At 44.3% G+C, this 144,179-nt stretch overlaps 2 protein-coding genes across 2 annotated transcripts; both read left to right on the top strand.

Annotated features, from left to right (window-relative positions):
• The first annotated feature begins 24,287 nt into the window (after nucleotides 1-24,287).
• On the top strand, nucleotides 24,288-68,674 carry LOC147894994 (Amino acid dehydrogenase family protein). Its single transcript, XM_087383515.1, has 5 exons — nucleotides 24,288-24,604; nucleotides 24,764-24,947; nucleotides 67,528-67,685; nucleotides 67,947-68,159; nucleotides 68,249-68,674. The coding sequence occupies exons 1-5, from the start codon at nucleotides 24,488-24,490 to the stop codon at nucleotides 68,489-68,491; spliced, it is 915 nt and encodes a 304-aa protein (XP_087239641.1). The 5' UTR covers nucleotides 24,288-24,487; the 3' UTR covers nucleotides 68,492-68,674.
• A 16,507-nt stretch (nucleotides 68,675-85,181) lies between these two features.
• On the top strand, nucleotides 85,182-116,819 carry LOC147894993 (uncharacterized). The gene is made up of 8 exons (XM_087384173.1): nucleotides 85,182-85,698; nucleotides 90,595-90,651; nucleotides 93,522-93,589; nucleotides 94,530-95,319; nucleotides 115,389-115,523; nucleotides 115,634-115,773; nucleotides 116,058-116,235; nucleotides 116,329-116,819. The coding sequence occupies exons 1-8, from the start codon at nucleotides 85,462-85,464 to the stop codon at nucleotides 116,509-116,511; spliced, it is 1,788 nt and encodes a 595-aa protein (XP_087240299.1). The 5' UTR covers nucleotides 85,182-85,461; the 3' UTR covers nucleotides 116,512-116,819.
• The last annotated feature ends 27,360 nt before the right edge of the window (nucleotides 116,820-144,179 follow it).

Genomic DNA, 144,179 nt, shown 5'->3' with positions numbered 1-144,179 from the left:
TACGTGTAGCTTAGGACCTCGAGTCGTGTTTCGTAGGGGTGGCGCTGGGCAGGTGCACTGCCTTGGGGTTGGCACTGCGCGTGGGCACCGCCTGGGCGGCGAGCCTCACTGCAGGCGCTGGCCCTTGGCAGCAAGGGCCTTAAGCCCCTTACTTAGTAGGTAGGTTAGTTAGGTTAGTTTTGTGTAGGGAGCGGTCAACGAAGGGGGGATAGAGAGAGAGAGAGAGAGCGGGGGGGAGGGAAAGAGAGAGAGAGAGAGAGAGAGAGAGAACAGAGAGGGGGTAGAGAGAGAGATATAGAGATAGAGAGAGAGATAGAAAGAAAGAGAGTGGGGGAGGGAAAGAGAGAGAGGGAGAGAGAACGGGGCGAAGAGAGAGAGAGAGGGGAGAAAAAAGAGAGAGAGAGAGAGAGAGAGAGAGAGAGAGAGAGAGAGAGAGAGAGAGAGAGAGAGAGAGAGAGGGGGGGGGAAAGAGAGAGAGAGAGAGGGGGAAGAGAGAGAGAGAGAGAGAGAGAGAGAGAGAGAGAGAGAGAGAGAGGGGGGGGGGAAGAGAGAGAGAGGGAGAGAGAGAGAGAGGGGGAAGAGGGAGAGAGAGGGGGGGGTGGGAGGGGGGGGAAGGGGGTGGTGAAGGGGGTGAGGGAGTAGTGGAGGGGAAAGGGGGGGAAAGGGGGAGGGGGTCATCTTTAAGGGGGGGGGTGGGTGGAGATGGAGGGGGGGAAGGGGGAGGGGGTGGCAGGGCAGAGGCGGGCACTGCAGAGGGGTGGAGGGGTGGCGCTAGGTGGGCGGGCTTCGCTAGTGCGCCACCTTGGGGCTTAAGTGTGGTCTTGTGCATGTATAAAAATCAGATGGAGGAGATGGAGGAGGGGGAGGGGTATTTATACAAGTTGGAGAGCTTCTCTCTCTACATGTAGGAATTGTAAGACATTCTCTCTCTACATGTAGAACTTGCATATAGAAGTTGCATGTAGGAGTTGCATGTAGAACTCGCATGTAGGAGTTGCATGTAGGAATCGTATGTAGAACTTGCATGTAGGAGTTACATGTAGGAGTTGCATGTAGAACTCTCATGTAGAACTCGCATGTAGGAGTTGCATGTAGGAGTTGCATGTAGAACTCGCATGTAGGAGTTGCATGTAGAAATGCAAGTTGGATTTCTAAGAGGGATTATTCTTAGCCTTATGCAAGTAGAAGCGAAGCTTTGCCACTACTCTACACACACATTCTGTTCTACCTAAGTCCATGTTGGCACAGAGACAACATACTCCCGGATCCATTTTATGACCCATTCTCGGGTTATGGCTTATGGTGACCACGTACTTGGATTGCAATTCCTTTAGTCTAGTGGCTGTGGAACTTGTGTCGTGCCAATCGATCTTGCTATAAAGCCTTGGCACCATACAATTTTTGCTAAGTTTCCAAGTAGCCTGTATCCACCATTTGCTCGAACAGAGATATGTGGGGTGCTTCTAAGAAGATCACTCTTTGATAGAGTCGGCTTGTAATTTGAGCATTGACCCGTTCATTGGGATTGAAACCTCCAGAATGAATTCCAATGTTTTACAGAATATAGCACTTAGGCAAAGGAAGCGATCAATGTTGCTGTGCATTATTTGCTCATGCTACTGAAGTGCTCATACCATTGTGCCTTGGATATTCCATTCTACACTAGAGTATGGTTCAATCATTGGCCAATTAATGGTTCGATCTTCATCCAAAGTGTGTATGTTGGCTTCCCATTTTTTACACCGTGGAACTGCATAGAACTTGGGATGGGTTCTAAGACATGGAGGTGCACATAGGTACTCCTTCAAGAAGATTACATCAAAGAGCTTGGGGCGGCGCCAATCAGATTGTGGATCTAACTTGCTAATCCAACCTTCACTAATTTGATGCTGACAAAGGTTGTTAGGAAAGTTGTCCAAGGTCCATCCACCTTGAGTTTTCATATCAGGATATTTGCTCCAAAATTCCTTGATGGGGTTACTGGGAAGTGGGATCTCATCAAAATCATGCCCATCATTGGAACTTGGCATGGGAGTACGAATTGGATTATCCAGATCCTGATATTCAAAATCAAATACTGTGTCATTTTCTACTGATGGAAGCACAAGTAGTGTCGGAGGTGATGACGAGGCAGGGAGAGAATCTGGGGACATGGGGGAGAAATATGGCAGAGTGTTAGTTGCAGAAGGGGGAACAGGGGAGGGGGGGAAGAACTGGGCAAATCGTTTGAGCAACTTGGTAATCCTCAAGGGTAGTATTAGCAAGGGAGGGGAAGAAACTAGGTGTGAAGGGCTCGTAAGTTTGTGACTATTGGGTTAGTTGAAAATGGTGAGAGGCATGAGCAAAGAGACGATGGAGGGAATAGATGTTAGGATGGAGCTCACGAAAGGTTAAGAGGGTGGTAGCAGCAAGGGTAAGTGAGGTTATGAGGTTGGCAGAAAGAGTGGTTAGATATGGGAAGCTGGATGTGAGATAGGCCCTGTCATCTTCCGACACTTCTTTTTGTTGGTGTGATGGGATCATCAACTGCATGGGTGGGATGTCGATTATGTCGTGCCTTGCAAATAGTAGTGATGGCCTTTGTAGCAATGGCAACAAACCTATAACAACCTTGAGGGGAGCACTGCCCATGAGGCATACATATGCAATGAAAGCATCTGTCCTGAGTGCTATATAAACCCGGCATGTGTAGACAGGCAGAATATATTTTTCTCATCTTCAGACAAGTCTTGGCAAATTATGCACAGGGTTTTGGTCCCGATGGAGTGTTCGCATTTGATTGTTGGATGAGCAGATATGATCTTGATTTTTGAGTTGCTTCCATTGGATAAGCACGCGTGCACTGAGGTGATCTTCCACTTGTAGAGCAGCCACAAGCTCTTGGTACACCACCGTTGTGCATTGTAGTGGGGCTTCATTGTTGTTGTCTTCCAATGCCTCATTGTTGTGCACTAGCAATTGGAGTTCACGCTTGGAGATGATTATCTTTTGGGAGTGCAGCTCATTCATTTTTTCCTTGTATTGATGGTAGATGGTTGTATATGCCTCCTTAAGCTTTCTCATTTGCAAGGTGACCTTTGCCTGTTGAGGAATGTCTTCAGTGGTATTGGACCATTGGTCCAAGACTTGTGGCCTTGTGAACTGCTGGCCTCTTGAGCAGTAGCAAGTTGGTCCTTTAAGATTCTGCATTCTTTTGTAAGCTCGTCAATGCTGAAGGCATGCACTGCCAAAGATTGTTTCATTTCTTTAAGCTTGTCTTTGCAATCATGGAGCTCTTCTTCTTTGTGAATTAGAGTGAGTCGAGCTTGTGCCACTACCTTCGTCTGTTGAGCATGTGCAGATGGCAATGAGTTATAGTAGGTTTGTAGGATTGCTATTGCTTGTACTGCTGCTGTCAGCTGTGTTTGATTTTGGTGGAGGTTGTAGGTCACATCCCTTACTACCTTCTCTTGAGCTTGGAGAGCTTGGTTCATGCGCACTTCTTCTACCTCCTTCTCATCTATTTGTGCCCGAAGTGCCTTGACCTCTATGGCGATTGCCTGAAATTGGTCTTCGATTTCTGTTGCTGTTTGTCTGTCCAATTCTCTTGCATATTCTTCCTTGGCCAAGCTAGTGAATAGTTCTGACATTTGGATCATTTGGCTAGCTTGACATTGGAGAATGATAGCCAGTGATGGTCTGGCGATACTGCTGATACAAGTGCTGCCCATGTAGCCATCCCAATGATTCTGTAGTACTTGGGGGAGGTTGTTCCAATGGTATTTCAGTCCCTTGTGTACAATAGTCATACTGTTGATCTGGCACTAGCTCCCCTTGTGGCTCATCGACTGGCATGGCATCGATGGCGGTTCTAGTGATGATGTAGCCTCAGGCTCTGGTGCCAATCTTTCCTCAGATTCTGGTGCTGATCTTGCCTCGGGCTTTGGTTGCTACTATTGTTGGAGATATATTGGTTGCAATTGTGCATCGAGCTGTAGCATCTCGTGGCACAATTCCTCAATCCCGACCTCCAGAATAGGTATTTCTTCTAAGGCATCTGCACTTATCAATGTGATAGTAGGAGAAGTTGGTGATGGCTCTCATACTGGTGAGAAGGGTATGTCCAACTTCTCAATTGGTTTTGGTGACTGGGGCAGAGTCATTTCTCTTGTAGTTCTTTTTTGATGATTATAGCCAATAAGTGTGGAATGTTACATTTTTGGCCTGAAGAACCATCTAGTTTCTTTGTAAAGAAGACTAAGTGCTAGACCCAGTCTTGTTTAGCTTCCTACTCAACAAAACAAATGTGTGGAGTGGAAAGGATCGATTCTTGCTGCACTTAACCCCCAGGATTGTGGATAGGAATTGTACTGCTTCCTTGAGGTGATGGTTAAGGATTGTGCGAAGCAATATGTCGTCCCTATGGAACAGTGTGCCCTTGGTGAGGAGAGACTGTACTTCAAGAAACTTTGCATCGGCAAGCCGTGTAGGGTATTTGGCACCATGTGTTGGTAGTGAGAAAGCCCTTTGAATGACTGTACTATCGAAGATAATGTTTAGTGGGCTCTGATGTACAGTGATTGTCCCGTACTTGCCAATCTTTGCATTGCTAGAGTGGTAAGAATGGGAAACTCCCTGATGTATGTGTTCATTGTAGGACTGTCCTCCAAGGCTTTTAGGCTCTCATGCAAACTGCCTAGACCCCTTTGCTCTAAGTAAGATGTTCCTTCCTAGAAAAGAGCATAAGTTGATGTGGGTGGCCAAACAATTTCCAGTGACTGGGCCCCATCAATGGTTGTGTAGGCCGGTGGTGACTGGGGCCGCATTTGTTCTTCTTGGTCATGCAATGAATCCTCTTCTGATCTATCACTCTGGACCACGAAGGCCTGTGGTTGTCGTGGTTGAGAGGATGTAGATCACTGCGAACTCTAGAGGGGGTCTCGTGGTTGAGCCGGTGGGCTCTTTCTGGCCATTCTCTTTAGTGGTGGCAGCTTTTCTGAACCTGCATCCATGTGCATGTGGTGTACCATTGATCATTAGATTGGTTGGCATGCCAGTATGACCTTTTTGTGTGTGTGTGTGTGTGTGTGAGATCTTATTTTTATACATGCTTTGAGAGTATGGAATGAAAGTGTGTGGTACAATTATTCATGCAATCATCTATGTGTCTAAGCGAAAGCATGTGAGTGCACGTGACCTAGTACTAGGTAGGGACTAACTAACTATATGCTTTTTTTTGTTGCTGGGATTTTCATAGGGCAGCTAGAACTCAGGTATCACTTCTGAGCCCTAGGTTAAAATCGATTGATGCTACCTATATGTGCGAAGACGTACATATGCAAGTGAGTGCTCGTGATACAATCTAATCCTAACTAAGGAAGACTTGGTTTCCCAAATTTTCATTTTTGTTGGGGATGGCTTGCGTGTTGGTGTAGTAGCACTGCAGTCGGCTCCTGTTTATTGTTGTGTTCAATTGGACTCCATCCCATGTTTCTAGCAGCACAACTTCGATGGGATTCATCTTTCATACTCGGTACGGTCCTTGACCTAGATACTTCAGTTTCCCCTTGTGTACTTTGGCATTGTATAACAAGACTAAGTCGCCTTCCTTGATGTCTTTAGCTTTAAGATTTCTGTCATAAACCATGCCTTTCTTCTGTGTTTTTTTGTTGTCATGGCATGGTAGGCAACTACTCTTGTCTCTGTATGCTTCTCCAACTGATAGAGCCTTTCTTTGAAGGATTCATGGTCTCCCATGCATTCCTATACTGCTATGCATAGGCTTGGTATTACAAATTCTAGTGGGACCACAACTTCAAGGCCATACACCAATTGAAAAGGTTTGTTCCTTGTATTGACCTTGAGTGTGATTCTGTATGCCCATAAGGCTACATTCAGTTTCTCTGCCCAAGCAGAATGTTATGGTTCTACTACCTTGGTGAGGATAATGCATATTATTTTGTTGGTGAATTCGGCCTGTCCATTCCCTTGGGGGTAATAGGGTGTGCTTTTTCTATGGATTACCATGAAGCCATACAAGAGTTCTTGGATTACCTCATTGACAAAATGTGTGCCTCTATTCAATGGGGCATCCAAGTTAGATGATCACATTTTCGTATAAGAATCTTGCTGTGCTTCTGGCATCTACCTTTCTGACTGCTTTAGCTTCAGCCCATTTTGTAAAGTAATCAGTGGCCACAATGATGTAGCATGCCTATGTTCCTTTTGCTACTGGATGTATGGGACCCACATAGTCAATCCCCCATTTTTCAAATGGTTTTTGTGCAACAATTGTTGTTAGGGGATTGAAGTCTTTATGTTGTGGTTTAGTAGTCCATTGGCATACATCACAACCTTTTACATATTCATATGCATCTGCCCAAAGTGTTGACCACCAGTAGCCTATGAGGAGAACTTTTCTTGCTGTGGCTTCCCCTTGGAAGTGTCCTCCTGCAATGCCTTCATGGACTTCACTCAGCATTGGCATGATCTCATGAAGCATCACACATCTTCTTAATATCTGATCCTTGCCCATCTTGTACAATTGTCCTGCAATGAGTGGATAGGGTGCAGCCTTTAGAATTAGTTTTCTGGCATTTACTACTTTCATTTCAGGGGGTGGTCTTTCTGCCATCAAGTACCCAATGATATCTCCACACCACTCTGGAACAACATCTATTTGAAATAGTGTGGCATCTGGTAAGTCATCTTTCACCCTAGTGTCTTCTTCTATGGACTTGACAGGAGACATGTGATCAACAATGTAGTATTGGGCACCTTTGCAGACCACTATTCTGAAGTTGAATTTCTTGAAGCAAGAGGAGCTATCTGGTTATTCTTCTTGTTGTACACGGATGGTTCATAAGATAAAGCAATGCTTGATGGTCGGTGTAGAAGAAAAAATCATTTGCAAGTAGATAGTGCCAAAATTTCTTTACACTATACACCATTTCCAGGGCTTCTCATTCTGTGGTGGTATAGTAGATCTCTACATCATTGAGTTGTCGACTGGCGAAGTAGAATGGGTAGTCTATCTTATGTTCACCAGGTTGACAAAGCCCACTCCCAATTGCATATTTGGATCCATCAGTGTGAACATGAAAATCAATATCCCAATTGGGAGATATAAGTGAGAGTGCTCTCAACGGAAGCAAGAACGGAAGAAGGAGAGAGAGAGACAGAGAGCCACACAAGTTTTGGTGGGTGCAGAACCACCCTAATCTTCTTTTTCATTCATTTATATATGTGTTTGAGTATTGTACATAACCGGGGTTAAGGCACAGTGACCTTTAACCCCCACAACCTCCCACTTAAAGGACAATGTGCCTTTAAGGGAGAACAACCAGTGAGCATACTATCCAATGCCCATCAATACACGACAATACTCAAACCGTTGACTAGGTAGACTCTTCGTCAGCATATCTGCAGGGTTATCATCTGTATGAACCTTGACAAGCTCTATGCGCTTGTCCTCAAGTACCTCCTTGATGAAATGGTACCTGACCTCAATGTGTTTGGTCTTTGCATGAAAGACCGGATTCCGTGCTAGCTGAATAGCACTCATGGAATCACTATGCAATGTCGGTACACCTGTATGAATCCCCAAATCTCCCACTAGCCGATCAAGCCATATAGCCTCCTTGCAACCCTCTGTGGCTGCAACATACTCAGCCTCTGTGGTAGACAAAGCAATGCACTTCTGTGCACGAGACATCCACGACACTGCACCACCTGCAAAGGTGAACACATAACCGGAAGTGGATCTCCTACTATCCACATGCCCTGCATAGTCTGAATCTGTGTACCCAAGTACACGCATGTCTCCTTTACCAAAGCAAATGCACATCTCCTTGGTACCCTTCATGTACCCCATGATGCACTTAACTGCCTCCCAATGCCTCTTTCCTGGATTAGCCATATACCGGCTAACAACTCCCACTGCAAATGCAATGTTTGGTCTAGTAGCTATCATAGCATACATAAGACTCCCAACTGCTGATGCATAAGGAACCTTGGCCATCATGGCCCTCTCCTCATCTGATTTGGGACTATCTGTATGACTCAGTTTCACATATGGAGGCAATGGAGTACTCACTGCCTTCCCCCCCTCCATATTGAAACGCTGTAATACTTTTGTAACATACTCTTTTTGTGAAAGCCAAAGGAGTTTCCTACTCCGATCACGCGTGATGCGCATACCAAGAATATGACCTGCAAATCCCAAATCCTTCATATCAAAGGCCTCATGCAACTTGGCCTTTAATGCATCTAGCTCATAAGTATTCCTGCTAGCCAATAGCATATCATCCACATATAGTGCCAGGATTATCAGGCTACTATCCTTAGCCCTTTTAGTGTAGAGGCAGTGATCAATTTCACTCCTTCTAAAACCCTGGGACCGAATGAAAGCATCAAACTTCTGATACCATTCTCTAGGTGCTTGCTTAAGACCATAGAGACTCTTTTTCAGCTTGCAAACTAAATGCTCTTTGCCCTTTTCTTCAAAGCCTTCCGGCTGCACCATGTAAATTTCCTCATGCAAATCCCCATGCAAGAAAGCTGTCTTGACATCCATTTGCATAAGCTCCATATCCTCTACTGCCACTAGTCCAAGCATGCATCTAAGTGTGGTCATCTTCACAACCGGAGAGAATATCTCATCAAAGTCCACACCCTTCTCTTGCTTGAACCCTTTAGCAACCAAACGGGCCTTGTACCTAGGCACATCATCACCTGTGACCTTCATTTTGTAGACCCATTTACATGGCAATGCTTTCTTTCCATGTGGCAAAGAAACCAGGTCCCAAGTCTTATTCTTCATAAGTGAACTCATCTCTGATTGCATAGCATACTCCCACTTGCGTTGATCCTCACGCATCATAGCCTCTTTGTAGCAAGAAGGCTCCCCGCAATCAGTAAGCATCACATAGTCTACCCCTGGAACAAACCTATCAGGCGGTCTAGACACTCTAGATGATCTTCTCAAGGGCATTTCAGCTTGCTGTCCCACTTGCATATCAGCCACATTTGGCTCATCATTTCCACCAATAGATGATCCATCATCTACCCTTGATTGTATACCTGTGGGAGTACTTGGTTGTACCATTTCTTGCACATTTGGTGCATGGACAGCTTGCTGTCTATCAACATATGCAGGTGGATTCACATCCTGGAAAGTGATTCTCCTCATTTCCACATCCCTCATGGGTGCCTTATGCATCTTCTTCTCATTGAAGACCATATCATGGCTGCGTATGATCTTCTTTGCTTCTGGATCCCAGAGACGATAGCCCATCTCTCCACTTTCACCATAACCTAGAAAGATGCATTTCCTAGACTTAGGATCTAGCTTCTTTCGAAGCTCTTTTGGCACATGTGCATATGCCTCACACCCAAATATACGTAAATGAGAGTAAGAGGGCTTCTTTCCACTCCATGCCTCTTCAGGAATACCACCATCCAAACTCTTGCTAGGTGATCTATTGATCACATGCACTGCAGTCTTCATTGCCTCAGCCCAAAAACCACCAGAAAGACTTGCATTGGAAAGCATGCATTGCAACCTTTCTTGAATGGTACGGTTCATCTTTTCTGCAATTGGATTTTGCTCCGGAGTACGAGGGGATGTGAGCTCCCTCTTAATCCCACGTGTATCACAGAAATGCTGAAAGTCATGAGAGAGATACTCTCCACCATTGTCAGTCCGTAGGCATTTAAGCATTCTACCTGACTGATTCTCAACCAAGGCCAGCCATTTCTGAAATACCTGGAACACATCACTCTTCCGAGCTATAGCATAAGCCCACACTTTCCTAGTTGCATCATCAATGAATGTCACATAGTATTCAGCCCCGTCTAATGACCGTGTAGGCATGGGACCACATACGTCTGAATGCACCAAATCAAGCATTTCAAACTCTTTCTTTCCCCTTCTTTTATGGGCTGATTTAGTCTGCTTCCCATAGAGACAATGCTCACAAAATTCAAAATCAGAGAAACTCAAATGCGGTACATAACCCAAACGGCATAAGAGTTTCATTCCATTCTGGCTCATGTGCCCCAACCTGCAATGCCACAAAGAAGTGCTTGGCTGCTCGGTTATTGCAACAACATGATCAAATACCCCTGATACATGTAAGGGATACAAAGTCCCACACTTGGCACCCCTGGCCAAAAGCATAGAGCCCTTCTGAATTTTCCAACTCTGAAAGCCAAAAGTGGTGTGAAAACCAGCATCATCTAGCTGACCCACTGAAATAAGACTCTTGGTCAGCTTAGGCACATGTCTCACATGTTTCAAAACAAATGCAGACCCATTTGCAAAAGAAAACTTTATGTCACCTGCTCCCACTATGTCACATGCATAGTCATTTCCAAGATGCACACAACCTGTCTTTCCACTATCATAAGTGGAGAACCATTCTCTATGGGGAGTAACATGGAATGAAGCACCAGAATCCAAAATCCAATCCTGGGAATATGCATCATCTGAAGTGGTAAGCAACTCTGTAGATAAACTAGACATGAAGAGAACATCATTGTCACTATCATGTGTGACTGCATTGATCTCCTCGATCTTCACTTTTCCTTTGTCCTCCCTTGGACTCTCTTCCTTTTGATTTGTACCCTAATTTGCATTCTTTTTCTTATCCTTTTGCTCTCTTTTCAGCTTGTAGCAATCCTTTTTCATATGGCCCTTCTTGCCACAATGGTAACACTCAATGTTCCGTGCCCTGGATTTGCTACGAGACTTCCCTCTTTCTTGGGACTTCCCCCTGAACTGTGGTCTGCCCCTTTGCACATTTAAGGCTGCATCCTGCTTGTTGCCATCCATAGACTTCCATCTAATCTCCTCGGCCAACAAGCTACCCACAACATCATCAAATTTCAGTACTCCACCAGGTGCAGAGTTACTGACAGCTGTACGAAAGGTATCCCATGAGGATGGCAATGAACATAAGAGAAATATTGCCTTAGTCTCCGCATCAAAATTCATTTTCTGAGCCTGAAGCTAGCTGAAAATAATATTGAATTCATTCAAATGAGAAGCAATGGAGACCCCTTCCTTCATTTGCAGCTCAAACAACCTCTTCATGAGGTAAACTTTATTAGAGGCAGTTTCCTTCTCATAAGTGGCACACAATTTCTTCCACAAATCTTCCGTAGTCTGCTCATTTACTACTGTGAAATAAACTGACTCTGCAAGATGAAGTCTAATAGTAGACTTTGCTAATGCATCCAACTCATTCCAATCATCCTCAGACATATTTGCAGGCTTAGCTTCAATCCCTGCCAAGGGTTTAATCTGCTTCTTTTGAATAAGCACATCCCTTATTTGTTCTTTCCACAAAGAAAAGTTTGTCCCATCAAACTTTTTAATGCTGAAAAACTCCTTTTCAGGCATGGAAGAGGATGCCATGATGCAAATAAAGCAAAATCCCAAATACTAGTGCCTGCAAGAGAGAATCACACCAAATACCAAGTGCACCCAAATGTGTATGCCACAATAGAGTGAAATATCACCAAAACTCAAAACTCAAAGCATCTGACTCATGTGCATATACTATGCATCCATATGAGCAAATCTGGCCCAAAAGAAAATGCCAATAAGTGCCAAATGACTCAAGCATAAACACTGTCCACTGGCATATGCATCAATAATGTCTCATCCAAGAGAGCATAACACTATCAGTGCATCACCTGCAATGTTTCAAAGCTATCCCTCAGCATAAAATAGCATCCATGTGCAAAGCGTCCATAAAAAAATAGCATCCCACAAGGCAATTTGGGCCTATCAGCGCATCCAACAAGAACCGCAATGCATCCAAATGGCCTATAAATCATCCACTGCAACCCAATGCATACCACGAATGAGCGCACACTGCTCAAACTGCAACTAGAGTGATCTGCATAAGGTATGCTCAAGAAATCATAGTCCCACGATAATGAGCGCTACTGAAAATAGAACCTGAGATGCCTCAAAACATGGGCGCCATTGCATAATCGGACTCAGCAGGAAAATCTGCAAATATCTCTCTTCTGCCAGAACTCCAAAATCCCAACCGATGAGTGAGAAATGGGAGTCAACACTTATCCACTGCCATGTGGCATAAATCTAAGGTTTCAAAACCTTAGTATGAAAAATGCATAACAGAGAGACGAAATCGAATACACAGAGATTAATAACTCTGAAAATCCTCCACCGAATCACGCAAGAACTGATAGGTAGGGGTTTTTGGGCGTCCGGAACGCAATGGGACAGACGGTTTTGGAAACCGTGGTCTCAATCACTGGGTCCAACACACGGACTGAAAAACGTTTTTTGAAACAGAGCTATTTGTAAACTCTACCGGAGTGCGAATGATGAGCAACATAGAAGTTTTAGGACCTCCTGAGTCCACCGGAACTGACAGATCTGCAAATGGTTGCTCCAAACTTGAGTTCCAACACCCGGGCAAAAAACGCAGGAATTGACACAGTGAGTCAGAAATCCACTGAAATGATCTCAGATTCAAGAATGAAGGTGTTTCCAAGCTCCTGAAGTAATGTGGACACCAAAAGCAAGCAATAATTGCCTCCACAAGTCAATACGGAGTCTCTGTCATCGAACGGAACAGGGAAAAGCTCAAAAAACGACTTTTTCTTTGAAAGCTCTTAACAGGCTCTCAAAACCACTTCGTAAAGCCAAAGTGACTTTTCCAAAGGTTCCTCCAAGGTCTCTGCACACTCGGATGCAAGTAAAGTCAACCACAAAGCTTCCCACAAAGCTTCTCCTTCCTCCCACAGAGCTGCTGAGCTTCCAAGCATTCACGCACGCTCAGCTAGATCACCCGGGCTCTGATACCAGTTGAGAGTGCTCTCAACGGAAGCAAGAACGGAAGAAGGAGAGAGAGAGACAGAGAGCCACACAAGATTTGGTGGGTGCAGAACCACCCTAATCTTCTTTTTCATTCATTTATATATGTGTTTGAGTATTGTACATAACCGGGGTTAAGGCACAGTGACCTTTAACCCCCACAATAAGGATGGGTGCTGTGATTAGGCGCCACTTTAAAAGCTCAAAGGCTTGGTCGCACTCTTCGCTCCATAAGAATTCCACTAATAATTTGTAAATTGGTCTAGCTATCATGGCATATGGCAATATAAATCTTCTATAATAGCCGGCATGTCCCATAAAGACCTGTACATCTTTGGAATTTGTAGGAGGAGGCAATTCCATGATGATTTTGATTTTGTCCATGTCAGATGCAATCCCATGTTGAGAGACGATGTGTCCCAAAACAACTCCGTGGGTGACCATGAACTGGCATTTTGTTGGATTTAGGGAGATGCCATATTCCCTTCATTTCATTACTATTGCTTCAAGATATTTGAAGTGGTCGTTTTTGTTTGAATGGATGCACAAATCATCCAAGAACATCTGTAAAAATGTATTCATAAATGACTTGAAAGCTGTGAACATGACTCACTGGAATGTGGTAGGGGCATTACAAAGGCCAAATGGCATGACCCTATATGCAAAAATACCACATTCTATAGCAAATGCCGTTTTTGATTGGTCTTTAGGAGCAATTTGCACTTGGTTATAGCCACTGAAGCCATCCAAGAAGCTATATATTTCTGAACCTACCACCTTTTCCGACACTGTTTCTATTAAGGGTAGGGGATAGTGATCCTAATTATGGTGACATTCACATTTTTTAAGTTTACGCATATTCAGAGCTTCTTATTCCGTTTAGGCACAATGACGATGGGTGAAACCCAATCAGTGTGCTCTATCTCGTAGATGAATCCAGCATCTAGGAGTTTTTCCAGCTCGTCATAAACCATGGTGCCATATTTGGGATTTGTGCGATAAGGTCCACATACCTTAGGGTGAGCACCTTCCCTTATAGGTATTGTGTGTACTGCCACATCTGGTGAAATTCCTTTCATCTCTTTATATGACCATGCTAGGCAATCATGGTATTTTATTAGGAGTGCTTTGAGTTTGGTTTCATCTTCTTGTCGAAGTTGTTTCCCAATGAAAACCAGTTTTTCTTCCTCCCCTTCAAGGGCGAGGTTTATTGTGCATGTTTTTGCCGGTCCCTCATAGATTAAAGTTTGTCCAATGCTATCGGTTTCCTGAACTTCAGATTCCCTTAGTGGTCTTGGCATCGCTATTGGCACACTGCCACTTGTGTAATTTTTGAAGTATTCCGGCACTTCTCGAAGATCGGCCTCTGATGGTGTTGAACTAGCCTGATATGTGCCATGTGTATCGGGTGGCATAGTTGCATTTACCAATTTGTTAGGCTCTTTTTGACTTTCTTTTTCTGAAGTCTCTTGATTGAGCTTCATCCGCACATGTGGCTTATATTTCCAAAACTTCTTACGTTGGGAACTGTGGGGTAACTTTTCCACTAGTAAGTTATTTCCAAGTAAGGGTTCATTTGCTACGCATACTCCTTCAAGTCCCTCAAAGGACCATTCAAGAGTCGGTGGTTCTGATTTTGAGGGAGCTGGCTTTGCAATGTATAATTCGATGATCCTTGTTTGGACTCGTTCTAATTCATTGAAGTGCTCGGCCTTAGCTTTTCTGTGATTTCCTCCTTTAGCTTTCTTGCGGGATCTTCTGCTGTTATTCAACTTTGGAGGTTCAACTTTTGGGAGTTCAACTGCCATTAGGGCATGCACAATCGCTAAGTTATTATCAAAGATTTGATCTTCAATTTCAGCATTTTCAGCCTCAATTTTAAGGTCCCAAGGAAAATTTGAGTTATGATTAGTATGGGTACCTTCTTCAGATTCTTTATCCCACTCGAGGTCAGCCATAAAGAATGGCATCTCTAGATCGATTGGTTCTTCATGTGTGAGTGGAGGATCTACCTGTAGCGCCTTAGCATCAATCTGCACAAACATGGGGTCTAATGAATGGCAGTTGTCGATGGTTGCCAATGTTTGTATCCAGTTATTGACATTGCTTTGTGAGTCACGCGCTACTAAGCATGCTATTGCAAGGGAGCTGATTTGCTTGAGATGGTCGTGGAAGATGTGTCATGCAATGCTCTAGGCACAATTGGTTTTATAGCTCCTATTCCCACATTCACCCTGACTGCGATGTCGCGATTCTGGATTGTTAGTCTATCAATTCCCCAGTCATGGAGGATTGATGCTTCCCATTATGAAGGACCTCGCAGTAGGATTTGATAGGATTTTTTGGGGAGATCCAAGATTGTGAATTGAAGGGAAAAGTGGACTCCTGCAATCTTTGTGGACTCACCATTTACTATTCCCAAGGGTTTAGCCCGTGAATCATCGGCAAGGCATATGTTGAAATTAGCCTTTTGCATTGGCGGGAGACCCCATTCTTTGTACAACTCCTTTGATAGGACATTTACACCTGCTCCACCATCCACTATGGCTTGGACTTCATTATATGCCTTGTGGATCAAAGGCACAGTAATGTTGCATATGTCATCTCTCTCACCCATCTGCATAGGGATATCTTCAATGTCATTCATAGGTGGAGGGGGATTTGCGAGTTCAATCCATCCTTTGAAACTCTTTCAGAGATTGGGACAATTTCGTATGAGGATTCCGATGAGAATTGACACAGGGCAACTCAGGATGCTAGAGAGTGCGGCTCCTTCAAGTTGATGTGGCGGTACATTATCAATCCCTGCCGAGTGGTTGGAAAATAGCTGGGCTACGACAATGAGGGCACTCTGTAATTCGGTAATTTTCACCACAACTGTAGCACTTGATTGGTGCTCGATATGTGTTGGGACGTACTTGATTTGCATAAACTAGTATTAGACCCTCTAAACCTTCTACATAGTACATTGGGTACTCTGTTTCATACTCAAATGATGAGTCTACTTCCTCAGCTTGTAATTGATGTATTGGAACTGCCTACGGAGCTGGATTTGCTGCTCTTGGATATGGTCGTGGATTCGGATTCTTGAGTAGTTGTGGGACTTGGGTCCGAACAAGAACATGATTTAGCCTCGGAGCTGGGGGCACTTGTGCCAGTGCTGATTCCTTGTACAATGGCATGGGTGCCACTTGGTATTGTTGAGGTCAAGGCGGGTTGTTTCGCATGTTGAAGATGCAACTGTTTTCATCATGGCCGTCAACGACGTAGATATGGCACCACAACCTTGGCGGGTGGATTTGCTTGTGCAACGCTCTTAGGACTGGGCACTCATTTGCTGCATGATTGGCCATGCAATGTGGACACCAGACATTTTCTCACCATGGATATGTTTGAGTTGGCGGCTGAGACAAGTGAAGTTTTTGTTCCATGGCTTGCATCATGTCTTCTTTCAGCTGCATAGTCATGGCCTCTAGGCGATCTGTGGACTTTGATTTGCCCTTTTTTGCGTGCTTATCTCGCACGCTAGATCTGCCGTCATCACTGCTAGTGTCTGAGTTGGTCATGCCATCCTCGATGTCAATGGCTACCGCATGAGCAACACTAAACGTTTCATAGCTCCTTATCTTTTTCATATCCTTTTGGATTTTCTTTCTTAGTCCTACAATGAACCATGCCGTGAGGTACTTTGCATCGGGGCGTGGGTCACATTTGACGATTAATCTTTTCATCTTACCCAGGTACGTGCGTACATCTTCTCGATGGCCTTGTTCGATCTTGCTTAGTTGGAGAGCGGGATCATCTCTCTCCGTTTGAAAGCGTCATTTAAATTCTGTTTAAAGTAGGTCCCATGTGGCGCGCTCTTCCACTAGAGGGTCTAGGTACCATTCAGAGGCTTCATCAGTTGAGACCATGGGAAACCAAGCCACCTTGCTTTCATGGGATTGATCTCCACCTGTGCGGCATGCGGCATGAAAATGCTGCAGGAATCGGGTTGGATCTCCCCTACCATTATATTTGGGAAGTTCTAGTTTTTCCAAGGGGCGCCTGCCTTGAGTTTTATTATTTCTTCGATTAAAGAAATTGGCAGCCTCTGCATCGAGGTCGATATCCCCATCATTGTCGCGACGTCGTCCAGCCATGTTGTGGCGTGGAGGAGTCAAAGGGAGTGATTGAATTTCAAGGGGGGATTTGGGATAGAGGATTGTTGGAGGCGGTGGTTGTAGTGGAGTTGTATGCGGATTTGGCAAGCGTTGGAGTTGGAGGCATTAGCCGGAACGTAGCTGCATGTGGATTTGGCGAGATTTGCAAAGGGTGTCTCTGCCGCAAGTGCGGGTGTGGATGTAGTTTTGTTGGAAGGTTAGAGTGGTGTTAGTTTGTGTAGGGACCGTTGTGTTATCAATGTGCCTAAGATTGTCCTACATGTGTATGGAACTGTGCTGGTGTAGGCGGATCGTTAATCGGAGTTCACGGCGTGAAGATACGAGTGAATTTGTGCGAAACAAGGCCCACACGGGGGTGTGAATGAGCGAGTTCTAGGGATGCCAAAATGGTGTGAAATGGGCTGGAAAAATACCCCATAGCATGGTGTTTTCATGTGTGAAATCTGGTTTCAAACGGGGTCCAGTTTTGGTCCCAAAGGGATGAGTTACGAGGGGTTAAAGTAGGGGGAAATTTGGCTTTTTGGGGGGGGGGTTTGTCTTAAGGATGGTGTGAATGGACTTTCAGTCCAACTGAGGGGTTTGAACCAATATAAAAATAGTTAGATAAACTAGCCCATATCCTCCCAGTTACTATAACTGGGAGGTTAATCTAACTACTCTTACCTACTACAGTTAGTTACTAACTAAAGGTTAGTTGGACTAACCTAGCTATTAGTAAACTAACCGAGGTTAAACTAACCTAACTAAGTTAGACTAACCTAACCTAGGTTAAACTAACCTAACCTAACCTAACAGATGTTAAACTAACCTAGGGTTAGATTAGTGGTTAGGTTAGTTTATCTACCCAGGTACGTGCATACATCTTCTCGACGGCCTTGTTCAATCTTGCTTAGTTAGAGAGCGGGATCATCTTGTAGCCTCTCCGTTTGAAAGCGTCCTTTAAATTCTATTTGAAGTAGGTCCCATGTGGCACGCTCTTCCACTAGAAGGTCTAGGTACCATTCATACGCTTCATCAGTTAAGGCCATGGGAAACCAAGCCACCTTGGTTTCATGGGATTGATCTCCACCTGCTCGGCATGTGGCATCAAAATGCTGGAGGAATCGGGCTCGATCTCCCCTACCATTATATATGGGAAGTTCCAATTTTCCCAAGGGGCGCCTGTCTTGAGTGTTATTATTTCTTCGATTAAAGAAAGTGTCAGCCTCTACATCGAGGTCGATATCCCCATCATTGTCGCGACGGCGTCCAGCCATGTTGTGGCGTGGAGGAGTCAAAGGGAGTGATTGAATTTCAGGGAGGGATTCGGGGTAGAGGATTGTGAGAGGCGATGGTTGCAGTAGAGTTGTATGTGGATTTGGTGAGCGTTGGAGTCGGAGGCATTGGCCGGAACGTAGTTGCATGCAGATTGGGCGAGATTTGCAAAGGGTGTCTCCGCCGCAAGTGTGGGTGTTGATGTAGTTTTGTTTGGAGGGTTACAGTCGTGTTAGTTTGTGTAGGGACCGTCATGTTAATAACGTGCCTAAGATTATCCTGCGTGTGTAGGGAACTGTGCCGATGCAGACAGATCGTTAATCGGGGGTCACGGCGTGAAGATATGAGTGAATTTGTGCGAAACGAGGCCCACATGGGGGCACAAATGAGCAAGTGCTAGGATGCCGAAATGGTGTGCAATGGGTTGGAAAAATACCCCGTAACGTGGTGTCTTTGTGTGTGAAATCTTGATTCAAATGGTGTCAAGTTTGGGTTCCAAACGGATGAGTTACGAGGGGTTAAAGTAGGGGTAAAATTGGCTTTTTTTTGGGGGGGGGGGGCTTTGTTCTTAAGGTTTGGTGTGAATGGGCTTTAAATCTAATTGAGGGGTAGTAACTGACCCAGTTTAGTTGGCCTAACTGGCCCAATTAGTCTAACTAACCTGACTATCTAGTTGGATACCTAACAGTTAGTCTAACCTAACCTAGTTATGGTTAGACTGACTACAGATAACTAACCATAGTTAGTTGAGCTAACCTAGTACAATCAGTTAACCTAATGGTCCAATTAGTGTAACTAACTAACAGTTAAACTAACCTAGCTAAAGTTAAAGCTAACCTAGGTTAATACTAACCTATTTTGTAGCTAACCTAACCTAAGTTAATACTAACCTAACTATAGTTAGTGCGAGGGTTAGGTTAGGTTAGGTTAGGTTAGTTTATTTTTTTTAAAGGTTACAATTTTTTTTTGGGGGGGGGGGGTTTGCGCGGCGGCAAGGGGTGAGTTTCGCGCGGCGGCTGCGGAGTGTGGGGGGGTGGTTTCGCGCGGCAGCAAGGGGTGGTAGGGAGTGAGGGTAGAGGGGAGGGGAGGGGAGGGGAGGGTGGAGGGTAGGAGGGGGGGAGAAGGTGGAGGAGGGCGTTGGCGGAGGGGCGCAGTAGGGCGCTGGCGGAGGGACGCAGGCGGGGGCACTACCAGAGGTGCACGAGCAGGGGCTTGGGAAGGCGTTGGCGAAGGGACATGGGCGGAGGTGCCTCGACATGGGTCGGGCGGGCGCGGCTGGCGCGTCTGCACATGCTGCTACGCGGCCGCCGTGCTATCAGGACAAGGGCTTTACAAGCCCTTGTGCTTTAGGTGAGGGCTTTAGGCCCGTGAGGGGGTAGAGAGAGAGAGGAAGGGAAGAGAGAGAGAGAGAGAGAGAGAGAGAGAGAGAGAGAGAGAGAGAGAGAGAGAGAGAGAGAGGGAAAAAGAGAGAGAGAGAGAGAGAGAGAGAGAGAGAGAGAGAGAGAGAGAGAGAGAGAGAGAGAGAAGAGGGAGGGGGAGGGAAGAGAGAGAGAGAGAGAGAGAGAGAGAGAGAGAGAGAGAGAGAGAGAGAGAGAGAGAGTGGGGGGGGTGGAGATGGGAGGGGGGGAGGGAAGGGGGGGGAAGAATGGAGGGAGGGGGGGGAGGGAAGGGGTGGTGGAGATGGAAGGGGGTGGAGAGTGGTAGATAGGGGTGGTGGAGAGGGAGGGGGGGGAAAGGGTGGGGGTGGAGGTGGAGGAAGGGGGGTGGTGGAGATGGAGGGGGGTGGAGGTGAAGATGGAGGAGGGGGGTGGACAGTGGAGTGGGGGTGGAGGAGATGGAAGGGGGGGGGGAGGGTGGAGTGGGGGTGGAGGAGATGGAAGGGGGTGGAGGGGAAGATGGAGGAGGGGGGTGGAGGGTGGAGTGGGGGTGGAGGAGATGGAAGGGGGGGTGGAGGGTGGAGTGGGGGTGGAGGAGATGGAAGGGGGGGAGAAGGGGTGGTGGAGATGGAGGGGGGGGAGAGATGGAGGGGGGGTGGGGGGGAAATGGAGGGAGGGAGGGGGGAAAAGGGGTGGTGGAGATGGAAGGGGTGGAGGGTGGAGGGGAAGATGGAGGAGGGGGAGGGGGAAAAAAGGAAAAACTTGACGGACGAAAAACTTTGACGAAGAACAGAAAACTTTGACAGAAATCCAAAGGGAGAAAGAGATGGTCACCTGAACACTCTCCAAGTCTTTCTCAATGTGACGGGATTGTTGAGAACCAATGGATGGTGGGTGGATGGCTAGGTTATCACTGCGAGATGGGCTCGAAGTAGCTTACCATGTGAGGATGGGAGTAGGGTGGTGGTCGATGGAGAGGGAGGAGTGTCTTGCGTAGGGCTCGGAATGGGGAAGAGGATGGAGGCAAGTTGTGAAAGAAAAAGTATGAGAGGGATGGGTGCTCTTTTATAGGGAAGGAGAGGGAGCTATGGATTTAGTCAAACACATGTGCACCTTTGAATTTGTCCAAGTTTGACTAGGGAGGTGGTTTTCATTTTTTTCTTTTGGGTTATGGCATTTAAAACTTTAATCATTGATTGCCCATAACTTTTCGTGGTTGTGTCGGAATGTGCTTCCGTAAAAAGGAGAAATGTTCAGAATTTCAAGCTCTACACTCTGACAACCATCACATGGTCTGATTTTTTCCTTAAAATGCTGTTTTTCCAAAAAACATGCATTTTCCTAAACCGATAACAATGAGTTTCAGCTAAGAAATTATTTTTTTTAAAAACTTGAGTTGGAAAAATTTTAGCTCTCCTAGCTCTTGGGTGATATGTTCATGAAAGTTCAAAGTAGTTTGTTTTTTACACATACTTGCGTATGTTTACTCGTTACTTGAGATGCTAGTCTCCTCGACAATGGCGCCAAATGTTGGCTCTTTCCCATGACTTCCGCAGGAAGAGCAGGGTATTCTCAGTATGCAGGGTTCCGAGGCTTTTTGTCACCTACCTTTATACGTGGAGCTTAGGATCTCGAGTCGTGTTCCGTTGAGAGACGTAGGCTTAAGTGTGGTAAGCAGACATAGTGCATGCATGTGTAAAAAGAACGTGTATCATCGTGGTTGAGGTAATGAAGATTTTCGTCTTCATTGGGGGTCGCTGGGTTTAGGAGGAGTTTAAGGGTTAGAAGGAGGTTCTAGAGTTTAGAAGGAGGTTCCAGGGTTAGAAGGAGATTCCAAGGTTTAGAAGGAGGTTCCAAGGTTTAGAGAAAGGTTCCAGAGTTTAGAAGAGGTTCCAAGATTCATGGTAGAGTACATGGTGGAGAACTCGTCTCCCTTGTAGATCATGGAGGACATAATTCATTTTTGGGCCCTAAGATGGCTATGTAAAGCAAATTCCTCATTTTGGAAGAGAGGGATGATTTTGGCTCCTTGGTGCTTTTATGAAATATCATAAATACTCTAGATGAGGAAGTGTGAGCCACTCATCTAAAGGGGGGAGATTGTACCCAGTTTGTTGTCGTTTTCGTGGTGTGATGGTGTTCTTCTTCTCCAATTGATTAAGTGGTGAATTTGTGTTGAAGATAATTACCTTTAAGGTTTCACCATGTCTGATAATAGTTTGCAAAGTGTTTTGAGCTCTTGTAGAGGTATCTATGAAGAAGGTGCAATGTTTCCCTGGAACCTACCCATCCGACCCAATCAGCCCTTTCAAACCCCTCGATAGATTTCAGCTCATGTCGTATTGAGCCGCAAGATATTGTTTCAACAACATATTGCTCTTCTCTTTAGCGCAAACCGGCTTGGTGAGATTATGGCTTTCGCTGCCTTCTCCCTATGCTAGAGTATAACATCACTTGGGATGTTACCATCTTCACTCTCGTCTAAGGGAAGAAAGGGAAGAATGTGTGGTGTGGTCTCTTGGCATGAAATTTTCTATTTTATTTTCCCTTTCACAGTGATAAAGATCTCTGTCAGTCAGTTTCGAAGCAGTAGGAAGCTAAGAGGTGCGTGAAGTTTAGCAAAAGATGTGACAGGAAGTTAGGGATAACCTCTTAGAGGTGCGTGAAGTTTTGTTATCCCTAACTTCCTGTCACATCTTTTGCTAAACTTCACGCACCTCTTAGCTTCCTACTGCTTCGAAACTGACTGACAGAGATCTTTATCACTGTGAAAGGGAAAATAAAATAGAAAATTTCATGCCAAGAGACCACACCACACATTCTTCCCTTTCTTCCCTTAGACGAGAATGAAGATGGTAACATCCTTAGTGATGTTGCACTCTAGCATAGGGAGAAGGAAAGGATCAATGGAGGCCATAATCTCACCAAGCCGGTCTACGCCAAAGAGAAGGAGATATGTTATTGAAAGCATATCTTGCAGCTCAATATGACATGAGCTGAAATATATCAAGGGGTTTGAAAGGGCTGATTGGGTCATATGGGTAGGTTCTGGGGAAACATTGCACCTCCTTCATAGATACCTCTACCAGGACTTTTACAAGAGGGAGAGACAGGGCTCATGGAAGAGGCTTGAGGAGACTACAACTACAACACCATGAGGCTTAATGGTGGAAGAGATGTTGAACAAGGGAGAGGAGGGCTCCTTTTATAGAGATTTTGTCACCCTCCTTCACCCATTTACATTTGCTGCTTGTAGATTTCTTTCCCCATCAATCACATACGCCCTTATGTCACCATCCATGTCCTTTTTGGCTACTCTTGACATGTGTCCCATCAAAAGATGCTCATGAGCCTTAAAATATTGAGAGATTCCCACATGGAGCCCATAGGGATCCTCTCTTTTCCATATGTCCACATCCTCGTTATTCCACATAGGAATTCTAGAAGGATTTCTCTTGACTCCACAGTCTTCCACACTCCTCCACATGCCTTCCACATGCTTGGCATGTGATCTCTCTTACATTATTGGAACACACTCTTCCTACTTTCTGAAAACTACATAATATCCCATACGCAAATAACTCTCACCCCATACCAAGGTATCGATACATCATTCATACACATGGTATTTACAATTATCCATTCCACTCATCCTCTCAATCCCATACAATATCTTAGATCCCATACGTCACCTCAATTATTGCAAGATGTTCGTCGAGGGAAAACTCGTCCAACGTGGTAAGAGGCACCTTGTTGTGCGGACAGACTTGCATATCTTGAAGGCTAGGACTTTGTTGATCTTCACAGAAATATTCAATCTTGTCTGGACAAGGTCTATAAAGCATAAGATACTATTTATCTTTGTCGCAAGGTTGTGAAACTGGCCTTAGGAGTGCAATATGGGATACACATAGGGCAACTTAAAGTCCTCAAGACTTGTTTGACTTTGGAGCTCTACAATTACACGTGGGACAACGCGAAGACCAAAACACTAGTGGCATCAATGAAATATGACTACAGTTTGTTAGTGTTCCTAAAGAGGCGAGTTTCACACTCATTTGGATGAGAGGGCGTCTTATTGTTGTGGTGGGATCCCTCGCTTGTTTGCTGAGCAAAATCTCGTGCGACATCAATGGCTACATAGACCAAGGAAGAAAATTGTGGATTTAGCTCTACATTCGTCTGCCTTCATCCACCTATGTGTGAATGGAATACCGGTCACGCATTAGATAGGTCAAGCATATGTCGGCTTTGGATAGCAGTCCGAAAAGAGGGCTTGCAATTGGAATCAGGGGCACATGCCAGCCTGAAGTTCGTCAGACTTTATCGAAGTTACAAGTACATTGAAATCCAACGGGCAAGAAAAGCAGGGTGAGTCAAAGGCGCAGGTCGGTGGAGATCTAATCTCCATCGTCCGGTCGATTCCGTCTAAAACCCAAAAAATGCCCCCCAAAATCCGATGACACAAAATCTAAGATCCGACGGTGGGAATCCATGTGGCGTGACGTGACACCTCCCCGCGAACCGGGAATGGCCATGTGTCAGCCACCGAGGTTGAAAGCCGCCAGATTTCACCGGAATCCGACGAGCTTCCTCCATGGAATGGCCTCCTATCCCATTGGATGCAAAGGGATACACATCGGACAACTCATGACCAAAACTAAACGTGAAGTGCTTCCAGCTTGCAGCTTCATACGCAGCTCGCCAACCGGACCGCACAAATCGAGCACATTTCCTGGTGAAATGTATTGCTTTGTTGAGATTGACTTCATTGTCGGAGTTGATCGCTACCACCAGCTACCCATCTCAGATCCGTCTTTGTAACAGCTTTTTAAGGACGAGTTCCTCACTCAGACGTGATGGATTCTAGTGATGCGCGCACCGGAGCCACAATTATTGATGGCAAGGCCATAGCTAACGCCATCCAGCAGGAAATAGCCCAGGAGATCACCTATCTTTGGAACAACTATGGCAGAGTAAGGGCCCCGAGGAGTACATTGTTTGTCAATTCCCTTGTGTTCAGCTGAGGAATCGTCTTTTCTGTGCTATAATCCTGTTTTCGCGATAGAGATACGGCAAACACTGCACCACATTAACGATTTGGGCGGGTATTTACGAAATGTGAATTGGGCTAGGTGCCTGGACTCGCCGTGTTGATCGTAGGGGACAGGAAAGACTCGCAAACTTACGTGCGTATGAAGAGAAAAGCTTGCACTGAGGTGGGCATGAAATCCATTTCGGTGGATTTGCCATCTGATGCATCCGAAGATATGATTTTGGATCACGTTCTCGAGCTGAATGCGGATCCTGAAGTGCATGGTAGTTTCTTAACTCACTCTCGTGATAACAGCTTTTCTTGTGTAACTTTTCCTGACCCCTCAGAGTTGTGGGAAAAGGGTTGTGTATTAATCTTCCCGCATAGAGGTACAGTTCTGGCCACAACGATTAAAGCGGAAGCTTTGACTTTTACCCAGGCGGGTTCGCTCCATAACTGTGCACAGCAAAGTCATCCAATTTAAGCATGAAAGATAACACATCCCTGTTCGAAAATACCTTGCCAGTACGTACGGATGAGGAAGAACATGTATATTAAGCACAATATATCTGAAATTTTCTTTGAGATACAGTTACCTCGTGAAGCTTTCCAATGGTGAGCTGAACTAGACGTGATGTCAAGCAAGTATTTATTTGTTTGCATTAAATGGAGTGTTTTTCGTTAAGAAAGCTTCAATTGATACCTTGAAGAAGGAGGATCATAGTATGAGGTTTAGCATGCATTGCATGAAACTTTAACCTGGTGCTTTTCCATGGTCAGAGATTGGCATATAAAGGACATTCTGGGGTGGATCATCTCTTGGGTAGGCTTGGGTACACACTAAGATACTTTGAGATGTATCTATTTCTGAAATTCATAGTGCGGCTGGAGGTCCTTCTGATCAGAATTATTGAGCATAAGTTGCAAAGGGCTTCTTTTTGCCATTGACAATTGACAGAACTTTCTGGTGGATTTAGATCTATATAAAGGCCCCTATGTGGGCACTCCAAGCAGTCATTTCTGCAGGAGTTTTACACTATCCAGGAGCAGACGAAGAGGCATAGCTGGACTGTGGTGCACAGGAGGATCAGCCTAGAGCAGCCACTAAAGTCTGTTGGAAACACGCAGTGATCTAGGAGAGATTTATAGCAGGAGGAGGAGCAAACAGCGTCTGAGTTTGGTGTCCTTTCTCAGCGGATGTTTGCTGAAGGTGATGGTATAGATTTGAACAAGATTTTGTACTTGGATCTAATATCTATATATGAGATTGTTTGGCTGTACATTTGTGTGTGCTCTCTTTTTATATGAGGCCTTCTCTCTCTATACATACATGCACAAGGGGTGAGTTGGCATTTGGAGTTTTTGTTGTGAGATCTCGAGATGTTTATTCCACTGCATAGAAGTTGGCTTTGGCAAGCGACTGCCTTTCTCTAGCAGGAACAGTAGAGGATTTCGAGTCAGTCTCATTTGGCCTACTGGTTCCCACTTCTGCTCTCCAACTATCTTATTCTTGCATGGAACCTTTCGGATGTGTCTTGATTATTGGCCCTTGAGCAAGATGACAGTCAAAAACCGATCTCACATACCTCGGATTGATGAGATTTAGATAGACTCCGTGGATCAACTGCATTTAGTCAAATACACTTAAAAAGCGGGTACCACCAAGTCCGGATAGTACCTAAAGATGTGCAGAAGAATACTTTTTGCACTAATTTTGGTGTGCTTGAGTATTTAGTGGTACCATTTGGCCTTACCAATGCCCCAACCACCTTCAACCACATGAAGGAAAGATTTTCATTTACAAAGACAGTACATGGATACTTTCTTCGACAACGTCCTCATCTTCAGTAAAAATGATGAAGATAAATAAAGACATCTGAAAGCAGTACCACAAACTTTTCGGGAGCACAAGTTATATATCGATGCCAAGAAAAATTAATTCTTTCTGACAAATCCGGTACTTAGGGCACAGTCACTAAGGACTATATCCTCATGGATCGTGCTAAAATTAAAAAAATTCAAGATCGACCTAATCTCAAAGAGCAAGCTTTCCTTGGTGTTCACTCATACTATTGACGTTCCTTTAAGCATTTTGCCAGAATCACAACTCCTCTTGATAATTTGATGAAAAAGAATATCCTGGACAAGCAAAGAAAAGGAAGCTTTTCCAGAATTCAAAACAGCCATGACTAGTGATCTCGTTCTGAAGATGCTTGATCTTCAACAGCCTTTATTGTCAAAACTGTGGGCAGCATCAATCCCCACTTCCTCTATTGTGGCACAGCCTTTCTCGCTACAGTTTACCCAGCATCTTATTTGCTATTCTATCTTCTGCAAATCATTGTTATGTGTTGGTTCATATTCAGGGTATTGTCGAGTGTTGGAGGAGAGACGGTCTTGTTATCCGCTGCATACAGGTGCAAGCTTCAGCAATTGAAATTCTGACATGGTCTGGGTTCCTCATGAGCACGAACACAAAGATCGGTTCCCCTTAGTCAACATCATAACCTTTGAGGAAACTTTGCTACCAACGTCTTCAACTAATGAGCAGAAGGCTTCGAATGCCTCGGCCACAACAACGGAAGAGTTGAACAAACATTGTGAACAAAGCATGCAACTGAAGCCAATGTTAATGTATAGAGAGAGACCATACCATGGTGCTTTATTTTTTGGTTGCCTGCTGTTGTACCAAGCCAAGTACCCCCACTAGATCAGCATCTTGATGAATCTCTGAGCTTATGCACCAGTCAGTGTTGTTAATTGCCACACATTCTAGCTCAGAGTGGGCTTTCACATTCTTTTTCTCCTTGGTGTAGACAGCTTGTTCTCAGTGCAAACTGTATATATATATATATATACCTTTGTAAGACTAGAAAATTTCCAATCGTACAAATTTAGATTTTTTGTTGTTAAAGTCCAAAACTGAAGAACTTTCACTATCCTTCACCTTCACAAAGGAATTTAGAGCTTCTGACGACTCCTCAATATCCGACATTGCATCGTCAAACATTAATCCGTAAATTTGATCTTGGGGCTACCGCATGGAACCACCAAGACTAATTCTTCTTTCATTAGGTTGGCTGTGTTTGGTTTTGTCTCTTTCTTCTTGGATAGCTCCTCCTTTTTCTGATTTGCTTTCAAAGTTGTTCTTCTTGCAATCATGCACTATATGTCAAGGCTAATTCTGTGCAGTATGGCGTTAAAATCTCTAATAGTGGAATGTCGAATGTGCACCTGGCAACAGCCATAAAACCCCCATGCCTTCAGGGCCTCAAGCTGTCCTATTGATAGTGACATGCCATCATCATGCTTATAATATTCAACATTGCTCACATGATCTTGAAATTGAAACGTATGGGCTGCTTGTCCTTATCTTAAGGGCTATGCTAGCTGCCTAGCCAATCTGACCGACCTGCTGGCCAATCTGTTGGTTGATTAACTGGCTAAATTTGCTGAAGTGCTCTCCTTGAGCCTAAACCATGTATGAAATATAGTAGATGGTGCTCCATAAACTAAGCCCGCATTTCTACAAGAATGGGTGAGGTAGGACATGCATGCTAACTCATGCCTCTTGCAATGGTAAGCAATAGCTCAGACTAAGGCGCCTCCATTTGCTCCTCATTGACAGGTATTAGGTCATACTTCCATCTCTGCCCCAGCTTGGGTAGCACAGTGCCTCACTGAAGGAGAACAAATCAAGATGCAAAGAAATTAATAAAATTCAGGGCAAGTGATAAATGAAGTACAAAATCTGCTCTCCAGCATCTAGTGCTGAAACATGACCTTAACTCACCAAGTCATGGCGAGGTTACAAAACAGAGGAATGAGCCGTCCCTCGAAATCAAGACATCAATCGCAGGATGGGAAGCTCAAGGGCTGTCATACAACTATGCAATTGGCTCTAGCTGATCTAATGTATAGTGGCACTCGCTGGAGTAGAAGGGTTGATAACACTGATGGCTGAATTGATGCGTCCAGTTACATCTGAGGCCGGCTGCTGCAAGGCTGCCCACCCATGGGTGTTTTGCAAGGGTGACTCAAGGCTCTCTTTCAGCAAAGGACAACTTTGCTGGAGCTGGGCCAAGGCCTTGGCGGAGCAGAATGGAAATTGACTTGAGTTTTGGCATATTGGCAGAGGCTGGTAAAGGCAGAAGCCCCAGCAGCTAAAAGTCTCAGAATTTTGGACTTTAGAACAACAAAAATCTAATTAGGAAGATTGGATATATTATAGTCTTACAAAGGTATATTTCTCTATCACCTTACCGGACATGCAAATTCTTTGAATTTTCGTCGAAGTGGTGATCAGCTATTCAACTATATCGAAAGATCTTACGTAAGCGCAAAAGGTCCAACAGCTAAAATTTTCAGAAATTTGGACTTCAGAACAACAAAAATCTGTAATTGTGCGATTGGATATATTCTAGTCTTACAAATGTATATTTTTCTATCACCTTAGCAGACATGCAAATTCTTTGAATTTTCATCCAAGTGGTGATCAGTTATTCAACTATATCGAAATATCTTAAACGGGTGCAGAAGCCCCAATAGCTAAAATTCTCAGAATTTTGGACTTTAGAACCACAAAATCTGAATTTGTACGATTGGATCTTACAAAGGTATATATCTTGGAATGGAGTCACCTAGAGTGAGTAGCTTGGTGTGGAGTGGCTTGCAGGCTGGTTCTCCATGCTGCTTATTCCCCTGTTGTCGATAGTAGCAGAGGCGTATTGCTTGCCTACAAAACTATAAATTGGCAATGTCCATATGGAAGAAATGAACTAGGTTGAAAGTGTATGGTGGAGAGAAGCAGTGTGAAGAAGGGTTACAGTCCAAGAACACGTTCTGATACCAATGTAAGAAAGAGGCTATGCTAGAAGCAGGGAAGAAGAAGATAAGAGTTGTGAAAGAAGAGGGAGGGGCAGGAAGAAAGAGGGGGGGGGTTAGAAATTGTAGGAAGTTGGAATAGATTAGGAGGATAAGATGGCAAATCCAAGGATAGCTACAAATGACTGCTGTACCCAAAGTAATGGTGAAGAACTGGAGGCTTGAGTCTGCATAAAAGTGTCTATTCTGACTAAAGTTCTTTTGCTTGGTCCTTATAGTTGGTTTCTGTGAAGAAGGTCCTTTGGATGTGGCGTCATCATAAATCTTTGCATATCTAATTGCATCCTCGAGGTTCTTACTATGATTATTCTTCACTTGAAGTTTATGTTCGTCCAACAAGTCTAGGTAAGCATTAAATGACAAGTTGCCATACTTGATGTAGTGAACTTAGACATGAGGTCAAACTCATCTTCAGGCGGAAGGAATTCTTATTTAGAAACTCTCAACCATGCATGTGATCCCTTCAGCCATCGAGTAAGAGAACATGAAGAGGACTGTTGAGGTAGGAAGAGAGGAAAGAACAAGAGCTACGAGCAGATGAGTGGATAGCGACAAATGACTGCTGTACCCAAAGTAATGTAAAGAACTCGAGGCTTGAGTTTGCGTAGTCCTATTAGCATGAAAGTGTCTATTCCAACTAAAGTTCTTTTGCTTGGTCCTTATAGCTGGTTTCTGTGAAGAAGGTCCTTTGGTTGACCTCCTTTGGATGTGGTGTCATCATAGATCTTTGCATATCTAGTTGCGTCCTCGAGGTTCTTACTATGATTATTCTTCACTTGAAGTTTATGTTTGTCAAACAAGTCAAGGTAAGCATTAAATGACAAGTTGCCATACTTGATGTAGTGAACTTGGACATGAGGTCAAACTCATCTTTAGGCGGAAGGAATTCTTATTTAGAAACTTTCAACCATGCATGTGATCCCTTCAGCCATCGAGTAAGAGAACATGAAGAGGACTGTTGAGGTAGGAAGAGAGAAAAGAAGTAGAGAGTGGACAGGATATTTTTATTATATGCATCTTTGCCAAACATCGTTGCTCAAAAGGGGCTCTCCCCGCTCGCCGCCTACTAGGTGCGCCCCCCCCTTTTCCCCCATCCAGCCCTCTCCCTTCCATCCCCACCTCCTCTGCTCCTCAGCCCACCTTTGCCTTTTCTTGGTTCCCCCCCGGCTTTTTCTGCTGTGTCAAGGGGAGGCTTGTTGTGTTATGCTCTAGCCGAGATAGCATGACCTCGGAAAGATGGGTGGGCATTTTCTCTTAGATGACCGACTTCTGTAATATTTTATGTGCGTAAATTAAATGGTCAAGGGAAGTAACTGCCAAGGTCCTAGGTGAGGGTGTATTGGCATCGACTAGGTGGTTCTGAGTGCTCAGGCCTAGGTGCACCTAAATGTGTAAAAATGCCAAGGGGCAAATGTTTTAATTGTGTCCCAAGAGAGGGGTAAATGGTGTACCAAGCTAAAGGTCTAGAATGATGACATGTGGCAGAGGGAACCATCTAGGGAACTGAGGGCTTGATGCCATCGCCTGTGATTTGCCTTGCCTGTGATTGACGAAAAGCAAGAGAGAGAATTAGAAAATGATCGTTTCATTTGGTATCAGAGCGTGCAGGCTGAACGAGGGGATTGCGACAAGAGAAGCAAGGTTTGTCGTATAGAAGCCACAAATCTCAGTTTGACAGACCGTGGGCGCGAACGCGAACCACACCAGACAGTTCCGGAGAGGACTCAGAATGGGAATGGACTCACAGAAAGAATTGAAATCCTGATAATATTGCGCCCGGAAAGGACCTTGCAACGAGAGACAACAAGGGATGGATATTTTGTTATCGACGCCTCTTCTTCCATCTTGCCATGGATGGGCCACGCATCTACAGCTACACCAACTGCCGTTGTCCTGTGGCCAGTCATGACGATGTGATCTCCAAATCTTTTTAGAGCGCAGACGCGGGACTTCTTGACGTGAGGACCTGGCTTCTCGCGTCAGGGCTACTTGAAGAGGGAAGCAGGTCGAGATTTATTACATGCCTTTCAATTACGTGGGCTACAGCGACGTCATAGTTACCAGACGCGCAAGCTTCGACGCTCTCAGTCTGGTTATGAGAATTTGGTGAAGGGGAGGAAGACTCGCTCACAAACATATTGATTATGTCATTGGAAATGGCAGTTACACTTGAGACCGCTGCAATTTCAATTCCAAAGCTAGGCATACGACTGGCGCTGATGTAATATACTTTACTAGCTTGGGGGAAAAAGCTTTAGAGCTCAGGTCTTTATGCCTTAGTCGTGAATGTGGGCGAGCTAGATTCAACACTAATGGTCACGTAACTAGCCCGTGGGCTGAGACTAATTTCGAAATAGAGACCAGGCTGGTACGATTACCTGCAGAACAGTAGCTTGTTGGTAAACTGAAAGGAAAGAGTAGAGTGGACACATTCAGAATACTTGCATTATGGAATGAAGAAGAGTGAGGTCCTTATGTAGGCACCTCTTACATGCTTACTGACATCACTGATGACTTCAGAGCTCCACAATCATCTCCTCAATCTACTCCTAGATTCTCTCAATCATCCTATGTGGCTTTCCACCACCTAACTGTGCCTCTAGCACTCACACATAGAAACCAAGGTGTGCCTGAGGCATACACCTTGAGATATCCCAACAAACCCCCCCTCAAGGGAATCATTGCCATCGCCTGTGATTTGCCTTGCCCGTGATTGACGAAAAGTAAGAGAGAATTAGAAAATGATCGTTTCATGTTGCTGTTCGAGCAGCCTCTTCGGGCCAATCGTGCTTGGGCTTTGGAAGCTTTTTGGGGAACTTTTTCCCCATCTTTACTAGCTGTGGCTGGCCAACAAGTGTTGGGTTCTGAACTAGGGATCCGACTTGCTGCTGCAGCCCTTTGTTTGGCGTTTTTTGGGGCTGTTGCTCTTCCATCCCCCCCCCCCCCCCCCGCCCCCCTTTTTCCAATCCTTTCTATCCCTCCTTCCTTTGTTACCAGGGAATGCAACCTTGGTGATGACTGTCCTTTGGTCTGGACCTTGACTCTTCTACCCATTTAGATTGCACTTTTCCCAGAGGATAAACAATAGGTGAAGATTGTTGTTGCATTGGTGGATTGCATTGCTGGCTTCACACCCAATGAGAGCCAGGTGTGTGATTGGATATAGGCGAGCTTGCGTTAGAGAGTCACAACATTTAGGAGGTCACCATCTACAAGAAGGGAATGTTTCTTCTTCAGCTGAGTTCCCCTGTCATCACTCAGGTCCTCGTGGAGCAGAGCCCGGTTTTCCTTGGCCTGCATTGGTATTCTTCATTCCATCGTACCATGGATTCACAATGCATGACATGGATTCGACGCACTATGTGTAACGTTTTCCGGTGACACTCCATTTGCCTGACCTCCCGAAGGAGTATCGTTCCATCCTATCTTCTATTGGGGGTGCTTTGGTACAGTGTTGGAGTCCTTGGCTATGGCAGCTTCCATTTTGGAAGATGATAGGGTTCCTTGGTGATCGTAGGCTACCCAAAGTCGTTGCCAAATGAGACTCTCCTTGAGACCTTGAAGGAGAGTGATTTCTGTTAGAGGGTTGATATTGCAAGGTTACCAAGGCATTGTCTTGGACGTAGACAAATGGGATACCTAGTTAGAGCCTTCCCTCGCAGTATTCCTTGACACACCACTTCGCAGCAGCCTCGCTCAAGCCCCCCCTCCCAAACTCCAGACCCTCTCTCCTACCCTCCCGAACCTTCTCTCTCCCCTCAGCTTGGGGCTCTTCAACCCCGCATCTAGACCTTCTCCTCTCCTCCCGCCTCCCTCCATTGCCACTGTAGCGAAGTGGAGGATCATCCTCACAACTCATTTGCAATCCTTCCTTCTCCACTCCCGCTTCCCTCGCCTGCGGCAGCCTCTGCTTCCCCCCACCCCCTACAGTCTCCTTTGCATCCTCTCCCTCTCTTCCCCTCCTCCTTGCCAATCCTTGAGCGCTCGCCTCTGCCCAAGCCCTCTGGCTAGAGTGCGACTTCAGTTGGCTATTTTGCTTTCTCCCAAGACACATGTGGTCTAGGTCTTTTAGTGGCAATGATTCGCTGAAGATCAGAGGAGCAACTTAAATAGGTCACACAGTGGCTGTTTTGAACCAATGCACCAGTTGGCTAGGTGTGGGGATCTCTTTTCTGATGCAGTGGGCAATAAAAGTGGACATCGAGTCAATCATACCTTTGGTGCGTTGCCGCACAAGCACAGATTATTCCCTACCCAAGCCTCCACTGAAATCTTGAGAGTCCACGGTTGTTTTATATGCTTCCACACAGAGGACGGCCTTGTTTGTCACCACCTCCCCCCATCCCACAAGTTGGACCGTGGTGGGTTGGAAGTTTAAACATGCATGGTCTTCATGATGGAGCACATTAGCAATCGCACAGTAGTTGATTCTTTGCCCTAGGATGGTTGAGCTGTTTGGGTTGCAGATGCGGTTCAGAGGCACAGTGAGGAGCTTTAGGCACATGCACTGCAGCGATGACACCCTCGCTTTAGGAGTGGGGGATAAGAATTGACACAAGACTTGGCTTAGAGCGTATCGGGGAGCAGGACCCGGTCTCTTAGTGGCTTGTAGACCAGTCTGAGGATGCATGGCTTGACTTCCCGGCAATTGAGATTTGTAGGGTTGAGTTCTCCTTCCACTTCTTTGGGGCCCATTGGATCCGGCAAGGGGATAGAAGGAGGCAATTACAATGCTTACGTGATGGGAGAGGCCAAATGCACTTGAAGCGTTAGGAGATTCTAGAGATGACCACCACTTCCTACCAATAATTGTTTCAGTTTGAGGAGTTGTCCCTCGAGATTCTTGTAGCACGGGAGGCAGTCTAGATAAACACTTTAGCAGTAGAGTCTCTTTGAGCAGGTGGAGGTAGTTGGAGGCCCCGTTCACAAATGAGGAGTTCTTGAAGGCCCTTAAGGCCTTCCTTTTGCAGAAGTGCTCTGGCGAGGATGGTTGCAAAGGCTTTCTTTATGTGCTTTTGGCAGTGCATACATACACCCCTTCGTTTTGCATTCTAGGAGACCTTTTGACTCAGGCCGATTCCCACAGTCCGTGAGTCTGGGTTTGTCTGATCTTGAAAAGGGGGGGGATCGATCGGATATTCGATAGTGGTGTGCCTGATCACTTTACTGGATACGGTATACAAGATCATAGCCAAGATCGTGAGTCTCTAGCTGTGGCCCCATCGCACTAACACCATTCATGAAACTCAGACAGGTTTTGTTTAAAAACGTAGTATCCTAGACGAAATAGAGGGGTCCTCGAGACTTACTAGAAAGATATAATCAGTCCATGTGAAGTCCAAGACTTATGAGTCATTTGTATGTCCGAGCATACCAACACTTTGATCACCCTCAACTGCCACTTTCATGGATGCGGATAAGGGCAGCCATTAATCTGTGTCGGCCTGAGGTCATGGAACCAAAATCCATGACTCGACAAAAGGTATGCAATCACTTGGAATGCTATGTCAAGCTGAAGTGGGGTGACCCCGAACTCAACCAAGGTGATCTGATGTGGGGCTGGCAGCTCATTGCAGGCCATCCATGCTAGTAATAGAACTGGAAGCCTCTCCACCCGATCCCAATCCACCTCCACTAGGTCGATGTCCCAGCATGGGCTGCCATACATACTGGCTGGGTGGACCAGTGAGTCAAGGAGAAGAGACTTGGTTCGAGGATCTTGGAAATGATGGGGAAAACACTAGTGGTCAAGTCTGGCAAGTGTGGTATACCCCTTTCTTAGTTGGGCCTGCAGTGCTGGTTTCATTGTTAGGATTGGGCCAAAGAAAAGCACTTCCAGGTATATGTAAGATGCAACGATTTCTACAACCCGTCGAACGTGAATTGTTCTCAAGATTGACCTTCAAATTGTGTAGCAGAAAATAGACTATCCTCACTCTTTCTCTTGCTCAATACTTACTGCAACTGCAAGATGATGCATTCAATACACAAAGTGATGTTGTGGATGTGAGTGAGAGAATCAGAGGGAGAAAGAAAGAAAGAAAGAAATTTTATTAGAGTCTTTGGAAGACCGATGGGTCTATGAGACTGAAAGAAAACCTGATACAAATCACAGTAAGGGTGGAGCTACTGAAACGAGCATCATCACCCATGCTGAATCCTAAGTCTGATCATACATAATCAAATCAAATACATCTGGATGTAACAATGAAAAGAAAAGGATTGGAGCGGAGCGGAATCCTCCATATGTCATGTCGCCCTAGTTGGTGCATAGCCGATGATGGGACGTTGGTGCCCGTCAAGGGGTGCTGTACGTCTCGGTCTCCTGGACAAGGCTTGATGCAAGACCAGAGCCACCGTGACTCCCGTGGGACGTATCCCGGGTCTAAACAATGACGGGAGGTCCCCCAGAGTGATCTGTGTGTCCCCTCGATGTCTCGTGTGTCGTGCTGCGGTCGTCGGGTCGGGGTCTCTATCACGTCTGCGGCTAGAGACTGGAGGATCAATGTCACTCGATGAGAAGAACTCTGTGATCCTGCTCTGAGAGGTGTCTAATGATGTGGCCAAGCCCCGTCGCCTGAGTAAGTACTCTCTGTGTCGGACCTCCTCGTGAATGAAGGCTGCGAGGCATCTCTGATCTGGGTAGGCGAGGAATCTGGAAAGGAGCTCGGCGCTGTCTCTGAAGAGGCATTGGTAATGACCTCGGATCTCGTAGTACACTGGGCACCTGAAAATAAAATGCTCCTCGACTCGACCTCCTGACAGTCGCACAATATGCATAAGCGATGCTCCCTAGGAATCCCTTCTGCTCTACTGCTCTCTATGCGGAGGCGGTGTGATGATACTTGAAACTGTCCGATGGAGATCCGTAGTGAGTGAGGCATATGAAGCTCAGTGTACCCCGGTGGTGTGATGAATCCCTCCTCCGAAATACGAAGACAGTAATCTCTGTAGAAACTCAGCTTCACTGGAAGCTCCCTCGGCTCCAACCAGGTCCTAAAGGTGTGTAGCTGCAGGAGATCCTCACGAATGACTTGGTTGGTGTGTGGCCCGATCGGCATGGTGCGTGGGAGTACCGAAGGGGCATCTAAACTGTACTGAAAAGGAGGTATCCTATCGATGTGGAACCCTAGTCTCACAAACCATCTGTGAGTCCGTGCATACCAGCATTGCTCGTCTCTCTCTCCTGCCAACCTCATGGAGGAATCGAGAGCCAACCATGGCAACCTCTGTCTCCCTGATGTGCAATCCCCATATGATCTAACCCGGTGTAGATATATAATGGTCTGAAAGGTTGCATCTAGTTGGAGTCGAGAAGCACCAACGGCCTGAATGATGTGATGTGGTACAGACGGTTTCCCTCGGATCATCCGTGAGAGCATGAGGATCTGCAGGCGCTCCACCCGTGTCCACTCTATCTCTGATATGTCAGGCCCCCAACAAGGGCTGCCATACATACCGGCTGGTCGGACCAAGGAGTCGAAGAGAAGAGCCTTGGTCCGAGGGTCCTGGAAGTGGGAGTGGAAGCATTGTCTCTCTAGCCGAGCGAGTGAGGTGTATCTCCTGCTCAGTTTGACCTGCATTGCTAGTCTCATCGTGAAGATAGGACTGGAGTAAGTGTATGAGGATACGATCTCAACTGGTGACCCACCGAAAGTAAAAGTAAACTGCTTCCGTTGCATGTTTGCTTGAGAGGTGTTAAAGATCATGACCTTGGTCTTGCCAAGGTTGACCTCCAAATCATGGGATAAACAAAAAGCTTGCAGTGCATGCAGGTGTCGCTGGAGCCCCTCGGGTGTGGACGACAAGAGTGCCACGTCATCCGCATAAAGAAGAATCCTGATGATGATCCCGGCAAGTGAGCAACCGGTCCCTCCGAACGCCCCCATGAAAGTCTCAAGCTCATCGATGTAGAGGCCAAACAGGGTCGGTGATAAGGGACAACCTTGTTTGACTCCTATGGTACTCAAGATCTCATCTGTCCAACCTGCGCTTGTTCGAACTTGGTCTGAGACTCTCTCATACAGTGCCATGATTGCCCAGATGATCTCTTGATCAAATCCCAGTGTCTGAAGGCGTGTGATGAGACGAGCTCGAGGTACTGTGTCAAAGGCTTTGCGGAAATCCACAAAGCAGCAATATACCCTCTCCTTCCATGATCTGGCCTCCTCAATGACACTCCTGAGTGTGAGTATGTGATCCATAGTCCCATGGTCTCGCCTGAGACCGGCCTGACCCTATGCTCTGAGCCCTCTCATCTCTGCGAACAGGCTGACTGACGCATCCAATACAGCTGCATAGATCTTGGACATCACATGTCCAATCATGATAGTCTTGTAGTTACTCGGGTCCATGGGATCCCCTGCCTTGTGGATGGGGGTGATGGTGTTGAGTGTCCAGGTGCGGGGGAAGCCAAGGCAAACATCGTCATTGATTAGCTTTGCTAGGATCGGGGCTAACGTGTCGATCCCATATGTGATAAACTCAGTGCATAGCCCCTCGTGATCCTTAGCTCGGCCATTGTGCAGTTTCAATGTCGCGTCCTTGACTGCCCCTCTGGTGAACAACGTGCAAGTGGTGGGGCGACGTGTGTGTATGAGATCCGGAGTGGGCTGGTGTGGGACATCATAAAGATGGTGTTCATACGTGTGCCAGACTCTCGTGTCAGTGAGGGGTGATGGAGACCTACGCTCAAGGAATCTCCGCCAAAAATCCTTAGAGTTGTTGCTGTACAAGATGTGCAGCAGCTCCTCCTCATTTCAACGAAGAAATGCCTGTTTCTTCCGACGTACGAGACGTCGGTACTTGCGTACCGTGTCTGGTGTGTTCGGGAGGTGACATTTGGTTTCAAGTCGGAGCTGTCGGCGATAAGCCTTGCACTCCGCATCGTACCAATTGTTGCAGGGTACAGAACCAAGAGGTGGTGGTCTAGTGGACCATGTGGTGTGGGGAAAGATTTGGAGGGCAGCCTCGTGGAGTGTGCGACTAATCAGGGCAGCACGGTCCTCTATGAGTGGTATGTGATGGATGTAGGTTAGGAGTTTGTTTAGGCGTCCAGAGTAGGCCGGTGAGAGGCTGTGATCAAAGTGTATGTCGTGGTAGGTGTCGTGCTTCCTATGTGGTGTGTGTGGTGTGGCTAAGCGTGGGGTGGTGATAGTGAAGAATAGGTATGTGTGATCAGCTCTTGGAGGGAGTGGTGCTACGGTGAAGTTGGTGACCCTCGAAGAGGATGTAGTGGACCTCCGAAGAGGAAATAGATACAACTGAGTAATGAATGCCCAAAGGGCTGAATACAACTTATGAGGGGGCTGAAACCCTCACTGCAAAACTGGAAAGACTAGACTACCTAGATGAGGCTAGATCGCTGAAGAGGATAAGGCTACCCTGCTGGTCTGCTGTAGGGAGGCCTGGCTCTGTTGCTTTGAAGGCTTGAAGGCTTGAGGAGTGGATGGCTGCTTTTATAGGCCCCCTTGGGCTCCAAAAATACCGCCCAGTAGGCTGACTCTGCTGCTGCACTGCTGACTGGAGCTGACGGGCTGATTGGCTGTTGGCGTGGCACCAGCCAAGCCACACGCAGTCTGCCAACAGGGACAGGGTGCAGGAGCAGTTGCAGCAAAGGCACCACCTCAGCGATGCCACATCGGGAGCCAGTTGGCTGCCATGTCTACACAAATGATGTGGCTTTACTCTTTTCTTCAACTAAGGGTCTCCAGTGGCATATGGATGCACTTCATATGTTCTATGAGACACATGATTTGTCACAGGCATCCACAGCCCGTGGCCATGCTGGACAGCCATGCAGGCAGCCAGCTCAGCAGCTGCCCCATGGCCTGCCATCAGCAGCTGCCACGTGGGACCTCTAACTGTTTCGCTCACCCTTCACCTCTGATCAGCTGAAACCTATCTGTGTTCTCTTAACAGGAAAGGGGAAAGATTGCTTTGCATAAGATTGCAGAATATTGCTTTATTGCAGGACAGAAACTGAAATATACAATATTGCTTGTGAAAAGATGAAACATGATTAAGGGGCCAAGACGGGCGCCCCCCTTATCCAGGCTATTTATTACAATGAGATACAAGACCAAGGTGTTGAATTAAATTGTATCAACACCTGCCAAACAGACCAAACAGAAAGGATTCAGACAATAGCATGAGCTATGTACAACATATGAAATGAAGCTCAAGGCTCAGCAGTAAGTCTATATACATACAAAAAGATACGCCCAGCCAGGATGTTCAAGGCTCCATGAGCTCTCCAATCCTAAGGGAAGATGCCTGCACAATTACCACAGCTTCTACACGTCAGTAACACTTCACCAATGGTTCGAAAAGTACATTCAGATTTAACATAACTTTGTGCTTCTGGTAGTTACAACTTCAAAAGCTATCAAGAAACACTGTAAGTCTTCTACAGATTTTCTTCGAATTTTGAGCATAGCTGTTGGGAGAATAGGGGTGCATAGTGACTCTGCTGCTGTACACTGTGTGGGAAACAGCTTGTAGGAGGGCTGGTGCTGCTGCAGATGAACAGAAAGAGCTGCTGTAGAGGCTGCTTAGGAGGTGTTGCACGGCTGCTGCAAAATGAGCAGAAGATGCTGTTGCAGGAGGATCAGAAGGCATTGTTGCAGAGGCTGCTGCAGGATTGTGTGGGGAAAGGGCTGCTCCAAAGAGTGACTGCTGCAGAGCTACGTGGAGAAAGGGCTGCACAGAAGGGCTGTTGCAGAGCTGCGTGCAGAATGATTTTTGCAAGAGGCGCAGCAAGGGGGTGTGAAAAGTGTGCAAATGAAGGGGGAGAATGTTTCTCTTATAGATGTAGGGAGGGCCAGCTTCCAACGTTGGAAATTGTGCCCATTTTGGCATGGCCCCTTGGAATTTAGTTGGCTGCATGAGGGCTGGAGTTCCTGCAACGACAAGTCGTGCCATGGTTCATGCATGGCCCTCCACATGTCGCCACAGGCTGGTGCCCTGTGCCATCTCATGGACTGGCAGCCATGTGTCCCATTGCCACATGTCATGGCTGCCAACTCAGCATATCGCATCAGCCTTCCATGTCAGCATGCTGAAAATTTGGACTACTACAATTATACTTCTGTTTTCACCCTTAGGTTTCTAGCAATTAGCTTAGTCCAGGGTTGGTTTGAGTTGGTTGGCCTTCTCACATAACCTATTAGGCCTATTAGTTTGTCTTCTTGTATCTCTTTGACTCTTTCATGCTCACAGGCCAAGGCTACTTTCAACATTCTCTTTGATAGTTCATTTGCATGGTCCCATGTCTGGGTACTCAGGTGGGATGTGGTCTCTACCTTTCCCGTCTCAACTTGTAGGACACTAATGGCTGTAACCCCTTCAATGGAGGTCGAATGTCCACCCTCGAATGCTAGAACCTAGCCAACTAGTACCTAACTTGATAGTAGGAAAACGTATGCTTTCTTTTGGCAAATGTCCTAATTTAAAGAGCTTGAAATTTCAAAAAGTAACGATATGCAATTGTCAAGCAATTGTCAAGAGATGCTTTCTTCTCCTATGGCAAACTTATGGGTGTTACAAAGACCTGTGATTGAGCTAAGTAGAGTTTTTATCGGGAAGACCTTGGGAAAGAAAGATTTGACTAAGTATATCTCATAATACTTGCCATGCCAACAAAATAAAGTGGACAGCAAGCTCTCTGGCTGGCTTGTTGCAGCCATTATCTGTTGGGTTATCTCCTTACATGTGAGCCCCGCATGAAGGGTGGGGCCTCACACACATGTTGAAGCCATTATCTGTCAGCATCTACTGAGTCCCCACATGTGAGCCCAGAAATGAGGGGAGAGAGAGCTGCAGTAGGCTAGGGTTTCAAGGGACTCATGCCATGTGGACAATTCCATGAGTGTTATGGATGCCATGTGGACAGCATAACTGGCTGCCACATGGGCAGCAACAGGTACATTATTTTGGGGTTGATTGGAGACCATGGATAGGGCTGAACAGTCCTCATGAGACGTGCTATCCATGGGCCCTAACATGGGTGGTGGACTGGCTGGAGAAGCCCAGCAATGGATGGACAGAAGGATGACTTATAGGTCTTTTACTAGCAGTGCCAGCTGGCTGGCACAGGTCGAACATTATGGCAGGTCGGCCAAGGCTGGCGTTGTCAGCCAACTGCCCCAAATCTGCCAGTCTGTCCCTTAGGTCGGTTGGATCCGAGGGGGAGACTATACCATCCCTCTTTTATACATAGGAGCCCTTGCGGCATTGTAAAGAATCAATTTGAATTATCTCTCTGCAGCAACTGGAGAGCCTTAGAGCAAGCCACATGGCAGGCATGTGCATACCCTTCTTAGAGTAAGCCACTTTGCTCAGAACCAGAGATGGCAGGAAGTCCACCCTTAGGGCTGGCTGTGGGGCTGAAGACGCCCAGCCATAGGCCCATGTAGTGGGCAGAAAGGCTGCGAAATGCTCAGCAAAGAGGTGTCTGGAACTACGTACAAGCAAGATTACTGAACGCAATGCAGATACAGTGTCAAACATTCTTTCCTATTCTATACTTCGTATCACGGGAGTAGCACCATGTATCACCTCCCAGCCATATCTCGCTGAGGCTAACAAGCAGACAGAGATCTTCGTTCCCAACTCTACGTGAATAATTTCCTTCTCTTCTCTCTCTAGCCTCAGCAAGCCCCAATTCCCTAGATAGATCTAGATGCCACATGTCATCCATATAGGGCCTTCCTAATGCTATATTTCACCCCTCTCTTGGGATGCATTAAATTCATTGCCCCTAGGCACAACCTTTGCATTAGGCCCTTGGCCTTAGATCTACCTAGTCTGGTGCTATCAGCCCTCACCTAGGACCTTGACATTAAATCCCTCCCGATCATTTATATGAAGCGCAAACACATATATTACAGAGATAGATCCTTTAAGGGAAATGTCGACTGATTCTTCCGAGGTCATGCTACATCGGCTAGAGCATAATATTCCTTCCCTCTTCAGACATCAGCGTCCTCGATGATAAAATCTGGGAACACTCTCCGCAACTGATATACAGATTCCCAGGTAGCTTCGAATAGAGGCTGACCATGCCATGCAACCAACACCGTGGGTATCTTCCGATTTCGTATTTGCATTGTTCCTCGGTCCAGGATTCTCGTTGGTTTGCGCCTTGCAATATCCTCTATCTCCTGAAACAAAACCACACCTTCGATTAGTGAGTCACATGTATGTAAAAATTTCTTTAAGCGCGAAACATGAAAAACCGGGTGCACCTTACACCCCTGTGGCAATTCTAATTTATAGGCTACACTGCCTATTCTCTTTAGAATTAACCACAGCCCACAGTATCGAGGTGATAACTTAGCACACTCTCCTGAAGTCAATGACTTCAAGTGCGAAGGAACTCTGAGAAAAACTTTTTCTCCTTCCTTAAATACTCTTATAGACCGATTTTCATCCGCATACACCTTGGCTCTATCCATAGCCTGGCAGATATTAGCTCTCGCAAGTGCTAGCATCTCCCTCATCTGAACTACAAAGTTCGCGGCACTAGGCACTTTCTGAGGTATTCCAACTATAGTTGGATTAGCCGGTCTATAACCATAGTTCAGCTCAAACGGACTAAACCCTGTAGATGAATGTTTTCTATCATTGTAGGCAAACTCCAACAATGGCAACCACTTGTCCCACGTATGTTGCCTCAATGACACATATGCCCTCAGCATATCCTCTAAAGTCTGGTTGACTCTCTCCGTCTGACCATCCGTCTCAGGATGATTCCCACTACTCATTCCCAACTCAGTCCTTAGTGTCTCAAATACCGCTGTCCAAAAATGACCGGTAAATCTGACATCTCTGTTTGACACTATGGATCTAGGCAATCCATGCAGACGAAATATATGTCTAATGAACAAATCCGCCACTTGCGGGGCACTAACAGACTCTCTAGTTGGAATGAAGTGAGCCATCTTGGTTAGACGATCAATCACCACAAGGATAGAATCATATCCTCCTTGTGTCGTAGGCAGCCCTACAATAAAGTCCATGGAAATGCTCTCCCACTTAGTGGTATTTCCAAGGGCTGTAAAAGTCCGGGTGGCTTCACCCGCTCGGCCTTACTTACCTGACACGAGAAACACCGTGTCACATATTCATGAATATGCTTTTTCATCTTTGGCTAAAAGAAATCTCGCTTCACGAGATCATATGTCTTCTCGACTCCTGGATGTCCCGCACACGGGCTATCATGGCATTGTCGAATGACTCTCTGCCTGAGATCATTCTGACTAGGTACTACAACCTTGCCATTTCTAACTAGCATACCATCCCTTATGGTATATCTTGCATAAGTTTGGCCTTTTTTGGATGCTAGGTCATCCTTTTCATTTTCCCCGGGTTTTAAGACATGAGCTTTAGGCCATAAGCTCTGGACAAACTCGTCCACTTTTTGAGTTTCTCTTATCTCGGTCATTAGAGCATTCTCTAATACCGTGAAACTCAGGTTGTGCATAATGCGAGACAACGCATCAGTAGCCTTGTTATCTTTTTCTCTTCGGTACCGAATCGTTAAATTAAACTCCTGCATGAGCTCTGCCCACCTAGCTTGGCGGCCCCTCAAGTCAGGCTGTTTACAAAAATGTTTCAGAGTATCATGATCCACATCCACATAAAACTTTGAACCATACAAGTAATGCCTCCATGTTTTCAAAGCATGGATAACAGCATACAACTCCAATTCATGAGTTGGCCAATTTCTTTGAGAGGGAGAAAGCTTCTTGCTTTCAAAGGCTACTGGCCTTCCCTCTTGAAGGAGAACCGCTCCTACCGCAATGCCACTTGCATCGGTTTCTAGGAACAACGGTTTCTGGGGATCAACTATTTTTAACACCGGTCCTGTGACCACAGCTTGTTTTATGGTGTTAAAACTTTCTTGTTGATTCTGTCCCCAAATAAAAGGTACTTTATCTGAGGTCAGGTCAGTCAATGGCGATACTATTCCGGAATATCCTTTGATATGCCTTCTATAAAACTGGACAAATCCCAAGAATGATCGCAACGCGGTCAGACTCTGAGGGATTGGCCAAGTTAGTATCGCAGCCACTTTCTTCGGATCCATTTCTACCCCCTGTGGAGTAATTATGAATCCTAAATATTCAAGCCTAACCATACACAGTATAGTTTTCTTTTTATTTACATAAAGACTGGCTTTCCTCAAAGTACTGAACACTACTCTTAAGTGTTCACGATGCTCAGTAATACTCTTACTGAATATCAGGATATCGTCAATAAAATGTACTACGAACTTTCCGATATACGGACGTAGTAAATCGTTCATAAGCATGACGAAGGTCGCTGGAGCATTGGTAAGTCCGAAGGGCATTACCAAAAACTCATAATGACCAAACCTGCTTCTGAAAGCAGTTTTATGCACATCCTCGGCTCTAATCCGGATCTGATGGTAGCCACACTTAAGATCAATCTTACTGAAAATCACGGCTCCATGTAATGCATCTAGCAAATCATCAATCCGAGCCATCGGATACCTGTGCTTAACAGTGATATTATTCAATGCTCTGTAATCTATACAGAGGCGAAACGTATCATCCTTTTTCTTCTTTAATATCACTGGCGAAGCAAAAGGTGAGAAACTTGGTTGAATCTGCCCCAACTTGAGGTATTCTTCCAGTTGTCTACGCACCTCCGCCTCTTCGGTAAAACTCATTCTATAGGGCGGCCTATTTACAAGTTCTGCCCCCGGGATCAATTCAATCTTATGTTGAACTTTCCGCTCTGGAGGTAACCCATAAGGTAGTTCATCCCTAAAACATTCAGAGAACTCCTCTGTTATAAGATTAGCCAGCTTGGCCATCTCACCACTTTGCGTAACATCAGTACTAGCCGAAGAATCATCGACCGGTTCTACTGATGCTGTGCAAAGGAATTAAAACTCTACTTGAGCTTTTCGGATTTCCATCACAGAAACCAACGGTCCCTGAGGTATATCTTTCTCACCTCGCAAGACATAAAGCACATCATTCATCTTGAATTGATATACGTGCTTTTTTCAATCAATGGCTGGATTCTTCTTAGAATGCCACGCCATCCCCAGGGCTATATCTGCATGAGCAAGCTTGGTCATTTCAAAATCAAGCTTCTCAGCATAGTCCTGAATCCGAAGCTCCAACTGGGTAACCCTTTGGTCCCATGAGAGGGGAAGGTGAGTGGGAGAAGTACAAGAGGGAGAGAGTGAGAGAGAGAAGACTCCAAAATGTGCGGGTGTGAAGTGATGAGCCACACCACAAACTCTTAAGTTAGGTTTTTCCCCCTATGACTGTCTTAAGTCAGTCATAGGTGTCATAACTTTAATAAAAGGGGTGGCAATGTGCCTTTACCCCAACAACCTCCCACCTAAAGGCCAATATGCCTAAAGGGGAGAAAAGAATAAAAATTACAGCAATATACAGTTACTGTATACAAGACCATAAAATAAGAGTGGTCTCATCCTAATCCCATGATGTGGCGGCAATGTGCAAACCGCTCTGTAGGCAAGCTCTTAGTGAGTAAATCTGCAAGATTATCATCAGTATGCACCTTCACAAGCTCAAGTCGCTTGTCTTCCAGTACCTCCCTGATGAAATGATATTTCACATCTATGTGCTTGGTCTTCTGATGAAAGACCGGATTCTTTGCTAACATGATAGCACTCTGACTATCACAATGCAAAACTGGCATATCTCCTGTAATGCCCAAGTCTCCCACCAGCCGAGTAAGCCATATTGCTTCCTTGCAAGCCTCAGTGGCTGCAACATATTCAGCTTCAGTGGTTGACAGTGCAACGCATTTCTGCAACCGAGATACCCATGATATAGCACCTCCTGTAAATGTGAAAATATAACCGGTCGTAGACTTTTGGTTATCTGCATTCCCTGCATAGTCTGAATCTGTAAAACCATGCACCAATGCATCCTGCCTACCATAGCATATGCACAAGTCTTTGGTACCCTTGAGATACCTCAAGACACCTTTCACTGCTTCCCAGTGCCGCTTGCCTGGATTTGCCATATACCTGCTGATGACTCCCACCGCAAAAGCAATATCCGGACGAGTGGCAACCATGGCATACATCAAAGAACCAACTACAGATGCATACGGAACCTTGGCCATCTCAGCCTTATCATCATCTGATCTGGGGCTGTCCTTACTGCTGAGTTTTAAATGTGGAGGCAATGGGGTACTAATAGACTTCCCCCCCTCCATTTTAAACCTCTGCAGTACTTTGTCAATGTACTCCTTCTGTGACAGAAACAAAAGTCCCTTGGACCTGTCACGAGTAATCCGCATGCCAAGAATATGGTTTGCATCACCCAAGTCTTTCATGTTAAAAGACTTATGCAGTTGTTTCTTCAAAGCACTAATCTCAAGCTGAGATTTACTGGCAATCAGCATGTCATCCACATATAGAATGAGTAGCATCAAACTGCCATCCTTTGCCCGTTTAGTGTACAAGCAATGATCGGTCTCACACCTATGATACCCTTGGGACTGCATAAAGGCATCAAACTTCTTGTACCATTCTCTTGGTGCCTGCTTGAGTCCATACAAGCTCCTCTTGAGCTTACACACAAGCTGCTCTTTCCCTTTAACAGCATATCCCTCTGGCTGACTCATATAGATCTCATCATGTAGATCTCCGTGAAGAAAAGCAGTCTTCACATCCATCTGACATAAATCCATGTCCTCATTAGCAACAAGAGCTAACACTGCTCTCAAAGTAGTCATCTTGACTACAGGGGAAAAGATCTCATCAAAGTCAATACCTTTCTCCTGCTTAAATCCCTTGGCAACCAATCTGGCTTTATACCTCGGTAAAGCATTTGAATCCACTTTGACTTTGTAAACCCACTTGCATGGCAAAACCTTTCTGCCTGTAGGTAGCTGCACCAAGTCCCATGTATCATTTTAAAGTAGAGAGTCCATTTCAGACTGCATGGCTTTCTCCCACTTCCTTTTCTCTGTTCTTCCCATAGCTTCCTTGAAGCTGGAAGGCTCACCACAATCTGTCAGCATAATAAAATCAGCCACATTATTGGCTCCTGGAACAAACCTGGCAGGAGGCCGTTGTACACGGGTGCTCCTCCTAACAAAATGTTCCGGATTAGGCTGCTGTCCAGCCTGTTCGTCATGCATGACGGGTGGCTGTACCACCATATCTGGCTGTTCTACAGCCCCATTTGCTGGCATATTCAGTGGTGCATCATTGGCAAGATTATCTGGCTGATTTTCAGCCTGTATACCCTCTTGAACAGGGTTATCTGCAGCAGCCTGCTGCTGCATATAAATGGGCATTCTATGCTGTCCAACATCATCATAAATAACCCTCCTGTATTCCACAGGTTGCACGGGTTCCTTGTGTACACTATCCTCTTTAAAGATGACATCATTGCTGCGTATAATCTTCCGTTTAACGGGATCCCATAACCTGTACCCCATTTCACCTTCGTCACCATAACCCATAAAGATGCATCTGATAGACTTTGGCTCCAGTTTGGTGCGCAGTTCTTTGCGTATATGAGCAAAGCACTCGCAGCCAAATACACGTAAGTGCTTATATGAGGGTGGCTTGCCAGACCACACTTCCTCTGGCACTTTCAACTCCAAAGCCTTGTTTGGCGACCTGTTAATAATGTGAATTGCTGTTTGCACGGCTTCTGCCCAAAAGCCATGGGGCAATGCAGCATAAGACAACATACATCGAACCTTCTCCTGAATAGTTCGATTCATTCGCTCACTTACACCATTTTGAGATGCATTATGAGGGGCTGTGAGTTCTTGTTTGATGCCCTTAGCTTCGCAAAACTGCACAAAAGCATGTGACACATACTCACCCCCATTATCGGATCTGAGGCATTTCAGCCTGCGACCTGTCCGATTCTCAACCTGAGCGACAAACTTCTTGAAAGCATCTAAGGCATCGCTTTTATGCTTCAAGAAATAGACCCACACTCTGCGTGTGGCATCATCAATAAAAGTAATGAAATACTTTGCACCCCCTAGTGATAACTGTGGCATCTCACACAAATCAGTGTGCACTAGATCAAGCGGTGCTCTATTCTGGGGAGTTCTCCTCTTATGAGGAGTCACAGAATGCTTGCCAAATATGCAATGATCACAAGTAGGCAAATCTGAAAAAGAAAGAGACGGCAGATAACCCAAACGTGACAGTTCTTGCATTCCTTTAACAGACATGTGTCCCAACCGGCTATGCCACAATGAAACCTTTGGCAGCTCGGTTATGGCAACAACATGATTACCCACACTGGAAACATAAAGAGGGTACAAGGTATCACTCTTAAAACCCTCAGCCACTACAACCTGGCCATCAGTAGTCACCCATTTGGAATCCCCAAATGTGGTGTGGTAACCACTGTCATCCAATAAGCCAGTGCTAATCAGATTTTTCTTGATTTGCGGCACATGGCGAACACCATCAAGCATAAATGTGCGTCCATCAGGGAACACTATCTGTATACTGCCAATCCCTGCAATCTGACATGCATAGTTGTTCCCAAGGTGAACAACTCCATGAGTACCTGTGTAGGAAGTAAACCACTCCCTATGAGGAGTAACATGAAAAGAAGCACCTGAATCCAAGAGCCAGGTGTGCATGTCATGGCCATCAATAACCAAGGTATGTGCAATTACAGCAGAAGAACATAATACCTCATGTCTGTCACTGTCACTGTCCTCTGCTGCAACATTCACTGCATCCAAGTCATCTACCTTGGCCTTGCCTTTGCCTTTGCTTCCACTGCCTGCATCCTTTGTTTCAGCCTTTTTGGCTTTCTGATCCCGTATGAACTTGAAGCACTTAGACTTCACATGTCCCTTCTTGCCACAATAAAAGCATTCAATATCCTTTTTACCACGGGACTGACTGCGGGATTTGGACTTACTAGCAGATCTGCCCTTCTGCTGAGTCCTGCCTCTATCCTGTACCTGCAAGGCATTTGAAGACTTGCTGCTCGCATTATTCTTCCTGCTTATCTCCTCCATAAGGAGAGAGCTCTCTACATCAGCATACATAAGAGTGACATTCGAATTTGACAGGGTGGTCTTGAAAGTGTCCCAACTCTCAGGGAGGGTACACAACAAGAAAGTAGCCTTGAACTCCTCATCAAGGTTCAATCCCTGTGCAATAAGCTGTGTAAAGATGGCATTGAACTCACTCAAGTGTGAGGTCATAGCTGTACCTTCCTTCATGCGAAGATCAACCAGCTTCTTCAACCAATAAACCTTACTGGCTGAACTCTTTTGGGCATATAACTCTGCTAGCCTCTGCCATAGGCCATAAGAGGTCTTTTCAGCCTGAACATTGAACACAAGAGTATCAGAAATAGTAAGCATGATAGCTGCCCTTGCGGACAAATCAAGCTCTTCCCAGTCATCATTTGTCATGTCAGATGGCTTGACACCCTTCACCCTTATGGGCTTAGAAATCTTCTTTAACAGAAGTACATTCAAACATTGTTCTGCCCATAATGCATAATTGTGTGCCCCTTCCAACTTCTTTATGTTCAGAATTGATGATTCACTTCCCCCTGATGCCATATCAGATAAGGAAAGTACCTGACTTACTGTAAGTCAAAAAAAGACTGAATAAAATTCTGATTTCTCAGAAAAAAACCTGCTCTATCAAGAGCCAGGAGCACTCACAATAGTGCTGTTTTTACTGTCAGAAAATCTGCAGCAAAACAGAAAATTTCTCTCCAATTACTGTACCTTCTGACACACTGTACTGTGCTCAAATAGGCATAAAAACAGTAATTTCAGAATGCTGCATAAAAACAGTAATTGCAGAATGCTGCAGCTGCTCCACAAGTGCTTTAACAGTGCATCATCAGCTGACAAGGCACAAAACACTGCTGCATTGCTGTCCTGATCACTTCTCCCACCTCAGACGAGGTATTGCACTGATTTAATATGCATAAACCACTTGGCATAAACTGTTTTGTTCACTGAAAAAAAAAAAAGGCTCCAGACACTTCAGCCTGTCACAAAACCTGCAACAGAAAATGGGATAAATCCCAAGCAATCACCCTTCTGCCAAGGGGATAAAAGGCATCTGAAGGTCTCAAACAGTAACTCAAGTGCTCTCAAGCAAAATCTGGGCAAAAGCCCCTTGATTTGACACCTGTACCAAGTGAAAACAACCTCAACAATGAGGGATAAGGCATACAATGTGCAAATCTCTCTGACAAAATCAACTAACAGTGTAATGCAAATACTGCCCTATGTAGAAATGACATACACAGATCCCAACGTACAAACACTCAATGAGGAACGTTTTGAGCACTGTCAACGATGGACAGTTAGGGCCCGAGTAAACTCGATGAGCCCTGGCCAAGCGTGGCTCAACTGAGGTTCTCTGAGTGTTGCACAAGAAATGTGACCTGCAAGAAAATGTCACCTCCACACTGCGGAAATCGAGACAAATGTGTGCACTCTGGCACCACACTACCTCAAGGCATACAAAGCATCAACTGCTGGGCAAAAGCCCTATGATCTGCTCACCCGTAAACTGAGATTCAAACCCAGTAAAAGCATATATCCTCTGTCAGATGCATAAATCCCGATATCTGTGCACAAGTCCTCCACGCAGAAAGAAAATAACTGAGAAAGTACTTGCTGTACTTCATGCAATGCAATGCACCTCGGGTAAAACCCAAATCTCCTCGCTGTACCTGAGCAGGGTACAGATCCAAGGAGAGAGTTCGAAATGTACTCCTCTGACGCAGATCCAAACCAGAAAATGCACCTCCCTGTCGGGAAAAAAAAAATCCGGAAGCAACTCCCTGTCACAGTCCGTACGGCGATCCGTACTGTACGGTAGAAGGCTGTCCGTACGGCTGTACGGCCGACATCTGTTCGTACGGATGTACGGACGACGTACGTCCGTACTGTTGTACGGCGCGCGAAATGGCGCCTGCGCGATGTGCTGCCCGCTGCAGCCCGCGCTGCCTCGCTGCGCTGCCCTGCGCGATGCGCTGCCGCCCTGCTGTCCCGCTGGCCCGCGATGCACGCTGGCTGCTGCCCTGCTGTCCCGCTGACCCGCGCTGCCTGCTGCGCTGCCCTGCGCTGCTGTTGCGCTGCCTCGCTGCAGCCCTGCTGGCCACTAGGGCAAAGAGGTAGGGGGAGTGGGTAGACAGGGGTAGAGAGGGAGGGGTAGGCTCTGATACCAGTTGAGAGGGGAAGGTGAGTGGGAGAAGTACAAGAGGGAGAGAGTGAGAGAGAGAAGACTCCAAAATGTGCGGGTGTGAAGTGATGAGCCACACCACAAACTCTTAAGTTTTATTAGGATTAGGTTTTTCCCCCTATGACTGTCTTAAGACAGTCATAGGTGTCATAACTTTAATAAAAGGGGTGGCAATGTGCCTTTACCCCAACATCCCATACTTCAGTTGAACTTCCATCTGCCATCCTGACTGTATACGCATAGTCAGATGGACTTGTCTTTATTTTCAGCCTCTTCACGAGCTTGGAGTTAATCACATTGTGAGTTGACACCGAGTCAAATAACACAATGACCTCATGATTGGCCACTTGCCCTTTCATTCTAATTAACTCCGTATCATTAAAGGGTGTATACCCCGTTGCTGCGGGCTTAGATAGGATGTTATCAGGTGCACTTGTCACTAGCTTAGCAACAGATACACATAACAAACAGGTACTAACCTCTAAGAAGATCCCGCTAGCTGAATCTGCATCTCTTCTGCTCTGGGACTTCCCTGTATCTCCACGTCGCACTCTGAGATCACCATCTCAGCCATCCGACGATCTTTGTTACGTGGACAATCCTTCCACTGATGAGGCTGAAGGCAACCAAAACATAGGCCTTCTCTCCTCGCTTTTTCCCTTTGTTCTGGGTTCAAGGGAGACTTAGACCAAGCCCGGGCTGCCATTGGGGTTACTTTCCTTTTCACTCCAATGGTGGTACTTGGTTTAGGAGTTTCAGCCGGTCTCGCCTGCTTGGCTTGACCACTCGGCTGCGAACCACTCCCTCTACTAGCCCACTTCTTCTTAAACCCAGATTTCATACCCATACTGGGTTCCAACCTGTGCAAACCCACTTGGCTTGCTGCCCTTGGCATCCTCATAGTTCAGGGCTATAGCTATTGCATCATCTAACGTGTTCGCGTACTTAGCCCGAACTTTCATTTTTATTCGATCATTCAATCCAAATATGAAATCTTTCACTTAGATTGATTGAGGCAGGGGTTTTCGTCAACCTTCATTACACTCTCTCGAAACTTATCAGTGTATTCTGCCACTAATAAATTTCTCTGACGAAGGTTCCTATATTGATCCCAAACTCGGGATGCTTCGTCAGGAGGTAAGAAGTGTTTCCTGAACTCTCTTTTAAACCCCTCCCAGGTAGTGGATGCTATACCATCTTTTTGTTGTTTAATCCACCACCGGTCCACTGCCTCACTAAACATGTGGGTGGCCTCGCGGATCTTTTTGATGTCATTTCCGATTTCACAAATGGCGAACGCCTCGTCCCATTTGTGTAACCAGGTCTCAATGACATCGGAGCTACGGTCGTTCATCCGACCAGAATACTTTTCCGGTCTGTAATTGGCAATATTTGGCACTTTAGCCTTCCTAGGCTCGACCGTATGGACACTAGACTCCAGTTCCATTGGAGCCTTTCCCTTCTCTTCTCGAGAAGGTCTGGCAGACATACTGTATCGCTCTCCTAAGTTCGGACTACCCTGCATTGGCCTGTAATTGCTGCGCTAACAACTGTTGCAAGGCATCCTCCAGCAATGCAATCCTGCCAGATAAAGTGTGAGCTACTGGGCGCGATCCCTGCTGGGTCGGCCGGACTCCTGATTCACCAGGGTCCCTCCTGGAAGCTCCTTCTTCTGCTTCCATTCTGTTCAATGGGTGTTTTGGTTTTATTTAGGGTTTTTCTTTATTAAAAAAAAAAAAAAAGGAAACACCACTAGCAAGCTGTATTTACCAGCTGACACAATCCAGTGCACTAACAGTCTGACACAATTCCCTATACTAGGGAATTCCTGCAATCCCACATTCACACTGATCCGGCATTTAATACATGCATATATCTCAGATGGCGCTTTTCCCTATACTAGGGAAGTTTGTGCAAACTGACTCTGACCGAAACATACATGCATACACAGGCATAGTAACTGTAGACTCTGCTGTACAGAATAATAGACTGCACAACAAAACTGAAATCTTATAAGGAAAGGAAATTTGATGCTTTCTGGAAGCTCCACGCAATTCGAGTCCCCGAAGCCTGCAGCCTTCACGTAGTGTTCTGCTTGCAGCTGATACGACCTCTGTTTTCTTTTACTTCTGGTTGGAATGTGTCACAGCCTAAGAGAGGTCTGCGTGGCCTTGGACGAAACCGATAGGTTGTTCGTCAACCTATCGTCTACCTTCACCAGCCCTGCGCTCCTGCGCCCAATCTGCGTCCCCAAGGTTCGCTGGGTCGTTGCTCCAGTCACTGCTTACGAGTAGGTTGCCCAGCGCTGGAAAACTCAGAGCACACGTGTGCCAAATCAGCAAATCACGGGCTAGCCAGCCTGAGCTGCGCCACCTCAGCGTTCCAAGTGGTGATAAGACGAGACGGATGACGTTCGTCCACCTTTTTCGTTCGACCCGCGCCCTGCGATGATCATGCACCGCTCTTATTTCTTTATAGTTGCGGGATCACCAACAGCCCCCTTTCCTAGTTCGTGGACGTCGCAAATTACCAGCCGCTCCACCAAGGCTCCAGGTCTGCTGTCCGTCAGTGCCTTACGGGATCTCCACGCTCCAACAACGACTCAGAAGCCTCAACTTTCGTCCAATTGGTCTCCCTGCTCCCGAATTCCTGGCGTCAACGATTTTTTTCCACACCTGCGCTTCACGTCTCCTGTATCTGCCTGGGCTTTCCGTTGATCTGCGATCAATCACGGACTGTCAACATCGAAGGGCCTTACAGGAGCCCTCCGCTCCAACGCTCTACGACAAACTTGCGTATGCCAGCGCCAATCGATGCATAGCCCAGTCGTTCGTCGTCAGCACGTAGCACCAACAGTCAGTCCGTCAATTTGGCGCTCAGATCGTTCGACGATCCAGCTCTCTCCTCTCCACTTCGTAGCCTCGGCTCTGATACCAATTGTCAAACATTCTTTCCTATTCTCTACTTCGTATCACGGGAGTAGCACCATGTATCACCTCCCAGCCATATCTCGCTGAGGCTAACAAGCAGACAGAGATCTTCGTTCCCAACTCTACGTGAATAATTTCCTTCTCTTCTCTCTCTAGCCTCAGCAAGCCCCAATTCCCTAGATAGATCTAGATGCCACATGTCATCCATATAGGGCCTTCCTAATGCTATATTTCACCCCTCTCTTGGGATGCATTAAATTCATTGCCCCTAGGCACAACCTTTGCATTAGGCCCTTGGCCTTAGATCTACCTAGTCTGGTGCTATCAGCCCTCACCTAGGACCTTGACATTAAATCCCTCCCGATCATTTATATGAAGCGCAAACACATATATTACAGAGATAGATCCTTTAAGGGAAATGTCGACTGATTCTTCCGAGGTCATGCTACCTTGGCTAGAGCGTAACATACAGCAAGGAGTCTCCCATCTCACGGTCGAGAGAGGGAAACATCATTGAACCATGAGCTGGGGAGCATCATCGTCCTCTTCTACAATGGTTGGTCATCTCTTTTAATAATGTATGATGATCTCTAAGATTCATGGCTGCACCTATGACTGGCATACTATGTGTTAGAAATCACCCAATAGAGGGTACGCACAGTGGAAGACTGATAGAATTGCCCAGGAGCTCACACAGTGTGGTGTGGACACAGTGTGGTGTGGGGTGTGGAATCACAAACTTCTTAAACTTATGCATAGAATAGATGTGCAGACTCATGAATAGACAATGAACCAGCCAGATAGAGAAACCACCAAAATAATATATTTGCATCCAAAGCTATGGACACAATACAAAAGAGATAGATCCAGAGTCCCACCAATGGTTTGGCCGTCTGACCTTACCACAAGGTACTCCTCCTATCTACTGGCTATCTCTAGACTCGAGCCCGCGTGCTCCACCTCGAGCATCTGTAGACTTTCCGTCCAGAATAATCTTCTCAACCTTGCTGCCATGTGTGTCAGCCTAGGTAGGCAGCCCTGTCAAGCTTTGTCTGCAGCACACAGGTCCTCTTGGTCTTCCTGAATGTAGGCCCCAAGACAGCTGCTCCACTGCTCCAAACTGCTTGTGAAAGGCTGCTCTAGAAGATGAGTTATGGAGCCCCAAAGGGCCCCTTTATATAGGGCACAAGGCCCCCTTGAACCAACCTACCAGCCAGCCCTAAATGGGCCGACTGGCTGGTCTGCTAGGTTGGCTCAGCCCAACCAGCCCTACAAGGGCTCTCCTTGCTGGCCCATCTGTACCACCTGGCCACATGGCACTGTGCCACTGGCCTAGGCCATATGTGCCCTATTGCGGGCCTTCCTGCAGGCTCCATCCTGCTCTGTTTGCAGCGCCATGGTTGCGCCTTTGTACGGCCTGACCCTGCCCATAGCCCTTGCCTTGCTGCCGTACCGCAGATGTACCTGCTCGCTTCTGTCTGTCTCTGTCTGGAATTCCAAACAGCCGCGAACCAGCCCAGAACTGATGCGACCTGTCTTCTCCAGCCATGTGTCCACTTCGTACAGGATTACTCCACCAGAGGCTCCACTCTTGGCCAAGTAAGTCCATGAATATGCTGCCCACATGGCAGCCTGTTTGCTGCCCATGTGGCATCCCCTCTATCTCTGTTTTCCTTGCTGTGAGGTGTTGCCCATGTGGCAACCCACTCTCCAGGCTTTTCCCTCTGGGCAAATGCCCTAGGCCTCCCTCCCCCATGCTCTCCTGATGGGGAGGTGAGCTTTCCAACACCCTCTCTCACCGACACATCTCGGCCCAATGCCAACACGTCGATGACGATGCTCCAGTGACTCCCGGGTCGTAGTCCTCTGGAACACTTTGATATCGAAATCTTTTCCTGGCTTTTCATCCAGTGGCTCCTGCTCTACCAAGTCTGGTTCCGCTTCTGCACACCATCCTGGTACACAGGTCCATCTCTGGTAGCGCCTCCTAGCACCACCGCGTTCAGTCACTTTCCCGCCTTCGAACTCGAGCAATCAAGCCGTCACGATCTTCCAGTTGTCCCCCTCATAATGAGTGAGTAACCTGGAGTCTTCCAAGCACCATGCTCTGAGGTCTGTTTCAACCCGTCCTTCCTTTGGCAAGGTCTGCAATGCATATCTCTAGATAACGTGGACCATAGTTACCAAAAACAGCCGTTTTTGGCCTGGAAACGGAAACGGCGTTTCTTCTAGAAACGTAGTTTTGTAATCTTTGTGTTTTTTTTGGGGGGTTGGTTTGTGGCCCTCTTTTGATTAAACTGTTTTCGCCTTCTTTTGATTAAAAGGTTTTTCGCCCATTCGTCAGCTCCTGTCGTCGTTTCTGCCGCCTCCCGTGTTGCTGCTCTCCATCCTGTTGCTTTCCAGCCTCTCCATCTTTGTCATTTGATTCCTGGGCCCTGGCACCCGCAGCATGCTCTCCTCTCCATCCCTCCATCCTGCAGGTTGGTAGCTGCTCTCCATCTTGAACCTGCTTTCAGCTCTCCATCCCTCCACTACTTCTCCTCTCTTACCTCTCCATCCTCCTCCTACCTCTCATCCTCCTCCGACTCCTACCTCTCCATCCTCTTTCACCTCCCCGTCCTCCTTCTACCTCTCATCCTCCTCCGACTCCTACCTGTCCATTCTCTTTCACCTCCCCGTCCTCCTTCTATCTCTCCATCCTTTCTCACCTCTCCATTCTCCCTCTCAAACTTCAGATTGTTGTAACTTCAAAGTTAGAAGTTAGAAGTTAGAACTTAGTTCATGACACATGTTGATTGTTGAAGCATTATTCATGGATGATAGATGATACTAGATAGATCAATCATCATAGGAATTTAGAATCATAGAAGAATGCATGATGCTTCAAGTATAGATAATTGTATTATGTATAATTTGCACTCTATTGATAATTGTATTATGTATAAAAAATATTTTTTAATACATAAATTGTATTATATTGCCGTTTCTTCCGATTTCGTTTCAGCGGGGGCCGGAAACTCCGTTTCCCCGGTTTCTCCCATTTTTGTTTCCTTTGTTTTCGCTTTGGCTGGCAACTATGACGTGAACTATGAACTCTCGCTGAGCTCTCAAGTAGGTACTCTTCTGGCTTCAGTACACCTTGTCCATCACCTTCCAGCAATTTGTGTCCGAGATTTGAAGAAGCACCCACACTTCCCCTTCTGCCTTCGAAGAAGGTCAATTCCTTCCAATCTTGATCACCTGAGACAAATGAAGAGCAACGTCTCTCCACAGCATGCTATAAAGGCTCAAATGAAGAACATCAAGTACATATGAGATTGTCGTACTTCCTGTGTGCTTGATCTGAAAGCAAACCATGCACCTCATCGAGGCACATACCAATAGACTGTGTAATCTTGTACTGTCTTCTTTTGAAGTACAGCATCCATCCGAACATGAGACCCCAAGGCACTCCATGGAATCCACCCTCGTGTCAGTGTCAACAACACGCACTTGGAAGATACCAACCACTCCATGCTGTCCTTCACATTCACAAAGGCATCTGACTCCTCGTCGACCCACATCTCAATGTCAGACATCACCACTGTGGTTTCTAGGTCGGCATATCTGACCTCAGTAACACACGGAGATGTCACCAGGAACAACTCTCCGATTACCACGTTTGCTTTGGCCGTTGTATCGCCCTATGAATCTGAGTTAGACTCCTTCCTTTTGTTTTCCTGATTCGCCTTCTTCTTTCTGCAGTCCTTCGCAAAATGACCAGGCGTGTCACAGTAGAAGCACTTCTTCTGCTTCCTCCTGGAAGTATCCTCGTCATTAGAGTTGTCTTTCTTGGACTTGCCACCGTTAGGCTTGTCCTTTCCTTTGCCAGCGTAATCCTTCGCAAGCAATGCCTTGTTGTCTTTGTCGTTGTTGTAGAGCTTCTCCCTAGCTTCTTCTTATAGCAATAATAGACCCAACTCCTCAAAAGTTAGAGGTTTGGTCGTCTGTCCTGTTGTCACAGTCGTAACAAATCTTTTGAAACTCCGAGGTAGCCTCCTCAGTACCATCAAGGCCAAATGGCACGAGTCCACCTTCTGACCAATTGGTGCTTGTTGATCCCTCACCACCTTGACCTGCGTCAAGTGGTTATGTACCGACTCTCCCTCATCCATATCTAGGTTGTAGAGCTAATGCTGAAGAAGCAAGATCCGGGATGTATTGTCTGTCTCGTACAAATCCTTCAGAGTGACCCATGCCTCTACTGACGTCTCGGCCATCTGGATGTGAAGAAGCACGAAGTCGACCGTAGTCCCTATGATCAATGCCAGGGCATGGGCATCTCTGTCTTCCCAAGCTTCGAGCTCCTCTTTGTCTACTGCCCATGAGTATATTTCCCTGTCTGTCCACCATGTCCTCCGGCTTCGCCTCCACTCCCGTTGTCAATTTCCACTGCTTCCGAGCCACTAAATGACTTTGGATCTTCACCTTCCAGATCAGGTAGTTTGTCCCGTCTAGTTTCTCAGACTCTCCAAAGTTAGGGATTGTGAAAGAAAGAAATCTGGGGGAGGAGGAAGGGAGAACAGGGGCTGAAGAGGCTGAAGAGGTCGACATTTTTGTTGCTAAACCACACAGCAAAGTTGATCAAACTCAGTCTTCAGTAGACCAGAACTCTAAACGCACAGGTGACTGGACCTGAGTCACCCTTCTTCTCGTAAGGGCACAGTCCTCCAGTCGTGGAAGTCGATTCCCAAGAGCTTTTGAATCAGGGTCGTCCTTCACCAAGGTCCTTGCCTTCAGGCTCCCACACGTGTGAGCCTCCTACTTGGGCTCTGATACCATGTTAGAAATCACCCAACAGAGGGTACGCACAGCAGAAGACTGATAGAATTGCCCAGGAGCTCGGGTAGTGTGGTGTGGGGTGTGGAATCACAAACTTCTTAAACTTATGTGCATAGAATAGATGTGCAGACTCATCAATAGACAATGGACCAGCCAGATAGGAAAACCACCAAAATAATATATTTCCGTCCAAAGCTATGGACACAATACAAAAGAGATAGATCCAGAGTCCCACCAATAGTGTGGTCGTCTGACCTTACCACAAGGTACTCCTCCTCTCTGCTGGCTATCTCTAGACTCGATCCCCCGCGTGCTCCACCTCGAGCATCTGTAGACTTTCCGTCCAGAATGATCGTTTTGCTGCCCTGTGTGTCAGCCTTGGTAGGCAGCCCTATCAAGCTTTCTCTGCAGCACACAGGTCCCCTTGGTCCTCCTGGATGTAGGCCGCAAGACAGTTGCTCCACTGCTCCACACTGCTTGTGAAAGGCTGCTCCAGAAGATGAGTTGTGGAGCCCCAAAGGGCCCCTTTATATAGGGCACAAGGCCCCCTTGAACCAACTGACCAGCCAGCCCTAAATGGGCCGACTGGCTGGTCTGCTAGGTTGGCTGGCCAACTGACCTGGTTGGCTCAGCCCAACCAGCCCTAAAAGGGCTCTCCTTGCTGGCCCATCTGTACTCGGCTGGCCACGTGGCACTTGTAGATACGAAACAAAGAGAGAGAGAGAGTGCAGGTACAAGATGAGTCGATAGAGAAGTCATGTCAATCTTAGATAAAAAATGAAGAAACACAAGTACAAAGTACTTGTACCTAGACCTAGGACTAAGTGTCCTAGGTGTCACATAGGACTAAGTGTCCTATGTGGTCTAGAAGGCACTAACACATGGGCTGAAGTACTCTGGAAACGTCTCAGAATACCTGGTAGTTTCTGGTCATGGTGGCACATGTTCATCCAAAAGGATATAGCCACCTATGAATGTACAAGGAATGTCAGATCATGTAACAAAGGGAACCAAGTGTAAAGCCTGTCGGAGGACTTCGAACTTGGGACGAGGAAGTGCCTTTGTAAACATATCTGCGATGTTGTCCTCTGTGGGAAGATAGGACAACTCTATGTCTCCTGCTGACAACCGCTCCTGAACATAATGATAGTGAACTTCAATATGCTTGGTACGCGCATGAAACACTGGGTTACGCGCAATGGCCAAAGCACTCTGGCTATCAGTGTAGACAATAGTGGATGATGTCTGGCAAATACCAAGATCTGTAAGTAATTGTCGAAGCCAAACACACTCTACTGTAGCGGTGAAAGCTGCCCTGTACTCAGCCTCACAGCTAGACGTGGCAACTGTCGGTTGCTTCTTACTGAGCCAAGAAATACATGAATTGCCAAGCAAAAAACAATTGCCAGTATGTGACACTCTGGTGTCGGAACATCCTGCCCAGTCACTATCCGTGTAAGCATGCATGGTAAGTAAACCCTGATCACCGTAGAAGAGGGCTAAATCCTGAGTGCCTCTGAGATATCTGAAGACTCTCTTCACTGCCTGCCAATGCTGTGAACTGGGCATGTGCATGAATCTGCTGAGCTGAGATATTGCATACTGCAAGTCAGGTCTGGTATGACATAAATAAATAAGGCATCCAACAGTCTGCTGATAAAGAGTGATATCACATGGTCGGCTCCCATCATGAGCTGAGAATTTGAAGCCAGGGTCCACTGGAGTAGAGATTGGCTTGCAATCCTCAAACTGAAAATGATCAAGGAGCTGTCCAATATACTTGGACTGAGACATCATGATACCCCCCTCAACATGAGCAAACTGAATGCCCAAATAATAATGGAGCTGTCCCATGTCTGACATGTCAAAAATCTGCTGCAAATCAGCCTTGAAAGCTGCAATTTGCTGAGTATCTGGGCCCGTGATAAGCATATCATCCACATATAAAATCGGCACTAAAAAATCAGATCCACTCCCACGGAAATAAAGAGTGGGTTCTGTGGGACTATTCTGAAAACCAAGGGATAGTAAGTATGCATGAATTTTGGCATACCATGCCGTGGGTGCCTGCTTCAAACCATAAAGGGCTTTTCTAAGCCGGCATATCTTATTTTCAGAATTAACAACCTCAAAGCCAGGAGGTTGTGTGACATATACTTCTTCCTGCAGATCCCCATGAAGAAAAGCGGTCTTGATGTCAAGTTGGTGCACTTGCCAATGATGATGGGCTGAAATGGCAATGACACATCGAATGGTAGTAATCCTGGATGTGGGAGCAAATGTCTCCTCAAAGTCAATGCCTTGTTGTTGGGCATACCCTTTTGCAACAAGACGGGCTTTGTATCGATCTATGCTGCCATCAGATTTCCTTTTTAATTTGTAGACCCACCGCGTTCCAATGGCATGCTTGCCAAGTGGGAGATCTACTAATTCCCATGTGTCATTTTTGGCAATAGATTGTAGCTTTCATTGCATCCATCCACTCTTTGCTATCAAAAGCATCTTTATGGCACAAAGGCTCTTCATTGCAAGCTGTATCAAGGAGTGCAAACTCAAGAAAGTGACCATGCTGTCTATTCCCTGATCTTGTCCGGGCAGCAAAAGGCTGATCTTGTTTGCTGTCCCTCAATGTATCAAGAAGCCATCTGGGAACTTGCCTTTGCTGTCTATTGACAGCTCTTTCTTCAATGACTGCATCATGAGTAATGGGATCATTTTGTGCCGGAAGAGAAACCTGCAAATCAGCATGAGGTTGGGGCTGATTATTGCTTAGTGGAGGGCCTGCAGGAGGCTCATGTTGCTGCTCAAAATCCTCCTCTGATGATGGCAGAGGTAACCAAGATTCAAAGGCATCAAACATGTCAATATCTGGCTTTGCTTTGCAGTCCACAAGAGGAGAAGCCGAATGTTCAGCAAAGATCGCATCTCTACAGACAATAATCTTCCCAGTATTTGGTTGATATAACTGATACCCTCTGCTCTCCTGGCTGTAACCAATGAATATGCATTTGATTGCCTTGTCATCAAGCTTATGTCTCAGCTGAGATGGTACATGAACATATGCAAGAGACCCAAAAACTTTCATGTGTGAAAGTGAAGGCTTCCTGCCTTTCCATGCTTCATAAGGTGTAATAGTCTTTAATGCCCATGTAGGTGATCTATTCAGCACATAGTTGGCACACATTACTGCATCAAGCCAAAATTTATTGGGCAAAGACTTGGCCTTAAGCATGCATCTGGCCATCTCCATTGTGGACCTGTTTTTCCTTTCAGAAACAGGATTCTGCTGAGGAGTGTAAGCAGTAGTGTATGAGTGAATAATGCCCCGTGAGGATAGAAATGCATCAAACTCCTTTGACATATACTCACCCCCCCTATCTGTGTTGAGGGTGAGAAGCTTGCATCCTAATTCATTCTCAACCATATTCATCCATCTCTGAAAGCATAAGAAAACTTCAGATTTGGCCTTTAAAGGATATACCCAGCAATACCTTGTGAAATCATCAATGAGAGTCATGAAATACTTGTATCCTCCAATGGCATTTGTCCTCATTGGGCCACAGACATCACTGTGTACTAGCTGCAATTTCCTTTGTGAGAGTTTTGGACAATTCTTTTGAAAAGGAAATCGATGCATCTTACCCAAAAGACAGCCCTCACACACATGTTTGGAAACTGTGTGAGTCTGAGGTACATCATTTGCGATCTGCTGTGAATGTAGCTTTGCAAGAGCTCTATAATTGAGATGGCCCATTCTCTCATGCCAAAGATGAGTTTCAGCAAGCTGTGAATCTGAAATAGCCAATGCTTCAGTAGAAAGTGCAACTGAATGATGATCAAGGTGATAAAGCCCTTTTTGGAAAGTGCCAGTGAGAACTATGGCATTGTCATCACGAAGATCATATACTAGGCATCTGTAGCCATCAAAAATTACTCTGAAACCTGAAGTAGCAATTGCTGAAATTGAAATCAAGTTGACTTCAATGCCAAGCACAAAAAGAACATTTGTCAGAGTGACAAGATGGCTGGAAATGGATGTGAGCTGCATATCTCCAACTCCTTTTACAGCATATGAAGCATTATTGGCACATGTAACAGTCCCCTCTCGAGGTGCATCAGCTAGAGAATGAAACAACTGTCTGCAAGATGTGACATGCTTGGAAGCACCACTATCAAAGTACCAGGACTGAGCATCATTAGCAGTAAAGAGTGCATCAGCTTTGGAGGGATCAAATGAGCAATGGACAGCCCATGCCCAATCATCCTGAAGAGCATGTGCATGTGAAGCATCTGCTGGCTCATGGGATTCAATGGCATGTGAGGCATTAACTGTCAATCCTGCTTTCTTTTTCTCCGAAGCAATGCGCTTCTTGCATTCTGAAATGACACGCTTCCTGCATTCTGAAATGTCATGTCCAGGCTTGCGACAATAGTTGCATCTTTTCTTCTTTCCCTTATCTACTGTATTTTTAGATGCATGGGAGGAATTGCAGCTACTATGCATAGAGGAATTGCAGCTGCTATGCGCAGATTTTGGCTTGCCCATAGGCTTGGAAGCCTTGCCTCTTCCTGTCTGCTGTGAAGCAAATGCATGATCAAGAATAATGGCTTGTCTGTTAGCTCTACTTTGCTCTTCCTGCAGAAGCAAAGTAACTAGCTGGTCAAAAGAATAGTGGTCTGGATTACCCATGGCCACTAATCGAAGGGTTGTAGCAAACCCTTGATATGTATCTGGCAGTCCATTCAATGTGGTACTGACAAGCTGTGAATTTGGCACCACCTCATCAATGTTGGCAAGCTGTTCCATGAGGTCCTTGACCTTTGTCAAATATGCATCCATTGACTCACCTTCATTCATATTCACTTTCTGTAATTGCCTTCTCAAATATGCAACACGAGCTTCATTGCGTATCTGATAGAGAGAAGCCAATTTATCCCAAGCATCCTTTGCTGTCCTGCAAGACCGGATGTGTGGAATAATGATTCTCTTGCATGATAAAGCAATGCATGAATGTGCATTTGCATCTCTTGCATCCCATCTTGACTGTTCTTGAGTTGGAAGAGCAGCAGCAGGAGTGCTAGAGGAAGAGGCATCAGGAGGAGTACCACCTGCAGAAGGACCAGCAGTAGAAACAACCACTATAGCATTGGCTGGCCTCAGATCAGCCCCAGAAACAATATTCCACAAATGCTTTGCAACAAGAATATGTTTCATGAGATAAGACCACATTGGATAGTTGGTGCCATCCAACTTATCATCTTCACGAAGAACTCCAAATAAATCTTGATTGTTCCCAGCCATAGCAACTGTGATAACCTGTAAAAGACCTGAAAACCCAAAAGCCTCAAGGCTATCACTGCAATAAGCTGGCTGTCCCAAAAATGACAGCAAATATCTACAAATTTATGACCCAAATCAAAGGGCAAATGCAGATCTGACCCAAATGTGACTGTGACAGACAAAGTTTCTTTGCAAAAACAGCAAATTTGGCAAAAGCCCCAAATTTATTGAGGGAAAATAGGCCAAAAAGAGGGCAAATGTAGAAAAGCCCCAAATTTTGCTGAAATTTTTGCAAATGTGACCCAATGTATGCAAATCTGACCCAATGTCCTGCAAATGTAACTGAATGTCCTGCAATCTGACCCAATGTACTGCAATTTAAACAAGAAATTGCAGACTAAATCCCAAAACTCCAATATTCTTGCCAGAAATTGCAATCAAAGGAGGTGAAAGGAAATGAAAGCCCCAAATTTTCCAATGTCCTGCAAATCAGCAAAATCCCCAAATTTCAGACTGATGGTATGAAGTACGGTGGCTGTATGACTGATCTGTACGGTGGTACCACTGTAGGTACGACCCTGTACGGTGGCTGTACGGAATAGCGCAGAGTACGGCGCAAGTACATGTGACGATGGATGTACGGCGCAGAGTACGACGCCGACGGATGTACGGCGACCTTCGATGCAGATGTACGGCGACGACGCAGAGTACGGTGCAGAGTACGGCACCGACGGATGTACGGCGACCTTCGATGCAGATGTACGGGTGATGCAGGTCTGCTCACGTACGGACTGTACGATGCAAATACTGTAGGCAGTACGGTACAGCACTGAAGGTATGAGAGATTGTGGAAGCTGGACGCCTGAATATTGGACAGCAGCTGAAGAGCCTCGAACAGGCTGGGAATTTGTCGACCAGCAGGGCAGAAAACTCTCCAATGAGCAATGGAGGACTCGGGGCTGAGGAGAGCTGGAAGGCTAGAGCAATACCTGCTCTGATACCACTGTAGATACGAAACAAAGAGAGAGAGAGAGAGCAGGTACAAGACGAGTCGATAGAGAAGTCACGTCAATCTTAGATAAAAAATAAAGAAACACAAGTACAAAGTACTTGTACCTAGACCTAGGACTAAGTGTCCTAGGTGTCACATAGGACTAAGTGTCCTATGTGGCCTAGAAGGCACTAACACTATAAGTGCCTACACTTATGCCTACAAGGCACATACCATGGCCTATAGGGCATCACTAGAACCACCAGAAGATGGCCTACAGCACTGCACCACTGGCCCAGGCCATATGCGCCCTATTGCGGGCCTTCCTGCAGGCTCCAGCCTGCACCTGTTTGCAGCACCATTGTTGCGCCTCTTTACGGCCTGCTTTCAGGGTCTTATGCCGGCCCTGACCCTGCCCATAGCCCTTGCCTTGCTGCCGTATTGCAGATGTACCTGCTCGCTTCCGTCAGTATCTGTCTGGAGCTCCAAACAGCCCCGAACCAGCCCAGAACTGCTGCGACCTGTCTGCTCCAGCCATGTGTCCACCTCGTACAGGATTACTCCACCAGAGGCTCCACTCTTGGCCAAGTAAGTCCATGAATATGCTGCCCACATGGCAGCCTGTTCGCTGCCCATGTGGCATCTCCTCTATCTCTGTTTTCTTTGCTGTGAGGTGTTGCCCATGTGGCAACCCCCTCTCCAGGCTTTTCCGTCTGGGCAAATGCCCTAGTCTCCGTCCCCCATGCTCTCCTCATATGGGGGCTTACAGATGGGGAGGTGACCTGTCCAACACTATGTTCTCTTGCACTATGTATGGCAATCCATAGACGGGACAATGAGAGAGGGTGTTGGAAATCAAGGCTCAACCAGTGCTTTATGCTTGGGATGGGGTTACTCTGTAGATGTGCATACGCACAAATGAGCAGGCAGAAATGGCCATAGGATACAACAGTTCACATCCCTTTTGGGGCCCATCCAAGGCTTCATATGGAGCAGCTATGGGGTCACACACAGAATGCCCACCTATTGGCTGATTTGTTTGATTGGTCGAGCAATGAGTGTGCCAGTTGGAGAGCCACCTCGCTGGTTGGGCAGGTTGATTGCCCATGTGGCAGTCTGGCAGGCTGGACAAGTCATCCTGACCTGCTGGTTAACCAATCAGACACCCTACTCAGGTGCCAAGCAGAAATAGGAGCCTTGGGACCCCTACTCCTCCATTACTGAACGTGAGAGAAGTGTGCAGAGACCAAATAGTTGTAGTGCGGTAGTATGCAGAGCTTCATGATTTGTTGTGCTACCTTGTATGGATCTTTGAGTCTCTCTTGTTGATGCAGTGTATTTGGAGTTTATCCTTCTTGTGGCATTTATCTACATACACAAATTCTTGTAGAATCAAGATAATACTGTGGTCGCTGGAAGATGTTCTTTCCTTAGAATTCTTTTCTATGTTGTGCTTAGCTTAACCAAAGGACGTGGCAGGATGTCATGGCTGTATAGGTTTGTGAATGTCGTTGCTAGGGCATCTATCTTTACAGGCCAGTGTTTATAAATTTCTTTCCATCTTTTTCTATCTGCTTGTTGACAGCAATCGTTTTGATATAATATTGCTTTATGTAGATTCAAAGAGCTTTACACCCACATTACATTAAGGCTGTATTCTATTTTTATTGTAGCACGTATCTAATTTGGTGCTTACTATTTCTGATATGCATGTGGAATTTTGGCTCAGGTATCTTAGTTCAACTGCCATTACCAGGTCATGTGAACGAGGAAAAGATACTCCAGGCTATTAGCATTGAGAAGGATGTGGATGGTTTTCATCCTCTCAACATTGGCAAATTGTGCATGAAGGGTAGAGAACCGATGTTTGTACCTTGCACTCCGCAGGTTACTATAATCATTGTGCTTTGCACTCCATGAGCCATAATTGACTGTACTATTTTAATTTTTTGAAGCGTTTGAGATTGTTGTGTAGGGCTGAGAATAAGATTAGTTATGATTTGTCTATCATGTGACTGTCTTTGTCTAAGCAGCTTCAAAGCTGCTTGTTGTGGCCATACTCTATTAGTTTTTAATTGTGGAATATAGTGGATCAACCTTTGTGAGGGATGCTGAATATTTTGAGCACACAAACACCACTGTGTGCAGGGGTGCATAGAGCTTATAATCAGGATGGGCGTTCCAATAGCAGGAAAGAAAGCTGTGGTGGTAGGTCGGAGTAACATTGTTGGCTTGCCAGCCGCAATGCTTCTGAATAAGCTTGATGCTACAGTAACAATTGTTCACTCACGCACTCCTGACCCTAAGGGTATAGTGAAGGAGGCAGACATTGTCATAGCTGCTGCAGGACAGGCACAAATGGTATGATATAGTATTCAGTTAGGCTGCCCTTTTGTTGTTCTAGGTGTGAAAGAATATATGATCTAATCTAGAACCATGTTTTCAACCAGATAAAAGGAGACTGGATTAAAGAAGGTGCAATTGTCATTGATGTTGGGACCAATGCAGTTGATGATTCAAGCAAGAAGTCGGGTTACCGGCTTGTGGGCGATGTTGATTTTGCAGAAGCTAAGAAAAGTGCTGGTTGGATTACGCCTGTACCTGGTGGGGTTGGTCCCATGACAATTGCAATGCTACTGAAAAACAGTTTAGAGAGTGCTAAACGTGCATTTGGGCAGCCAGTTGATTTATGACTCTATATTGGATAACTTGAATCCTTAAATTGCTTGCCAAGTCCTTGAATTACTGGCAAGCACTACTGATTGAAGGTAAAGTGCCTTATTTTATTAGGCTTCAAATTTTTCAAGTTTATCATGTTTTGTTTGGCTGTTATAGAGTAAGATTCCTTGAGAAAGTTGCCAAAATTAAAAATACAAGATTCACAATAAAACTCTATCCTAAAACAATTTGGCATGTACTTGTAGATAAATACGTTTGTGTCTTTGTTAGAAGCAATCTAACAACATGTCAATAATTGTTATTGCTATGCATTGTGATTTAAGTTGGAAACCATGGTCATTTTTTGTGGAAATCTAGCTACAACTCGAATGGAAACTTGCGATAATGCCTATCAAAACATGAGCTCGGCTTATTATATGGGATGATGTATGCACCTAGTTGATGTCCTACCCATCTAGGAGTGACTTGCTTACTTATGTTTATGTTTACGTGGTAGTTTGTGACAACTACTAAAGAAGTGGGAGTGAACATTGTGTGTTTGGTATTATAACCATACCTTTGCCCCCAATAAGGGTTAAATTTATCCTTACATGTGGAATCCATATGCAAATCTTAACCATGGGTCAAGGTTACTATGATGCAAATTCAATCAAGCATCCTTAATTCATGGAGGTGTCGGTATGAGAACCATCTACAAGTATGGGCACCTATATGTGCAATAAGAATGTTGCTATGAAGTGCCATGATTGGTACTTGATGATACAAATATTACATATGCTCTAAATAGCTATAGAGGATGAGAAGAATAATATATAAGCTTTAATTCATCATATTGCATAAGTAAGGCATGATTTGTTTGGCCATATCCTAGGGGCAAGAATTTGATATCAAAGTGCTATATGCTTAACGATGCTACAAATCCAAAGCCTCACCAAAAGTTGAAAGGAGAAGTATTGGTTTAATGCTACACTAGTGTACAAATAATGAAGGGAAAGTCAAACTTGAAGAAAAACCCTTAGTTTATGAAGTAAAGACTAGACTTCTATGTTGAGTGTTGCAAGTATTGTTGTGCTACCGATCTTGTTAAAGGAGTAATTTCCCTCACAATTTCTTTATGTTGAGATGATTTTTATCTCTTTCTAGAGCAAGGAAGACTAAGGTAAACTCTTCAATAAAGGATAAAGGGGCTTTTTTAATGTTTATATATAATTCTCATGCTATTCATATGTTGAAACTGCCTTGAGTGCTCCCAAGTGGCATGTGGAGTGTAGATGATATCCAGCCAGATAACAATCAGAATGGCCGTGGGTGGAACACGATGCTCTCCCATCACTAGGCTACAACACGCAATCTAAATGTTCAAAGTCGTGATTTTGTCGAGTGTCTCCTATGCCCCATCCTCATGAGCCAGAAGAGGTTGCTATTGAGTGGAAGGGATGGCCTCGTGTAGCTGCGCAATCCGATAGATGCTCTGTTTGTGTATCCTATAGGATGGAGAGACCTCGTTGGTGAAGGCATGACCTCCCTCCATCAGCCAGGGCACCATGTCCCAGGGGAAATCTTGCTGGATACTTTGCATCCAAGCCACAATTTGAAGGGATCCTAGCCAAATCCTCTAAGCACTCCAATAGCTCCAAAGGCAATGCAAGGTCATCTCCAAGACACCATCCATGCAACTATGGCATCGCCCATCCAATTGCATGTGCTCTAACCAAGGGCCTATGGGAAGATCCCCGTGAGCGGTCAACCAGAAGAAGTATGAGATCTTCCATGGGTGAAGGTTGGACCATAGCTGCGTCCAAAAATGAGATCGAACCTCCTGGGGTACCTATTGCTTTGCTTAATCTCTCCCTCTCTCCCCTCCTTCTCTCTCTCTCTCTCTCTCTCTCTCTCTCTCTCTCTCTCAGGAGTCTAGGTTGATGTCTCCATATGTAGTGTGGGCTTCCCTTTTTCGAGCCTAAACCCTTGAGCTTCGAGCTTGCATTGCCAAGATAGCTTAAAAAAACAGCCACCCAAACTAATCTTTCTTGGAAAAAGGGTGAAATATATGTCCTTTGAAGGAACTCAACCATGTGCAATGTGAGTCTTGAAGTCTTGGAGTCTTACCGAAGTCCAAGAGTCGCCCTCTACTATTGTAATGATCATAGGATGTCTCTAGAACAAGGTGAGTCCTAAACTCAAATCACGTACTCAAATTTGTGTCTATGTGTGCGTGTGTGTGTGCAAGTAGGTCTCCAATTGCCAAAAGTGTTACATAAAGCCTTCTTTGGCAATTCCATGTAGTAGGCATTTGTTGATCATGCCAAGTAGCACTACACTTGACATTTTTAGGGGGGATTGGGTCTCGATATTGTATTGTGTCTCATGTCCATGATTTTATTTGTTCTATTTTATTTCTTTAAAATAAAAGTGAAAATAGGACTTAAGGCGAGTTTTGACTTAGTGGTTACATGCTCCATGACAAAAAGAGAATGTAAAATGTTGGATCCAAATGATAAATGAATACAATAAGACGCAAATCTATGAGGTAATATAACAAAGAGTCATTGCAATAGAGCTAGGTGCATTTAGCTTATGTAGACTCCTTATCAACATTTGCAATGAAGTCACTTCTTGCCTACCCACCCTAGCCTTTTTGTAAAGATTCTTTGGATAACTTCATCTCACTTGACTCGGGTCTACATGACATAGCTAGTGGATAACTTCATTTCATTTGACTTGATTCTACATGACATAGCTAGTGGATAACTTCATCACTTGACTCAGCTCTACATGACATAGTTAGTGGAAATCCCTACTTCAAGCTCAAAGGAGAGTTTATAGGTTCACTCCATTACACTTGTATTTTCTGTTTGTTTTTCGAAGGGATAATGCAATCACATAAGATGTCATGAGCTCATTCACTAGAAAATATTGAGATCTTACATACATACATATACATGTGTGAGTGCGTACGTGCGTGCGGGTGCGCGCACACGTGTGTGTGTGCACGCGTGCGCGCGCACGTGTGTGTGTGTGGTGTGTGTGGTGGAGAAGGTTCGTGATGGAGCTCGTTGCTCCATCGTCGTCTGTGTCGTCCCCGTGTCAGCCTTCATTGTCTAATCAACCATGCAGTTTTGTCTGCAATTCTGTCTCAGCAGCAGTTTCGTCTGCAGTTCCGTCTCAGCTTTTGTCTTCGTCGTTTCCTTCTGCAGCTCCGTCCCAGTTCCATCTCAACTTTTGTCTTCGTCGTTTCCTTCTGCAGTTCCGCTCCAGTTCCGTCTCAGCCTGCACTTCTGTCCGAGCCTTCGTCAGTTCAGCCTTCGTCTGTTTCACCTTCCCCTGCAAGCTCTTTGCTCCAGCCATCGTCATTCCAAGATGCCCCCGTTTCTTCTTCTGCTGGAAAATTCGCAGGTCCTTTTGTCTTCCGGTCAACTGATAGTTGTAAAAAGAAAAGGGCTTCCATTTTCGTTTCCTCTCGACCAAATAAGGCCGTCAAGTTGGATTCTGGAATTTTCACCACCTCCACGTTGCAACAGGATCTCCTTCGACGTTTGTGTTATGATTCGGTTTTGGAAGTCCAGGATCCTGGTTTTTTGCTCAGTCGCTCTCTTCCTACAGAGTCTCTCCTTCACACTATTTCTCGAGAGCAGCAGCTTGGTGTTTGCTTCTATTTCATGGGACGAATCATGAATCCGGTTTCGTTGCATGCTTGGACTTCGGCAACAGTTGGTGTTGAACAAATTGGCTCCTTTGTTTTTCTGGGAAAAGGCTTTTACTATGCTACGTGTGCTGATGTAGACACGGTGTATAAGCTCGTAAACATGGAAGGGTCCCGGTGCAGGTTTTTTTCCCTATGTTATGCCTTGGGCCCCTCTTTTTGACCCAGCCAAGAGTCTTATCAAATTTTGCACAGTGTGGGTCACTCTCAAGGCTTTGTCGGTACCTCTCCTTTCGCATCTTTTGGTTATTGCATCTTTGTTAGGGAAAGTGCTACATCTTTTGAAGCGAGATTTTTTACTTTGTAGCAAGGATATTCGAATCTGCATCCTATGGGATATGGATGAAACCATACCTTCATGTTTGGATGTTGATTATGGTTTGGTGCATCCTTTTCGCATTCTTTTACAGTTTGCTTCTTTCCCAAATGCTTGTTACAAGTGTAAGAAAATTGGACATTTTGCTAGTTGTTGCTGCCTTTCATCCCCTACTCAAGATCATAATGTCAAGGGCACTATGCCTCTCCCTTGGGTTCCCCCTCATTTCAAATCTGATAAGATAGTGCAACCCAAGCAACAAAAAGAATGGAGACGAGTGCAGCCTAAGGTAAATGCTTCAGTCACTGTGTCTCCTTTGACTTCTTTGTCATCCCTAGAGGCTCCTAGATGATCCTTCTTCATCGACCACCTTTACTTTTTCTAGTGCTGATGTTTTTGACTCTCGAGAGCCCTCTTTGGTTCACTAATCTCTTTCTATTGATGCGGCATCTCGTATGGCACTTCCAACAATTGAATCACAGTCTTTTGAGCTACAAGTGGATATTTCTCCTTCAGATATAGTTATTGATGGTAATGAGGATCTACATGTGGATTTGACACCATAAGCTATGCAGGTGGATATTTCTTCTTCCGATATAGTAAATGATGATACAGTCGAACAGACTATTGATTTGAGAGTGCAAGAAGCTCAAGATGCTTCTCCTCAGCCACAAAGCTCTTTCACACTTCAGAATATGCATCCTATGTTGCAATAGGTTTTTGACCCAGTGACTCAAAAATTTCAGGTACCTACTTATCTAAAAAAGAATCACAAGGGTAAGATACACCTTCATTTTATTGATGGTGATGTGATTTCTTTACAACAGTTTTTGCATGCAAACAATCACACTTTGGAGGATATCCTGCCAGATAACCCCCCCTAGTGACTTGTAAACATTTTCATTTTTCTAGTTTTCAGTTAGCCTCTAGGCTTTACCCAGAAATCTACTTGTAATCTTTTACTTGTGTACGTCATGGTGGGTTTTTACCTCTTCAGAGGTTTCCCACAGAGAAATATAAGATTTCACTATAAAAAAAAAGTGTGTGTGTGTGTGTGTGTGTGTGTGTGTAGATAGATAGATAAATAATGATGACAAGGGGACCTTGGCAGCTTATGTTGAAATCCATGATTAGCTAACTTGCATTGATGAGAGCAAAATTCGGTAATGCTTTGATGAAGAAGAACTCCCTTTCTCTAGTCAACTCTTCACATCTCAAAGTATATCAAAATATACTTTGATGAAGGACTCCCTTTCTCTAGTCAACTCTCCACATCTCAAAGTATATCAAAATAATTGGTGAAAACAAACGTTTATGAATCTATGTTTGTGGTTGCATAAGCATTATACTCTCTTCTTACTTGTGTTTCTTTGTGCCTGCTCCATTCATAGAGCTAAATTATATCCATGAAATATGATTCTAGTTAATAGCACAAGACTTAAAGCATTATGCTCTCTCTACCATCCTAGATTCAATCTATTTAGTTTCTTTGTGCCTATAGTCTCAAACTTCATTCATAGAGACTGATTTGTGTCCATGTAATCTTATTCTACTAGTGATTTAGCAACATAAGATTTAAAGCATGTGTGCCATCTCTACCATTTTGGATGCAATCAACCACACATAAATAGAATCCATAATACTATAATAAGTAGAAGGAGCATGAACTTTGCAAGCATTAACCATCTAGGTTTCCAACAGCAACAAGCCCATGCACATTGTTCATTCAATGAATTAGAAACAATAAAAAGATTTTCTATGTGCAAAAAGATTCCTAAGGTTGCACGTTCAAAAATGCATTTCTTGGTTTTGCATTCATTCTTATGCAAAAATGGTAAGTTTTCTCTATGTGCAAAAAGAAGCATTTCTTGGTTTTGCATTCATTCTTATGCATAACTATTTGATTCTACACAAATGCTCATTGTTTATTTTAGTGCTTATGTGATTGTGCGATTGTGGTATCCATGTTTATTATGTATGAGCTCAATAAGTTGTTGCTAACTGTGGCTCCATGATGAATTGGATTATTGGTGAATAAAACTAAGTTATATAACATAGATTGTAATTGTTACTATTTATGTTTGTTGGCTCTCATTTCAAGAGAATAGTGGGTCTAAAAATTTGTGGACCTGTTGTCTTTGTGCCAACATGGACTTAGGTAGAACAGAATGTGTGTGTAGAGTAGCGGCAAAGCTTCGCTTGTACTTGCATAAGGCTAGAAATAATCCCTCTTAGAAATCCAACTTGCATGTTCTACATGAAAGTTCTACATACCATTCCTACATGCAACTTCTACATGCAACTCCTACATGCGAGTTCTACATGCAACTCCTACATGCGAGTTCTACATGCGAGTTCTACATGTGAGTTCTACGTGCGAGTTCTACATGCAACTTCTACATGTAACTCCTACATGCAACTCCTACATGCGAGTTCTACGTGCAACTTCTACATGCGAGTTCTACATGCAACTCTTACATGCGAGTTCTACATGAAACTCCTACATGCAACTTCTATATGCAAGTTCTACATGTAGAGAGAGAATGTCTTACAATTCCTACATGCAGAGAGAGAAGCTCTCCAACTTGTATAAATACCCCATAATGGAATGAAGCCCACACTCTTTGGGGCATTGTGTTGAGTTCTACTTTGGTATTCCAAGCAGTTGTCTCAAGTGTCCATGCTTCCTTGCACTCCACGTCCAAAAGCATGTCCTAACCTTGCAACTCCTCCTCCCCTCTCCTCTAACCTTGCAACCCAGCCTCTCCCTCTCCAACCTTGCAACCCATCCTCTCTCTCTCCAACCTTGCAACCCATCCTCTCCCCCTCCTCCTCCCTCCTCCTCCTCCCTTCTCCTCCTCCCCCTTCCTCCTCCTTTCTTCTCCTCCTCCCTCTTCCTCCCCCTCCTCCCCCTCCTCCTTCTTCCTCCTCCCTCCTCCTCCTCCTTCTCCTTCCTCCTTCTCCCTCCTCCTCCTCCTCCTCCTCCTCCCTCCTCTCTCTTCTTTCCCCCATGCTCTTACATCTTCTTCCTCTCCCACTCCTATGCTCCCCCTAAACCCTTAGTTTCTCAACCCTTAACCTCCATGATCTACAAGGGAGACGAGTTCTCCACCATGTACTCTACCCTTAACCTTGGAACCTCTTCTAAACTCTGGAACCTCTCTCTAAACCTTGGAACCTCTCTCTAAACCTTGGATCTCCTTCTACCCTGGAACCTCTTCTAAATCTTGGAACCTCCTTCTAACCCTTAAACTCCTCCTAAACCCTCCAACCCCCAATGAAGACGAAAGCCTTCATTACCTCAACCATGATGATACACGTTCCTTTTACACATGCATGCACTATGTTTGCTTACCACACTTAAGCCTACGTCTCTCATTGGAACATGACTCGAGGTCCTAAGCTACACGTATACTACAAACGACAACCTCGATATATCTAGAGCATATCCTGCTCTTCCCGCGGAAGCTGTGGGAAAGAACCAACATTTGGTGCTGCTGCCGAGGAGACTAGCGTCTCAAGAAAAGAGTAAACACATGCATGTAGGTGTAAAAAACAAACTACTTCGAACTTTCATGAACATATCACTCAAGAACTAAGAGAGCTTAAATTTTTCCAACTCAAGTAAAAGAATAATAAAATATTTCCTAGCTGAAACTCTTCGTTATCGATTTAGGAAAATGCATGTTTTTTGGAAAAACAGCACCTTAAGGAATAAATCAGACCATGTGATGGTTGTCAGAGTGTAGAGCTTGAAATTTTGAACATTTCTCCTTTTTACGGAAGCACATTCTGACACAACCACCAAAAGTTATGGGCAATCGATGATTAAAGGTTCTAAATGCCATAACCCAAAATAAAAATAGAAAACACCTCCCTAGTCAAACTTGGACAAATTCAAAGGTGCACATGTGTTTGAGTAAATCCACAACTCCCCCTCCTTCCCTATAAAAGAGCACCCATCCCTCTCATACTTTTTCTTTCACATCTTGCCTCCATCCTCTTGCCCATTCCGAGCCCTACGCAAGACACTCCTCCCTCTCCATTGACCACCACCCTAGTCCCATCCTCACATGGTAAGTTACTTCGAGTCCATCTTGCAGCGATAACCTAGCCATCCAACCACCATCCATTGGTCCTCAACAATCCTGTTACATCGAGAAAGACTTGGAGAGCTTTCAGGTGACCATCTTTTCCTCCCTTTGGATTTCCGTCAAAGTTTTTCGTTTTCCGTCCGTCAAGTTTTTTTTCTTTTTTTATTTTTTCCCCCTCCTCCATCTCCATCTCCCCCTCCACCCTCCACCCCTTCCATCTCCACCCCCCCTTTTTCTTTCCCTCACCCCCTCCTCCATCTCCCCTTCCATTCTCCACCCCTTCCATCTCCACCCCCCCTTTTTCCCCCTCCCCCTCCACCCTCCACCACCCCCCCCTTTTTTCCCCCTCCCCCTCCTCCATCTCCCCCTCCACACCCTCCACCCCTTCCATCTCCACCACCCCCTTCCCCCCCCCTCCATCTCCACCACCCCTTTCCCCCCCCCTTCTCCCACCACCACCCTTTCTTCCCCCTCCACCACCCCCCCCATCTCCACCCCCACCCTTTCCCCCCTCCCTCCCTCTCCACCACCCCCTCCACCACTCCCTCACCCCCCATTCCCCCCCCCTTACCCCCCATCCCCCCCCCTTACCCCCCCCCCCCCTCGATTCCACAACCCTTATCTCTCTCTCTCTCTCTCTCTCTCTCTCTCTCTCTCTCTCTCTCTCTCTCTCTCTACTGCCCCAGCCAACCGATCCAATTACCACCGACATCCTAACCTAATAAGCAAGGGCCTTAGCCCTTGCTGGTACAGGCAACGACGCTCGTCGGTAGGCGACGCTCGCATGCAGTGCCCGCCCTATCGATCGATGCTCGCCTACCCCCGCCACCTCCTCCTCGCACTGAGGCGCCCCTGCCATTGCCACCTCCTCCCTACGCTCGCCCGCCCCCGCCACCTCCTCCCCGTGCCCTCCACCATCCACCCCCCGCGCCCCGCCTCACCTCCTCCACCCTCCCCTCCCCTCCGTTCAAAACCCCCCCCTCTCTCAGTCACTCCCCGCCGTAGTGCCAGACGAACCCCCCCCCTAATTTTTTTTTCGAAATTCAAAAAGAAAAAAATAATAAAATTTGAATTATTAATTTATTATTATTAAAAAAACATAACCTAACCTAACCTACCTTAACCCTAGGACTAACCCTAGCTAGGTTAGTTTCTACCTAGGTCAAGTTAGCTCTAACTTAGGTTAGGTTAAACCAATCTAGTTAGTTTGACTATAGGTTAGTTAGACACAGTTAGGTTAGTTTAACTTCTAGTTAGTTAGCCTAATTGGACAGTTAGGTTAGGTCAACTAACTGTGGTTAATTTTTCTAACCGTCCTCAATTTTAACCCACAGTTAGGGTTAGGCTAGTTAGACTAATTGGAATTAGCTTGGTTCAAACCCCTCAGTTGGACTTAAAGTCCATTCACACCAACCTTAAGACCAAGACCCCCCCAGGCCAAATTTACCCCTACTTCAACACTTTGTATCGCGCCTGTTTGGGACCCAAACTGGACCCCGTTTGAACCAAAATTTCACACGCGAAAACACCACACTATGGGGCATTTTTTCAGCCCATTACACACCATTTTGGCATCCCTAGCACTCACTCATTCGCGCCCCTGTACGGGCCTCGTTTTGCACAAATTCATTCGTATCTTTACGCCGTGACCTCCGATTGATAATCCGTCTGCACCGGCACATTTCCCTACACACGTATGACAATCATAGGCACATTATTAACACGACGGTCCCTACAAAACTAACACCACTCTAACCCTCTAACAAAACTACATCAACACCCGCACTTGCGCCTTTGCAAATCTCACCCAATCTGCATGGAGCTACGTTCTGGCCAACGCTTCCAACTCCAACACTCGCCAAGTCCACATACAACTCCACTGCAATCACCGCCCTTGACAATACTCTACCCCGAATCCCCCCCTGAAAATCAAGCAATCCCTTTAACTCCTCCATGCCACAACATGGCTGGATGTCGTCGCGACACTGATGGGGATATCGACCTCGATGCAATGACTCACAATTTCTTTAATCAAAGAAATAATAACAATCAAGGTAGACGCTCCTTGGGAAAACCAAAACTTCCCAAATATAATGGTAGGGGAGATCTAGCCTGATTCCTCCAGCATTTTGATGCCGTATGCCGCGCAGGTGGAGATCAATCCCATGAAACCAAGGTGGCTTGGTTTCCTATGGCCTTAACTGATGAAGCATCTGAATGGTACCTAGACCTTCTAGTGGAAGAGCGAGCCACATGGGACCTACTTCAAACAGAATTTAAAAGACGCTTTCAAATGGAGACGCTCCAAGATGATCCCGCTCTCCAACTAAGCAAGATTGAACAAGGCCGTCGAGAAGATGTACACATATACCTGGGTAAGATAAAAAGATTAATCGCCAAATGTGACCCATGCCCCGATGCAAAGTACCTCATGGCTTGGTTCATTACAGGATTAAGAAAGAAAATCCGAAAGGATATGAAAAAGATTAGCAGCTATGAAACGTTCAATGCTGCTCATGCGGCAGCCATTGACATCAAGGATGGCATGACGGACTCTGACACTAGCAGTGATGATGGCAGATCTAGTGCGCAAGATGAGCGCTCAAAAAAGGGCAAATCAAAGTCCACTACCGAAACATCAAATGAAGATCGCCTAGAGGCCATGACCACGAAGCTAAAAGAAGACATGATGCAGGCCACAATGAGGGATCACTATCCCCTACCCTTAACAGAAACAATGTTGGAAAAGGTGGCAGGCTCCGAAATATATACTTTCTTGGATGGCTTCAATGGCTATAACCAAGTGCAAATTGCTCCTAAAGACCAATTAAAAACAACATTTGCTACCAAATGGGGTATTTTTGCATATAGAGTCATGCCATTCGGCCTTTGTAATACCTTGCCCACATTTGAGCGAGTCATGTTCACAGCTTTCAAGTCATTTCTGAATAAGTTTTTACAGGTGTTCTTGGATGATTTGTGCATCCATTCAAACAAAAAATACCACTTCAAATGTCTTGAAGCAGTATGGCATCTCCCTAAATCCAACAAAATGCCAGTTCATGGTCACCCATGGAGTTGTTTTGGGACACATCGTCTCTCAACATGGGATTGCAACTTACATAGACAAAATCAAAATCATCATGGAATTGCCTCCTCTTACAAATTCCAAAGGTGTACAGGTCTTTATGGGACATGCTAGCTATTATAGAAGATTTATATTGCGGTATGCCATGATAGCTAGACCACTTTACAAATTATTAGTGGAATTATTATGGACCGAAGAGTGCGACCAAGCCTTTGAGCTTTCAAAGTGGCGCCTAATCATAGCAGCCATCCTTATATCTCCCAATTGGTCCCTCTATGGCAATCTGGTCTACTCTGATCTAGATCTATACCAACCGTCGATTGATGAAAGAACAGTAAATAATTACTTTTCTTTTGTTCTTTTGAAGTGCTGGGTCAGATGCATCGATGTAGAGGCGAATGTGCATGAAGGAAGTGGTTTTGTCAGTGAGGCTCAAATGTCAGCATAACTTGTGCTAAAATGTGTGTGATGTGATGAGCGCGTAGAGCACAAAAAATTGAGCGACTTTCCTTTTTGGAGTGCCCTCAAATTCTTCCTGGATCAAGAGATACGACTTGATCTAGGTGGAGGGGCAAAAGGAGTGCAAATGTGCTCAATGATGATATGTCACTGTGGGTCACATGCAGTGATGATGTGGCACTGTGCCTAGCAAGAGGTGTGTTAGTGGAGCCATGTGCTGAGGCGCGGCAGGAGTGGTCACATGAAGTGACTGTGGAGCACTGTGTGTGCTTGTAGAGGTCCAGTGTGCCACGTGGCACTGATGATGTGGTAGATGATGATGTCAACAAAGTTGACATGGCAATGTTGACGTGGTACAAATGACATGGCACGGGTGACATGGCCAGATGACATGGACTATTGATGTGGCAGATAAGGTGCTGATGTTGCAACAAGATAGGGTTTACTGACATGGCACAAGGATAGAGATGACACATGGCGTGATAAGGATGCCTGATGACATGGCGAGTAGATAAGTGCCACGTGGCTGATTTTTGACCAAGGTGTGTGTGGTGACCCTAACCTTGAGAGACCGGAATCTTTAGGATTCCTACAAAATCTTCGAGATTGTGTCATCGTCTCCGTTGATCAGCATGTGTTTGAAGCTGCAGTTTGCATTGATGGAGGAGCTAGCCTGTGGTGAAGCCATCCGTTGCAAGTGAGTGCGAGCGGGCACTGAGGGTTGTTGCTAAGAGCTCGATGCTACCGGCCACTGGAGGTTGTTGTTTGAGGCGACTAATGGAGCGTGGTATGCTTGGTCGAGTGTCGTGATGGAGCAATCGTGAAGGAGCGCATCATGATGGAGAGGTCGTTGCCGGATCTATGCTTTGCTATTACAGCCTTTGGGAGTCTTCAACGATGGAGCGTGGTATGCTTAGTCGAGTGTCGTGATGGATGATGATGGAGAGGCGGCTGTCGAATCTATGCTTTGCTATTACAGCCTTTGGAGTCTTCAACAATGGTGGCTCTTAATGCCCGTGCAAAGAGAGGTAGCTGTAGAGAGCTGTTCGTCAATGGGAGCCTTGCTAGTAGTCTGCAAGCGCTGCACAATTGTTGGAAGGTGTTGCAGGAGCATTGTCGATGGCGACTGCAAGGGTCGTTTAGTCATTGCAATCGCCTGTATAGTGGAGGGAGCCTTTGTTGCATGCGTTGCTGCTGGGCTGATGTTATGAGCCTTTGTTGTAGCTCCTCGTGGGCCACTTGGAGCCATGGCTTTGTGAAGAAGGAGCTATTCAAGCAGATGGAGAGCCACTTCTTGAAGGCGTGCCTTTTCTATTGTCGTTGAATGGAGTCAACAGAGGTTTATTGAAAGGCTCTATGTTGGCCGCCCTTGCTGCTTTAGAGTTAAACGTTGCATGCGCTGAGCTGCTAGAGCCCGAGAGCTGCTAAATCTCTCTATGAGATGCGCTCTGTGTAGTAGTCTTGGAGGCAGCTATGGCGAAGCTAAGGCAAAGGAGCTGAGGGATTGTTTACAGCTTGGGATCTACATAGTCCATGGAGTATCTTCAAGAAGGACCTTGAAGGAGCTGCCCACTGAGTCTCCCATTTAGAGTTGCAAGCCTTAGATGTTGGAGCTAGGCTTGCCGAGAAGCTACAGATCTAACTTCTCTCCCTCACACTCCCTAGAACCAAACTAGAGAATATCTTTCTCTCAATAAACTCAGAAACTATCTCATGAGCCTCTCTCTCTCATGTGATTTAGTCAGAAACTCTCAAGGAGAATAGTTCTCTCTCCCTCAATGAAGACTTCAATCCCTCATAAACTCTCTCTCTCTCTCACATCAAGAAACACTCAAATGATGGAAATCTCTCAAGAACAAATTTCTTTCAATGGATGGAATTTTCTCTCAACGGAATGAAAGAATGAAAACACTCAATCTCTCAATCACTCTCTCACACTCTCAAGAATCACAATGCCTCAGCGGAAGGCAAGGGAGCTCTGATACCATGACAAAATATGAAGAGGGGAGAGGAGAAGAGTGGAGATGAGGAGAGAGGGTACAGCTAGAGAGCACACCACAAATGACTAACTGTACACTAGATTTAGTTGAAAAAATAGAATATATACAAACCCATTTAGGGTTAGGGTTAGGGGATCTAACCCTTTCCTTTATAGCACTCTATAAGGTTAGTGCTATGCACACATGATCACATGATGGTGCTATGCACACATGATCACATGATGTTGAGTGTGAACTCTCAACAAATTCCTACTCTCAAGTTCACAATTTTCTAAGAATAACTACAATCTTGCACGTCATCTAAGAGGAGGAGTACTTGATGTATTTCCCCAAAATGTTTACCAATAAGGCCATCAAATGGTATGACCAATACCTTGATGGACACTTCACCATGTGGGATGACTTGAAGGTCTTCTTGTAGATCAACAAGAAGGTCGTATTGTTGCAGCTCAACCACCTCAGCTAAACGAAGGGCAACATGATGTATGGCTTTGCAACAAAAAGAGGGTGCTGACCAACCACCTCACCATGTCTAAGATGAGATAGCATCTAGCTGATGAGTGGTCTCACCTTGGGAACAAAGATGCACAACATGGAGATAGCATATCGAATGAGGACGTTATGAAAAATTGCTCCAACAAGTGATTACATTAGAAAAGGATACTTAGAGCCTCAAAACAAACAGAAGGCACATATCCAAGAAGCAGAGAGCAATGATGATGAAGATGTGTTGAAAAAGGACACCAAGATGGAGAAGGAGGAGCTCAAGAAGCTCCTAAAGGAGATGGGCATTCTGTTAACCGGTCCGACCACCCTGATCAGGTAGGCATTTTGGTAATACGGTAGTTCCCACCTTCAGAGTCACCCATCGAACCCTCCTCTGACATGCCCTTTAAAGGTGTAGTCAAGAGGGTGACTGCTTCCTGTTCAATGCAACACCACCCTTGGTTAATGCAGTGCCACTGATGCAGCTGAAGCTCGTTCATTCAAATGGCTATTAGCTCAAACCCCACAGCATCTTACGATGACCGTTGGTGAGAGGTAGGCTTTATAAGGGACACCTTGCCCCTCTTTGTATATTGTGGATTCCAAACTTCTGAAACACAAGTGGCTTTGCTTAGTTAGTCCTGTCGATTGAGTTGTAGTACTCCACAGGGAGCTTTGAGCTCTATATTTCTCATTTTTGTTTTTGGATTCCAACCTTGTCTCTGTGTTTAATTGTGTTTCCTTTCAGTATCTCATCATCGTGTTTGATTAACCAAGTTGAATTGAACGTGTTTTGTTAAAGCACCTGACCCGTTTACTTCTTTTTTGGCTCAGGACTTTGTATGTGAAATGTTGTATCAATGCAACTGGTTAATGTAGCAAAACATCCCCTTAACACATTCCAGAGAATTGAGAAAAGGGAGAGATTTGGTGTCCAAAATGCAAAAGCTAGGGCCACAGAGAAATGAGTGTCGATGGTGCAAAATCTACAACGACTGATCCAACCACAGATTGAAGACCATTGGTACAACAAGGAAAAGCAAATGATAGATGTCCACAAAGTGTGAGTAAGAGCCAAAGAAGGCCTACCAAGGCAAAAGACCAAGAGCACCAGCACGGCGTGCTTCTTCTATGAGAAGGAGAGGCACCAAAGAAACAAGTGCTAATTATGGAAAAAGCAACCTGACATGCTTTAAAAGCATGCTATCGAGAAAACTACACACTCCAAGCGGGCATGGTGATAATCAAGGTAGACTCAATAGTGTTCACCTGGAAGGAGAAGAGGAGGACGGCAATGAGGATTAGCCACAAATTGAAGAGACCATCATGAAGAAGAAATAATCAAGTACCTCACGAAGGGGACATTCCTGGAAGCAACAAGCAAGGCACAAAGGCAACAAATTGCCCCAAAGTCATGGAAGTACTCCCTTATAGGTGGTTACTTGCACAGAAAAGGGGGGGACACGATCTTCGACCGTGTGTTTTTCTGCATTAAAGAGCACTTATCATGGGAAAAGCCTATCAAGGGGTTGTCAATGGACACTTCTCCACCGAAGTCACCATTAAGAAAATCCTAAGCACAAGATGATGGTGGAGCACGATCTTCAGCATGTGGAAAAACACTGCAAAATATGCAATGCATGCCAATGCATTAGAAGGTCAACCTTCCAAAATCAGATGCTGTTGCACCCTACTTACCCATGGGAGCCATTCTAGAAGTGAGGATTGGACTTCATCAGTATATTCAGAAAAGCAAACATACAAGAAGAAACAAATACATAGTGACGATTGACTATTGACTATGTCACCTAGTGGGCGAAAGCAAAGGCCCTAAGGGACAACACAGGCTGCACCATTGCACGGTTCTCGTGGAGAACATCATCTGCTGATTCAGGTGTCCCATTGAAAATTCTAACACTTAACATACCATTGGTTATCTTGACCAAATGCAAAGGAGAAGAGGGCATTGATCCAAATTATCAAAAAAATCACCACTTTCCATAGACCCTTAACAGAGCTACAGAAACAACACCTATTTTCTAAGACCCTGCTAGCGAGTTAGGGCCCTCTCCCACCTATAGTTAGGCTATATTAGTGAGTTTAGCATAACCAAAAATGGTTAGTTAAAGATAACCTTAACAAGGGATTATTCCCCATTGGTATCCACTATGTTATGCATTAAGTGCTCTTGCCTAAAAATTTCAGGTCTATTTTGTACAAAATGGTTTATTTCATCAATCCAAAGTTGGTTCATTAACTTAAGGTCACAATAGAGACCGTGATATCAGATTTAGGAGATAGAGTCAGCCATTCTAGAGGCCTAGAGAGAGAAGCAATTCTTGTCCTCCTCCTCTGAGTCTGAGCTAACTCCTGAAGATTAGGATGGGAGATACTAGCCTTGACATGTATAGGTTCTCAATTGACATGGCGAGTCGCTAATTGAGATGTATGATATTCGGGGAAGGAGGCTTTGTTAGCATTGCCCCGTTAGGCCCAGAGCTCTAGCTACTACAAACTTTCTATTTTAGACCCTTTGAAAGCGGAACAACATCAACCACTTGGGGGCAGTGCTCTAGGCACGTGTGCTTCTGGTTGGACACCCACCGCACCAGTCAAGCTTTACAGGTCATGCACCCGCCCCATAACAATCGAAAGTGACCCAATGGGGAAACGTTTCTGCTCCGCCCCGTCTGAACGTCACGTCGTTGGAGACGTTGAGGTGGGCGGCGCCCGGGGCAAAGATGTTGAAGCAGCCACGTGGCTTCATGAGTCAAGTTCCAACAGATTGTGAACGACTAATATTGTCATGAGAGTCGATTCTGAGGAGCCTAAGGGGCGGCCATGAGAGAGATGAAAAAAAGAGCACGAAGGGCTAAAGCTGCCCTTCCTCTACAGCACGAAGGCCAGAGCTCATTTTCTCCCTTTGAGGTTATTGAAACAGGAGAGGAGACCTCTGTTACCGGCTCTCTTACAGATGACTGCATCGTACAAATCTTGAGCCATCTCTCCACTCGGTTTTTGCTCTCCGTCTCAGCCCTCGTTTGTCGTCGCTGGCGCCGGCTTTGCTGCTCGCATATGGTAGGTCTGAGATTTGGCTTCCTGTTATTGGCAAGATAAGAGGGTTCTACATTCTCCTTTTTTCTTGGTTGAGCGTGTTCTTGTACAGGGCAAGAATTGTGGAGCCTTGCCTTTTTTGTTTTGATTCAAAGAGGAAACCCTCCAAAACAGAAATAGAACTCGCTCAAAGCTTGTCAAAATCTACTGGTTTTTTAAATCAATTCCAATGACCTTGAAATGCTTGTTTCAGCTAGCTAATTAGAAGTCCTTCATTGCAAACGAAATTGCCTCGTGAAAGAATTGGGATACATTCAAGTTGTGATGTATGTATGCAAACATACTTTGAGCCGAATTTTATAATGATGCAAAACACACAAAGACACCATATCAAGCCTTGAGATTCTTTAAGATGAACCACATGAAGGTAGCAATGTTAAGCAACTACAATCCCCAATTTTAGGGGCAAACATACCAGCTTGCAGCGCTTCCTATTTTAGGGGCATCAAAGGCACAAAAGGGCACCAAACAGGGCTGGCCGACCAGCTGCTAGAATCAGGCCGACCAGCTGGTCTGGCCGACCAGCTGGCCGGCCCACTGACCTAGGAACTGACCGACCAGCTGGCCGACCAGCTGGCCAACCTCCTAGGTCAGGCCTATAAAACACTCCCTACCCTCTCACTCTCAGTGACAGGACCTGCAGCTGCTCCTCACCTCCTCCATCCTTTGCTGCAGCCCCTCCTGCTCCAGATCTGGCTATTATGCCTGTTCCATCCTCTGCCCCTCTATTCCTCTCCTCCAGATCTAGCCCTGGACCTCCAGCTGCTGCTCCAGATCTGCTCCTGAGTGGTTGCCGACGAGCTTCCACTTCTCCTCATCCTCTGCTGCGCATACACCTCCAAATCTACAGCCAGATGAGGTCCTTTTCTTCATCATCGTTGCTATTCCAGATAGCCTGAAGGTTCCTTCCTCAGAGCATGCTGCTTTTCAGCCATTTCCTAGGGCAGCTCCAGCCTTTCATCATCTTCATCATCATTGAGCTACACGGAGGACTGCGTTTCGCTCTCTCTGCTGCTATCTTTTCTACCGTTTCTCTACATGGAATCATCTTTCTGATTCCCCCCAGCCCCGGTCCTTGAGACACGACGGCTTGAGGTTCTTGTATTCAGTTTTTTCATATTACCGACAGGCACTATGTTTTCTGAGTTCCGTTCTTCAATTGTGTCTGAGTATCGTCTATTTTTGATCGCTCCACTGCAAACCCTATCGTTTCTCTATATGGTATCAGAGCCATGGTGATCTAAAGACCCGAGATCTCTGGTGATCTAAAGATCCTGCTTCTTCATGGAGGCCATAGGTACGGGGAGCATCACTCCTATGAACATAACAGTTTCCTCTTCGTTCCGCTGCGCATTTCGGGAGAGAACTCCATCATCCCTCCCTCCCTTTCTAACCTTCATCTTCTTCTACCATCCCTCCCTCCCGTTTCGGTTTCAGGCTTGACACTCCCCAGTCCTCGAACGAGGAGGTCATGATCCTTCACCTCTACCAGATCTCCATCGGCATCGACTTTCAGGATCTACAAGTTCTCCCTAGGCGGGATCCTTTCTGTTCAAATGTGACTTGATGACTGTTGGTTCGAATCTTGTCCAGCATGGTGGCGGGGATAGACTCCTCTCTCTCGAGGTCCAAAATTTGGGCACACACTGGCTCACTGTTCAGCTACGACCTCTTCCTTTGGCGGAATCCCACCATCTCTGGATTATCAGTGCTGCTACGACATATTTGTTCTTTACCTTTGCTTTTCCCTCCACCTTTCGGCGGTGAGAGGGGGTGGCTTATTCTCTCGAGCTTCACAGTGTTCTTATTTCTGGTGATCATACGTGTAACTCAGGTACTTGAGGAAGTGAACAATTCCCTTGCAAGGGCACTCCTCTTGTGACCTTCTCTGCATTTTTTTTGTGCATTGCATCTCTTGGGCATTTCACAGGGATAGCCACCACCACCGTCGACATCTCTACACGAAGCTCCAAGCACACAATGTCTGCCCCTCCAAATTGGCAATTGAGAGGGGGTGTTAAGCAACTACAATCCCCAATTTTAGGGGCAAACATACCAGCTTGCAACGCTCCCTATTTTAGGGGCATCAAAGCCACAAAAGGGCACCAAACAGGGTTGGCCGACTAGCTGCCAGAATCAGGCCGACCGGCTGTCAGAATCAGGCCGACCAGGAACTGGCCGACTAGCTGGCCGGCCCACCGACCTAGGAACTGACCGACCAGCTGGCCAACCTCCTAGGTCAGGCCTATAAAACACTCCCTACTCCCTCACTCTCAGTGACAGGACCTGCAGCTGCTCCTCACCTCCTCCATCCTTTGCTGCAGCCCCTCTTGCTCCAGATCTGGCTATTATGCCTGCTCCATCCTCTGCCCCTCTATTCCTCTCCTCCAGATCTAGCCCTGGACCTCCAGTTGCTGCGCCAGATCTGCTCCTGAGTGGTTGCCGACGAGCTTCCACTTCTCCTCATCCTCTGCTGCGCATACACCTCCAAATCTACAGCCAGATGAGGTCCTTTTCTTCATCATGTTGCTATTCCAGATAGCCTGAAGGTTCCTTCCTCAAAGCATGCTGTTTTTCAGCCATTTCCTAGGGCAGCTCCAGCCCTTCATCATCTTCGTCATCATCGAGCTACACGGAGGACTGCGTTTCGCTCCCTCTACTGCTATCTTTTCTACCGTTTCTCTACATGGAATCATCTTTCTGATTCGCCTCAGCCACGGTCCTTGAAACATGACGGCTTGAGGTTCTTGTATTCGGTTTTTTCATATTACCGACAGGCGCTATGTTTTTTGAGTTCCGTTCTTCAGTTGTGTCTGAGTATCGTCTATTTTTGATCGCTCCACTGCAAACCCTATCGTGTCTCTATAAGCAACGGGTTAAGGGATATATACTGTGAGAAATGAGGGGAAGAGTGCTTCAATTCCGTCAACTTCAACCCAAGGCTTTTACATTCTCAAGGGAGCCAGTTGCAATAGTAAGATCCTATGTATGCTTGGGATGTACTATTGTTAAGTCTCAAGTTACCATGAAATTGATAGCACACGCACGCTTGACTAGAGAACATCTTCATTGTCGAGATTGGAGTGAGTGTTTTGAGGCTTATTTTCAGCACATGAAAATACAAAATCACTCCTTGTTGATCCTCTAGTTTGACCGGCAGCCCCATACGAAGGTGCCTTTTGGGTAGTAGACCTCAGAGAGGATGAACGGAATGACTTTGTGAGACTGCAGTTCATGATGCTATCTCGCGTGATCTCGGGGAAGAGATGCACTCCACATGACATTATAGTTGAGTTTGTAGTAACACCCCGTCACCAGATGCCTGATTCCAGATCATTACATCTCTAGATAGGGTCAGAAAGTTCGGCTTGACAAACACAGATCAACAGAGATTTCCATGGCTGCCCCTCTCAACTTCCATGAGCTTGCAGCTGAGGGAAATGAGCAGTGCTGGTACGCTTGAGTTTCCAGATGGTTCTCATTGCAAGGGATGCCTATCGACCATTTATCACCATATCAGTACTCACTAGATGTTCCCTTATTGTGCTGACACAACAGGAGATTCTTCAAATCATTCGGGACAATATATGAAAGGTACACACTTGTGGGAATGGGTGTTCCGATCATAGTCACATGACATACTTCTTCTTCATGGGAGAAATAGTTGGGAGACATCATAACTGTGACCCGAATTTCCATAGTAGGAGAGTGGACACATGCCTTTTGAGCACCTGCCCCATCCGAGGTACCATCATTGCCACATCTCAGCATCAGCCGCTTCACAACGCCCACGAGTACACCCTATTGAGGGGAGTTGAGAATGCTAGCAAGAGATCTTAGACATGTTTCAGAGACATTGAGACTCTTTATGGGACCCCAGTCAATTCTAAACGGAGCGCATGACAGACACATGAGACGTGCATGACATGATTTACCCGTGAGACATGGAGTTCCTATTTTTTCTAGGTTCATCAGTTATCAGTCATCTCTTTGAGGTGTCTATCACACCTCTAGCTCCCCCAGTCAGTTCTTTGGTCTCATAGGCTTTTTTGGCCCTACGCAACATTAATAAACCTTTCTTTCTCTCTCCCTCCTAACCCATAATGACATGCATGGGCAGTTCGTTCAACATTTTGGTCTTGATAGCCTCTTGGGTCTTCTATGCATTTCATTCATCGGCATATTTAGCTATTTTCAGATTTTGAGTATAGGAGAAACATGAGTTTGGGAATGTCCGTGGATATTCATCTAGGTATATTGAGTATGGGAAAAACATGAAATGTTTGCCTCAGTGATATCTACTTATGTACTCATGCTAGGGTTTTCCGTTTAGAATTTCATGTTTCATTGAATGCTATGAATTTCTTCTTTAAGATGAGGTATCTGCCTTTAATTTTTAATAGATAGGGACAATCAATTGGATTCTGAAAAATTCCTTGGCCTGAAATAATTGAGAAAGGGATGGAGAACATAAGCCAGTAGCATCTCTCTTTAAGTGTTGTGACTTGGACTTGTGTTTATGTTCCAGGTTTTGGAACTACTTTTTTAGAGGATGAGTTTGGGAATGTTCCTGGATTCATCTAGGTATATTGAGTATGGGAGAAACATGAAATGTTTGCCTCAGTGATATCTACTTATGTACTCATGCTAGGGTTTTCCGTTTAGAATTTTATGTTTCATTGAATGCTATGAATTTCTTCTTTAAGATGGGGTATCTGCCTTTAATTTTTAATAGATAGGGACATCCAATTGGATTCTGAAAAATTCCTTGGCGTGAAATAATTGAGAAAGGGATAGAGAACATAAGCCAGTAGCATCTCTCTTTAAGTGTTGTGACTTGGACTTGTGTTTATGTTCCAGGTTTTGGAACTACTTCCTTCTCCTTTAAGCACATACAAACCACCTTGGGGCTCATTGGTATCATCGATTCCCTTTCAGTAATGTTGTTGCTTCTTTTTCCTGTTTAGATGCTTAGCATTCATCATTCTTATGAACATATTGACGTCAATGTATTCCTGTCCATGAACTTCTATGGTGAACTGAACTAATTTGAAGCTGAAGTCTCAAATGATTGCCTGCATTGTGGTTTGGCCTGCACACGGGATCTTGGAAGTCGCCTGCATTGTGGTTTGGCCTGCACACAGGATCTTGGAAGTCCTTGGTAATTATGTTTTGGTGTTTTAGAATGCTTACTTCTGCTCCCACTACTAACCCCCTCCCCCCTGTCCTCTGCTTCTCTGTCAAACCTCCCACCTGACAGCTCCCCCTCTGCCCTCACCAGCTCCTCTGTTGCATCCGCTTCCCCTCTTCTTGCCACCCCTTCCCACTTGTTGTCGTGCCTCCTCCACCCACTTTGTGCTTCTCATGTTAGAAATTGACCAACAGAGGGTACGCACAGTCGAAGACTGATAGAATAGCCCAGGAGCTCACACAGTGTGTGTGGTGGGGTGGAATCACAAACTTCTTAACTTAATGTGCATCACATAGATCTGTAGACTCATCAATAGACAATGAACCAGCCAGATATAGAAGCTACCAAAACAATATATTTCCGTCCAAAACTAGAGCGTGGTCCTTTGATCTTACGACAAGGTGCTTCTACTATCTGCCGGATATCTCTAGACTCGTTCCCGCATGCTTCACCTCAAGGTTATGTGGACTCTCTGTCCTGAATGATCCTCTCCACCTTACTGCCTGTGTATCAGCCTAGGTGGGCAGCACCTTGCTGAGCTAGGTCTACAGCTCTCCAGCCTCTGTGTCCTCTTGGATGTAGGCTCATAGGTTGCTGGTCTGCTGCTCCTTCTGGTCCTTGAAGTGCCGCTCCTGAGAATCAGTTATGAGGGCCTGGAGGCCCTCCTTATACGAGAGGTCATCACAGATGGACATAGCCCATATGAGATGATTGAAAGAGACTTACGATCTTAGGAGATTTATTCGAATATAGATCAAATGTTTAGTACATTATCCAATAAGCTTGCATGGACAAGAAATAGACAGATGGGCCTACTTGACTTCTTAGATGATGACATAGATCCACACATTGTCCCGGAACTAGATACAGCTGAGCTCGGGATATTGAGGCACTTTGCAGATGCCCCATAGGTGATAGGGTATGGACAACATCTGCTTGAGATGGGGGCAATCCACGACTTATAATGGCCTTCATAGATGGCCATCTTCCAAGAGACTCACTTGCTTCCTACATGGTGGTAGGTCTAGTACTAGACTTTGTCTCACGGATACACGACTTCGCCATACCCCCCCCCACTCACAGTTGACCACTTCTACTAGGCCTTCCATACCTATACCACCATGCCAGCCACAGGGAGAGCTCCCCCCACGCTTGCACGCATTCAGATCCACTTTGATCGTGCCCTTGACCCAGTGTACGTGAGTTACCTAGCTAGGGAGCTCTCGGCCCTACTTGGAGATGATATAGACCTCGCCAGTGCCTTCGACATCCTTGTCTCAATGGTACACCACGCTGCTATTAGATCCTTGCCCACGACTCGATCCATGTGGACCCAAGATGGGAAGACGGCTCCGAACCCTTGGTTCGACGACGAGTGCGAAGAGGCGAGAGCCCACTTCACACAAGAGTAGGCTTCGGGTCATCTGACGTCACCTGAGGCATAGAGGATCTATCGACGACTAACACGTCGTAAGAGATGGGCCTTCCTCACACATAGGATGGATGAGATTGTCAGATCTTTCCGAGGAGGAGACCTGACCATTGGATGGGGATTTCTATCAGAGGGGAAGCCACATAACCCCAGCACTGACCCAGATGTGTGACACACATATGCATGTTCCCTCTATGATGCCCAGATGCAGACACTGCCAGATATGTCCTCTATGCCCACTCCCACTACATGTCATTTGTTCACCACACAGAATGTACGGGCTGCACTTCGTCGATTACACAATCGGAGACCGCAGGGCCATGAGGGCCTATGGACTGAGCACTTTGCACATGGACAGGAGGTCCTAGCTTCGATCGTAGCACATATGTTCAACCGGGCTGCGTCACGGCTTCCCACGTGCTTGGAGCTCCACCACTATTGTGTCGATACACAAAGCCGGGGACCCTATGGAGACTGGGAACTATCGTACCCTTATGATTGGCCACACTCTAGCCAAGATTTATGGATCAGTTTTGGAGAGAGAGCTCGGCAGTCATACAGAGGCTCGGGGGCAGCGGGCACTAGGACAGGCAGGATTCCAGAGACATCACTCTACCTTAGATCACATCTTCACATTGAGGGCTAGGGGCTAGCATTGAGGAGGCGAGGTCTAGACACCAGAAAGTCTCACATGCTTTGTAGACTTTTAGAAGGCTTTTGACATTGTCCCACGATCCCGCATGATCATAGATTATAGGAGCTGCGGGGAAGAAGGGAACGTTATCTAGAGGGCAAAGATAACCCAAGAAGAATCTTGCCTCTCAGAGAAGACCATGCATGATTTTAGTAAGCGGTAAACTGCAATTGTATCTAAGTTCTCCTTGTTTGTTAGTATGAATGTGCTTATGGTGATTTGGCCTCGTTGGCATCTATGAACTTAATGTATTCATATTTATTGCGCATTCTGTTGTATGCTCCTTTATGTATGCACAGCTATATACATTGCACGTTTCTTCATGCAGTGCATAAATGCATGATTTTAATTTCCAAGTATTGTTAGCAGCTTGCATGATTTTAGAAGACGTAAATTACAGCTTAATCCAAGTTCTCATTGTTTGTTAATCGAAATGTGTGTATGGTGATTTGGCCTTGTTGGCATGATAGAGGGAGGAGGAAGTCTTGGAGCTAGCCAAACATCATGCTTCCACTCTTGTAAAAGTCGGCCTGCATGGGTAATGTCTCTTTGCAAGAGTTATGCTTTTTCTCACTATGCTTTGAGTTCCATATGGTCTTCCCCCTTGTATTGTTGTACTGAGTTTAAAAAATGCCTAGTCCACAAAGGGTATAACCTGTGTTCATTGTTCTACATTTTTTGCATCATTCTGTAGTCCTTAAAGAATGTTGCACCGTGTTATGCAAACTTTGTCATTCTCATGTATGGAGCAAATTTTTATACCGTTTGTATATTTTCCTGAAAACAATAATGGAGGTGCTGTCAAAATGGCATTGGAATGAAATATGTCACAACTTGAATTCCTAGTGAACATGATTTTTCTTTCTGTGGAGCACCATGCTAATTGTAATCCTTACTAACTTGGAATAGGGCATAGCGGACTTCTTTATCAATTCATGGCCCACGAGTCCTCAAATCGCCTTATTCCACTTGCATATCACCATCATATGATCAGATTCGTGAAATTTCTTGGGTTACATGATTTTTGCCAATTTTTTATTTTTATAATCGACCAGGAAAAAACCATCTCATAGATTGGATGTTAAAGATCACTGACTGTAAAAGGAGCAGAGGCTAAGTGAGCCTTGTTTTAATACTGATAACATGGAATTGCTGCCTTGCTTGTTAAACACCCACTTAGTTATGGGATTTTTAAATTGTGAATCTTATTTTGGTTTGCTCAGTTAGGATAATCTCAAGCGAAATTGCAAGATGACACTCTCTATTTAAAAAGTAGTTTGTACTAGAAATCCCTGGTAGAGCTGCGCTGTGGACTTTTCACACGCTGGAGAAAGTTCTCTTGAAGGTTTCTTTTGTGATTTGTAGAATCTCAAGGATGTGCATGACTACTTATTTTAAAAAACAAAAGACAAAAGCTGGCATCCTTTCCTAACTCAAAATTCAACGCTGATATCTTTTATGGGTGTTTATTTTTGCAGTCTCAAAAGTCTTAGGAATGATCAGGTTGTTAGTCTTGCTGGATCTCTGCCCAGGATGAAGGACTTTGCCATTAATTTTAGGTTGTTGGAACCAACTGATTTAGAAGGCCTTGCAAATGCTCTTCCTCAACACCTTAATGCGCTTGATCTTCATGCTGACCATCTCTACACTGGCAATTGCCAAGATTGCCTAACCAGTTCTCCAGATATTGACAGCTTCATTCAGATACTCCAAAAGAAGTGTACAAACCTGCAAAAGCTGGATTTAGACGCATGTAGTCACATAAGTGCTAAATGTTTGGACAATTTATTGCTGGTGCTTCCCAATGTTGGTATCCTTAATTTACATAGTCATGATTTTGGCTGGTCTGAAGTAAAAAAGATTCTGCAAAGCTGCACTTCCTTGCAGCATTTATCAATTGTTTCAGGACGTTTAATTGAGGATCAAATTTCTAGTGATGAGGAGGAAGATGAGGGTTTGTTAGCCAACAGGGCAAAACTTCGTTTGCGACATCGAATCCCCTTCACTTCAAGTTCTGAGCATTCCGATCTTGGTTCTCTTGTTCCTGCATCTCTTTGTTCTATACGCATATATTCTTCCCCACACCATTCTGTACCACTTGACTCGACGCCACTGTCTGGAATATTGAAGGACAAAGGTCAACAGCTTCATGACTTACATGCGCAATCGCTTTACAATACAAGCTGGCACACAATTTCAATTTGGTGTGCAAATTTACGAACTTTGGATTTATCTCATGCACGGGCTAAAACTTATGCTGCAACTGGGGTGGGTTCATTTGCATTTTTCTTGTCTGTAATGTTACTTGTGTCTTGCACGTGCTAGTCAGTTTCTACATGAATGAGAAAAAAGGAAAAAGTCCTGTGTGCTGAGGAAGTTTCGGTTTGATAATTTCTTGCTGTTTTAAGACAACAATTTGGATATTAGATGAGCATCTTTGTCGAAATAGTTCAGGGCTCTAGTTTTCTCTAGTTTTCAATCTTGGGTTTGCTTTTGTACTTTAGTTTGTTGTATTTTAATCTGATGACACGACATGATATACAAATCTTTTTTCTTTGCAAGAAAAAAAGGGATGAGAACTCGCTTGTATTGAAATTGTCACTTTGGATAAATTTCCCTCTACACCGTAAGCAAAGATGCCATGTATGAAAAAGATGTGGGTCGCTTGGAAGGTATAACCTAGATGTCTTCGGTAGGAGTTGACAAAGATTACCCTTGCGTTTCATATTAAGCCCTCAAGAGAGTAAAAATGGAGGAGGATGTGTCGAGCCCCTCAAAACAAAAGCACGTTGTGTAATGCAAAAGAACAATGTTTTAAGAGCCTTGGTTTTCAAGCCATCTATAGGAAGTAATCAGAAAAAGGTCATGCTCATCGGATGCGCACGTGGACATGTTGGAGAGGGTTTGGAAGAACATCAATTGAGCTCAAGGGAGGGGGAGAGGGATGAGGCGATGCTTGTGAACAACCTTAATCTTAGGCTAGATGATTCATCAATTGTTGATGACATTGGCTATATGGGGTTACAGCCAGTTTTTTGTAAATGCATATGATGTGACTACACCTACCATATTAACTAATAGTCGATTACTAAATAATTCGCATGTTGCCAAAACATCTTTTGCCTTGGTGAATAGTAAGAAGCCTGTAATGGCTAATGTGGTTTTGCCTCCCATATCATTTATAGCAAATGAAAGCAGACCCCAAGAGAGTTTAGCGACGTTTGAAGGATTGACTGTCTTTGAAAGGATATTCACTAAGTTCTTTGAGGAAGATTGTGCCAAATTCGATACAACTAGAGAGAATACAGTTGCAGCCATGAAAGAGGCTTAAAGGGCATTCTTATTTAATTCTAGATGGCCTTCACTTTTGCTATACTCACAACATCATTTCTAGGGAGGCCTTTAAAAATACAGAATTATGTAGGAAACTTTGAATAAAGTATCATACTTTGGATACTTTTTGGCGACAATTGTACTTTTAGAAAGCCCATAAAGTATCTCATTGAGTCCGAAAGATTACACTTAGAGATGGTGTCAAGCTTTGAGGTAGTCAGGTGTGGATATCGAGACTATATTTGCCTCATCTTTAACATAGGAAGTGTTTGAGAAAATATGGGTTTGTACCTTGATCCCTAGTTTCTCTCTGATGAATCCTTTTTGTACCATCTCTATTCTTTTCCAATATACCGTGGTGAGTCTTGGAGCCCAAACTTGGCATCCATACAAAATTATTGCTTAAACGAAGATGGTGTAAAGGAATTTCCTAATCTCCCAATTCTAAAGATGTGTTTTCTGCATTTGGTTCTAAGACTGAGGACAGCTTTCATTCCCCCTAGAACCCTCCGCTCCACACATATGCTCCATTTGTAGTTGTCTTTGAAATTCAGTCCCATATATTTGTATAATTTGACTACTTCTAATCCCTTTTTTTTTGCGAGATCCAATGATCATGATATTTGCTTTGACAACGTTCATACTAGAGAACTAACAAAAGGTATCCATTTCCCCTAGATAATGTAGGTGGTCCCTTTTTTTTTGCGAGATCCAATGATCATGATATTTGCTTTGACAACGTTCATACTAGAGAACTAACAAAAGGTATCCATTTCCCCTAGATGATGTGGCAGGCCTTGCTCGTCCCTTGCAAAGAGAATTGACAAAAGTTACCCAGTGCAACTAGGTGATGTTGCAGGCCTTGTCCGTCCCTTGCAAAGAGAACTACGCCATATGCATATAGTAGCAATAGTATGTATCCTGCAAACTTGAGCCCTTGACCGTTTATCGGGTTGATCAATAAACGAAGTTAATATAGTGGTCGAGAGAGGACATCCTTGTTTTACCCCTATGTCTGTCACCTACTTTCACTTCTTGGCTTCTTGCCCTTAGGTTACCTATCCATGTTTTGATCTGCTGCCTGAATCTCTACTCGTTGTTGAAACAATCACGGGCGATGGCGATCTGTTATACCACCCAGCCTATTCTCAAGGATAGTAAATCGTCAGATCCCTACGTTATTTCATTCATACCTATCCATGAGACCCTCAATTCCCTAGATAGTTCTCCTTGCCAAATGTCATCAATTTAGCCTCTCCACTTGGTGCACCTTTTTTACCCCTCTTGGGGCACATTAAAAACCACTTGCCCCTTGGCATTATTGCACATTTAGGTGCACCTAGGCCTTAGCACTTAGAACTATCTAGTCAATGCCATTCCGCCCTCACCTAGGACCTTGGCAGTTACTTCTCTTGACCATTTCAATTACGCACATTAACTATTACAAAAGTTGGTCATCTAAGAGAAAATGCCCACCGATCTATCCGAGGTCATGCTATCTCGGCTAGAGCATAACATTCCTTCCCTCTTCAAGCATCAGCGTCCTCGATGATGAAATCTGGGAACGCTCTCCGTAACTGGTATACGGATTCCCAGGAAGCTCATGCCATGCAACCAACACCGTGGGTATCTTTCGATTTCCTATTTGCATTGTTCCTCGGTACAGGATTCTTGTTGGCTGGCGCCTTGCAATATCCTCTATCTCCTGAAACAAAACCACACCTTTGATTAGTGAGTCACCTGTATGCAAAAATTTCTTTAAGCGCGAAACATGAAAAACCGGGTGCACCTTACACCCCTGTGGCAATTCTAATTTATAGGCTACACTGCCTAGTCTCTTTAGAATTAACCACGGCCCACAGTATCGAGGTGATAACTTAGCACACTCTCCTGAAGTCAACGACTTCGAGTGCGAAGGAACTCTGAGAAAAACTTTTTCTCCTTCTTCAAATACTCTTATAGACCGATTTTCATCCGCATATACCTTGGCCCTATCCATAGCCTGGCGGATATTAGCTCTCGCAAGTGCTAGCATCTCCCGCATCTGAACTACAAAGTTCGCGGCACTAGGCACTTTCTGAGGTACTCCAACTATAGTTGGATTGGCTGGTCTATAACCATAGTTCAGTTCAAACGGACTGAACCCGGTAGAGGAATGTTTCCTATCATTGTAGGCAAACTCCAACAATGGCAACCACTTGTTCCATGTATGTTGCCTCAATGACACATATGCCCTCAGCATATCCTCTAAAGTCTGGTTGACTCTCTCCGTCTGACCATCCGTCTCAGGATGATCCCCACTACTCATTCCCAACTCAGTCCTTAGTGTCTCAAATACCGCTGTCCAAAAATGACCGGTAAATCTGACATCTCTGTCTGACACTATGAATCTAGGCAATCCATGCAGACGAAATATATGTCTAATGAACAAATCCGCCACTTGCGGGGCACTAACAGACTCTCTAGTCGGAATGAAGTGAGCCATCTTGGTTAGACGATCAACCACCACAAGGATAGAATTATATCCTCCTTGTGTTGCAGGTAGTCCTACAATAAAGTCCATGGAAATGCTCTCCCACTTACTAAGTGGTATCTCCAAGGGCTGTAAAAGTCCGGGTGGCTTCACCCGCTCAGCCTTACTTACCTGACACGAGAAACACCGTGTCACATATTCATGAATATGCTTTTTCATCTTTGGCCAAAAGAAATCTCGCTTCACGAGATCATATGTCTTCTCGACACCTGGATGTCCCGCACATGGGCTATCATGGCACTGTCGAATGACTCTCTGCTTGAGATCATTCTGACCACGTACTACAACCTTGCCATTTCTAACTAGCATACCATCCCTTATGGTATATCTTGCATAAGTTTGGCCTTTTCTGGATGCCAGGTCATCCTTTTCATTTTCCCCGGGTTTTAACACATGAGCCTTAGGCCATAAGCTTTGGACAAACTCGTCCACCTTTTGAGTTTCTCTGATCTCGGTCATTAGAGCACTCTCTAATACCGTGAAACTCAGGTTGTGCATAATGCGAGACAACGCATCAGCCACCTTATTATCTTTCCCTCTTTGGTACCGAATCGTTAGATTAAACTCCTGCATGAGCTCCGCCCACCTAGCTTGGCGGCCCCTCAAGTCAGGCTGTTTACAAAAATGTTTCAGAGTATCATGATCCACATCCACATAAAACTCTGAACCATACAAGTAATGCCTCCATGTTTTCAAAGCATGGATAACAGCATACAACTCCAATTCATGAGTTGGCCAATTCCTTTGAGAGGGAGAAAGCTTCTTGCTTTCAAAGGCTACTGGCCTTCCCTCTTGAAGGAGGACTGCTCCTACCGCAATGCCACTTGCATCGGTTTCTAGGAACAACGGTTTCTGGGGATCAACTATTTTTAACACCGGTCCTGAGACCACATCTTGTTTTATGGTGTTAAAACTTTCTTGTTGATTCTGTCCCCAAATAAAAGGTACTTTATCTGAGGTTAGATCAGTCAATGGCGATACTATTCCGGAATATCCTTTGATATGCCTTCTATAAGACTGGACAAATCCCAAGAATGATTGCAATGCGGTCAGACTCTGGGGGATTGGCCAAGTTAGTATCGTAGCCCCATTTCTACCCCCTGTGGAGTAATTATGAACCCTAAGTACTCAAGCCTAACCATACACAGTATAGTTTTCTTCTTATTCACATAAAGAGTGGCTTTCCTCAAAGTACTGAACACTATCCTCAAGTGTTCACGATGCTCAGTAACACTTTTACTGAATATCAAGATATCGTCAATAAAATGTACTACGAACTTTCCGATATACGGACGTAGTAAATCGTTCATAAGCATGACGAATGTCACTGGAGCATTGGTAAGTCCGAAGGGCATTACCAAAAACTCATAATGACCAAACCTGCTTCTAAAAGCGGTTTTATGCACATCCTCGGCTCTAATCCGGATTTGATGGTAGCCGCACTTAAGATCTATCTTGCTGAAAATCACGGCTCCATGTAATGCATCTAGCAAATCATCAATCCGAGCCATCGGATACCTGTGCTTAACAATGATATTATTTAATGCTCTGTAATCTATACAGAGGCGAAACGTATCATCCTTTTTCTTCTTTAATGTCACTGGCGAAGCAAAAGGTGAGAAACTTGGTTGAATCTGCCCCAACTTGAGGTATTCTTCCAGTTGTCTACGCACCTCCACCTCTTCAGCAAAACTCATTCTATAGGGAGGTCTATTTACAGGTTCTGCCCCCGGGATCAGTTCAATCTTATGTTGAACTTTCCGCTCTGGAGGTAACCCATAAGGTAGTTCATCCCTGAAACATTCAGAGAACTCCTCTGTTATAAGATTAGCCAGCTTGGCCATCTCACCACATTGCGTGACATCAGTGCTAGCCGAAGAATCATCCACCGGCTCTACCGATGCCGTGCAAAGGAATAAAAACTCTACTTGAGCCTTTCTGATTTCCATCACGGAAACCAACGGTCCCTGAGGTATATCTTTTTCACCTCGCAAGACATAAAGCACATCATTCATCTTGAATTGATATACGTGCTTTTTCCAATCAATGGCTGGATTCTTCCTAGAATGCCATGCCATTCCCAGGGCTATATCTGCATGAGCAAGCTTGGTCATTTCAAAATCAAGCTTCTCAGCATAGTCCTGAATCCGAAGCTCCAACTGGGTAACCCTTTGGTCCCATACTTCAGTTGAACTTCCATCTGCCATCCTGACTGTATACGCATAGTCAGATGGACTTGTCTTTAATTTCAGCCTCTTCACGAGCTTGGAGTTAATCACATTGTGAGTTGACGCTGAGTCAAACAACACAATGACATCATGACTGGCCACTTGCCCTTTCATTTTAATTAACTCCGTATCATTAAAGGCCGTATACCCCGTTGCTGCGGGCTTAGATAGGATGTTATCAGGTGCACTCGTCACTAACTTAGCAACAGACACACATAACAAACAAGGTACTAACCTCTGAGAAGGTCCCGCCAGTTGCATCTGCATATATTCCGCATTGGGACTCTCCTGCATTTCTACGTCGCATTCAGATATTATCATATTAGCCGTGCGACGGTCTTTATTCAGTGGACAATCCTTCCACTGATGTCGCTGAAGGCAGCCGAAGCACAATCCTTCTTTTCTAGCTTTCTCTTTTTGTTCAGGGGTCAACGAGGACTTTGACCAAGCCCGGGCTGCCATTGGAGTTATTTTCCTTTTCACCCCAACGGTGGTACTTGTCTTTACTGGTCCCTCAACCGGCTTCACCTGCTTGGTTTGGCCACTTGGCTGCGAGACACTTGTCTTTGAAACCCATTTTCTCGGAAATCCCCCTTTTTTCGGGTACTCATACTGAGTCCCTGCCTGCACAAATCCACCAGATCTACCTCTGGCATCCTCATAGTTCAGGGCTACTGCTATAGATTCATCTAATGTAGTCACATACTTAGCCCGAACTTCCATTTTGATCTTGTCGTTCAGTCCATAGATATAGTCTTTTAACTGAACCGACATAGGGAGAGGGTCTGTTATTTTCATGACACATTCCCTGAATTTGTCAGTGTACTCTGCCACTGACAGACTCCTCTGACGAAGATTTCTATAAGCATCCCAAGCTCGGGATTCTTCATCAGGTGGAAGAAAGTGTTTCTTGAATTCAGCTTTAAACCCTTCCCAGGTGGTTGGAGCAACTTGATCCTTCTGTTGCTTTATCCACCATCTGTCCGCTGCCTCAATAAACAGGTGTGTGGCCTCACGGATTTTCTTTAGATCGGATCTAATCTCACAAATGGCGAAGGCTTCTTCCCACTTGTGTAACCAAACCTCGATCACATCAGAGCTGTGCTCGGTCATCCGACCAGTGTACTTCTCCGGTCTATAATTAGCGATATTAGGCACTTTGACCCTTGCGCGCTCTAAGGAATGTATACTGGGCTCTGGCTCTGCTAGAGCTTTGCCCTTATCAATCCTAGACGGTCTAGCCGACAAGGCTTGCACCATCTCCCTGATCTCATTTTGACCAGCATTCACTTGAAGCTGCTGGTTCATAATCTGCTGTAAAGCATCCTCTAATATCGAAATTTTACCAATCAATGTAGGTGCTGCATGATGTGACATCTGTTGTGTAGACTGCACTCTAGACTGACTAGGATTCGCCCTTGAATTTTGCCCTTCTGCTTCCATAGGTTCACAGTGGAAGATGGGGTTTTAAAAAAATAAAATAAAAATAAAAATAAAATAAAAATAAACCCAAATAACCAATATATATACACCCTTCACTTCTGCTTCCCTGTTTTTTTTTTCTCTTCTATAGTGCAGAAATCACAGGACCATATGAGAACAAAAAAAACTGCACGGAAAGAAAGGGCTCCCTGATCTTTGCGACGATCCCGGCTGCTCCAGCTATTCGTAGGTACGACCCAACTTGGCTCTTTGATGCAGCTAGGCTCCAACATGGTTTTCGAGTCCACCTACAGCCACCCTGCGCTAATCCTCGTCCACCTGATACTAATTAGAAAAACCCGTCGACTGCCGAACCGCTACGTTGTCCTAAGTTCAGCGTTCATTATTTTCAATGTTTCATAAGACCCGGTCGCCTTTTATTTTCGCACGCAGGGGTGCCGACGGTTGCTCCGAACCTGCTTTCTGTCTATCTCTACGTAGCCTCACCTAGTGCCGATCAGTTCCGTCCAATGATATCGGGAGGTCACAGCAGAACTAAAGATCCGTCGCAAATTCCTTACTTGACACGAAGGAAGTGCTACGCAAGATGATCACCAGGTTGACGGGCAAAACGGAGACTCCTGCGACCAGTGACGAGCTCCGTGAAGGTCATGAGGCGTTTGTAGTTGACGAAAGCCGTGCCTTTTTCTGAGAACAGGTTCCGATTAAAGAAGGTCCCGCAACCCATTATCCTACGCCTTCACCTATTTCGTCGTAGATCACGCATCCCTTTCATCCTCTAATCTGGCTCTGATACCAATTGTCACCTACTTTCACTTCTTGGCTTCTTGCCCTTACGTTACCTATCCATGTTTTGATCTGCTGCCTGAATCTCTACTCGTTGTTGAAACAATCACGGGCGATGGCGATCTGTTATACCACCCAGCCTATTCTCAAGGATAGTAAATCGTCAGATCCCTACGTTATTTCATTCATACCTATCCATGAGACCCTCAATTCCCTAGATAGTTCTCCTTGCCAAATGTCATCAATTTAGCCTCTCCACTTGGTGCACCTTTTTTACCCCTCTCTTGGGGCACATTAAAAACCACTTGCCCCTTGGCATTATTGCACATTTAGGTGCACCTAGGCCTTAGCACTTAGAACTATCTAGTCAATGCCATTCCGCCCTCACCTAGGACCTTGGCAGTTACTTCTCTTGACCATTTCAATTACGCACATTAGCTATTACAAAAGTTGGTCATCTAAGAGAAAATGCCCACCGATCTATCCGAGGTCATGCTATCTCGGCTAGAGCATAACAATGTCACTACTTATTTGAATCTATTCATCAACTTCGGCTTGTCTACTGCAGACCTAACTAATTCAGCTATCTTTCTCATGTGGGATGATCAGTTTTGTTATTCTTTTCCATTATGTGTCCCTTGCAAGTGTTTCTTGAAATCGACAAGGCAATAGGACAATGCATTATTTTTGTACTGCCCTTATTGTAATGATATGGTCGATTGTGGAATGCTTTGGTTTGTAACTGACTTGTGAGGGGGATGTGGTTCCATTTTCCTCTGCCGATTTTCTGATTTTTTGCTTTAGAACTGTCCCGTAAAACTTGGCCATTAAACTACACGCCATTGCTGTTTTGTAATTCCTTGCCTTTTTATCCCCTCCTTTGAAAAGGGGTACTATTTTATTGGGCAGCCACTCTTCTAGGAATACTTCCTCCAGTGCTTTTAAATTGTGCATGTGAGCACTTCCTTCGTCTTTTGGCCTCCCCCTTTGAGCATCTCTGCCGTTAGACAATGTAGGTCTGCTGCTTTTCCATTTGATAGCTTCTTTAAACTGATTTGATTGGCTTCCATTTTGAAGACATTACCCTTTACTTGTATAGCAAACTTTTGATTCTGTTCTCTGTCGTCCTCTTTTATAGCTCCTTCAGTCTTGATTAATATTACCATGCCGTCCCATTTTGTTTCTCCCGTTTGGAATTTTTTGTCATGCAGTCTTCTGAAAAATGCTCTGGGATCTTTTTTGTGCTTTTTAAATTGCTCGAATTGCTGCTCTCTATGAACCTTCCTTTCTCCTTTGAGTCATCTGATTGTCTTCTCACTGCTCTCTCTACCAGCTTTCGCAGAGCATCACTTTATTTCTCCTATTGCCTTGTTTGAAGTTCTCCCCCCCCTCCCCATCGTGTACGCTTATTTCTTTTTCCAGTTCATGTTGTATTTGTGTGAATTGCTGTAATCCATGCATAGACTGTCTGCTTTGTTCCCTTTGTTTGCTTCTTTAATCCCCATGTCCTTTAAAGTGAGGACCAATGCCCTGTGGTCAGATTCTGGGGATCTTGTGTTAATGATTTGTGGGCTATCACAAGGAAGCCTACTACATTGGACCCCTTGTGTGTCTTACTTTATAGCCTCCCGTGTTCCCAAATAATGAGCTTCTGGGGGCAAAGTAGCATGCTTCCGTGTAGGTACCCTCGTGCCCATGCTGTTTTGGATTTTCATCCATATATATTACTTATTTGGATTTTCATCCATATATATTACTTATTTGGGTCCTCCTTCATTACCAACAGTTTTGCCCATGCTGTTTTGGATTTTCATCCATATATATTACTTATTTGGGTCCTCCTTCATTACCAACAGTACTTTTTCGCACCCTTTTTTGATGTAATTGGAAAGTTGACATGCTCAATGGAGCAGGATCTTATAGCTTGCACTTTGCTTCTGGATGTGCCATATGTCTTTCCAGCAGAGTCGGGAGGTGGGTGTCATGTTCTTGAATCTCAAGTTATTTCGGAGCAGTCATCTCAGTCTTTGTGCAAATTGTGCCGTTTTTGGAAGGTTTAACTATCTAATGGCGGTCCATTCCAGCTGTACCTATGGTAAAGGATGTTTCATTGCCAACTCTTATCACTCCACTTGTGTACTTGAGGGATGCTCCATTTTTTTCTTCTAATGTTCCGGATTGGGGGAGTCATTTGCCCTAGGCCTTTGTAAATGTGCCTATTCACAGCAGCATCCTCTTTGGCATTCCTGTTCGCTGCCCACTCAGAGCCAGGGTAACTTTTAAGAGGGTAGCGTAGTTATGGAATTGTAGATCATTGGGTGAATCTTTCTCCTATAGAGCTATGGAAGTGTAGGTCATTGGGCGATTCTTTCCTAGGGTAGAGTTACAAATATTAGCCCAGGCTACCATTTTCAAGGTTTCAATGGGTTTAAGTACACTTAAAGTTCACACAGGTTTTATAGGCTAGAATTTGAGAATTTTAACCTTATTGATGGCATTGGATGATTTATGCCGATCGATTTGAGTACTTGGAGGGCTAAATTTGGACTTCCTATGAGGAAGTTATGTTAATTTTTGGGTTAATTTAGCAAATTTTAAGCTCTAAATGTTAGGCCCCCCAACTTGGAGAAGCTTCTAGATTCACCATTACGCAAATATTCACTCTTAATATTTACCCTACTCCGAGACATCATGAGGGATTGGGCTTTTCTGAACTTATACCCAAATCCATCAAGGTTCGTCTTTTATTCGCATGGCTTCCAGTCCATTGGGTGTGCCAAAACTGTTGACTGCACAGTCAACACTTGCATCATACTACCCACTTGCATTTGAACTGGAACTTGAGAGGAATTCAGAAGAATCCACACAATTGGCCTGCAGATGAGGAGGCAGAATTGAGATGACATTCAATGGTAGATATGGAATTGCACTGGTTGTAGAAGAAGAATTTATGCGCATGTAACGAATCACCCTTCTTCACCACACACACAAAACACTGCATTTGATAAGAAGAACTTTTACTAGGAGGGCACAAATATTCACAGACAAATCTCCACTCATATGAGATGAATCACCCACATTCAAGTTACATAGTGGCTCTGATACCAACTTGAACATGCACGTAGACCAAACTGGAAAGCAAGACCAATCTTTGATGCTCCAAAATTTGCAAAGTCACCAAGCATTAGTAAAGACCAACTTGGGGGAGCTAGTGAGCTCTTCACCGAGCTATAGGTCTAGTATAAAGGATCACCCTCGAAGCGTGATGTAGCCAAGCACAAAGCCACATCCACACAACCCCGGTGTCCAATACCATTAGAGTCCACCAATCCTACCGGTGGGCCAGACTAGGCATACACTTGTTCTAGGTCCTGGTCTCCTAAGGAGTCCACCCTGTGGGATCCCCTCAAACAAGCCCTCCTCTCTCATATATGGGTCTATCTAGGGGTGTCCCTAACTTAAGAACACCTGCACACTGGGTATAGACTGAAAGTTGCACTATGAGATCCTAGGTCGGCACCACTACCTTTTCAAAGATGAATTTGGACCTCTCTAGCCTCACTAGACCTCTTTTAAAGGGTCCCTTGCTTGACATTACCTTGGGGTTATAACAACAGCCCTACAAAACCAAAAGAAGGGAGCACAGCTGGAAAAAGTAGAGAGCTGTCTCGATTGGAAGAGAGTTTGCTCTCTGCATTTAAAATAAAAGCTGGTAATGGCCAGGAACAAGAATACCTATGTGTGTCAGTTGGGAAGAGAGTGGGCAGCTTTCTTCTCATGAGAGTTGACCTTCAGGGGGGGAGGGAAGTGGGAAGAAAGGGAGGAGAGCATTCGAGAAGTGGGAAAAGGGCAGAGAAAGGGTTCAACAGGGTGAAAGCAGCAAGAGTGGTGGGGAGCTTATTTGTTTCTTAGTGATAAGAGAAGGCAGGCAGGTTTTTTCTCATGACAGGTGACCTATAAGGGAGAGGAGTGGGAAGAAGTGAGAAGGAACTGTTAGAAATCGATCATCAGAGGGTACGCACAGCGAAGACTGATAGAATAGCCCAGGAGCTCACACAGTGTGTGGGGAGTGGAATCACAAACTTATTTAACTTATGTGCATCACATAGATGTCCAGACTCATCAATAGACAATAATCCAGCCAGATATAGAAGCTACCAAAACAAGATATTTCCGTCCAAAACTATGGACACAACAAAAGAGAGATCGATCCAAAGTCCCACCAGAGCGTGGTCCTTTGATCTTACCACATGGTACTTCAGTCTTCTACTATCTGCCGGATATCTCTAGACTCGAGCCCGTGTGCTCCACCTCTAGCTTAGGTGGACTCTCTGTCCTGAATGATCCTCTCCACCTTACTGCCTGTGTATCAGTCTAGGTGGGCAGCACCTCTTCTGAGCTAGGTCTGCAGCTCTCCAGCTTCTGTGTCCTCCTGGACGTAGGCTCATAGGTTGCTGGTCTGCTGCTCCTTCTGCTCCTCCCTGAACTGCTGCTGCAAGTGATGTCTTATGAGGGCCTGGAGGCCCTCTTTATATAGGCCCCAGGCCTGCCAAAAAATGACCGACCAGCACCTTGGATCTGGCCGACCAGTCTGCCAAAAAACCGACCCCACAGGCCCCTATTTATTGGGCTATGGGCACTTCTCTAGGGCTGTCTGCTGGCCAAGAGACTCCGCGGGTCTTTAGAAACCCAGTATAGCTACTTATGCTTGGGCACTGATGACGACATAAGTGTTGCTTTGCTTGCCAAGTATGTCTTCCTTTTGTTTTTCATAAAAGTTTTTGTTTACCTCTTTTTTTCTTCTCTTTCATTTTCTCTTTTATTTTCTGTATAGATTTTTGATCTTTAGAACAACGAAAAAATCTAAATTTGTATGATTGGACTTATTCTAGTCTTACAAAGGTATATATACTTCTCTAGGGCTGTCTGCTGGCCGACCAGCCAGCGCAGCCCTATTTAAGGGCAGGGCCATGCCCATATGCTTATGCAGGGGCCAGTCCATTGCCCAGCCCATAACCAGGCCTGGTTGGCTGGCTATACAGCCCAACCAGCCTATCCTCACAGGCCGACCCTGCTGCTGCACACCTGTCTTCGTTGCGCCATTTCCACAGCATGTTGCAGGCCTTGTGCCTGCCCACAAACCTGGACAAATAGCTCGTCATGTAGGCTTCTGTACCCTGGGATACCCTGCCATCTTACTGCTCATCAGAATCCTCTTGCCAGGGCAGATCCAAGGCATGCTGCCCCCGCCATCTCCCCTGCACAAAGTCAACATGTGTTGCAGCCACTTTTATGCCTCCAGGTACATGATCTCTCGCTTCTTTTCTCTTGGGCACATCCTGCAGGCCCTAGGTATCCCTCCCCCACGATCTTCTCATATGGGGGCTTACAGATGGGGAGGTGACCTTTTCAACACCCCCTCTCACCGACACATCTCGGGTCAATGCCAACACGTTGATGATGATGCTCCAGTAACGCCTCCCTGGTCGTAGTCCTCTGGAACATTTTGATGTGGAAATCTTTTCCTGGCTTTTCATCCTGTGGCTCCTGCTCCACCAGGTCTGGTTCCGCTTCCGCACACCATCCTGGTACATAGGTCCATCTTTGGTAGCACCTCCCTGCACGACCCCCTTCAGTCACATTCCCGCCTTCGAACTCGAGCAATCTAGGCGCCACGATCTTCCAGTTGTCCCCCTCAAAATGAGTGAACAATCTGGAGTCTTCCAGGCACCATGCGCTGAGGGTCTGTCTCAACCTGTCCTTCCTTTGGCAAGGTCCGCAACAAAGAATATCTCCAAATAACCTGGACCACGAACTCTCACTGAGCTCTCAAGCAGGTACTCTTCTGGCTTCAGTACACCTTGTCCATCACCTTCCAGCAATCTGTGTCCGAGATTTGAAGAAGCACCCACACTTCCCCTGCTGTATTTGAAGAAGGCCAATTCCTTCCAATCTCGCATTACTTGAGACATATGAAGAGCAGAGTCTCTCCACAGCATGCTATAAAGGCTCATATTAAGAACATCAAGTAGATACCAGATCGTCGTATGGCCTGTGCGCTTGCTTTGAAAGCAAACCATGCACCTCATTGAGGCACATACCAATAACCAGTGTAATCTTGTACTGTCCCCTTCTGAATGACAGCAACCATGTGAACATGAAACCCTAGGGCACTGCATGAAATCCACCCTCATATCAGTATCAATAGCTACGTACCTCGAAGATACCAAGTACTCCATGCTGTCCTTCACCTTCACAAAGGTCTCTCACTCCTCGTCGACCCACATCTCAATGTCAGACGTTATCACTGTGGTTTCTAGGTCGGCATATTTGACCTCAGTAATACACGGAGATGTCACCAAGAACAGTTCTTCGATTACCACGTTAGCTTTGGCTTTTGTGTCACCCTCTGAATTTGAGTCGGACTCCTCCTTGCTTTTCTGAACCGTCGCTGCCTTCTTTCTACATTCCTTTGCAAAATGGCCTAGCGTGTCACAATGGAAGCACTTCTTCTTCTTCTTCTTGGAAGTGTCTTCGTCATCCGAGTCATCCTTCTTGGACTTGTCACCGTTAATTCTTTGCCAGCAACGCCTTGTCATCTTTGTCGTTGTTGTAGAGCTTCTCCCTAGCTTCTTCCTGGAGCAGTAATGGACGCAACTCCTTGAAAGTCAGAGGTTTGGTCCTGTGTCCTGCTGTCACAGTCGAAGCGAAGCTTTTGAAACTCTGTGGTAGCCTCCTTAGTACCATCAAGGCCGTTGGCACGAGTCCACATTCTAATCAACCGATGCTAGTTGATCCCTTACCTCCTTGACCTTCGTCAAGTGGTCATACCGAATCTCCCTCATCCATATCCAAGTTGTAGAGCTGATGCTGAAGAAGCAAGATCCAGGATGTGTCATCTGTCTTGTACAGATCCTTCATGCCTCTACTGACGTGTCGGCCATCTGGATGTGAGGAGGCACAGAGTCTGCCGTAGTCCCTATGATCAATGCCAGGGCATGGGCATCTCTATCTTACCAAGCTTTGAGGTCCTCTCCATCTAATGGTATGAGTATCTTCCCCTGTTGTCCACCATATCCTTCAGCTTCCCCTCGACTCCCGTTGTCAGTTTCCACAGCTTTTGAGCCACTAAATGACTCTGGATCTTCACCTTCCAAATAGGGTAGTTTGTTCCATCCAGTTTCCTAGACTCTCCAAAGTTAGGGATGGTGAAAGAAAGAAATCTGGGGGAGGAGGAAGGGAGAGAAGGGGCTGAAGAGGCTTCTGAAATTGACATCTCTGCTGCTAAACGTGATGTCTTATGAGGGCCTGGAGGTCCTCTTTATATAGGCCCCAGGCTTGCCAAAAAGTGACCGACCAGCACCCTGGATCTGACTGACCAGTCTGTCAAAAAATCGACCCCACAGGCCCCTATTTATTGGGCTGTGGTCACTTCTCTAGGGCTGTGTGTTGGCCGACCTGGTTGGCTAGCCGACGGATGTGCACACTTTCCGAGCAAAAACCTACGAGCAGAAAAGTCTGAGTGATAATTTTTGACACCAACCATGCTTGTATATTTCTCAAAGGAATATACAATTCTTTCTTAATTTCTCATTCATGGAACCATATACTTACTTATTTTTCATTATAACCCTCATTTTAGAGAACATCATCTATATATGAACAAATAGTGAACACTTTAGAAACTCCTATAAATACCTCCCTACCATACTCTCTTTTGAGGATTATGGTAATTAAATCAATTTAAAAGAGTTTCCCTAATCTTTAGCAATCCCATATTTGAAGCTCTCATATAACAATGTATACCATATTCCTTGGATGAGTAGGAAAAAGATATTGGAAACCTCATACTTGAGGCCATTATAATCGATCATAAATTAATCTCTAATACATTATCAAATATGGGAAGACAAGGAACGAATTTTTAAAATATTCCCAATTCCCCAAACCTAAGTACTTTTAAGGAAATGTGGTCTCTATTGAACTCCTTCCTACCATAATATGAATTAGGGAGAAGTTGTAACTCTCATATACATCTTGAAATTTTTACTTTTTATCTTTTATAACTATCAAAAGTATAATTTTAAGCCTACCATTGCATAGATCATGAAATTTTGAACATTTTTCCTTTTTACAGCTCCTCAGTCTGAGATAAGGAGCAAAAGTTACGACGCCTTCTGCATAGGCTCTCCAAGGGTATTCCGCCGGCGGAATAGGGTTGGGGGGCAAGCTCTTGAAACCATATTCCTATGGAAAAATACACTTAGAGGGTCTATTAAAAAAGTATTATATTATTTTCTTAGGTCATCCTGAGGAACTATAAAGAGGATATTTGCTCAAAATTTCATGATCCAACCAATGGTGAAAGGAAAAGAAAGGATTTTTGAAAGTGATAGAATAAGTCACCACTTGGACATTATATATGTATATTATATAAAGGTATATTTGTATCTATATCTATTTATTAGTATTTCATATTTACTTACATATTCCTTGAAATAATTTGGATTTTTTTGCTTCTTAAAAATGACTTGAGCCTATATATTTTGACCCCTCTACCTTTTGTCTGCTTGTCGCTTGGGGGTTTTTGCTCGGAAAATGGAAACCCCCGCCAGCCGACCAGCCGGCCCAGCCCTATTTAAGGGCAGGGCCATGCCCATATGCTTATACAGGGTCCAGTCCATTCCCCAGTCCATAACTAGGCCTGGTTGGCTGGCTATACCCAGCCCAACCAGCCTATCTTCACAGGCCGACCGTGCTGATGCACACTTGTCTTCATTGCGCCAGTTCCAGAGCATGTTGCAGGCCTTGTTTTGCAGGCCTTGTGCCTGCCCACAAACCTCGCCAAGTAGCTCGCCATGTAGGCTTCTGTACCCCGGGATACCCCGCCATCTTGTTGCTCATCAGAATCCTCTTGCCAGGGCAGATCCAAGGCTGCCCCCGCCATCTCCCCTGCACAAAGGCAACATGTGTTGCAGCCACTTTGATGCCTCCAGGTACATGATCTCTCTCTTCTTTTCTCTTGGGCACATCCTGCCCTAGGTCTCCCTCCCCCACGATCTCCTCATATGGGGGCTTACAGATGGGGAGTTGACCTTTCTAACAGGAAGAGTAAATCAATTGAGGAGTGGGAAAGGAGCAGAGAAAGGGTACAACAGGTGCTAACAACAAGAGAGGAGGGAGCAGTGGGGAGCTTATTTGTTTTTCCCATAAGCTGAAAGTTGTAACAAATTCTATTAGAATGTTGTGTTATATATTGTTATGCATGTATGTAGTCATAAGAGGATGGAATAAGTAAAGCCTATAGAGAAACGATAGGGTTTGCAGTGGAGCGATCAAAAATAGACAATACTCAGACACAACTGAAGAACGGAACTCAAAAAACATAGTGCCTGTCGGTAATATGAAAAATTGAATACAAGAACCTCAAGTCGTCATGTCTCAGGGACCGTGGCTGAGGTGAATCAGAAAGATGATTCCATGTAGAGAAACAATAGAAATGATAGCAGTAGAGGGAGTGAAACGCAGTCCTCCGTGTAGCTCGATGATGACGAAGATGATGAAGAGCTGGAGCTACCCTAGAGGTAGGAGAGAATGGCAGCAGATGAAGAGGAGAAATGTGGAAGCTTGTCAGGCAGCAGTCAGGAGTAGATCTGGAGCAGCAGCTGGAGGTCCAGGGCTAGATCTGAAGGAGAGGAATAGAGAGACAGAGGAGTTGGTCTGGAGCAGGAGTAGATCTGGAGTAGGAGGGGATTTGGAGCAGGAGGGGCTGCAGCAAAGGATGGAGGAGGTGAGGAATAGTTGCAGGTCCAGTCCACTGAGAGTGAGGGGGTAGGGAGTCTTTTATAGGCCTGACCCAGGAGGTCGGCTAGCTGGTCGGTGGGCTGGCTAACTGGTCGGCCAGTTGGTCGGTGGGCTGGCCAGCTGGTCGGCCAGTTCTTGGTCGGCTAGACCAGTTGGTCAGCCTGATTCTGGCCGACAGCATGGCCCTGTTGGCTGCTGGTTTGTTTGCCCCTAAATTGGGGATTGTAGTTGCTTAACACCCCCTCTCAATTGCCAATTTGGAGGGGCAGACATTGTGTGCTTGGAGCTTCGTGTCGAGATGTCGACGGTGGCTATCCCTGCGAAATGCCCAAGAGATGCAATGCAAAAATGCAGAGAAGGTCACAGGAGGAGTGCCCTTGCAAGGGAATTGTTCACTTCCTCAAGTGCCTTAGTTACACGTATGATCAGCAGAAATAAGAACACTGTGAAGCTCGAGAGAATAAGCCACCCCCTCTCACCGCCGAAAGGTGGAGGGAAAAACAAAGGTAAAGAACAAATATCTCGTAGCAGCACTGACAATGCAGAGATGGTGGGATTCCGCCAAAGGAAGAGGTCGTAGCTGAACAGTGAGCCAGTGTGTGCCCGATCTTGGACCTCGGGAGAGAGGAGTCTACCCCACCTCCATGCTGGACAAGATTCGAAACAACAGTCATCAAGACACATTTGAACAGAAAGGGTCCCGCCTAGGGAGAACTTGTAGATTGTGGAAGTCGATGCCGATGGTGGTAGAGGTGAAGGATCATGACCTCCTTGTTCGAAGGAATAGGGAGGGTCAAGCTTGAGACCGAAAAGGGAGGGAGGGATGTATAGAGGATGGAGGTTAGAAAGGGCGGGAGGGATGGGAGTAGAAGATGGAGGTCTCTCCCGTAGTGCGCAACGGAATGAAGAGGAAACTGATATGTTCATAGGAGTGATGCTCCCCGTACCTATAGCCTCCTTGAAGAAGCAGGATCTTTAGATCACCAGAGATCTGGGGTCTTTAGATCACCATGGCTCTGATACCATATAGAGAAACGATAGGGTTTGCAGTGGAGCGATAAAAAGTAGACAATACTCAGACACGGAACTCAAAAAACATAGTGCCTGTCGGTAATATGAAAAACTGAATACAAGAACCTCAAGTCGTCGTGTCTCAAGGACCGTGGCTGAGGTGAATTAGAAAGATGATTCCATGTAGAGAAACAGTAGAAAAGATAGCAGCAGAGGGAGCGAAACGCAGTCCTCCGTGTAGCTCGATGATGATGAAGATGATGAAGAGCTGGAGCTGCCCTAGAGGTAGGAGAGGATCGCAGCAGATGAAGAGGAGAAATGTGGAAGCTTGTCAGGCAGCAGTCAGGAGCAGATCTGGAGCAGCAGCTGGAGGTCCAGGGCTAGATCTGAAGGAGAGGAATAGAGAGACAGAGGAGTTGGTTTGGAGCAGGAGGGGATCTGGAGCAGGAGGGGCTGCAGCAAAGGATGGAGGAGGTGAGGAGCAGCTGCAGGTCCAGTCCACTGAGAGTGAGGGGGTAGGGAGTCTTTTATAGGCCTGACCCAGGAGGTCGGCCAGCTGGTCGGTGGGCTGGCCAACTGGTCGGCCAGTTCTGGGTCGGCCAGACCAGCTGGTCAGCCTGATTCTGGCCGACAGCATGGCCCTGCTGGCTGCTGGTTTGTTTGCCCCTAAATTGGGGATTGTAGTTGCTTAACAAAGCCAGCTGTTTGCTGAGGTTTTGGCTTTGATTTCTTGTGACTAGTTCCGACGGGGTGGCAAGCTGATCATGTTTGTCTTCATTGGGGATTGACAGCTTCCAGAGAAGGTCGCTTTTAGTCACCGCCTTTCAGGCAATCCTAACAGTCATTTCCCTGGTTTTGCTTAAGCTATTCATCTTCATTGCAGCAAGATTACACTCCCTCATCCTTTACGTTTAAAGTCCGAAATTTTAAGTTTTCATTGTCTGTCTCTTAAAACTTGATGTGTATAGAATCTGCTTTTTTATATTGTCAGGGGGAGTTGCTTGAAGCTGCTGAACAGAATTGGATTTTAAAGCATGTACCTTCAGATTGTCAGCTTCTGCTGTTGTAATTTCACGAGATTGATTGTGGTTTATTTTAAAGCGAACTATGTTGCTGCACAGGCCTGTCTGAGACACCTGTTGTAGCTGTCTCCTGAAGGGTTATGTGGTTACTTATTTACTTTATTTCAATGCCTGAAGATTGAGGAGGTAGTTCTCTCTGGGCTTCCGCGCTTATTGAAGGGTCTAGAAAGAATAGGCCTGCCAAGCGCGACTGATCGCATTCTGGTTGAGCTCGGTCGCTTCTGTCCAAAACTTCGTGAGATTCACTTTGAGGTATTGGTATGCTATAACTCCATAGGGGCACTGCCAACATATGTAACATATACCAATCGCTTTGTCGTCTGGCTGTTCTGACATCTAAGTGGGACTGTGTAAATAAACAGGGTCATGGGTCAGTGAACAGTATGGTACAAAGTGATGCTAGAGTAACAGACAGGGGAGCTGTAGCCCTTGCAGAGGGGTGCCCTGATCTGCAGGTCGTAAGCCTAGCTGGCTGTGCAGCTGTGTCAAGTGCATCTCTTCGGTATCTAAGGATCCTTTCACCCGGGCTCTTACCTTTGTATTTCTATAGCTCTGTTTTGTATTTTGAGAAATATAAAAGAAATTTTAATGCAAAAGCAGCTCAAATAGAGTGAAATAGAAAGGAAAGATAAAGAGGCAGCAGGAAAGACTTTGTAGTATGTGGTACAAGCTGGCTACAGCATAAAGGAGTTTGTAGTTTGTGCAGCTGGCTTATCTCATCTGGCTTCAAACCATTCACAATCATCAACTTGGCAAAGAAATATGAATTTCGGTCTGCATGTGCAGGGCACTCGCGTTCCATTGTCGGGGTTTAAAAGCTCTGCTTCTTCCAGGCTGCACGAGCATAAATGATTATGCTGTTACAACACTTCTGGCTCGTTGTGGGCATTCCCTTATTGTTCTTGATCTCACAGGATGCAAAATCACACCAGCTGCTATTAGGGATATTGTTCAGCACATACAGGTTCTGATTTAAGATCTCAAGTTTTTTTCATGTATAACTGGGTAATGTTAAGGCAGTCAGAAACTGACTCTCTGTTATTCATAAATGACACAGATGCATGGGACAAGCCTACTTGTCTTGGCGCTTTCCCGCTCTTTGTGGAAGTCAGCCAAGGCAGAACGTTCAAAGTTGATGCAATCCATTCCTACTATTAGAGTTTTAAGTTCTTCATCTGGTCTTCCATGGGATGGTTTTTATGGTTCTGACTCCTTCGACAACATACACACACAAAGTTAACCCCTTTTTCTTTTGAAGCTTCTTGATAACAGCTTGCTGTACCAGCCTTTATATTGACTTCACAACTCTTGACACTTTTTTTCGAGGGTAAACATTGTAGACGTTGTACCATAAGTAATTATTTTGAGATGTACCTTATCCAGTTCTTTGATTGAGAGCTGATTTTTGTTTATATTTCAAGATTGTAGCCTCCCAAGGGATGGGAGGCGGGGGAGCTCCTCTGAAGGGGGGACAAGGAATTGATGTGTAACCAAATAAGCTGTTTTTAGAATCGAAAGAAAAGTGAACGCATATGCAGTTTAAGAAGAGCAAGTGAGCATAGATAATACCTAGATGAAAATGCTCGTCGAACATTAGTTCCAATCAGAACATGGTGGCTCCTCTGACTCACATTGATCTGACTACCTTGCTCCTACGTCTTTTCATTCGACAGGACTTGCCTGTCAGGTGGGGACCATTTTGATTGTGGGACAAAGGTTGGTGTATTGTGGCCCATCACCTCTTTGTTCTCAGAGATCTGTTGTAGTAAAGTGGAGTCATTGTGTCACCTTTGGGGCTCATATTATAGTCAACAAGTGGACATGATTAGAAAGGAATATCTCATATAGTAGGCCCTAGGCATAGAGAGAGGAGGCTCCAATTTGTGGAATAGGGTAATGTAGATTGGTTTGAGTGTGAGATTTTCATTCAGGCTCCTCTTTTAAGTATAGACACAAAAGTGATTGGGTGTATATTTGGGGTTGCCTACGCCAAAAAACGTTCGAACAGTCTAAGGTAACGGATGTTCGTCCTTCTCTAATCGTCTTTCATTCAAGTAGAACGTTGTTGAACATTCAAGTTTTCTCTCATTCTGTCAATCCATCCTCGTTTATACCCTTGCTCTCAGTGATGAGCTCCTGCAGTAAGATTCTGCACTCAAACCTACTGGTCTACTGAATAATGCATTCTGCAAAATCCTCAGTTGGTGCCTTTCGAACTACAACCTTTGGATTTCATTCTGAGAATGTAACATCCGTTTAGAAACTGCACCTTTCTTTCTTAGATCGTCCCGCCACTCTTTCACAGACACCATGAGTTAGGTAATTTATTACTGTGGGCTTTTAGGTCAGCATCACCATCCATTTTGGAGAGTAACTTATTCAGTTTAAGTATAATCGGCAGTCTCTTGTAGGGGCTGTCCAAATTGCAAACTATTAATTGATGAGTTGGATTGTGGTCAAATTGGATGGTAGAAGGTCATTTCGCAATTGAGGGAATAAGATGTAGCTCACCTACTTTGGGAACAAACATGGAAATAACTAGGAGCTATCACATGTACACATGCACACCACGAATGTATAGGATAGTTGGGGACATGCATTCCTTTCTTCCTTTCACATTGCTTACGTAGAGTGCAGTAGCTAATCAAAGAGTTTTGGTATGTATGGACAAAAAAAACATGCTAAGAGTACGGAAAAGTTGTTTTTATGTGCATGGTAGTTTTATAGATGATGGGGACCCTGGAGCTTTTGAGGGAGGAGTTGGCATCATGTTACTGACTGTTCTGCTATTTACTGCCACAATTTGATAAAGTGATACTAGCAAAGGGTTTAGAGACTACTACAGAGTAGGGTAATGGAGCGTATTCTTGGTTGTGTGTTGGATTTTTTCTGTTGCAAAAATCATCCGATTATCTTACTTTCAGTGAGCATACTTAAGAGGGACCTATTTGTATGGACAAAAAAAACATGCTCAGAGTAAGGAGAAATCGGCTTATGTGCATGGTAGTGTTATAGATGATGGGGACCCTAGAGCTTTTGAGGGAGGAGTTGGCATCATGTTACTGACTGTTCTGCTATTTACTGCCACAATTTGACGAAGTGATACTACCAAAGGGTTTAGAGACTAGTACAGAGTAGGGTAATGGAGCGTATTCTTGGTTGTGTGGTGGGTTTTTTCTGTTGCAAAAATCATCCGATTATCTTATTTTCAGTGAGCATACTTAAGAGGAACCTAGTTCAAACACTTCATTTTGTTAGGTAAGATGATAGAATGTCAAGATGTAATAGATTGACCTGAGATGAAGTTTCTTTGGATCCACATCTTTGTGGTTATTTCTATCACATCTTCGGCATATACTGAAGTTTGAGCAAATAGCTGGCTGCCTTGTGGTTGGGGGAATGTGTTGATCTAATTTTTCAACTACAGGACATGAACAAGGTCGAACTAGATTTTCGAGATCATGAGACGTCCATTGATTGACTTATGTAATGTTTGATGAGCTCACGAGGGTCTCCTAACATTGTCCTACTAGTGTAAGCATTGTTCTTTTTTGTTTGTGTGTGCATGGAGGCCTTCTAGTGGGATTTTATTGTCTACAATGGGAGCGTAAGAGAAGCACCATCATTGTTATCAAGAGGAGATACTTAGGCAACACTGAAGGAGTTGGTGAATGATAGGTATTGAAACATTTTCTCAAAATATCCTTATCCAATTGGGAAGTTTTGGGTTTGAGCAAAGGCCAAATTTACATTGTGAGAGACAAAACTTAGTAGCTCAAGTGACTAGTGATGGAGTTAGCTCTATGCTCTCAATCAACTACCTTGATTGAAAGCTTTTAGTTCACCTTGGTAGACAGTATGAATGATGATTATCTACTTATTGTCGTCTTGTGTTTATAAGGAGAGATGAGCCCATGTTATAGAGGGACGTGATTCTTTCATAGAGGATGCTTTTAGAGTGGCCATACTCATGTTTTAACTTAGTAACATGTTCCTACTATAGAACCCCTCTTTAGAGGACCCATGTAGACACAATGACTCCAAAATCAGCATTGCTGGAAAATGCATTGTTTTACAAAAAAAGAGATTAAGACGAAATGGATCCTCCCACTAAGGTGACTCCGAAATTGAAATAGGTGCCACTAAGGTGACTCCGAAATTGAAATAGGTGCCAAAGAGAATCTTACTTGGTTCAAACTTGAAATGTAACATCTTGATATTAATGTTTGTTTGTGTTTAATATTCTATATTTAAAAGCTTGATATTTGATCTTTTGTTGATCATAACAAAAATATTCTAGTAAAATATGTATTTGAAATTTCCCTAAGATCAGAGAGGACCCTTACAATAGTATGATCTACAAGATGGCAATGATGTTTTCCCATTAAAAAAATTCCTTACAGTTTGTAGTTTTTTAATATAAATTTACCACATGGATGTTGGGGTGTCGTCAATGACCCATGCAATCCCAAAATTCACATCAGCATGCTAATTGATTGTGTTTTTTGGGATGAATATGGGTTAGTGTCTACCATCTTAAATGTTGTATTAAATTTTTACAAGCTTCTCAATAAGTTATCTATGATCATACTTATTTTGTAGATATTTAACTTATTTTGATATTGTGTGATATTGTTTTTTGACTCAAAGTACTCTCTCTCTCTCTCTCTCTCTCTCTCTCTATTTTTGAACTCCCGCTCCCTCCCCGTTACTGCTTGACTCCCCAGCCCCCTCCCCCACCTGCTCTACTCCCCAGTTGCTTACTCTGCCTCTCCCAAGCTGCCTCCTTGTTTGCTATGCTCCCTAGCCCCTCTCTACCAAGTCACTCCCCAGCCCACTTTCACCTACTGCGTCTCCCCCCGCTCTCCTACCTACCTCCTGCATTTTCATTGAGCATGGGCATTCTAGCCTCGCCTCGTTATTGAAGTTTGTTTCTAAGTTGTGCTAAGTGATTGAAGTGACTGAAGTATGCATCGTGGCTATTTATGAAGTTTATGACTGAGTAGAAGAAGATCACTGTCCTTTTCTTTATTGAAGGCCGGTTTCATATAGCCTCTCGCTTCCAAAAAAACATAATAAAAATTCGAAGGTGTGAGCTTGGGACAAATGGCAAAAGGAGAGAAAAAAGAGGGGCGAAAGAAAGAAACCCACAGTTTAAACAACAATAGAAAGGACAACAAGAGACAATGGACGACATCAACAACTAGAAAACATGCAATGGGCTTTAGATGGATAGTACCACCGTGCACAAGCCGATAGTTGTTTCAGCCTTAGCATTAGCATCACCTTCTACATTAGCATCAAATTTAAAAGGATGAGTTACTGTTATCGATTGCATATTTCTAGATGGTAAGTTATAGGTGATTTGTAGGACTGGCATACCAGACACGATTGGAGGTACTGATGCAAGGAATGTCGCATCTTCTCCCAAAAGAATTTGGTCTGAAGTTTCGTGAGAACCTTGAAGAAAACGTAAATGTCCACCACACGTGCTATCATGAAAAGCATGCAGATATGATTCTCATCTATTGCGGGTTAAAATGGAGCTTTGTGATAGTAGAGAAGCCCATCCAAAAGAGGAAAATGCTGTGGTGGCTTTCGAGAACGTATCTGACGTATGATATTCTTCACTTCATTATATTGAGCTTGTAATTGCTTCAATTCTTCTTGAGTTGGCAAAAGAGGCACTTGTTGAGGAACTGGAAGTGGAGTTCTTGTTGCAGTTAGCAGGTATGGTCTTTGGACTTGTGCTATAGATGTGAAAAAGTGTGATAGGGCATCATCAATTTGGTTTAGTTTCCCTGGACGGTAGGAAAGCTTAAATAATCTTCTAGCAAGAGAACCCACCGAGCTAGATGAACTTGTGCATCAATCCTGTCAAAGCAGCATGGTCGGTTTGGATTTTGAATTGAGCTTCATGAATGCATGGATGCCGTTTTCCTACTGCCCACACCACTGCTAGGAATTCCATTTCAGTTGTAGCATAGCAGGTGTCCAGATTGGAGAGAGATCTTCTAAGATACACAATGGTTCACCAATTTCCTGACTCGTCCTGTTGCATCAAACATTAGGGGAGAAATGGGGTCACAAAAGGGCCTCGTAAGGAATGGATTAAGATAAGTAGAAGTGAACCTACTATGGTAACGCATGGGGTAAGGGCCCCATAGCATTGATTCAGTAGGCATGGGTACCTTTATTTTGAATTTGGGCAACCTTGGCCTTTGAATGGAGGTGGTTGGTGGATAGGTCAAAGGTCTAGAATGCTCAAATTGGTGGGAGGCGCCTTTAGTGGACCCCAAGTTGGCAAAGGTTGACAAAATGGAGGTGTAATAAAGAGGGAGAGGTCGCCATTTGATGTGGACCATTAGATCAAGGATAGATCTAATGGTGGAGATCAAAGAATCCAATCAAGGGCCTAGATCTAAGTGCATTTTGGAGGGTGTAGATGGAGCACTTTAGATTGATGGATGAGATCTAGGTGCATAATGGATGGCCGGATTTGAGCGGCTTTTTCTTGCATCTCCACCCTTGGATCTCCTTGAGATCAATGGCCCGGATTCCAACACCTTTTCCTTGCATCTCCACCCTTAGATCTATTTCTAGATGGATGGCTTAAAATGAACCCCCTTCTCTTTTGATCTCATCCATTAGATCCTTGCCATTTTCAAGGGTTCAAATTTGATCCCTCTATCCTTTGATGGTGTCCATTGGATCTACACCTTGATCTAATGGCTGGGAGTGTCAGACCACAAATTTGAATGTATCCCTTGGATTAGAGATTAGACCAAGGGCTAGGAGTGAAGACCATGGGTATAAACTATGGGTTAGCGGCCTCCTCTCCCATAAATGCTTTTGTCAACTTCAACAGGACATTGCCCTACACCTCAGAGCGCTCTCATTGATGGTACACCTTAAATCAGTCTCTAATCCCTTGAAATGTGCCAATCCGAATTAAGAACGGTTTTGTTTGTGGAATATTTCAAACAGTGTCAAAAGAAGATTGACAATGTGTTGACCAAAAGAACCTTGCTTTTTTCAAAAGCAATTTTCATAAAGAGGTCAAAGTCTTTGCCTAGTCTGGGATAAATTGACCACTAATCCCAGCCATGCCCAAGAATGTTGCAGAGATTTTAAATTAGTTGGCATAATTGTTTTTATAAAGCTTCTGCTTTTTTTGGATTTGGATGAATTCCTTTCGACGAAATTATGAAACCTAAGTATTTATCTTCGATTGGGCCCATTTGCATTTGTGAGGATTCGGTATCAAATTAAAATTATGTGGCAACCTTAAAACTTAAACTAAAACCTTCTTATGTTCATCCCACAAAGACGTATGTATGGGGACATCATCCAAATAAACGAGCACTTTGCCTTGAATAATTAAATCATGAAGTACAAGGTTCATAAGCCTCTGCAAAATGCTTGGAGCATTATTGAGACCAAAGGCATCACATTGATCGGATAAAGCCCAAAAGGAGTCCTCCAATTTGATTTGAGAATTGAGTAGACAGAATCGAAAATATCATCCAAAACAGGGCAATGGATATTTGTCGTAACTTTATTCAATGGACGAAAATCTACACAGAATATGTAGGTGTCGCCTTCTTTCTTCACCAAATCAGGCTCACAGACGCATGGACTTTTAGAGTATTGAATGATGTTGTCCCGGAGCATCATTTGAACATGTCAAAGAATTTGGACTTATTATTTATTAGATCTATGACGTTGAGATGGTGATTGGTTGGGAATTACCTGTAGGAATTTCATGAAAAATTCCTAAAGTGATAACAGTGGATGTATCCATGGCAAAAGCGTTTGCAAAAGATGTAAGAAGTTGTTGAACTTGAGCTTGAGGGAGAATATCTTCATGAAGCGTTGTTGTTGGTGTACTATAAGTTAGCATAATTGCAGGAAAGGAGGTAAGGTTAGGACTTTAGCACATCGGATGTACTCTTTGTTTGTAAATTTGATGCACTGTGTGACAAGCAATGCTTCGTTGAGAGTCTAAGGACCCTGATCTTGAGTCCTTTGTGACACGTGGGATGCAATCTTGGCCAAAGGAAGAACAACTTCATTCGTTCATATTTGGGTCAAATTATAGCAACAAATACATTATCTTAACACCAAATTGTGAAGCAGTCTTGCCCGGGAGTTGACGGAGGTCTTGGAGTTGTGTGAGAGCATCCTTTGTATCCAAAGAATACACAAGCAAATGACACGAAGAAATGCCACAAAGCCACCCACCTTTACATGGCGGTCTTAAATTAGGCTCCAAATGACCATTGTGCTACATAAAGAACTGCCCAATTAGAGGACGTAGAGTGGGATGAGCTGGAAGAACGTCACGTAGCGATGGTTTGGGTCTGAGCTAAGCTGGCGGAACAAAATTGTGGTAGTGGATGGAAACAACATGTGGGGAGGTGGATCGTCCATGTGGCGGTGGCTACTGAGGAGTCAGCCACATCGTCATGCTATTAGTGCTTGGTAAAAATCAACCATACAAGATAGCTATCTCGAGAGTGCCAACCAAGGGGAAAAAAAAATGTGGTAGAAGGAGCTAACATGTGTCCCAAGAACCTAGCTAGTTGGGCCACTATCCCATTGAGCCCAACCTATATGAGTTCGCTCCCCAAGCATATATCCGTCTTGATCTCGAACCTCCGATCCCAAATAAGGGGTTGGCACTCAAAATCATCTTTGCAATGGGGTGGATCCTGGATGAGTCCCCCTGCCAATCTCTACCACACCTCGGAAAGGCTCCGCATCAATTTCTCTAAAAGTAAGGGGAGAAGTGCAAGGATGCCATGTAATCATTGGTATGACTAGGACTACAAGGATGCAAATAGAGCCTAGAAAATAGCAAATGCAACAAAGAATGAAGACGAAGCTCGAGCATAGAGACAGATAGTAAGACACAAAAAGAAGACATATCTCAAGAGCAAATAGCTCGAGAGTTTTGAGGAGCTGAAAAAAAATCCCAAAAAGTTTTTCCAGAAACTACATGGCAACAAATCCCAAGAGAGGAAAGAATAATGGGAAGACATGATACGATTTGTCAAAAGCCTCTATGAAAGAGAAGGGGAAGAAAAGATCAACCACAACTATACTATCAAAGCAACAGATGTAGTCATAACGGAAGAAGTCATGGGGAGTGGTCTAAAAAAGCTACCTAATGGGAAAGCTCCAGACACACAACGGCTAATAGCAGAGACAGGAGAATTCATTGTAGAGCAGTTAAGTAGATGTATTGAAGACATCGGTCCTGACAATATTATTCAACTGATTACTGATAATGCTAAGAATTGTCGAAAGGCTGGGAAAATTATAAATCACAGATATCGACGTATTTGGGCATCGCCATGCTCATGCCATTGTCTGGACCTAGTATTGGAGGATTGGTATAAAACACGGGAGACAAACTTCTTCAAAGTTGCCATGGATAAGGTTTGGCAGGTTGTGTTGTACTTTGTTAACCATGAGCGATTATTGGGTATATTCAGGAATCATCAGCCTACGAATCACCTAGTAGAGCTTCTCAAGCTAGGTGAAACACGTTTTGGCACAAACTATATAATGAGGGAGTGGTTGTTAAAGCAATAGGCCCTTGTAACTGAGACGCTATTTAGCAGCAAAAGACGCAGAGTGGATAGCCATGGCACGCTCAAACAAATCTTGTAATGAATTTGGAGACCTAAAGGTGTTGGTTAATAATCCAACATTTTGGAAGAGGGTATTTGATGTAGTAAAAGCTATGAAGCCAATTTGGTTTGCAATCCGTAGGTTGGATGTGAAAGGGTTGGTCAAGCATGGGAAGTGATTCAATGGCTTGGTGGACTATTGATAGGGATGTTTTGAAGGAAGATGTAAGGCCAAGCAAAGGTGGATACAGCATGACTAAACGAACCACATTGCAAAAGATGGTGCAAAAATGATGGAATCAAGCTCACAACTCTTTGCACTATGCTGCCCATATATTAGATCTGCAATGGTGGGATTATTGCATAGAGACGAATGTATAGATTATGCAATTGTGGCATGATCTTATAGGATGGTTCTTTGAGGATAGGACAGAGTATGCCTCTGTTGTTAAGGAACTTTCAACTTTTCAAAATAGAGAAGGACTGTTTGCCTATCCAAGAATCAAAGAATTAGTATAAGATATGCCAGCATGGAGATGCTGAGAAGAGTGTGGAGTATCCACGCCTCATTTGCAAGCCTTGGCCACCATGAAGGTGTTGTCAAAACCTTGTAGAAACTCCTCTAGCAAACGAAATTGGAGTAACTATAAGTATGTGCATTTCTTCACAAGGAACTGCTTGACATCTAAAAGATCGGAGAAGCTAGTTTACCTCTATGTGAATGGTAGATTGTTGGACAATGTGAAAGGGGTAAGCAGTGATGGTGATATGCTAAAGTGGGTACACACAGATCTTCCAGGTCCCTTGCAAAATGCCCCTGTACTGACACACACTGAACCGAATTCAAGTGAATCAAGAGAAGAGACATTGGTGTAATATATGGTTGTGTCTGATAAATGTTGCAATTGGAAGTAAAATGCAAGTGACACAATTGCAATACACACTTCTCTTTTGTCATCAAATGAAATGTTGCAATTGCAATTCTTTTAACGTGCAATCCTTCTGAAATGCTATTTATTTAAAATTCAATTCTTTTAAATGAGAGCCTTTTAAATGCAATTCTTTTAAAATGCAATTATAATGCAATCCACTTAAAATGTAATTCTTTCAAGATGAAAACCTTTTAAAATGCAATTTATTTGATATGCAATTGCATTTGTTGGAGGTCGGAGTGATGCATGCTAGCCCTTGATGAAATTATAAATCTTTCCAAGCACACTTTGCATAGGGAGCATAAACCCCATCAAAGTGTTTGTGAAAGATTTATAATTACAATGATCGCTAATCTATGACAATTTACATTTCACTGAACACGGCAATTTACATGTTGCTAAACATGACAATTTTTATTTAAACAAACATGATAATGGCTTGTCATCATATTATAAAAGTGCAAAGTGTACACGAGAGTACTTGTAGATTTTGGGCAAAGTATACGTTTTATGCCACAAACGATAGGAGCAAAGTATACATGTGCTCAGTTTGCAAAATTTATAGTTACATTTGAGGTGGCCAAAAAAATACAAGTAATTCCCATTTTCCAAAAATTTAAAGCTTCAAAAAATCATCCTTTTGACACATCCACGGGTTTGTGTCAATTCTGAGGTCCACATGAACAATTGCATCATGTGCAATTGTTCAATAGAATGATAAATAACCCGCACAAGAGCACCACCATCACAAGCGTAGACAAGATGGAGAGAAGTATGATCAACATTCTTGCTAGATGCGTGTACATCTGAAGAAAATTGATTTGTAAAAACCCAAGAATTAAAATCACACAACATTTACGTAGGTATATCAAAACAATTAAAATACACCTCTCAAAGTTCTACTCTTAAAAAAGAAACACAAAAATAATAATCATGATCAAATAAAAATTTAACATGCTATTTTCAAGGTCTTTCCTTTGTCTATCTTGTTGGAGCATGGAATTCAGGCGATTGAATTCAGCAAGTAGGTGCTCATTCTCACTCATAACCCGTTGGTACTCAGACATAGCATCAAACTGTGATGCTTGGAAAGGTAAGATCTTCCCGCGATGCAATTTACGGTGTAGGCTGTGGACCCTCTGCACCATCACCCCCCTCTACACCGTCATCTCCTGTAACTTCAAGCACGTTCATAAACAATTCAGAGATTGTCACAGAAACTACACAGATGCACAATATGGCTAACGAGTACACTATGTATGATATAACAACTATGAGCACGCATGTAACAAAATGGCATGTACTTCACTTACCTGAAGTCGGGCTTCCCACGTTAGTAGGCGGTGTTGCAACGATGGGGATAGCGATGGCACCGGTGACTGCGTTGGGATTTTGCTGCGTGTCCTGGGTTGGGAGGTAAAGTCTATAGGCACGTCCAACACAAACTTTGCATATAAAATCTTTGCAAAGTAAAGTGGCACGGCTTCACTATGAGGCTTATCAAATTTGATCATGCAATGAATATAATAGATATTCTCCCTGATTTATCCAAACTAACAAGATTGTGGATTGACCATGATCGATTAAATTGTACAAATAGAAAGGGAAAACTCTGGCAAATTGTTACATTTATTTTAAAGATACATGTGTTCCTAAGTTTTTAATCCACGTGTACAATTCAAAGACATTACAACTTTGGCAATCAAAGTGTGATCATATGGGTCAAGCTAAAAAAAGATGTGGCTTATATTCAACATGTCTTCATTTCCTCAATGGGTCGCATTGCCACATCCTCGTTTACATTGAAACGATGCGTTTTTGTTAAAATTGCTCCCATGGAAGGTCGATCCTTTGGATCAATCCTGCATAGCGCGTTCCCACAATCAACCAAGAGCTTGATTGCAATGTCTCCCTTCATGGAGTTGTCACTAAGAGCATCTGCAACATCTATGAGAAAGTTGGCAATTTTCCTAAATAGCCAACCAACGACAAAATAATCTGACTCTGGTACACATCCGCCCTTGGGATTTGCCCATGTAGTTGTATTGGCATATAATTCTGGTGTTAACCATGGAAATGCCTTAGGAGGAGCATAAGCCAGGTCTTGCGAATATCGAATTTCCATCTAGAGGAGGCTTCTTTCCCAATCAATAATCACAACTCAGACAGACTTGTCATCCCTCATGAAGTCGAGCATTGCTTGCAGATCGGTGTGTGCATATCTTTGTTCGTGAACTACTTTCAAACCACTAGCAATAGCAGCAACAATGGACAATCCATGATGATAGAATAAGCTTGCTCACAACCTGGTGAGTGGAGAGTTCCAGTCAAAGTGAGGTACTTCTTTGGGATGTGTGGTCTTAACCCATCTCACATATGTCCCGCAACACTGTGGGAGACACATCAACATATCTTGCACAATTCCACCAGTGAAAAATGGAGTGCTGACCCAGAGCTCTTGGGTGTGTGAGTACCCCAATACTCGATAGACAACTCTATGGACAACTGTAATCACTAGCTCATTCTTTAGTGCCAGATGAGCATAGGCATTGTCTCTATTACTCTTCTTGCCAGCATACCACGATGTTGGCCTAAGACCTGGGGCACCCACAACCTGTATCCTAAATACCTTCCCTTCTTCTCCCTTGCCCACCAGTTCATGCAAGGTCAACGCTTGCAATGGAAAGTGTACTGTGTGGGAGCACATGTCAGCAAATGCAGTACATGGTTCAAAGAGTTATATATAGTGGTCCCCTTGTCACTTTTGTACACTCCTTCAATATGCATACAATTTTCAATATAATCATCTACTTGTTGGTTAAGTAGGCCTCTTAACTTCCACACTTCCATAGGCTTTAGTAAGAGCACACATTTTATCCTCTGATCTTTCAAGGTTATTCATACTGTGTTGAAAATGGAAGTGAAACCTTTCCTACTCACTCCGCTCTCATCGAATGCTCCTTGGATTACGTTCACATCAACTTTGTTTGTATCTACCGAGGTATCTACAAATTGTTGCACAACATTGCATTTGATTGGTTTAAATTTTTTCTCCTCTAGCATACTTTTCGCAATTGTAGTTGATAGTAAACCTTTCATTTGTTTTATTGGAGGGGCATTAGGATCAACATTTTCTTTATGAGGCTCAAGAATTTCCCTATAACAAGCGAGCAACAAGCATAAACAAAAGAGTTTTTCCAAGCTCAATTGCTATTATCATAGAGTAATCATTGTCTTTGTGTTGCATTCAAAATCACAAAAGCAAAAGAAGACTTACCTTGCTTCTTGAACTCTGTGATTGCATCCTCCGCTCCAACTTTTAAATTCACAAGGTTACACTTTTTTCTATTTCTAAGTCTATCTCCTAAGGGTGTGACTTTTCTTCTAGCTTTCCTAAGGGTATGGCTTTTCTTCTATATTTCCTTTCTTCTAGATTTCCTCAACATTTTTTTGTCATCATGTGTTCTTCAGTTTCTTTCTGTAGCTTCTTTTTCAATTTATAGCTTTTTGCTACTTGTTGCAATTTCATTCCCATCTCTTGCTATCAAAATCCTTTTCACATTTCCATAGCCACCGCTGCCAATTGAGCTTTGACATATCCAAGTAGGTCCTTATTGCCCTCACCCACAAACTTTAGTAGTGTTGTCGGATTGGAAAATGGAGGATTAAAGTTACAGATTGGACATCTTCGGTAAATGCTTCCATTACACCATAAATAGATATGCTGTAAGCCTTTCAACCTCATGTTCTTTCTTTGCATTGCACTTACTTGTGGACCCTTCTATCATTTTTGCACAGGTGCATACTCTTCTTCTAAATCAATATGGAGGTGGTAAAGTCTCTTCTTGCTGGATTGTTCTTTAGTGGTGTGGTTGCATGCTGCCATTTTTTTAGCAACGTTGTCTCATTGCTTCACACCCTTGTCAACTTTTATAAAACAAAGTGTTAGCAATGGACTTGCCGCCATGATAAATCTATGTTAAGCTTTCATGCGGATGTTTACAAATTTTAAAAATTATAATTCTTAAAGGTTAGTTATGAGTTTCTGACACGAAATCTTGTGGCCTACATAAGTCAACAATGACAAGTCCATATTTACCGCGATAAGTCCATGTTTATCTTGTCATGCAAAGGTTTAAAATTTTGAAAAGCAAAGATTCTTAATCGTTAATTATGGGATTTTGACACAAAAATCTTCTTTTGGCATGAGTCAGAACGACACAGAACCCGCTTTAAAGAGAGAATATGATAGGAGCATTTAATGCCAGTTCATTTTTGTAGATTTTGGAGCAAAGAAAAATATGAAACTAGCGGATTTCTTACAGGGCCCCAAAATGAGTTTCCTTTTTTCCTAATGCTCTCTTTCTCTATCTCTCTCTCTCTCTCAACTAGATGATTTGATACTTGTGACCATATAGCAAGCTTAAGCTGCCAAGACATTAAAATGTCATCATCGTACAAGATTGCTAGAAATCTATTGAGGACATATACATTAGATAGACATACATTACATATCTTGATTCTTATGAGAATTCTAGCAAGGGAATCACAAACCATATCAAGAGGCTGGAGTACTATCGAGACTAGATTCTTAAAGAAATTGCAAATGGTATCAAGAGATAGATTACATGACTTGACTCCTGACAACATTTAAATGACTTTAGTCTCATGAACATTTTACCAAGGGCATTACACGACTTGATTCTTGTGATCATTCTTCCAAGGGAATCGTAGATCATGTTAAGAGATGGGAGTTCTCCTGAGGCTAGATTGCTTAGAGTCTAGGCATTGCATGACTTGATTCTTGTGAGCGTTCTACCACAGAAACTACATACCATGTCAAGAGACCAGAGTGGTCTTGAGACTAGATTACTTAGATACTATGCATTACACGATTTGATTCTCTAAGCATTTTGCTAGGGGAACTGTAGACCATGTGAAGAGACTAGAGTGCTTAGATACTATGCAATTCACAACTTAATTCTTGTGAGCATTCTACTAGGGGAGTTGCAGACCATGTCAAGAGACTGGAGTGCTCCTGAGGCTAGATTGCTTATACTATGCATTGCACGACTTGATTTTTGTGAGCATTCTGCTAAGGGAATTGCTGACCGTGTCAATGAGACCGAAGTGCTCTTGAGCCTAAATTGCTTAAATACTATGCATTACACGACTTGATTCTCTAAGCATTCTGCCAAGGGAATTGCAAACTATGTCAAGAGACCAGAGTTCTCTTGAGGTTAGATTGCTTAGATATTATGCATTACATGACTTGATTTTTTGAGCATTTTGCTAGGGGAACTGTAGACCGTGTCAAGAGATTATCGGAGTGCTCCTAAGGCTAGATTGCTTAGTTTTAATGTATCACATTATTGGATTCTCTAAGCAATGGATTTGAAAATTATGAACTCAAAGAACAAAGGAGTAAAATTTCAAACTTAATCTAAACCTCACAAATCCTAATAGTAATTCTCCTTGTTATCAATATCAAATCCAAATCACATAATGCAACATGCAACTGAGTCTTGTTGTTGTCATACCAACTCTTCACATCCAACAACTTTGAGAATATTGACATAAGATCGGTCATAGATCAATTTTCTTTTGTATCTAACACTTTCCCTATCTTATCAAAATCCCACTTAAAACTACTCTAAGCTCAAGAGGGATGAAAATTTATAGACAAGTTTCAAAACTATATATACTATAAATTTGAGCTATGATATATATATATATATATATATATATATATATATATATATATATGTATGTATGTATGTATGTATGTATGTATGTATGTATGTATGTATGTATGTATGTATGTATGTATGTATGTATGTAGACATAGCTTTTACAACCTTTCCTATTACATTTTTCGAGACCCTTAACAATATTTGAGAATGACATTCCATAAATGTAGATCTAAAACAAGGAGCCTTTTTGCAAAAAATACTTGAACAATCACAAAGTAACCTTACCACCCTAAAACCTGCAAATTACTAATATATTTGCAAACCCCCAAGAGATGGTAGAAGATATGAATATCGTCACATAATATATCAAATACTACTTTGTTTTCACAACTGACTCCATAATCTATGGAATGCCAATTTGTTTACAAGCACAATTATTGTCTATTTAAGAAAGAAACTTTCTACTCAAATAACAATCTAACAAACCTTTTTGCAAAAGGAGGTTTAGATAAAATGAAAATATTTTGAAATAATAATTTTGCAAAAGCAATAAAAGTGATGCATTCTTGCCAAAATGATCTACACAATTGTATGCAAATAACAATTTAGGAAACTTTGTCACAAAAGAAAATCTTGATAGAATGATAATCTTCCAAAACCTTTTGCAAACAATGCTCTTGCAAAAGCAAAAATGTACTTACATAGAAACAATCTAGTAAGAGTGATGCAATAATCCTACAAAACCGATAATCTACTGAGCTCTCCCACAAAAAGTAAGAGTGATGCATATAATTGTGATTACTTGAGCCTAGCAATTGTCAACTAGCCCACTACACATAATTGTGCAAGCAAATCACATTTGTGCTTGAAACTCCCAAGGGTCTATGCTAGCATGATGCTCTAAGAGTGGCATGTATTTGAATTTCCAAGAGGATGTCTCAACTACCCTAGAGTAACACTCTAACACAAAAATGTATCTTTTTCCTATATTCAAATGCTTACAATGGTTTTATAAACAAAAAGAAATGCTTTGTCAATGCATTACTGCATGCATCAATCAAAGATTAAAGTTCACTATGCACCAATGGACATGAGCCAATTCAATCCTTAACATCGTATTGTAATATATCAATGATTACTTTTCTTTGTTTTAGTATCATCAACGATGCATTCTATCCATGATTACTTCTACACGAGTTTCTTTGTCAATTTCTAACTCCAAAAGCACCTCACACAACTATGCACAATCATCCCACCTTACAAGCTATAAGTACATCCACTACTTACAAATAAGGTGGTAGTTTGGGATGTAAGCCTTAGAATTTCCAATACTCTGCGTGTCTTCTAGTGGAAAGCTCTTGAATAGAGATAAATGAAGTTGCAACTGTTCTGAACTGATAGAACTACTATGCCAGGCCCAAATCTATGTCAATTATGCATGAAGATTTTCATTTTCGCCATTATCACTAGTTGCATGTATTGGTCAGTCACTTTTTAAAAGGAACTGTATCTCTATGCTTCTATCTATTGCTAGCTTTTCTATTGCTTGCAACAGCCCTAAAATTACTTGCAAATTCACTAAACAAAACTGCTATTGTACAATTTGAAAGCTTTATAGTTGTGAAGCTGTACAATCCAACTCTCTACTCCCGCTTCCTCTAACTACCCACCTTTGCAACGATTCAAACATGCATTGACGTTAATTCGAGTGACATGAAAAAAATCTATGAAAAGCATGCTCAAACTCATGCTACCATATCTTAGCACAAAACAACTCGATTCAATTATGCTTGAATACTCCACAAAATCCATATCCGACTCGTAAACTATGCAGGGAGCCTGGCGGGAAAAAGCAGTAATGGATCACAAAACATTGCTGAGTGAGCTAAGAAGAATTGTCAACGAGCATCTTGGAACTATGAGGGCATGGAAAGTGTGCTCGTGAGAAATGGAGTACTCAGACTTGGGCGCTGGGATGTCTCGAGTGTGGAGGTCCGAGGCCAGAGTTGTGTGCCATTATCTAATAAGTAAGGCTGCATTAACAGAAAGACGAACATCATTTACGTATTGAGAAATCAGCGCTATAGTAGGCAGATTAAATCACAGGATCTTTTGGTAGCGTGGCCAAATCTTCTCCGACGATATTCTTGGTGATGGAAACAGCAACCCGAACCTTTCTTTATAGGTTTTGGTGATTCAAAAAATCCCCACCACGAATTCACTTCTTGATGGAGATGACAAGCACCAGCTATAACGATCATTCCAACGTAGCCCTATAGAAGAAATCGATGATCAGAATAAAAAATAAACGATCCAGAGACAACCATTGCTTGTTTATTTTTAATTTTTTGAAGAGAAATTCCTGAAGACACAAATTCTAAAAAATCACGATGCAAGGGTCGGAAACTTTCCAAAAATCCGTGAATGTATGATGAAGTACAAAAGTTTGGTAGCAGGGATTAAGAAGGCGGGATGAGAACACGCGAAGCTTCAATCATCCAGGCAGCTGGCGTTGAATTGGATTTCTGCGAAGCAAAGAAGATGAAGAATACTCAAGTAAACATGGCACAAGTGGATGAGTTACCGAGCTCACCTAGGTAGAGAAACTGTAGAAAACGTTGGGAGGTGAGCAGGACGAGTGATGGTGTAGACATGAACACTATAGATGCAAGGGGCCTTTGAAAAGGAGATGTCTGCTCCCTCTCCTCCCCGTTTTCCCACGGGATTCTCTCCCCCTAGCATCAAGTGTAATGCCATCCTTACCCTCGACCCCGACTCTTTAAAATCCCCTACATCGAGGGCATCCTCATCTCGGTAAACTACCAAAGCTGTGGAACCTCCATCCCAATCTTGACCAGAAGGAGTTCAGCTTGGAGTGGTTTGATGGAATCAGCATCATTCTGGAGTCGCTGGAATTGCCAACAAATAATACTGGGAGGGTTATTGGGACCAGCAAGAAGCCTGTATGGTGATTGTGCGGCGAGACAGGCACAAGTTCAAGGGACGTCGCTGCATCTGGATGGATGTTATAGAGAAGAGATAGCATGAAAGAGAGGTTGGTGTGTAGGAGATATCGGCCGAGTTCTATTCTTAAGGCAGTCTTATTCATGATTTTGAGCCTCACACAAGGTACGGAAGCAGCTGCCAGCCTTGCTCGAGCTGTGGAACAAGATCTGGAATTCTTTCAATGCATACTATCGCAAGCTTCAATTGCGATATAAGATACTGTCTAACAATGCGTACTTCTTTTTGTGATGCATGTAGGCAAGGAGCTTCCTTACGCTATCATTTCTTGCAAGACCCAGCACCAGAAAAGTTCAACCGAAGCATAAGCTTTTTATGCAAAGTACCAAGTGGTTCATGCTATGTAGGAGGAGGATCTAATGCCAAGTGGATCAAACTCATATATGAGGATACGTACACTAGTACCAAATGATTCATGCTATGTAGGAGGAGGATCTAATGCCAAGTGGATCAAACTCATATACGTACACTGCTCATGATGCAATCGGCATAGCCAAGTACGACTTCTAAGAGATAACGTTAAATATGGTTTTTGCCACAATTGGATCATCGTTGTGGACCTATGGAGTGCTTTGATGCATAAGTTTCTGTCAATTGCCAGGATCCCATTAAGAAAGGTGTTGGCAAAGCTCAAAGTGCCAGTGGATTTTTACGACGTTCTTCGGGCAGGTGGAGGCTGCATTAAAGTTTAAGCGTAAGCAAGATTTAAGAAACGACGATTTCCAAGTAAATTTTGAAGTGCTCAAACATAAACATTCTTAAAGAAAACAATCATTAATGTTTTGCAAGGGAGTGTCCTTCTTTGACTACTTTTCCTACTAGGTGATATCCTCTGGATTTGTCTCTGATAGTGCATTCATCTCCGTCAAAGATGACTCAATAGTTGTGCTCTATCATTTTACCAATTGATAAGAGGTTCTTGTTAGCTTCAGAATGTAGAGTATATCTTTCACCAATCCTTTCGTACCAATGAAATTGTTCCTTGGAATCTTCCTTTGTTGGAATGATTTTCTCTTTGTTGATGCTAATGCTACTGAGGATGATTGATGCTGACTTTGCAGATGACTTTGTTGTTGATGATTACCACCTCTGCCTCTAACTCTGCTTCTATCTGAAGCTGAAAATGCTTGATCATTGGAGTGAACTTTACCTGTGTGAGTCGATTGAGTCCCAAGTTCTTCACCAAGGAACACTAATTGGAGCTCTTCAAGTGTTGGAATTTTCCGTTTAATGGTAATACTTTGGAGGAGATTCTCGTATCTCCTAGTCCATTTAGGATGACTTGGCAGTCGACTGCCACGTGGCAGATTAGAGATAATGTGGCAATAGGGCGGCCTTACTGACGTGAAAAATAGACTTGCCTAGATGATGTGGCAAATCAAGTGCCATGTGGAAAGATTTAAAGAAACCCTACTTGGTATGTGTCCCACGTGTAGGTACCTAGGCAAAGAAGATTTGCCGAAATCTCTCGAGATTTTGTTAGAATATGAGGAGATTCTCTTTTGTGCTTTCGTTGACATCTGGTGGTGCTGCATCAGCTGGAGGTGGTGCTGTGTGGTATGTCCGTTTTGGCTTGCTGTGGGAGCTTGGTGTCATTGCAGGGCATGTAGAGTTGACTTTGCAATCCGTGGAAGAAGCCAGTTTGCTGGAGCAAGGGCTTGGCTGGTCCTGTTTGCTCGTCCTGTTTGTTGGTGGCCGCTTGGAGCATGGAGCCGTGGAGGTCATTGCTACATACCATTTGTGGTTGAGGATTCTATCGAGTGCTCAGTGACATGTTGTTGGAGATACGTGTGGTTGTGGCCTTGCAACTGGATTGTAGGAACTGTTCGGAGCTCATCGTTTTGGCTGGCTCTTGTGAGTCGCACTGTCCCTTCATTGTTTGCAGCTAGAGCGTGGCCTTGCTTTACGTTGCCTCTTTGCATTAGTTGCCTAGCTAGCATTTGTGGAGCCATTTGTGCATGCGCGTAGGTGCCTCTCGGTCATTTAGGAGTTCCTAGTTAAGTAGAACAAGGTCGTTGAAGTAGTCGTAGGTAGACTCTTTGAATGGAGTAGGAGCTTGAATCATCTCGCAGCTTGGTTGGTCGATCGTTAAGTTCCTTTGGAGCTTGTTGCTTTTTCTTTGGATGCTTAGTTTTGCTTGTGCATCTAAGATAGGAGGTGGCACCTTATCTCTCTCTTAATGTAGAGAGTTCTTGGCGTGCTAGCTGAGTTTGCTGTTAGGTCTTGATTTTTCCAGGGAATAGCGCTCTCTCTCTTTCTCTCGACTCAGAAATCTCTCTATTTCTCTCTCAAACAAGAAGAACGAAATGAATGATAAACTGAAGTCTCTCTTTTCTCTGTCTCTGTCTCTGTCTCTCTCCCTCTCTCTCTCACACACACACACACACACACACACACACACACACACACACACAGAGTTATTCTATTACCTAGGTTTGCACACATGCCATAGTATAAAAGTACACTATCCAATGGTTTTACACTTCATAGCAGTTGATCTTTGGCTTCAATGAGCTTTCTAAGTCACAACCTTTGTCTCTTGGTACCTCCCTTGTCTCTTTCTAAATAGCACTATTTTATAGAAGGCTCTTTCCAGACCTTATGAGGAGGAATTGGGTTCACAAGTAGCATGGCAAATTTAATTAATCTTCCAATTTGGATCTTCCTCCCCTAGTAGCACAATAGATAGTTTGGAGGATGGTGCCAAATGACCATTAAGATTTGGACAAGAGCATAGGTATACACAATGCCATACATGGCTCCAAAACTCATTATCCAATGAAAAAACTAGTAGGACTAAAAATACTACCCCCTAGTACCAATTCCTAACCTATTTTTAACTCTTGATCTAACAAGCATGTACCTCGTCCCATAGATTCCTACCTCATGAAATAAGCATTTATAGCTATCTCCCTCGGCCAGCTTCATGCTGACTCGTCATCTACTTAGCTCATCCATTCTCCTTCCTTATCCTTCATCCACCCTTCTCTACCAGCCTCTCGTCTTCCCCTTTTCCCTAATTCCTTATCTTTCACCCACCCTTCTCTACCAGCCTCTCATCCTCCCCTTTTCCCTAATTCCCCCTATTCTCCCTTCTTGTGGTTGTTTTCCTACTCTTTTCTTCATGTGTTTCTGTAGAATGATGATGGAAGCTGTCTCGCCGTGCATCAATATAGATGCTCCTCTCTATGTCTCCATTGCTCACACTACTCCGTCAAGCTCTCCTCTTTCTGAGTGCTCCTCTTTCTCTCCCTCCCGCTAATTGCTCTTTCTCTTGTATTCCCCCTTGAGGCTCTCTTCCTCTGTCTTTTAGCATCCCTTCTCTTCTCTGTTGAGCTACGTTCCCTATTCCTTTATCGTCTCCTCTCTTTTGCAAGATACTCTCCTTTCTCCTTGACCATCCCTGATCTTTCTTTGACGAAATACTCTCCTTACTCTGCCATTCCCTCCCTAACTTCCCTCGAGGTGCTTTCACGCTGCCCATCCTTTCACCCATACCTCCCCATAGATGGCTGGTTGAGAGAATCTTTCATCTCTATTCTCCGTTGGTTCTTCTCTATTAAATGTTCATAGTAAGAGCAAGGACTTATCAATGGTTCGAGCTTTTAATGTTGAAGAAAATGGACTGGACACTGATTCCTTTGTTAGGCACTATCATGGAGGAAGTCAAAGGTCAGGACTTTTTGTGAGATTCTAATTAACTTTGTTTTGAACTCTTAAACGTTGACAAATTATAGTCACGCTTGGAAGATTTAAGCAGTGTGTGTAGGGGCTATATCTCATTGCCCAGAGCTTTTCATTTGCAAGACATTAATCCATCTTTCAAGCTTCATAGCTTGAGTCTGTCGTTAAGCAGCTGCTGCTGATAGTTTTCAATTACTCTTTTACAAGTCTATCCGCTTAGTTTCTTTGATGTGGAATGGTTACAATTTGTAGTCTTGGGTGGAAAATATCTACAATTAGATGTTAGCTTATGATCTATGCCTTTATGTGCAGTTTACTTTTACTGTGCTGCAAGAGTTTACAGTTTTTTATAATGTGGGGAATTTTTGATTTCACAGGCTCTATTCATGTATTAAGGCAAATACTATCCTCAGTTGCCTCTCAGACTTGGAACTGATGCCAATTATTTCTGTCAGAGACGCTAAATATGCCTATCAAAATTGGAAAGAGATATTTCGTTGCTGTGAATTTTGAATTTCCAATGTTATTAAATCAGGAAGTAGTTGTGGAGCTTGATTTGAATGCCTCCCTTATTTGTTGGTATATGAGACTAAAGTATTTAGTTCAAATGCTTTACATGCACGTTTTTTGCCTGCTCAAAATGTTACATCAGCAGAGCTGATGGGTTTGGTTTTACAGCAGCTTCAAGTACGGCAGTGAATCTCATTTTTTGCAATTCATTGGCTTCTTCCTCAACAATCTCATCTTTTCTGTTGGAGCTGGTAATGGTCCTACAGATCCCAGTAGCCCTTTAATGTCATGCAATCCGGCCCTTCCTCAAACGTGGCCTTTTGATATTGGAAGCTTTATGCATCTTTTTCTGGATTCAATTTGGGATTTTGTAGGGACATCAACATCATTTAGCTTGCTGATACAGTAGGGTCCCTCAAAACTAGCTAAACATCATATATGCAATCCTAGTTCTCTATATCTTCCCCTTTTTATCATATCATATTTAAATAGTGATCTCTCTTTAAGTTTCAAGAGCTTAGGACTCGTATTAGCTCATGTATTCATAAGTAATACTTGATTAATATTTTGTATTATTTTAATGCGAGGGCACTTTTCATTATAATATTTGCCAATGTCTAACTTGTGTTGGTGTGTTCTGGTTGTGACAGCTATGACATACAGAGAGTGGGTGTTTTCACCTGCGGCGGTTACGATTTCAAAACACTAGCACTAACTTATGTTTCTTTTGATTGACGTAGATATAGCTTGCTCTCCCTCGGCTTGGAACTCCCAACATAGCATCTAGAGTCGGCTCATCGTGTCTATGGAAACCATTGTATGTATTGTATATTAATGATTAATCCACATTGTAAATAATTATTGTGATCAATAAATTTAATTCTGAAGACTTTTTGTTGTGTGTCTGTTGATGGGTCTAAATCCACACACACACACACACACGTGTGGGGGCTAAAGGCCACTCTACTTTAACCCCGGTTATTTACAATACTCAAACACACATATATATGGCTGACATAGAAGATTCGGGTGTTTTACACCTATCAAAATGTGTGTGGCTCTCTTCTAGCTCTCCTTCTCTCTCACCCTCTTCCATTATAGTTCCATTGAGAACACTCTCAGCTGGTATTAGAGCTTGGGTGGTATATCTGACACTTGTGGGTGGTCTAGTTGAGCCCGAGAGGTCATTTGTATCCATACAGATGTGGGTGAAATTTGCAGCTTTGCGAAAGTCTGTGGGTGTGTGTTTGAGTTGCCTAGGTGGTATGTGAACCTTATGGGAGTCTATTGATGGTTTTGAAAGTCTCTAGAGTGGTTTTTTCAAGCTTTGAGTGGTTTTAGAAGAAAAAAAACGAAAATTTGGACGGTTTTGAAGCTGAGATATTTTATGAGCTTAAGTGAATCTATTTCTCTTCGAATTATCTCGTGGGTGCTTGCATTCCTTGGCTTTGGACTTTGCTTGCATTCCTTGGCTTTGGACTTTGTTGCTCATTTCATAAGCTTTGTGAAAGACTTGAGAAAAGATGTAGCGTCAGCTCAAGTTTAACTTCCACTACCAAAGTATATCCAGGCCTCCACTTAGCTTCCAACTAGCCTGGGAGAAGGAGCACAACCAATAATAAGTTGTTGAATCAAGAGTTTCATCTTCTATGTTTCAATGCTCATCTACTGGATTATAATTTTTAGTTCTGTTAGTTCTAGTGACTCAAAGACGGGCCAAAATTGCTACTTGCGAAGTCTTATGTGATTTAGCACTCGAGTATTCGTGGAAATATAGAACTTTGTGTCATCATTTTGTCTCTTTGTTCTAGATTTTTTCCAAAGCTCTACATAGGTGGTACATGGCATCTTGGCTAAAGTCTAAGTTACCTAAGGTTTTAATTGCTAGTAAATTGCATGGGTTGACTCTCGGTGTCATATTTGTCGGTTAGAATTTTGGAGTTGTGACAGAAGAGAGATTTATAGATTTCGTTGCTTAGTTCGATTATGCAATGATGTCCATGTTTCAGGCATACGAAGCTCTATTCTCACTAGCGATCATTGTTGTAGGGCCGTGATCTTTCGTATATACCTTACTCTGGTTGCAATCTAAGCCGTGTGCATTCATTCGTGATTTGCAGTGGGTTGTAATGAAGGCTTTACATGCCATTGGGATGCATTGCGATTCTTGTTGGATGCGCTAGTAGGCCTAGATTGCCTTGTGGATGTTTCATTGATGGATGTTTAGCACACATATGCTATTTTACGATGAGGGACAGCTTTGACATATTGCAGTGGATGTAAAGGTTGTGCTATGATATCTTGGATGAGATTTTGTTGATGCATATGCTCATGGACAACATTTATGCTTGAGGCATTTTGGCACTTATTGGCATTGGGATTGTCATTGTTTTGCCATTGCAGTTGGTATTTTCTTTTGGGTCAGATTTGCTCATATGGATTCATAGTATATGTACATGAGTCAGATGCATTTTGATGCTTTGAGTCTTGAGTTTTAGTGACACTATCTTTCATTAAGGTAGACACATTTGGGTGCACTTGGTATTTGGTGTGATGTCTCTTTTAGGCACTAGCATTTGGGATTTTGTTTCATTTGCACTCTTTCATGTTTGAAAAGGAGTTTTTTGGAATAAAGCAGCTTGATGGGATAAACTTTTCTTTGTGGAAAGAAAAGTTAAGGGATGTGCTTATTCAAAGAAAGCGAATTAAACCCTTGGCAAGGATTGAAGCTAAGCCTCCTACAGATATGTTTGAGGATGATTGGAATGAGTTGGATGCATTTGAAAAGTCCACTGTTAGACTTCCATCTTGTAGAGTCATTTTATTTCATAGTAGTAAATGAACAGACTACAAAAGATTTGTGGAAAAAATTATGTCCCACCTATGAGAAGGAATCTGCCTCTAATAAAATTAACCTCATGAAGAGGTGTTTGAGTTGTAGATGAAGGAAGGGGTCTCCATTACTTCTCACTTGACTAAACTCAATATTACTTTCAGTCAACTTTAAGCTCAGAAGATGAATTTTGATGCAGAGACTAAGTCAATATTTCTCGTGTGTTCATTGTCATCCTCATGGGATACCTTTCGTACAGCTATTAGTAACTTTGCACCTGGTGGAGTACTGAAGTTTGGTGATGTTGTGGGTAGCTTCTTGGTCTAGGAGATTAGATGGAAGTCTATGGATGGCAATAAGCAGAATGTAGCCTTAAATGTATAAAGAGGTAGATCATGATTCACAATTCAGGGGAAGTCAGGAAGTCTTGTAGCAAATCTAAGGCATAGAATATTGAGTGTTACCATTGTGGCAAGGACCACATGAAAAAGGATTGCTACAAGTTGAAAAGTGCATTAGTGGTTGGGAGTCTTATGTATGCTATGATAGCTACTAGGTCGGACATTGCATTTGCAGTGGGAGTTCTTAGAAGATATATGGCTAATCCAAGAAAGAGGCATTGGGAGGCAGTTAAGTGCATAATGAGGTACATGAAGGGTACCAAGGAGATGTGTATCTGCTTTTGTAGAGGAGAGATGTGTGTACTTGGGTATATAGATTTAGTCTATGCAGGGCATGTGGAAAGTAGGAGATCTAATTCTGGTTAATATGTGTTCATCTTTGTAGGCGGTGCAGTGTCGTGGATGTCTCGTGCACTAAAGTGTATTGCTTTGTCTACCATAGAGGCCAAGTGTGTTGTAGTTAGATAGGGTTGCAAGGAGACTATATGGCTTGATCATGTGGGAGATTTGGAGATTCATACAGGCATACCGACATTGCATAGTGATTCCATGAGTGTTATTCAGTTAGCATAGAATCCAGTCTTTCATGCAAAGACCAAACACATTGAGGTCAGGTACCATATTATCAAGGAGGTACTTGAGGACAAGCGCATAGAGCTTGTCAAGGTTCATATAGATGATAACCCTGTAGATATGCTGACAAAGAGTCTACCTAGTCAGTAGTTTGAGTATTGTTGTGTATTGATGGGCATTGGATAGTATGTCAATTGGTTGTTCCTCCTTAGAGGCACATTGGCCTTTAAGTAGGAGGTTGTGGGGGTTAAAGGTCACTGTACCTTAACCTCGGTTATGTACAATACTCAAACACACACATATATATGGATGACATAGAAGATTAGGGTGTTGTGTACCCACCAAAATGTGTGTGGCTCTCTTTTGGCTCTCCCTCTTGTTGAGAAACAATGCTCAACATCATGTGATCATATGTGCATAGCACTAACCCAATAGAGTGCTATAAAGGAAAGAGTTAGATACCCTAACCCTAACCCTAAAAGAGTTTGTATATATTCTACATTTTCAATTAAATCTAGTGTACAGTTAGTCATTTGTGAAGTGCTCTCTAGCTGTCCCCTCTTCATATTTTGTCATGGTATCAGGGCTCCCTTGTCGTCCGATGAGGCATTGAGATCATTGTGAGAGAGATCGACATTGAGAAATATTGAGAGGTTCTCTTGAGTGTTCTCAGTGAGAGTCCACTTCCGTTAAGAGAGTTTTTCATTCATTTTGGATGAAAGAATTCTGTTCATTGAGTGATAGAGAAAATTTTTGTTCATTTCTTAGATATTTCAGTCATTCTTTAAAGAGGGAGATTTATATTCATTCTTGATTCATTTCTGTTGAGAGAGTTATGCTTCTTTTAGTCTTTCTCACTTTTCAGTTTTTACTTTGCCCCTATTGCACGATCCATGTCGAGATCCCACAGGTCGAAGTAGGAGAGAGGGTATATCCGAAACATATTGGATACGTGAGGTGAGATTTGAAAGGTTTGAGAGAGAGTTACAAAAGTCTTTGTGAGAAAAATCTATTTTGTGAGAGAAAGGATTATGTGAGGTCAATTTCTGAGTTTTGAGAAGCTCTCGCAAACAAAGGTCAAGGCGGCTTCAGCAAAGGCATCTCAGTCAAGCTCTTTGCCACCCGACGAGCACAGAGGGATCCTAAACTCTGAGCAGTCACCTCCTATGTGCTTTTTGCTTTCCCTACCAACCCATCCATCAACGACATCCTACAAGCTCTTGCGCTGCATATCTTCTCATTTGCAGCTTAGCTCGACTAGCCTCTACACGATTAGGGCTCAGGACGACCCTCCATGGTGACTAGCAACTAAACAACTTGAGAGGCGACACCATCGACCACGATTGGCTAGCCTCCACACGTACACGTCCAAGGACGCTCATCGACAACCAGCTCCATAGCGCTTCATCAATGAGCCTCCTCTGACGCTGCATCTCTACATCCATGAGGGCCTCCCAGCAAACCGACTTCAACAATAAGAGCCTCCCATCAAACCGAGCAAAATGAATGCCTCTCCAATAGCCACAGGGTGCATCTCTCGTAAAAAGGCTCGACCTCACAACCAGTTCTCCAACGCATCTCCATGACGGACGAGCGACTCCATGATCATAGGTCAGCTCC

The sequence above is a fragment of the Dipteris shenzhenensis genome, chromosome 13 (genome assembly GCF_047967505.1).
Source record: "Dipteris shenzhenensis isolate YYH24624 ecotype China chromosome 13, Dip_SZ_1.0, whole genome shotgun sequence".
Lineage (NCBI taxonomy): Eukaryota > Viridiplantae > Streptophyta > Polypodiopsida > Gleicheniales > Dipteridaceae > Dipteris > Dipteris shenzhenensis.
The sequence above is the reverse complement of the archived record's forward strand: the minus strand, read 5'-3'. Positions and strand labels throughout refer to the sequence as shown.

Excerpts from the sequence above, each read along its gene's own strand:
- LOC147894993 (XM_087384173.1), top strand. The coding sequence starts at position 85,462 with ATGAGAGAGATGAAAAAAAGAGCACGAAGGGCTAAAGCTGCCCTTCCT. Across the intron at positions 115,524-115,633 it reads TTCGTGAGATTCACTTTGAG|GGTCATGGGTCAGTGAACAG; the intron begins GTATTGGTATGC and ends GTAAATAAACAG. Across the intron at positions 116,236-116,328 it reads ATATTGTTCAGCACATACAG|ATGCATGGGACAAGCCTACT; the intron begins GTTCTGATTTAA and ends TAAATGACACAG.
- LOC147894994 (XM_087383515.1), top strand. The coding sequence starts at position 24,488 with ATGGATTCTAGTGATGCGCGCACCGGAGCCACAATTATTGATGGCAAG. Across the intron at positions 24,605-24,763 it reads TTTGGAACAACTATGGCAGA|GTGCCTGGACTCGCCGTGTT; the intron begins GTAAGGGCCCCG and ends GAATTGGGCTAG. Across the intron at positions 24,948-67,527 it reads TGCGGATCCTGAAGTGCATG|GTATCTTAGTTCAACTGCCA; the intron begins GTAGTTTCTTAA and ends ATTTTGGCTCAG.